The sequence below is a fragment of the Stenella coeruleoalba genome (assembly GCF_951394435.1).
Source record: "Stenella coeruleoalba genome assembly, chromosome: 13".
Classification (NCBI taxonomy): Eukaryota; Metazoa; Chordata; class Mammalia; order Artiodactyla; family Delphinidae; genus Stenella; species Stenella coeruleoalba.
This window is the reverse complement of record NC_137159.1, coordinates 14,006,965-14,131,421: the sequence shown is the minus strand read 5'-3', so window position 1 is coordinate 14,131,421 and position 124,457 is coordinate 14,006,965. Positions and strand designations below refer to the sequence as shown.

General features: G+C 42.5%; 1 protein-coding gene across 3 annotated transcripts; it reads left to right on the top strand.

Annotated features, from left to right (window-relative positions):
• Window positions 1-53,413: 53,413 nt before the first annotated feature.
• On the top strand, window positions 53,414-119,167 carry KDM3A (lysine demethylase 3A). Of its 3 annotated transcripts, none has more exons than XM_079940960.1 (26): window positions 53,415-53,686; window positions 54,225-54,439; window positions 61,988-62,143; window positions 63,373-63,483; window positions 66,403-66,505; window positions 67,199-67,323; window positions 67,955-68,027; window positions 68,132-68,220; window positions 74,486-74,649; window positions 76,236-76,750; window positions 87,624-87,828; window positions 96,523-96,737; window positions 99,606-99,758; window positions 99,897-99,992; window positions 100,373-100,500; window positions 102,221-102,416; window positions 103,694-103,866; window positions 104,472-104,708; window positions 105,970-106,141; window positions 108,582-108,669; window positions 109,879-110,009; window positions 113,213-113,332; window positions 113,413-113,552; window positions 114,811-114,987; window positions 115,069-115,203; window positions 115,778-119,167. In XM_079940960.1, exons 2-26 carry the CDS (start codon window positions 54,254-54,256, stop codon window positions 115,856-115,858), a joined length of 3,969 nt encoding a protein of 1,322 aa, XP_079797086.1. In that variant the 5' UTR covers window positions 53,415-53,686; window positions 54,225-54,253; the 3' UTR covers window positions 115,859-119,167. The 3 variants fall into 3 exon arrangements, with proteins under 3 accessions (XP_079797088.1, XP_079797086.1, XP_079797087.1); XM_079940961.1 differs by lacking the exon at window positions 53,415-53,686 and adding an exon at window positions 54,867-54,919 and having other exon boundaries at window positions 53,937-54,439; XM_079940962.1 differs by lacking the exons at window positions 113,413-113,552; window positions 114,811-114,987; window positions 115,069-115,203; window positions 115,778-119,167 and having other exon boundaries at window positions 53,414-53,686; window positions 111,983-113,328.
• The last annotated feature ends 5,290 nt before the right edge of the window (window positions 119,168-124,457 follow it).

Sequence of the window (124,457 nt, the reverse complement as noted above, 5' to 3'; positions counted from 1 at the left end):
GCTGATCTAGTGTCCTATTCCCTCTGGATCCCGCACTCTGCTCTCCATGGTGATGTCTGACTAAATTGATCAATTACTTTGGATTCTGTTAATGAGTGCTAATGTTTCACATAGCAGGTTTGTATAGACCGAACCCTGTTCCCCCCAAATTAATATGTTAAAGTCCTATCCCCCAATGTGATATATTCGGATATGGGACCTTTAGGAGGTAATTAGATCTAGATGAGGTCATGAGGGTGGGGTGTTCATATGGGATGAGTGCTCTTATAAAAAGAGATACCAGAGAGTTTGTTCTCTCTCTCTCTATCTCCCATGTGAGGACACAGCAAGAGGTTGACCAGCTGCAAGCCAGGAAGAGAGCTCTCACCAGGGACTGAATTGGCTGGCACATGAATCTTGGACTTCCCAACCTCTGGAACTGTGAGAAATAAATTCCTGTTGTTTAAGGCACCTAGTCTAAGGCATTTCTGTTATAGCAGCTCAGGCTTTGATGTCTTCGAGGTAAGAGTCCAGCATTTTAAAAAGGGCTACCTGGAGACAAAAACTTCAACTCAGGCATGGAGGGAAGCTCTTTGGGGGTAACAGTTCAGGGTCCATGGGACCTCTGAGGCCCCTGAACTCATCCCACACAAGTTTAGATACTCACACATGCCTGGTAAGATACATGCTAGACAAGCAATGTGGATTAAACAATGTGGACTGTACTAAGAGTCAGAATTTTCAGAGTTCTGCCTGCACAACTAGTGACATTGACCTTGGAACAAATTACAACCTGTCTGAACTTCAGGTTTTTGTTTTCCACCAGGAACGTAGGGGAAATCATCTTTGCCCTGTTTACCTGATAAGATTGTTATGAGGCTCAAATGAAACTGCCCCATAAAGTTTTTAATATGATTCCAATTATTCCCATGAGATGTTGATTCATTCCTAGAATGGGAAGGAAAACAAGATCACAGATGGACATAAAGGTGTGCAAAGGGCCAACTATTCCCATCCAAGACTTTCTGACTGCTGAGGACTCCCAGATGCTGAGGGATATTCACCAACAGCCAACTACAGGCGTACCAAGCCCCAAGTACTGATTCTCTGAGATGAGAACCGTGATGCCCACACCCACAGCCCAGACTCCCCACAGCTCAGCTGTGGAAGAGTGTGGGGTTTGGCTCCACAGCACATTCCCTCTTGTAGGTGGATTTTAATATTGCTTCCTCCACTGCTGGCTTTCTCTCTATGGCAGCATAGAGAGAAAGCAGCTTCCACCTAGTACTTATCCTGGGCTGTGTTCAATGTCAGAAGACCCTTTTCTCATCACCCCGGACTCTTATACATCTTATAAGATCCTGTCTGGAGCAAACCTGATCACTCCCTTCTTTGTTTCTCCTGAAGTTTTGTTCACACCTAGCAGGGAGTAGTGAAATGTCTTGTATTTCATTACACATCTTTCAATCCCAGCAGACTGGGAGATTCAAGAGAACATAGGCCTGGCTTCTCCATCCACGGTTTCTGGCTCCTTGGCTCATGACCCAATGGTAGGCATGTGGCAGGTGTTACATGTAAGCTTGTTGAATGAATGAATGAATCAAAAACACTAGACAAACTCCCAGGCTATGCTTACTTTACCAGAGCTGTATTTCTCTTACTGTGCCTCTCTGATATTTGTGTCTGCATGTAGGTGGTAGCCACACAGAGGGCTGAAGACAGATGGCCCAGCAGCCCCAGACTTCTATCCTCCCATGTTGGCAGTCCCAGAAGACAAAGAATCTCTATTCCCTCGTATCCAACCCAGAGAAGAGGCTGATTGCTCTTCTCACCACATCCCCAGCTTCTACCCAACCTCTTTAGCTTCCTGACGTCTTTCAAGAGTGTTAACAGTCTCACTGGTGACCAACTAAAGAGTTCATTTACTACTTCACAAAGCTGATGTTATAGATTGAATGTTTGTGTGTCGTGTCACCACCTGCCCCCCATCACCCACCGCAAATTCATATGTTGGAAGCTAATCCCCAATGTGTTGGTATTTGGAGGTGGGGCCTTTGGGATGTGATTAGGTCATGAGGGTGGAGCCTTCATGAATGGGATTAGTGCCCTCAAAAAAGAGCTCCCTCACCTCACCCTTTCTACCAAGTGAGGGCACAGCAAAGTGACTGCTGACTATGAACTAGGAAGTGGGTTCTCATGAGACATGGAATCTGCTGGCATCTTGCTTGATCTTGGACTTTCCAGCCTCCAGAACTATGAGAGATAAATGTTTGTCAGTTAAGCCACCCAGTCTATGGTATTTTTTCTCTCCCTAAATTTATTTAGTTATTCTTGGCTGCGTTGGGTCTTCGTTGCTGTGCGTGGGCTTTCTTTAGTTGCGGAGAGTGGAGGCTACACTTCTTGCAGTGTACTGGCTTCTCATTGCGTTGGCTTCTCTTGTTGCAGAGCACGGGCTCTAGGCGTGCAGGTTTCAGTACTTGTGGTTTGCAGGCTCCGGAGCGCAGGCTCAGTGGTTGTGGCACATGGGCTTAGTTGCTTCGTGGTATGTGGGATCTTCCCAGACCAGGGCTCGAACTTTTGTCCCCTGCATTGGCAGCCAGATTCCCAACCACTGCACCACCAGGGAAGTCCCATAGTCTATGGTATTTTGTTGTAGTAACCTGAATGGACTAAGACAGCTGGGCTGGACAAGTGCTGAGCAGAGCTTACTGCTTACCCCTCTTTTCCCAAAGGTCCAGGATCCTCTGGGTAAGGACCTAGAGAGAGTTGATTAGATTTCAGGGTAATGTCCCACTGAGAAATGTGAAGGAAGTTCACACTTCCCTGCAATGCCATTGTTCTAGAAGACCTGGCTGACATGTCCGGAAAAACAAGTAGCTCTCGCTCCACACGTGAGAACTGAGAATTATACAAGCAGAGAATTTCCAGACCAGAAGAAATCTGGTTCACCCATCTGACTTCAGGAAACATAAAATTTAGGCTATCCAGGAAAGAAGAGTCTATCTCAGTAGAAAAAACAACAACAACAATAATGATGATAATGATAAACTATTGCTTTCGGAACATCAGTTTCTTATCCACAAAATGGTGATCTCCCACAGGGTTATTTACAAGATAATTAAATTAAGTCACACATATGAAGCAAGTACCAGGTAGACACAAAGGAAGCACTCCCTAAATTTCTCCTGCCTCCCTGTCACAACCAGCTTTTATCTCACCGAATTACAGAATGAAAGTTCATAAATGATCAAAATTTTTTTTTTTGCCACACCGCTCGACTTGCGGGATCTTAGTTCCCTGACCAGGGATTGAACCCAGGCCCTCAGCAGAGAAAGCACGGAGTCCTAACCACTGGACCACCAGGGAATTCCCCATAAATGATAACGTAAATGGATACACACACACCCTCACACCCCCATTTTTTCTGGATATTTACATTCGATGACCAGGTACTATTATTTTAACCAAATAATCTTTTGCTTTTATATTTTAATAGATTTAGTTGAAAACAGTGACTTCAAGTACAAGACCAACATTAATAATCTGAGCTAGCTGAGTGTGCGAAACTTGAAATTCTGGCCTATGTGGTTAGCTTCATTTTCAGTTTGCCTTCTCTGATTGGTAGACTGGAGAGATTTCTTTCTAGTTATTTTAATTCAGAATTAATTAAAGTCTTTTATTTTGCTCTCCAGGCAGAAGCAGGTTCTGTAGAAGCTGGGTGAATTGTTACCATAAACTCTAATTAATCCACCCAGAGCCACGCTATTGTGATGCGCGCTGGCTAGCCATGGCACGGGAGAGCGATGCTTGTGGGACACTTGGATTTGGAGGTGGGAAGCATTTCAACTCAGAGCCGGGACTACAAGAAAAGGCTGCTTTGTCTGTTCTTGCTGTTGAGCTCATTAACGTGGATTACCGTCAGGACAACCGAGCCCCAAATGACAAACTCAGTCGTGCTGCAAGAGCCCCTCAAAAGTCTGCTGTAGAAGCAGGCCTGCATTTCCCCGTGGAAACGGATGCTCCGTCCAGAACAGCACTGCCTCCTCTGAGTAGCCCACGATGCTGCTGAGCGTTCTGGCCTGAGCTCTGGAACCCAGGAGCAGGGAGCCTCTGTGTAGGAGGTAGGGAGACACGGCTGGCGCAACGCTTCTCTTTTCCAGGGTACAGGTTGCTGCTGGTGACCCCAGAAACTCTGTGTAAATGTTGTTTGGTGTTATTTTATTTATTTATTTATTTTGCTTTTTTGGCCGAGGTTCGCAGCTTGTGGGATCTTAGTTGCCTGACCAGGGATGGAACACGATGTGTCCCTGCAGTGGAAGTGTGCAGTCTTAACCGCTGGACCGCCAGGGAAGTCCCTAAATGCTGTTTTATGTGTGTGCATGCGTGCATCACTTTGGGCGGTGGATCCAAAGCTTTCCCGTGACTCTCAGAGCTGTCACTGACACCTCACCCTTCCCCCTGCCCCGACGAAGGTCAGAAGCCCTTGTCTTACTCCAGACCTTAGAAGGTCTGGCTCCGCCTCACCTTCTGTTCTGCTTCTCCTGAGGACTCTCCTCAGGGCAGCACACGGCGCCACACACAGACCCCCTCCCCATACTCCCCACTTGAGCTGGGGGTGTCCTGAGGTCTAAGACTCCCTCAGCCGCCTAGAAGTCTTCCCTAGAGCTGCTTCCTGGGACCTGTTCTTGCTTCCTTACATTTAGGAACATGTCCAAAAAACCCCGACGGCTTTCTTCGTCTAAGTGCGGTCAGCATCATGTTCAAGCGCGAATTCCCAGCCCCTCCCAGTCAAAATGTCCAGGGGAGGGCAGGGCTGCCCTATCCCCCAGGCACAGTGCCTGCGGCCCATGAAAATGTTTTAATTTCTTTTAAAATGAGAAGAAACATAGTCTAGCCTGGATTAGGTTCTTTGTACCCACATCGCGGTAAAGTATAACTTCTAGCATTTTTTTTACGGAGGAAGGTAGATCTGCCCGGGGCCCGTGAGAATCAAATGATAACCCTGAGGGGCGGGGCCTGAAACCTGCATTCTAACCCACTGGCCGAGTGATGCTGACACACCAACCATGCACCACGGTTTTGCCACCTGCATTTAGGTGGCAACGGTTGGGTGTGGGGGGCGGAATGGGGGACTGAGGGAGGTTTCGGAGGGGGCCTCTGAGCAGACAGACACCACCAGACTGTGGCTCATTTTCGAGGGTGGCACAGCTAACTGTACAACCTTCCAGGACAGGGGTAAGGAGAGAAGCCTGACCTTCAGAGAGCAGCAGGGGTGCCGGAGAGGGGCAGGGGAGGGAGGCACATAGGAAGGGGAAAGGACGGGTAGAGCCCCTCCCTCTGCAGAGCCCGGATGCCAGCCACTCCCTCCTCTCCGCCCCCAGCCCTCCCCCTTGGCCCAGCCCCTTAGCTGAGTTCTCAGTTTCCCTGAACCCGGGAGCTGCAACTACTGAGCCCAAGTGCTCTGGAGCCCACGTGCCGCAACTAGAGAAGCCTCAGCGCCGCAGTGAAGAGCCCGGTTGCCGCAACTAAGACCCAATGAAGCCAAATAAATAAATAAATATTAAAAAAAAAAAAAGGAAGGAACCAGTCCTAACCACACCTTGATTTCAGGCTTCTAGCCTTCAGAACCACTGGAGAATAAACCTCAGTTGTCTTAGGCTACCTAGTTTGTGGTAATTTTTTACGGCTGTCCTAGGAAACTGATACAGGCGGCTGCCTTCAGAATCTCTGGGGAGATGCCTTTGTTTTCTTCCTGTTCTCTGGAGGCTGGGCTCTTCCCGCATCCCTGGCAGGGCTCGGGGTGGGAATCACAGTCATGTGAGCAAAGCATACAGGGCCATGGGTTTGTAACAGCCAGCCACAGGGACGCCCTGTGAAAATAGCCCTGTGCAAAGTCCAGGCTAGGGCCCAGGGCTAGGAGGCAGTCCGCCGCGCAGTTGCCCCCTCTCTATAGTAGAGATGATAAAATGAGCCACTGTGGAGGTAATATTAGTGAACGAGCAGAATGTTACTAAAAATAGGCAAGGCTGGGTGCTGGGGAGACAACAAGGAGGCAAAAACACGTGGAGGTTATGATCCGGTTCTTAATATAATGATGAAAACTACCATTTACTGAGCACTTAGCGTGTCAGGCAGCACGCCACGCACTTTACAAACAATGTCTCGTTTTAGCCTCACATCAGGCCGTTGGACGTAAATAATGTGCCCAAGGTCAAAAAGCTCGTAGGTAACAGAGAAGGGCAGATAAGACATGTGCCCGTAAAAAGAAAGGAAGAAACAACAGAGCTGATGGACATGATTTAGCAGGAGAAGCAACACCCAGTGTAGAAAAACCTGTAAAACAGTGACAAAATGAATTCCAACCTCATGGGCTGTTCTGAAGCCTGAGGGGCTAGTGTTTCAAAGGATTTTTTCTTAAGCATCCAGCATAGTGTAAGCTCTCAGTAAACATTAGGTATTCTAATTATTATTAAAATGGGTAGGGCAGAGAGCCAGAACCTTCCAGATGGAAAGATTATCTAAGGAAAAGTAGAGATGCAGGAGTGGGTATATTTTATCCTGGAGCCAGGTGTCTACACTGAACATGGAGATGAAGAAAACAGACATATGTGTGGCTAAATAAAATAAAAGGCATTGGGAAAGTGTTCTGTGGTCTCCTGAACTGGAGGGTCCTTACAGTTGCTGGGGGACAGGTGGGTAGAAGGCAGATGTCACAGGTGCCAGGCCCTTCCCTACCTCCAACCCTGGGCCAAACTGTTGACGTATTTTGCCCCCAGGACTTCGTCATGGGATTCTGTCTGAAAAAGGGACTCTGATTCCGAGCTTTGCCCCTCTCAGTCCTGTGATGTGCAAACATCACGTCACCTCTCTGAGCCTCCGTGTCCCCACTGTGAACTGGGGATAATACTAGCAGCTATCTTCCGGGGTGGTCATTCAACGCACGTCAAGAGCATGGGACAGCGCTGACACCTAGCACTAGCAAAACCAAAAGGATTCTTCTGCCACCTTATAGAGGAGGAAACTGCTGACCAGACACAGGAAGTGACTCCTTGAGGTTGCCAGGCTGGCCAGTAGCAAAGCCAAGCTAAACCAACTTTTGACATGTGGGATACACTCCCGTAACCCAGACCTACACTTCCTCTACGCACTGGGCTAAGGGCCTCACACATATAACTCACTTAAGCTCATGACAATCCCAGAGGGGAAGTGTAAAATTCTCCCATCTTACAGATAAGGAAACTGAGGCCCAAAACTCTTTTTTTAAAATTTAATTCTACTAAATCAATGATTATCCTCAACATCATTTCGAAAGGAAATGTAGTAGTTGCTTATACACAGACATTTCTAACTGGAGGCCCCAAACTCTTGTCTGAGGGCTCAGAGCTGGTTAGTGGCAGAGTAAGGATGCAAACCCAGGCGGCATGACACCAGGCTATTAACTTTGCCTCAATCAAGGGACATATCCGTTTGTAATCAGAAGGGTTGGGATATAATTTCAGGGGCAGAGGGAGGTGGCTTGCTGGGCTGTGAGTGGGACAGGCAGACTTGGGGGTGACTTTGTGAAGCAGCCTACTGGGGACAGTGTCTTTCATGACCAAAGCCCCCTTGCCCTTCCTTACCCAGGTGCCCCTTACCCTGAGCTTCCTTCGTGCCCTGGCTTCCACTGGATGCAAGTAAGAACAGCACAGCTATTCAATTCCTGGGTTCAAACCCCAGCTCTACTCCCACGTGCTGACCATGGGCAGGTTATGTAACCTCTCTACAGCTCATCTGTAAAATAAGGATGGTTTTCTTGTATTTCCTTTGCTTCCTTCTAAGGATTATATCAAGCAGTGTCTATAAATCAGGTGGCACACAGCATTCCCTGAATTCTTGTTTCTTCCTCTGCACCTCAGCCTGCTAAGCGCCCTCTTCATCTACATCACCACCCCCTGCCCCAACCTTCCCCCTAATTGCAGAACCCTGCGTCCCTGGTTCTTTCCTGCAAACATCCCTCCATCAGATGAGAAAATACGACTCAAATGGAAGTCAGTAGATTCAAACTTAACCGCAACGAACATTTAGAACACCGTTATCTACCAGGCTGGCGGCAAGCGCTTTAAATGTATTTTTCTCACTCGAATCCTGCAATTTCCCGAAGTTTCAGAGACGGTGAGTAACTTGCCCATGGTCACGCAGGAATACAATGTTAGACAGGACCCAGCAATCTTACTCCCAAGCCCAAACCGACCCGACTTGTCCCAAGACCGTCTCTCCAAGAGGAAGCCCGCCCGCACTGTGCGGCCCCGAGAAGGGACGCCTCCGAGACTGGCCTGGGGCTCATGCGCCCCCTGGGGGAGCCTGCGGGGAGGGTGCGAGAAAAGCCACCGACGGGGCTCCAGGACCCTCTGCCTTCAGCCGGCGCTTGGCTCTTCCCGAGGGACGGCAATTCAGTTAAGTCCCCAAGTTAAACCCAAGTTCAAACCCGTACTGTCCCAACACTTATGCCCTGGGAGGATCTAGAATCGGGAACAGGTGGGTGAGAATTTCAAAACAAGGGAGGTTCCCGGAGGAGCCCGCTTCACAGGGGACAGTCCCTGGCGCTGGTCAGCTGACATCATCACTCCCCGGCGGGTCAGAGGCAGCCAGGTGAGGTGAAAGCTGTTGAGGTCCAACTCAGAAAGTGTCAGAACTTGAGGGAATAGGACAATCGACTGTTACAGAAGACGAAAGTTGAAGTACGGAGGACCACTTGACAGTCAAAAGGATTCCCGCTTTGGATACAAAATTGCAATTAATAGAAAACTCTGAAGTTTCTCTAGTTGAAGTTTCTGTGTCAAGAATCTGTGATTCCACCACAGGTGCTGCTTTAGGGAAAAGTGCATTTGGGGGGGGGGGGTCCTCTCGCACCTGGAGTTAATCTGAGGATGACAGAAGCACATTTGGAGGAGATACTGAGAAAGACGGGGGTGGGCTAGCCTAGCTGAAACCGCACCTCAGATGGGACTCGAACCCACAGTCTTACAACTGAAACTGCACAACTTGTCCCAGGACTTAATGAAGCTCAGGTTCCTTACGTCTCATTGCAGAAGGAATTCAATGAGAGGCAAAGTGATAGGTAAGAAGTAGATTTTTTAATATCTACTTATTAAAGGGGTTGCAGGAAAATGGAGCACAAGAGGATAGTCATGTCCCAGGTCTCAGACGAGTTTCTGGGACGGGGCACCAGGTGAGGGTCCTTGGTTTCGAGCAGGAAAGAATTCAAGAGCAGACACAGTAAAGTGAAAGCAGAGGTACACAAATGTAAAATGGATGGCTAGTGAGAAGCAGCTGCATAGCACAGGAAGATCAGCTCGATGCTTTGTGACCACCTAATGAGGTGGGATAGGGAGAGTGGGAGGGAGACGCAATAGGGAGGGGATATGGGGATATATGTATACACATAGCTGATTCACTTTGGTGTACAACAGAAACTAACACAAAATTGTAAAGCAATTATACTCCAATAAAGATAGGAAAAAAAAAAAAAAAGTAGAGGTACACATTCCAGAGACTGAATGTGGTCTGTCTCAAAAAGCTAGAGGGCCCTGAGGTGTGGAGGGTGGTTAGTTTTTTTGTTTGTTTGTTTTTTGCGGTACGTGGGCCTCTCACTTCTGTGGCCTCTCCCGTTGCGGAGCACAGGCTCCGGACACGCAGGCTAAGCGGCCATGGCTCACGGGCCCAGCCGCTCCGCGGCATGTGGGATCCTCCCGGACCGGGGCACGAACCCGTGTCCCCTGCATCGGCAGGCGGACTCTCAACCACTGCGCAACCAGGGAAGCCTGAGTGGTTAGTTTTTATGCGCTGGGTAATTTCATAGGCTAACGACTGGGAGGATTATTCCAGCTGTTTCGGCGAAGGGGCAGGGATTTCCAGGAATTGGGCCACCACCCAGTTTCAGCCTTTTATGCTCGGCCTCGGAACTGTCATGGCGCCGGTGGGTGTGTCATTTAGCAAACGCTAATATATTACAATGAGCGTATAATGAGGCTTAAAGTCCACTGGAAGTCTAGTCTTCCGCCATCTTGGACCTACTTGGTTCTAACCAGTTTTTGTCGTATCCAGTTCTTCTCAATGGTTGTATCATTCTTTTACTGGTTGTGCCCTGCCCCCTTCCCCCCTGTCTCATAGTGGTTCTCAAAATGTGGTTCCCGACTAGCAGATTCAGCATCACCTGGGAATTTGTTAAAAATGCAGATTTGGGGACCCCACCCCAGACCTACTGAATTAGATACTCTATGGGCGGGGCCCAGGAATCTGTGTTTTAACAAACCTTCCTTCTCCACCCCACCCCCACTCCAGCATTCTGATACAAGCTACAGTTCGAGAACCACTTATCTAGAGTTCGTCTTATTCTGGTTGCTCTTGTCCTCTGAATGTTGATTACATAGGATCGATTTTATTGCTGTTAATATAACAATATAGCATTCATTAATTAGGCACTTATGAGTCAACACAAAAGTGAACAAGAATTCTTCGTTTAGGAGTTTACAATCTGATGGGAAACTTGATTTCAACCCAGACAAACTGTGATCTGCTCTACAGCCAAGGGGTAAACACATTAAGGGCACAGAAGAAAGAAGGGATTTATTCCCACTGATAAGCTGAGGGAAAACATTACTGAAATTGTTAGGTACGTAGGGTAGGAGGTCCTAGAGAAAGGGTACCAGGCATGGCTTTCTTGACATAAGAGAAGCCATTTTTGGCCCAAGCCATTTGGTGATCTAAGCCTGGCCACAATGCTTGCCCTTGAACAGGTCAAAGTAATTAATGACCTTAAGGGAACAAAAGAATGCAGGAACAAATGACTGTTTTCAGGCAAAAGAAGTAACAACAGCAAAGGTAATAAATCAGTTGTAAAGACTCCCAGTTCTGTTTCAATGGCAAAGATTAGCCTGAAGCACTTTCTTGAGCAGTTTCCCCGAATTCAAACCCCACTCAGCGCTCAACCCCCAGGTCAGCTGGAATCTAAGGAATGATGACGTTGGCTTTTTCTGACTCTCATGACTTCCATCAACTAAAGCTTGGACTCTGTCAACCTTTTCCCAAATTCTATGCTGAGCTCTCCTCTGCTCAAGCCTCTTCATGCATATGCATAAGACTTCCCCAATTTTGCTGTCTGGGGAGACAACTGCTTTGGGAAAGATCCCTGGTGTTCTTACTTGCTGCAAATAATAAATCCTTCTCTCTCTTGCTCTTTGGCTGGGTTGTGACTTTTAGCTCAACGCCCACCAAGAGGCAAACCCAGTTTTCAGGTGACAAAACAGTGACACGTGATTTGGACCTTGAAGGCTGTGTGCAATTTCCAGCAGGCAGAGAAGAAGGACTTTATTATTACTTAATAACTATTCAAATATCCTTAAACTCAACGTTTTCTTTTATGCTCAACAGAGCAGAATAGCTGTTATCCTTGCTATCTCGTATTTACCCTGTAAGTCAGGCAGCCTCATTTGCCGGTGGCTCTGGATGATAACAGAAAAGGGAAAATATATGATCTTCATTAGTTCACGAGGTCACTAATCACCCAAGGTCATGGCTGGGGACTGTTGACTCAGATGCCGCTGGTTTTGAGTAGAGCAATAGGTGGAAAGGAGAATTACCTGGTGACGGCAAGAACGCATTGCTGTGTGTAGAGGGTTAAATGCTTGAAATGGGGAAAGAGGAACGGAGAGACATCAACAGAGAGGAAAGAAGAGATGGAGGAGAAATTGACTGAACTTGGTGGCCGCTGAGTAGAGGCCATCAGAAAAGAGGAAGAAGCAATAGTTCAGTAGTGCCTATACTTTGCCTCCTAAATTAAATATCAATAAGGCTTTCAACCTGAAAGCTTAAAAGGAAGTTTAAATCAGTGTTTCAGCAGTTTAGTTAATACTGCAACATAGAATATTTGGGTCTGGGTCAGAGCTGAGATCCAGGCTGGCTTGAGGAGTCGGGCTGCATCACCCGTGATAGAGATCAGGGCAGTCTAGCTCCAGGATCATTCAGGGTCTGATCAGAAAAGAGAAACCACAGACCAGTTTGAACAGGAAAAGTTTAATGCAAAGAATTATTAACTATACTAGTGGATTGGAATAACAAAGGATTGGCCAGTAAGAAGCAAAGAGGACTCTGAAGAATATACCCGTAGCAAATACAAGGAGCAGCTGCTACCCCTAGGGCTGGCATGGTGGACAGGATGGCATGGTTACCGAGAGGCTGCAGCAGCAGAACTTGCTGAGAATCGGCCCTCTAGCGGGCTAGGGAAAGCTGCTCACGCTGCGGTGTCACTGGAGACACTCGGCCGCAAAACCACCAGAGGTGGGAGTGCCAGGGAAGACTGCTAGCCTCCGGGTGCTGCAGGAGCCTGGGGCTGTACAAGCTGCGCCTGCTGCACGAACCTGCTGACCAAGCACACTGGAAGGAGGAAGCAAAGCTTTCCTTCTGCAGTGTCTCTCCAGCGCCCTCTACTGACACAGCTTTAAGGACAGTTGGGAAAGGAAAAATGTTTAAAGGTCCCAGCCCCATTTTCACAGAGCAGTCAAAAAGGGTGAAGTTGGAGCTGGAAAGCAATAAACTGATAACCGGCACACTCTATAACTATCTTAGAATGTTCAGAACACTGAAAAACAGTATCCTTTGATTTGCATGGGGCTCACATTGCCTTAGGAAACAGCTTAAATTTGTCTAAATTGGAATTTAGGCAGATGGAGACCTGCCTGCTAAGTACCTGGCTATGAGTGCATCAAAAAATGTATAAAAATTCATTCTCTTTGATCAAGAATTTCTACTTCTAGAGACCCACAATAAGCCAATACAAAAAAAAAGTTCATTGCCTTGCTTTTTTTTTTTTTTTTTTGCGGTACGCGGGCCTCTCACTGTTGTGGCCTCTCCCGTTGCGGAGCACAGGCTCCGGACGCACAGGCTCAGCGGCCATGGCTCATGGGCCCAGCTGCTCCACGGCATGTGGGATCTTCCCAGACCGGGGCAAGAACCCGTGTCCCCTGCATCGGCAGGCAGACTCTCAACCACTGCGCCACCAGGGAAGCCTTTTCTTTTTCTTTTTTTTTTTTTGCCATGCTTTTTATAAGAGAAAAAAAGTGCTTAAAAGTCTGACAACAGGAGAATGATTAAATAAATTATGGTGTGTTTACAAGATGGAATATTACGTGGTCATTAAAAATGACATTTTAAAACAATTTTTAATGAAATGGGAAAATACTCATGTTGTAAAAAGAGAAAAAGGAGTCAAATAATGTTTCTGTAGTATATTCCCAATTGTGTTAAAATAAAAAAGGTGTGTTTGTGTATAATGAAACAGAAGGAAATTATAATAGTGTTTATCTCTGGATAGTGATTAATTTTTCATTTCTTCCTCATATTTATATTTTCTATATTTCTTAGACTGAGCATGTGTTACTTTTATAATTAAAAGAAAATATATGGGGCTTCCCTGGTGGCGCAGTGGTTGAGAGTCCGCCTGCCGATGCAGGGGACACGGGTTCATGTCCTGGTCCGGGAAGATCCCACATGCCGCAGAGCAGCTGGGCCCGTGAGCCATGGCCGCTGAGCCTGCGCATCCGGAGCCTGTGCTCCGCAACGGGAGAGGCCACAACAGTGAGAGGTCCACGTACCGCAAAAAAAAAAAAAAAAAAAAAAAAAAAAAGAAAGAAAATGTATGATACATTTTAAACAATATGCACATCTCCAGCATTCAGTAGTAGGAGGAAAGCTTGACTTCACAGTGCCTTATGGACACTTACATTCAACGTCTGATTCCCTTGGGCTTCCCTAGTGGCGCAGTGGTTGAGAGTCTGCCTGCCGATGCAGGGAACACGGGTTCGTGACCCGGTCCGGGAAGATCCCACATGCCGCGGAGTGGCTGGGCCCGTGAGCCATGGCAGCTGAGCCTGCGCGTCCAGAGCCTGTGCCCCGCAACGGGAGAGACCACAACAGTGAGAGGACTGCTTACCGCAAAAAAAAAAAAAAAAGATCTGATTCCCCTCCAGGAGAACAGACATTTAACAGTTTATTTACAGCACCCCTGGGGCGGGAGTGGGGGTCTATTTCTGCCCTTCTCATTTCCTTTCCACATCTCTCTTGAATCTTTCCTCTCTTTGTGAAAGAGGAGAGAGACAGAACAAAATTATGCAGCAGTATGGTATTCATAAAACTCTGCACCTGACAGCCAATAGCAGGGCATTTTGGTTTATTTACTAACTGCAGAAGCCCCCTCCCTCCTCAAAACCTCCCTCCTCAAAACCTCCCTCCTGCTTTGCTAGACATTTACCAATTCATTCACATTCGATGTTCCCTCTGAAACAATCCCTGGGATAAGATGAAATTCCTTTTGTTCTCAGCTTTTCAGTTGCCGGATCAGCGTTCCAGAATCTTGATTTTTAACAGACCTCGGTTATGGTAAAAGAATTGCATGCAACATAATAATAACAAAAAAATCTAATGTTCGCGTTGACTAATAAAGAGTATTAATCAATATCCATTTTAACAGCTTCCTATATAATAAAAGGAATTGCACTGTCATAGGACACTTTTAATAAATCACTGAGTGACACACTCCTTCCTCTTCTCATGAGTCCGAGGAAAGGTCAGCAATTTAATGACAGGTATCTCTGAGGAAATAATGGGAGAGGAAGAAGAATGGGAAAGCTGAGAGGAGGGATGTTGTAATTAACCAGTATGCGCCCCCCTCCCAACACACACACACACACACACACACACACACACACACACACACACATGCTCTCGACAGGAGATGAAAGGAGATAAAAATTCCCTCTGGCCTGTGGAATAGAAGACAGCCAGAGAGGAAGCAAGAGAACTAATGGTTTCTCACCTAGATCCAAATGAAATGGAAATCAATAGTTTAGAGGTGTCTAGTGGGACTTTCAGCAATGATGGGAACAGTCTGTAGCTGTACCAGCCAATGCAGTAGCCACTAGACACATGTGCCTAGTGTGACTGAGGCAGTGAGTTTTACATTTCACTTAATTTAAAATATTTATTTATTTACTTATTTTAATTCTTAATCTTTATTTTATATTGGAGTATAGTTGATTTACAATGTTGTGTTAGTTTCAGGTGTACAGCAAAGTGACTCATTTATACATATACGCATATCTATTCTTTTTCAGATTCTTTTCCCATATAGGTTATCACAGAGTATTGAGTTCTCTGTGCTATACAGTAGGTCCTTGTTGATTATCTATTTTATACATAGTAGTGTGTATATGTTAATCCCAACCCCCTAATTTGTCCCTCCCCCAGATTTTACTTAATTGAAATTAATTTAACATTAAATACCCACACGTGGCTAGTGGTTACCATCTGGGCGGCACAGAAGGAGATGCAGTAAGTCTGGAGATCTGAGAGCAGAAGAGCTCTGTTCCCTCTGTCTCTCCAGAACTCTGGTACCTTGCAGCAGTTTCTCAAGCCTTCATGCAGTAGCAGCCGTAGAGTAAAAATGGCTGAGTGGGATGCCAGGGACACAGAGGTCCTGGGACAGCCTCACCTAACTTCCCACGGCTCTGAAGTGGCATGGGGGAACAGCCAGCCACACGTTCCTGAGCCCCCGTCCCCCAGAAGGTACAGAAGTTAGAAAAAAAGAAAGGAATGCTAACTTTCAGGGTCACTCGGTCTTAAGGAGGGGATGCTGCCTTACAAAGTGGTGTGAGCTCTGCGACCGTGGCCATGTGAGGACACCCCCGGGGCTGGAAGACTTACTTTATGGATAATGTGGTGCTTCCCCACTGTTCCCTCTCTCGGGGACAGTGGCAATTGTGGTGAACTGGAGACTAGAGACCCTTCTCTGATTCTCAGGGCTCTCTATCAGCATTTTGGAGTGCCATGACACCCCCGCAGGGGCAGGGCTCCTGAGCATGGAAGCCTTTTTTGTCCCCTGTTTCTTTCTTTCTTTCTTTCTTTCTTTCTTTCTTTCTTTTTTGCGGTACACAGGCCTCTCACTGTTGTGGCCTCTCCCGCTGCGGAGCACAGGCTCCGGATATGCAGGCCCAGTGGCCATGGCATGTGGGATCCTCCCGGACTGGGGCACGAACCCGTGTCCCCTGCATTGGCAGGCGGACTCTCAACCACTGCGCCACCAGGGAAGCCTTTTTTTTTTTTTTTAGCCCCTGTTTCTTGTAGGCGAGACACCAGCCTCCATGACCTTCCCTGAGTTCCAAAGGGCAGATTTGAACAATCTGCCCTAATCAAGGGAGGAGCAGCAAAGAAACCACCTGAGGCGAGATTACAGGGACCAGAGAAGCTCATCAAGATTAGGAGACCCACCACCTGACACCCTGTATACACCCTCATCTTGTCAGCAACCCCACCCTTGAACTAGTGCTATAAAACTCCTCATTAAGGACTTCCCTGGCAGTTCCGTGGTTAAGCCTCTGTGCTTCCAATACAGGGGGCATGGGTTTGATCCCTGGTTGGGGACCTATGATCCCACATGCCGAGTGGCCAAAAAAAAAACCAAGAACAAGATTCCTTATCAAATCCTCCTGGATGAGGACACATAGTTTTCAAGGGCAGGAGCCCACTGTGTCCCCCTTTGCCTGGCAAAGCAATAAAGCTAACCTTTTCTACTTCACCCAAAACTGCATCTGCGAGATTCGATTTGGCACCAGTGCACAGAGAAGCTGAGCTTTCAGCATCAGGGGGAGGGGCCCAACAGTGCCCAAGATGGATTTTTGTAGGAAGGATGAAGTCGTAGAGTCAGAATTAACTTGATTTAAGGAAAATAAATTTAGCAAACTAAGATTCATACCCAATATATTTGTTTGATTGTGTAGCTCCCTCTTTCTTACCTCTCCTCTCTTAAAAGTGGATTACTGGGGCTTCCCTGGTGGCTCAGTGGTTAAGAGGCACTTCCAATGCAGGGGGCACGGGTTCGAGCCCTGGTCTGGGAAGATCCCACATGCTGCCGAGCAACTAAGCCTGTGTGCCACAACTACGGAGCCCGCATGCCACAATTACTGAAGCCCACGCACCTAGAACCTGTGCTCCACAACAAGAGAAGCCACCGCAATGAGAAGCCTACGCACTGCAACGAAGAGTAGCCCCCGCTCACGGCAACTAGAGAAAGGCCACGTGCAGCAACGAAGACCAACGCAGCCAAAAAATAAATGAAATTTTAAAAAATAAAAATAAAATAAAATAGCCAGGGCATGGAAGCAACCTAAATGTCCATCAACAGAGGAATGAATAAAGACGATGTGGTACATATATACAATGGCATCTTACTCAGCCATTAAAAGGAACGAAATAGGGCTTCCCTGGTGGCGCAGTGGTTGAGAGTCCGCCTGCCGATGCAGGGGACACGGGCTCGTGCCCTGGTCTGGGAGGATCCCACATGCCGCGGGAGCGGCTGGGCCCGTGAGCCATGGCCGCTGAGCCTGCGCGTCCGGAGCCTGTGCTCCGCAACGGGAGAGGCCACAACAGTGAGAGGCCCGCGTACCGCCAAAAAAAAAAAAAAAAAAAAAAAAAGGAACGAAATAATGCCATTTGTAGCAACATGGATGGAGCTAGATATTGTCATACAGGGTGAAGTAAGTCAGAAAGAGAAAGACAAATATATAATATTGTTTATATGTGGAGTCTAGAAAAATGGTTCAGATGAACTTATTTGCAAAGCAGAAACAGAGTCACAGATGTAGAAAACAAACTTATGGTTATCAAGGGGGGAAGGAGAGGTGGCATGAATTGGGAGATTGGGATTGACATATATACACTACTATATATAAAATAGATAACTAATGAGAACCTACTGTATAGCACAGGGAACTCTACTCAGTGCTCTGTGGTGACCTAATGGGAAGGAAATCCAAAAAAGAGGGGATATATGTATATGTATAACTGATTCATTTTGCTGTACAGTAGAAAACTAACACAACATTGTAAAGCAACTATACTTATACTCCAATTTAAAAAAAAGAAAAAACCGATTCCTTTTTTGACCATGTGTTATTTAGAAGAATGTTGTTTAATCTCCAAATATTTGGGGATTTTCCCAGATATCTTGTTATTGGTTTCTAGTTTAATTCCATTGTGGTCTGAGCAGATACTGTATGGTTTCCATCCTATTAACCTTGTTAAGGTGTGTTTTGTGGCCCAGAATGTGGTCTATCTTGGTGAATATAATACATTTTTTACTTTTTATTATGTGGAAAGAATAGTATAATGAGTTATATTTTCATCACTCAGCTTCAACAGTTATCCACACATGGCCAATCTTATTGCATCACTGATTTCTCCTGGCCATTGTAAAGCAAATTTTAGATGATATCATTTTATCCATAAGTACTTCAATATATATCACAACGTAGTCATCTCCTTTGACAAAGTGGTCCTTTGGAGTTCAACAAAATCAGCCTGTGGCCGTTCATAGCCATGGATATCCTGCCTTGACAACCCCCACCCCCAACATGCCCTCTCCCTTGGCCAGAGCTAGATCAATCTAATTTGACTGTTTGCGGTGAGAAGACTCCAGAAGCCAACGATGTGAACGTGCCTTTAGGCAGCTACTTCGGATGGGCAAACGGACACTGTTGCAGTTGGCAGTCTGAATCCAGCTGTCACCGCTTTTGAGCCATGTGAACTTGAGCAAGGCTTTTAACATCCAGGGCCATGTCTTGGTTTTCCTCTCTGATTAAATGGAGATCATAAAACCTACTTCACCAAATTGTTACGAAGGTTAACTAAGGTAGTAGAAGTGAAAACCATGTTAGTCATTATCACCCTGGTTTATGCAGCAACAAAACCATGTTAAGGATGGAGATTTTCAATTAGCCTTTGGTACAAGGTCCTCTTTTGCACACAGGAAGCCCTGTGCCCTTTAGAGAAGATAGTCCGGAAATCCCATGAAACCACAAGTCCCCAGGCACCAGTTATCAGAACAAGGCCCTGATAGAGATTGAATCTTGAACATGGGACACCAGGAAACCCAAACTGTCCCTCATGAACTAGATGTTATTTTATCCACTGAGTCATAGAGTTGGAACAGCGCTCAGTGTATAATGGAAATGGTAAGAGAAGATAAGGCTTCAGCAGATCTAAAGGCTCAAGAATATTGCATGAGTAGCTCAGCCGTACTCCCATGGTTCTTGCTCCTGTTTTACAATCTCCCTCTCAGCCCACCTCCACAGCCTCATGGGGAATTATGACTAGCTGACAGAGGAAGACAGGCTTAGTCTGCAGATGGGTCTGTATGATACAGCCTCAAGTGAACAGATGCAGTTTTACCCCTTCCCTCGGGAGCAAGTCTGAAAGACAAGGGCGAAGGGAAATCCTCCCAATAGACAGCGTTTTAAGTAGTATTTACATCTGTCGTCCACTTAGTGAAGAAGGAGAGATGGCCCGGGGTATGTAAGTATTGATTTACAGTCAGTGGTTCATGGGTTGAAAGATGGTCATTGGTTTGCAAAGAACAAAACTAGAAGATGGGGGACAAGGAGGTCTGGGTCTCTGCCCCTCCCCCTTTGCTTTCGTCTACTTCCCCTTTCTAACCCTGGTCCTCCCGCTGCCCCCAACACTGTCTTCTTTTTCTTGTTCCTCACAGTGTAGGTTCCACAGACTCACAGAGCAAACCAGCCGCAAGGCCACCGACACCACCCTGTACCTGTAAACCCTGTAAACAGAGTGCCCACCGCTCTCCATGTGGATGAGTCCCCAGAATTCGGGTTTGCCTGAGACCTTAGCTATGCACCTCTCTTGATTCTGGAAAATATGAGGTGTGTTCCCAGAAATGAACTGTTGGGCTCTGCTCCACCTCAGAGCAGTCTGTAATCCGCAAGGTGTGGTCCAAGAGCATGAGCCGGGCTTGGTCCTGAATTCCCATTTAGATATTAGATTGTGGCCCTGAGCTTCAATTCTCTGAGCCTTCAGCTCACTCATCTGTGAAATGGGGATAATAATATCTACCTGACAGGGTACTGGGGGAAGCAAATGACAGGGACTAGAAAACAACACAAAGCCCAGTCCTGAGAAAGTAAGACCTCAAAAATACCAGTTTTTCTTTCATGTCTTGAATATAATGCTGGATATAGTCCCTAAAAGACTTGACTTTGGCAGTTTGGCTTTTGACTATTGCTGTGTTTCCAGGAAATAGCATTTGTGTGTGTGTGCACGTTTGTGTGTGTGTATGTGTGTGTACACGTGCATACGCTCCAGTTCTGCTAAATGGAGAAGAGGCCAGAGTAAGTCTGTTGTGTATGTGAGTATGTGTGCGTTTGCATGCTTATCTTGGGGATTCCAAGCAAATGAATCAGTTAAACTTGACTCAGATAATTGTGTGTTAGGTTTTTTTTTCCGCAGTACGCGGACCTCTCACTGTTGTGGCCTCTCCCGTTGCGGAGCACAGGCTCCGGACGTGCAGGCTCAGCGGCCATGGCTCACAGGCCCAGCTGCCCCGCGGTATGTGGGATCTTCTGGGACCGGGGCACGAACTTGTGTCCCCTGCATCGGCAGGCGGAATCCCAACCACTGAGCCACCAGGGAAGCCCTGTGTGTTAGTTTTTAAAGCAGGTCTTCATTAAGACCTCACGCTATGCTTGCTCCAGATTCCATGAAGCAAAAATCAATACAAGACACGGTTTCTGCCTACAAGGATTTACTAGTCAAGACTCTTGGAGCTAGCTTAAAGGTGCAGGCGAGAGACTTCCCTGGTGGTCCAGTGGTAAAGAAACTGCCTTCCAGTGTAGGAGATGCGGGTTCGATCCCTGGTCAGGGAACTAAGATCCCACATGCCGTGGAGCAACTAAGCCCACACGCCACAACTACCGAGCTTGTGCGCCTCAATGAGAGAGCCCTCATGCCACAAACTACAGAGTCCACGTGCCCTGGATTTCACATGCCACGACTAGAGAGAGAAAACCTGCAGGCCACAACTGGAGGGAGAAAACCTGCCTGCCACAACTGGAGAGAAGCCCGCGCCACAACTAGAGAGAAGCCCGCACACCACAACTAGAAAGAAGCCTGAGCGTCACAATGAAGAGCCCACGCCACAACGAAAGATCCCACATGCCTCAATGAAGACCCCACATGCCGCAACTAAGACCTAACGCAGCCAAAAAACTAAATAAATAAAATAAATAAATATTTTTAAAAAATAGATGCAGGGGAAACATATTGGCTCAAGGAGAAAGACTGCAGAAAAAGTAGAAGTAGATCTGCCTTCAGATTCAGCTGGATCCAGGGCTTAAACTCTTCCAGGACTCTTTTCTTGTGCTTGAGTCTCTTTTCCTCTCTCCGTTCTAGCCTGTTCTCTTAGACTGGCTCCTCTATGGGGTAGGAGATGTGACCATAGAGCACACAACCAGAGAGGAAATAGGGCTCTTTTCTCCAAGTTCTAATGAGAAAAATCCTACAGAAGAACCCTGATTGTCCAGGCTTAGGTCATGTATTCATTGCCGGCCCGATCATTATGCCTTAGGAGTTAATGTTTGGCTTGCACTACCCACTGTGCTATTGTGATTTATAAGAAATATATAGTTGGTCATTCAGATCACCAAAATACATTTCTCATATATATTTGATCTTCATCCACAGTTCCTGGCTCACAGGTCCCCAAACTCTTGGAAATTCCTAAGTGTGGAGAGTAATAAAGTTGTCTTTTGTTGGGACTTCCCTGGTATTCCAGTGGTTAAGACTCTGTGCTTCCAATGCAGGGGGCATGGGTTTGATCCCTTGGGGGGAGGTGGAGGGAAAGTTGTCTTTGGTTATGTGAATGAGGTGATTTTTAGTAGAGTCTATGGATGGAGGCTGATTGCCAGGGAAACCAACCATGTGATTAGAGGGTTAGAATTTTCAGTCCTTTCCTATTCTCTGACCTCAGGGGAAGGGAGAAGGGCTTGAAGTTGAATCAATCATCATTTGTCAAGGATTTAGTCAATCATGACTATGTAATGAAGCCTCCACAAAACCCCAAAAGAATAGCTTTACGGCCCTTTTCAGAAAGCTTCTCCATGAGGGAACCAGAACACTTCCAAGTACCACCGTGCCAGGCCCCAAGCTCCATGAGGACAAAATCTCCTTTGTTTGGGATGTCGCCCTATGTATTTCTTTATCTGGCAGCTGCTTCGTAACCTTTAATATTCTTTTATAATTAATTGGTAATCTAGTGAGTAACCAGGTTTTCCCGAATCCTATGAGCCATTCTAGCAAATTAATTGAACCCCAAGAGGAGGTCATGGGAACATCTGATTTATAGCCAGTCAGTCAGAAGTACAGGTAGCAACCTGGGCTTGTGACTCGTGTCTGAAGTGGAGAGCGGTCTTATGGGACTGAGCCCTTTACCTGTGGAATCTGATTCTGTCTCTGGGTAGATAGTGTCAGAACTGAGTTGAATTTTCGGACATCTTGCTGGCGTCCAAGAATTCCTCGTTGGTGTGGGGAAGTCCATGTGCGCGTGCGCAAACACACACACACACACACACACACACACACACACACACACACGCTGGAGCTGGGTCCGGGAATCCTTTAGATCTATCCTCACTGGTGACTGGAAGTGTAGGGTATCAAGAATGGCAGATTTGTGTGGCTGGAGGGTAGGGACAACTTCCCAGAAGAAGGATGTTGCAGTCATGGGCGGATGATATAAATAATAATATACCACACAGATGCATGTTAACTTTTGCTATGGAGGAAATACATGTCAGTGACATAATTAGTGAGCAAGTCAATATTTTTAAATTCTATTTTGATGGTGTCAGTAATAGATTGTCTTTTACACAATTAGAATAAGGTGTTTATCTTTTGATAATATAAACAAACAACTACTTAAAGTTTCAACAAAAAGGTATTTTAATCCAGATATTTTCAGCAAATTACCATAGCTTCACAACTCAATGCATGTCCATGAGATGAAAATGTGTCTCCTTTACTTTATAGTAATCTTTTATAAAGGGCTTTATTATGCCATGGTTTGGGGTAAACTGAGCTTAACTTACCTTTTCTCTCTACTCCATAGTACCTAAGATTTCTTTCTTTCTGTGACCACAAAATGCCTATAATTCCTGATATTAACATCTTCTGGCATCAATACTGTAATGAGGATCTACTAGATATAAACTGATATAAGTCATTGAATTCATTGGTGATGCTTTCAGAGAGAAATTTGGGATCCCAGGGTCTGTTCTAACTTCTGTGATATCTTGGGGTAGAACCAGAAATGACCTGAGACCATGCAGAATGGGAGGGGCTTAGACCTGGATATGGACTTGATTCACTGAGGTGGTGGAGGACAGAGAAAGGAGGGCTAGTGAGTCAAGAATTGTGGAGGCAAGACCAACAGTCCTTGGCCGGTGCTTGGAAAAGGGGAAAAAAGTAGAGTGAGGATCCCACGATGACAGCGAAGTAGAGTAGAGGTGTTGGTCCCAGAACTAGGAGACAAGGAGGCAAAGTCAGTTGGAGGAGAGTCCCATTTTATTTTATTTTAAATTTTTAATTTTTTGGTTGCGCTGCATGGCTCGTGGGATCTGAGTTCCCTGACCAGGGATTGAACCCGGGTCACTGCAGTGAAAGTGCCGGGTTCTAACCACCGGATCACCAGGGAATTCGTGAGAGTCCCATTTTAGACAGTAAGGGTGAGCTGCCAGGATCTGGTGGTACTGTGAGACTGAAACTCAGGAGAGAAGATGGATTTTGGCAGCCACCCAATATGGAGATAAGAGCTGAACTATGACAATACATGAGTTTGTCAAGTGAGAAAATGTAGAGAGAAAAGAAAAAAAAAACTTCTGGGGCACACTCCCTTCATGGGTGGAGTGAGCACTCTTAGCCAGAGAGAGAAACAGAGGAGGAGGTGTTAGAGAGGAAGCAGAAAGCAGAAGTCGTGACAGAGGTTTAAAGAAGAGCTGTGCCCAGGAGAGTGGCTGGGATGTCAAACATTGAGAGGAGCCTGAGGAGGAGTCTCTGAGGGCAAAGTGGAAAATTCCTGCTAGGTTGGTGTGCCCCCACTTTGGAGAGATTCCCCAGAAGCAGACCTGTAGAGGAGAACTCCTGTGCAAGAGACTTATCAAGGAAAATCAACACAGAGTGGGGTCAGCAGGACAGGGAAAGGAAAAAGGGGAAACAAAAGTATGGTTTCCTTCAAGTCCCAGGGAGGGGCGCTCCAGCCTGATTCTGCAGTGGGCATGCTGGGGTGTCTGTTGTGTTCAGGTCAGGGATGGGCTGAGGACTGCAGGAGGTGGGAGATATATGCCCAGGAACCTCTGGTCCTCCTATTGTGCCAGGGCCAGCCTACCTCCTACCCCTACACACACATACCCAGGGAGGGTTGGCTGCCATTTGTGAAGATTCCAAGCTAGTTGTTTGCAGGACGTCCCTCAATGCATTTGTCTGGCTGTTTCCTCATGATCACATTCAGTTCAATATTTTTAGGAGGAATGTTTCACAGATGATGTTGTGTTGCTCTCTGAGCAGCACATGAGGAGTCACGTTGGCCTAGCTTGGGCTGCCATGACAAAATCCGACAGACTAGGTTGTTTATAGCAGCAGAAGTTTATTTCTCACAGTTCTGGAGGCTGGGAAGTCAAAGGTCAAGGTAAGGGCAGATTTGGTGTCTGGTGAGAGCTCTTTTCTTGGCTCATCAACGTCTGTCTTCTTCCTACAACCTCCTATGGCAGAAATGGGGAGGGAGCTTTCTGGAGCCTCTTCTTATAAGGGCACTAATCCTATTCATGAGGATTCCACCCTCATGATCTAATTACCTCCCAAAGGCTCCACCTCCCAGTACCATCACATTGGGATTAGGCTTCAATTTTGGGGGGACACAAACATTCAATTTATAGCACACATTATGGCAATGGGCCCCATTATTAGTGACGTTAAGTTGAATGATCTGGGTGAGTGTGAAAACACACTGCGCAACTTGCCTTGAGACCAGACATGAGGAAGAGGCCCCCTGAACTCTAGGCCTTGGAGAGACTTTGCCAACAACCAGATGGCCGACAGGCCTTTCCTGAGATCCCCTAACTTAGAACAGCATTTCCCTTCTGAGGGTTTAAAGGTTGGGTTGATTCGAGACTCCTTTTTCAGAGTCCTGCAGCCACTGTAACTGTAGCCCAGAGCCCAGGGTGGTGGGAATAGGAGGCAATGACAGTCAGCTGTAGGGGTTTTTTTTAATTTATTTATTTATTTATTTATTTTGTCTGTGCCAGGTCTTAGTTGCAACATGCAGGATCTTTGTTGCGGTATGTGGGCTTCTTGTGGCATGCGGACTTTTAGTTGCAGCATGCATGCAGGAATCTAGTTCCACAATCAGGGATCGAACCCGGGGCCCCTGCATTGCGAGCATGGAGTCTTACCCACTGGACCACCAGGGAAGACCCAGTCAGCTGTAGTTTGCTGCTAAAAAATGACGTTAGGCTAAACAGGGGCAACCAACATGGGTGGGAGGGACTGAGAAAGCCTGGCTCTTCTTTCCCCATTCCTAAGGGTCCAATTCTCCTGGAGCAGAATTTTCTGGTCACTGGGACAACTGAGGTTTGGAATCACTTCCCAAGAGAACTCTGCTGTGAGCTGGGGCCAGGCTCACAATGGGGTCTGGAAGTAAATGCTGTGTGTCAAGTGCCAAGGCCACACCCCAGGCCCTCTGGCCAAGTGAGAACACGTTGCTCCCCCTCAATGTCCCCCCCATCCCCAGAATCCAGGTGTGTGTTTGGAAGGCAGTAAACAAAACAGAGAAGAGAACATACCTTGGAGAAGCATCTATCCATCCTGACTGAGCAAACAGTGCCATCTTGACTTGCCAGTAACCTGAGACAGGGATAGCAGCTGAGATATTTTGCCCTCTTCCTGCTTCCCATCCAAGGGCATCCCACAACCAAAGACTTACTGACTTACATATACAAAAAAATATCCTCAACGATAAGTCACCGCAGTGAGAAGCTCCCGCACCACAATGAAGAGTAGCCCCCGCTCGCTGCAACTAGAGAAAGGCTGTGCACAGCAATGAAGATCCAATGCAGCCATAAATAAATAAATAAATTTTATAAATAAATAAATAAATAAATAAATAAAATAAAGCGTATCTACCTAAAAACCCACTGATGACATCATACGTAATAGTGAAAGACTGGATGCTTTCCCCTTATGATAAGGAGTGAGATAAGGACGCCTGCTTTCACCATTTCTAGTCAACATTGTATTGGAGGTTCTAGTCAGGACAATTAGGCAAGAAAAAGAAATAAAAGGCATCCAGATTGTAAAGGAGGAATCAAAATTATCTCTATTTACAAATGACATGATCTTGTAGGTACAAAATTCTAAGGAATCCACTTAAAAAATATTAGAACTAATAAATTCAGCACAGTTGCAGGATGTAAAGTCAATATAAAAATTAATTATATTTCTATATTCTTTCAATAAACAATCCAAAAAAGGAAATTAAGAAAACAATTCCACTTAAATGATAGCATCAAAAAGAATAAAACACTTGGGGTAAATTTAACAAAAGAAGTGCAAATTTTATACTCTGAAAATTGCAAAAAATTGTTGAAGGAAATTAAAGATCTAAATAAATGGAAAAACATCTATGTTCATGGATTGGAAAACTTAAGATTGTTAAGATGGTTAAACTTCTCAAATTTATCTATAGGTTCAATGCAATTTCTGTCAGAATCCCAGTGGACTTCTTTGTAGAAACTGACAAGCTGATTCTAAAACTTATATAAAATTGCAAGAGACTCAGAATAGCCAAAATAATCTTGAAAAAGAAGAAACAAGTAGGGAGACTCAAATTTCCCAATTTCAAAACTTACAAAGCAGCAATAATACAGACAGTGTGGAAATGGCATATAGATAGACATAAAGTTATTATTGCTGCCACAACTACTGAGCCTGAGTGTCACAACTGCTGAGCACACATGCCACAACTACTGAAGCCCACATGCCTAGAGCCCGTGCTCTGCAACAAGAGAAGCCACCGCAATGAGAAGCCCATGCATCACAATGAAGAGTAGCCGCCGCTCGCTCTAATTAGAGAATAAGCCTGCGTGCAGCAACGAAGATCCAACACAGCCAAAAATAAATTAAAAAACAAAAACAAAGGACACCATTATAAAGTGAAAAGAAAACCCACAGAATGGGGGGATATTGCAAATCATGTATCTGGAAAGGGACTTATACTAGAATCTATAAAGAATTCATACAACTCAACAGTAAGAAGGCAAATAATCCAGTTATAAAATGGGCAAAGGATCTGATTCCAAAAGATATACAAATGGTCGATGAGCACTTGGAAACACTAACATCATTAGTCACTGGGAAAATACAAATCAAAATCACAGTAAAATACCACTTCATACCCAGCAGGATAGCTAGAATCAAAAAGTCAAAGAATACCAAGTGTTGTCAAGGATCCTGGAAAATTAGAACCCTCATACGCTACTAGCGGGAACGTAAAATGGTACAGCTAGTTTAGAAGAGAGTCTGGCAGTTCCTCAAAAAATTGTGCAGAGATTTATTGTAGTACCCAGCAATTTCATGTCTAGGCATATATCCAAGAGAAATGAAACATAGACAAAAACTTGCATATAAATGGTCATAGGAGCATTATTCGTAATAGACAAAAGGTATAAACAACCCAAATTTCTATCAACTGACGAATAGATAAATAAAATATGGTATATCCATACAGTAGAGTGTTATTCACTTATAAAAAGAGAATGAAGTACTGATACATGCTACAACATGGATGAATCATGAAAACATTACGCTAAGTGAAAGAAGTCAGTCACAAAAGACCAAAAGACATTGTCTGATTCCACTAATGGAAAAGACATTGTCTGATTCCACTAATGTGAAATGTTCACAATAAGGAAATGTAGAGAGAAAGTAGATTAGTGGTTGCTTAAGGCATGTGATGTGGGGACGGAGCATAGGGAGGTGATAACTAAAGGGCGATGGATATAACCATTGAGTTGTACCCTTTAAATGGGTGAATTGTATGGTATGTGAAATTATATCTCAATAAAGCTGTTTTTTATAAAAGACCAGCTCCCTGCCTCAAGGTAGGACCAGGCTGAGGTACAATTCATGCTTTTGGGTCCCCTGTGTGATCACACTGCTCAGGCTGAGACTACATCCTTGCTTAGCTCTTTCCCCTGTATCATCTAGCTTCCCTCACTCTCTCTCTTCTGAGAGCATACCCTCAATAAATTAGATGCACATGCTTCCCTGTCTCAGGCTAAACTTCCAGGGAAATTGACATCAGATGGTTAGTATCAAAATTGGTTCTAGGAAGCAGATTCTAAGGATGGTAACAGCTGATACATTCACTTGGGGTGAACTAGGTTGGGATATGCAGATGGAATGCACTGGCTCATACAATCTCTCTAGCATTTGAGAGTACAGCTGTGTAACAAATCACCCCAAACTTAATGACTTAAAACAATAATTCGTTATTTCTGACAATTCTTCATAAATTGTTGTGATGATTGTCATGGTATGCATTGGCTGGGTGGTTTTTCTGTTCCATACAATATTGGCTGAGATAGGTGATGGGCTGGTGGGTCAGCTGGGGGCTGGGCTCAGTGGGGGTAGTCAGCTGGCGTATCTTGGATATTCTCCATGTGATCTTTTCAGGTGGATAGCTTGGGCTTCCTCAGAGCACAGTGGACTCAAGGCAGCATTCCACTGAAAACAAAAGTGACAGTGCCCCTAAAACCTGACCTTGGAAGCCACACTGTATCACTTCCACAGCATTCAAAACATTCAAAGTCAAACAAGTCACAGGGCCAGAGAAGTGTTTTCCTTTCTGGGTACATATTCCAATGGCTGAAGCTCTTCTTGGGCTCTGGAAGTGTCCGGTCATCCTGACATCAGAATAATTTGCAAGTTGAGACACTGAGACCCAATCTCTCTCCTATTCTTGATTCTTAGGAGGCATTGAGAAATATGGGAAAGTTGTTTTTTCATTTTTGTTTCTGTTTTGCACTGAAATGTGAATTTTATGTCATTTTCATGTGTCATAGAAAGTTATTCTTCCTTTGATTTTAAAAAATATTTATTGATTGATTGATTTTCGGCTGCATTGGGTCTTAGTTGTGGTGCGAGGGGCTTAGTTGCCCCACAGCATGTGGGATCTTAGTTCCCCCACCAGGGATTGAACTCTCATCCCCTGAATTGGAAGGTGGATTCTTTACCACTGGACCATCAGGGAAGTCCCTCTTCCTTTGATTTTTTTCAGCCACTTAAAACTGTATAAGCCACTCTTGGCCCATGGACCTTGTGTTTACTATGTATGTACCAGGCACTGTCTTAACACTTCGTGCCTTGTACTTACAACAAACAAACCTATCTTTTAGGTAGATACCATTATTATTCCCATTTTACAAGTGAGAAAACATCGGCATAGAGATATTAAGTAACTTGCTTTCCCATCTTGCTCTGGAGTAGAACCAGAAGTATCCCACATGTCTGCCATGAATTCTACCAGGAAGGGAAATTCATGGGCATAAACAAGGGCTTTGAAGAAATTTCATATGAGAGAAGGGTCATCCCCAAACCCAAAAAGACGGTGGGGGAGAAGAGTGATGAGACGGAATAGTAAGGGCCAGGGGGGGAAGAGGACCTGTGGGTTTTGGAGGAATGGGTATCCTGTCTTTTTGTCAGCCTCAAAAAGATGCCCCTTCTTTAGCAGGTGTGGAGCAGGACAGCGGCAGAGCCCCAGCTCAGATCACTGATGACCAGACAGACTCAGGCACGCCCATTTCTTGGACCAGAGTAAGGCCCTCAAACCATGACACAACCTTGTGAATGGGGACCCCAGCCAGGACTCAAGATCTTCTGCTAGGCTGGACATGGAATTTAAGGTGAGTTATAAAAAGTAAAGAAGCTTCCATTTCTTACATACCTGTATCTATGGACTGAGATTCACACCTACTCGCTTGCTGAAGACATTTTTTTCAGGAGCGTAAGGACCAAGAACATGAACATCAGTTCAAAATAATCCCTGGTGCATGCCTGCCGCTTGAATACGTGTGTAGTTCTGGTACTGCCCTGGTGGCTGCATGGGAGTACGCTGCTCCCCAAGCTCAAGGAAGGTGTCTGTTAAATCCATGCCCCTCAGCTGATGCACAGCAACCTCTCCACGGCCAGAAACGTGTTCATTTCAGGAGGGGTGATTTGTTTCTCTTATTGTTATTTTTAAAATCTTTTGAGTAGTGCAGGAGCATGTGAAATCTATTAAGAGAAGCCAGAGGGACCTCTGTAGCCAGAGCTGAAAAGAAATCTCAGCAGTTTATGGTGAGAGTTTTTGCAGAAGCTTTCAGCCTCCCAGCAACTTCTTGATGACCATTATGAAAACAAACAGTAAAAAGTAGAAGTTAAGAAAAGAAGAAATAGATACAACTATTAAGATGAAGTTTTCTTTTTTAAGGGGATGAAGAAATGAAATGAAAAGGAGGGGGAAAGAATCATGATTCAAATTCATGAAAAAAATTCAAAACAAGGCAGAAGCTTAATAATTCATCTGCTGAAATCAATGGCACAGTTTAGATATAAAATTATTTTTAAAGGAATTTAAAATAATATAAAATATGAAAATAAATATCAAAAAACCCAAATAATCTTTAAATAAATCCCAAAGCTAATATAATGTGTTCAGATAAAAAGGAGACAATGAGCTCGAGAATAGAAATTATAAAATAAATCAAAACAAGGAAGCCAATTAATTTAAAATGTAAAGAATTGGGGAAAAAAACGTATATTGAAACAAGTAAAACCAGAAGATCAAAAATGTTGAAGATAAAATAGTGACTGCTAAAGGATAGCAGGGCAAAAAACGAAAAAGATTAAAGGGAGAAAAACAGCAACAAAAAGATTAAAAATCAAACACAACGTTAGGAAAGCTATATATTTTAAAAATTGCATACAAAATAAAAGTTTAAAAAGGAAACATTTTAAAGAAAAACAAATATGAAAAGATTAAAAAGATAAAATTAGAAAACTGATAAAGACTTGAGAGGTGAAAAAATAAGAGAATACCATTTAAAATAAGTCAGAAGGGCTTTCCTGGTGGTGCAGTGGTTAGGAATCCACCTGCCAATGCAGGGGACATGGGTTCGAGCCCTGGTCCGGGAAGATCCCATATGCCGCGAACCAACTAAGCCCGTGCGCCACAACTACTGTGCCTGCGCTCTAGAGCCTGCGAGCCACAAGTACTGAGCCCGCGGGCCGAGAGCCCGTGCTCCGCAACAAGAGAAGCCACCGCAGGGAGAAGCCCGTGCACCACAATGAAGAGTAGCCCCTGCTTGCCGCAACTAGAGAAACCCGCGCACAGCAATGAAGACCCAATGCAACCCAAAATAAAATAAGTAAAATAAATTTATAAAAATAAAATAAAATAAATCAGAGCAACATAAATCAGAATTAAAAAACAAAATAAGACAATACAAAAGTACAGTGGTAAAACTATTTCAGACTAAACCCTTAAAAAGGAAAGATATACTCATGAAAAACAGTCAAGGGTGAGTGTTTAAGAAGGAATTTAGGGCTGAAGCAGCCCCATAGGGAGGAACCTGGGGGGCGGCATAGAGCAAGAGAGCAGGACCCCTGTCCTCTGGCCCCAGTCCCCTGTGGGAGCCCCTTGCAGGCTGCTCTTTGGGAGAAACCACACTGCAATAGTAGGCAGCTGTCAGCTAAATCTGTCAAACCAACTGGGTTGCCAGGAGGCCCCTCTCAGCCCCTTGCACACATGCGGTCACAGCTGCAGCAGTCAATAATTGTCTACGGCAGAGGTCAGACACATCTTAACACCCCGGGTCAAGAATAGTAGAAGACTGGGGTAAAGACACACTAGCTTTGAAGACAGACCAACTCACCCTTCTTAGCTACACGCTCCTAGGCAAGCTTTCTAACCTTTCAAAGACTCAAGTTTCTCCTGAGAAAAGTAAGAATAATACACCTACCTTATAAGGCTATCTTGACGATTCTATAAGATAAAGCTTACAAATTATGTGATAAGCTATCAACAAAGGATAACCTTCATCATTCACTCATTAGGAGAAAAGAGTTCGTTTTCATGACAGCTGTATAGGAAAGAAAAGCATTTTTAAGGTTTTGGGATTTTCTTGAGGGAGAAAAAGGAAAGGTTCAACCATGCCACTTTTTTGTTGTCTGTTTCTCTAAAACGTAAATTTATTGTCTTACAGTTCTGAGGCTCAGAAGTCCTAAAATCAAGGTGTCAGCTGAGCTAAATTCTTTCTAGAGGCTATAGGGAAGTATCCATTTCCTTGCCTTTTCCAGCTTCTAGAAATCTCCTGCATTCCTTGGCTTATGGTCCCCTCCTTCTCCATCTTCAAAGTGATCAGAATAGCATCTTCAAACCTCTCTCTTTCTGTCTTTCTCATTTCTGCCATCACATCTCCTTCTCTGATCCTCCTGTCCCCTCTTATATAAGGACAATTGTGGATTACATCAAACCCACTTGGATAATCCAGGATAATCTTCTCATCTCAAGATCCTTAATTTAGTCATACCTACAAAGTCCCTTTGCCATGTGAGGTGACATATTTACAGGTTCTGAGGATTAGGCCCTGGACATATTTAGGTGGTCATTATTCTATTTACCATACCCCCCGTAAGGATTAACCTAGTGTCCATGCTAAGGTGTCCTAGCTCTTTAAGACCTAACTCTTACTAGGAACAGATTATTCAGATCTGCCTTGGAGGACCATCTAACACATCAAAACCCTGCTGTTGAGAATGTTGCCCCTGACTTCTGACGCATCATCACTCAGTCCAATAGCAAACAGAGACCCTTCCCTAAAAAGGGGTTGGAGGAGTGGAGTCTAGTTGTTTGTGATGAAAGCCAAGGAGACACTGTGCTCTGGACACATTATTGCCCCAGCTCTCCAGGAAGCCATAGGAGAGGTAAAACAGGGAGAAAAGCCCATTGGAGCGAGGAAGAAAACTCAACCAGTTTTATACTTTTCAACCAGTCTATACTTTCTCAGTTCCAGTTACAGAGTGGTGTGTGTGTGTGTGTGTGTGTGTGTGTGTGTGTGTGTGTGTGTGTGTATGTGAGAGAGAGAGAGAGAGAGAGAATGATAAAATTCACATAACATAAAACTCACCATCTCAACCATCTTAAAGTGTACAATTCAGTGGCATTAGCACATTGACAATGCTGTTCAACATCACGACGATCTAGTTCCACAACCTTCTCCCAGGACATTTTCATCACTGCAAGAGGATACCCACTTAGCAGTGACACTCCATTTCCCCCTCGTCCAAACCCTGGCAACCACTAATCTACTTTGTCTCTATACAATATTATATTCTAGATGTTTCATATGAATGGAAAACAATATGTCATCTTTTATGCCTGGCTTCTTTCACTTAGCCTGTTTTCAAGGTCCATTCGTGTTGTAGCATGTATTTCATTACTTTTTGTTGCCAGATAAGATTCCATTGTACTTGTTCATCCATTTCATCAGTTGATGGGTATTTAGATTGTTTCCAACTTTTGGCTATTGTGAATAATGCTGCTATGTCCATCTACCAACTTTTGTTGGAATACCTGTTTTTAATTATGTTGGGTATATACCTAGGAGTGGAATTGCAGGGTCATATGGTAATAATACATTTAATGGGCCATCTTTTAAAAATACAACATAAATAAGACAAGTAAATTAAAAAAAAAACCATTATAATACTCTAGTAGGAAGTAAGAGCTCTCAAGGAGAAGATGATGAAAGAGAGGAAAGAAGGAGGAGAAAATGAAAGAGAAAAAATATAGAAGGAAAACACATGCATTAGTCAAGAGACAGGTTTAGTTACTGTAAAAGAAGCCAAAATAACAATAGCCTGAAAGGAGTTTGTTTTTCGATTATGTAAGAGTCATGGAACCAGGAATCCAAGCTCCTCTGTCTTTAACAGCTTTCAAAATGGCTGCTCCAGTCTCTACCATCACATCCACATTTAGGGTGACCAACATGTCCCAGTTTACCTGAGACTCTCCCAGTTTTCGCTCAGAAAGTCCTGCATCTCAGGAATCTGTACAAACAGGGGCCCCTGGTCACCCTATAATACTCCATCCAGCAGGAAGAGGAGAGGAAACATGGAGGTCACACCTTCCCTTTAAAGGCATGACCTGAAGGTGCACCTCATTTATTGTTTCTGCTCATATCCCATTAGCCAGCACTTAGTCACATGGCCACATCTAGTTATAGAACAGGCTCAGTAATGTAATCTTGAGCTGCATGACTATGAGCCCAGCTAAAACTTGGGGATTCATTACTAAAAGGGAGGATAATGGATATGCAGAGACAACTCGCTGTCTCTGCCAACATACTCCACAAAGGGTGGTGTGTTACATTACAGGGACACAACGTAAGCAGAGCTGTGCAGAGAAAAGGGGGAATGTGTCATGGGGTTTGCTGAGATTCGTAAGTTTGATTGTTAAGAGATTTTCTCATCTTTGGATATATTATGATCCTACCAATTGGTACTAGTACCAGATTGACAGTTTCCTCCCTCCCTCCCTCCCTCCCTCCCTTCCTTCCTTCCTTATTTTTAATAAGGAACATCACTTTACCAGTGAGGATCCTGGCAGCAAATAGTACACTCAAGTAAGAAAACCAAGAAGTGCTAAATGAAGCCACTGTATTTACAGGACCAGGGCAGGGTTAAGGTTAACCACAGGATGGTGCAATACTCCAAGGCTAGCAACGAGGTGGAGCCGTCACCACCCATTACCTCAAGGGGCAAGAAGAGGAAGGGGTCACTGGGGCCCGGAAGGAGAGGCTATGGTTGTAGGAGAGAGCCACCCAGCAGGAGATGTGACCTTCACTAAAGGAATGCAGTTAACCCAGGGTCCAGCAGGGAAAGAAGAGCCTGGGGAATACACATGCCAACTTCTCCCTCTCCCACCATCCAAACTCTTACCCAACAGGAGGGCCAGCCTCCTGGGAAACAGAGACAAGAGATGGGCAAATCTGGAGGGGCAGATACAAAGTAGGCAGCAAATCAACTTTTCATTAAAACAGCTCAAGTATACAGAGTTAATAAGAATTATTTAAGCAGATTAATAAACATTAAATAGAAGTAGTTACTTTACCTTTCAAATTCACCTTAATATTATTAATTGTAGCTTCATCTAACCCTAGTCTCATAGGGAGACCTCTATTCACAATTCCCTTTGGAACTCACCTTGAATCTTATTTTGAACCCTGATCTAGGACTTTGTCTTACCTACCTGACTCACTTATAGGTTCCTGTCTCTTTTCAGTAGGATTTTTTTTACCATATTGTGAAAAGCATTTTGTTTACCCCTGTAATCTTCCCCTTGACATGGCTTATTAACTAGACATGCACTCCCCACTCCAATAAAGACAAACAGGGACTTCCCTCGTGGTCCAGTGGTTAAGAATCCGCCTTCTAATGCAGGGGATGTGGGTTCGATCCCTGGTCGGGGAACTAAGATCCCGCATGCTGCAGGGCAACTACGCCCCGTGCCGCAACTGCTGAGCACACGGGCCACAACTACAGGGCTCACGTGCTCTGGAGCCCGCGGACCACAACTAGAGAGAAGCCCACACGCCACAGGGAAGATCCTGTGTGCCGCAACTAAGACCCAATGCAGTCAAAAATAAAATACATAAATAAATATTTTTAAAAGTTTAAAGACAAACAAACAAAACAAACCATGTGAGCATGTCTTTATTCTGGGCTTCCAGTGGGATATTTTAAAATAGATTTCAAGCTCCCAGTAAGTTACTGATCTTCAAAATTCTGCCTTTCGTTATAAAGAAGACATAGATCAGTAAGACGAGAACTAACTCCCTAACTCATCAATGGACAAATGATGTGAATAAACAATGTTTAGAAAGAGGATAAGAAATATTCAGACTTACTAGTAATCAAAGAAAAGCAGATTTGAAATAACCAGATTCAAATTTGGTTACTAGAAAATTAGCAAAAACAAAACTTGTAAATCTTCTCTAATATTATCAAGAGTGCAGGGAAAGACGTAAGTTGTCCAATTTTTTTGGAAAGCATTTTGACAATATGTATCGAGACTGTTTATAACGTTAATAATATTTCCACAATTGAGCCTTTCCACACACTAAGCCCTTTTCCTACAGGGTTTTTAGTCAGGTTTTCTGCAGTTAACAAGACATACAACGATTCTTCTCTTTCTGGTGTGTGAAAGAGGGTGAAGATGGATAATAAACAGGTAAATAAATAAATGAACAGGATAGTTTCAGGTATGATAAGTTTCAAAAATAAAATAAGTGTGTTAGTAGTGGGCAGGGCTGGGTAGGGAAAGCGGAGGCAGTGCAGCGAGGGGCTTGCCAGGGAAGGCCCTTTAAAAGAAATAAATGCTGAGTTGAAAACCTGCATGAGTAGGAGAAGCCAGTCTTAGGAATATCTGGGCAAAAAAAACTCCAGACTTGACTGCCAGTGGCATGGTCCTAGGTGGGGACCAGTCTAGTGAGGCTAGGAAGTGGCTGAAGCCTTGTGTGGATGGGCCAGGAGGTTGGAGAGGAGACCAAAGGGGTGGCAGGGCCACAGCAGGAAGATGTCCATGTCATGGTAAGGGTTTGGGGTTTATTCTGAATGCAAAGGAGGTCATTGGAAAAGTCTAAACAGGGGAGTGGTGCAAATTAGGAAGATCATCCTGTAAATCTGTATCTACTAATTTAAATTATGTCCATGGTATAGTGTAGACCCAACCCTGCACTGAAGTTTCTAGTCCCTCATGGAGTAGAGGCTTGAAGCAGAAGTGAGGCTGAATTCTTGCAATAGTTACTACCTATTGCTTACCTGAGCTGCTGTGGGCTGCAACTTTTGTGTTTGTACAAAGAGACAGCGTTACATATTGTGACCAATCAATAACTGTGGCCAGACTGTCTAGGTTTGAGCCCCAGGAGCCCAGCAACTCTGCTTATCGTGACATGTCCTGAGGTGAGTTTGTCAGTCAGGATAGGTTAGATGATGCTGTGGGAACAAACGACCCCCAAATCTCAACTGTTTACAGCAACAAAGGTTTTTGTGTTTGTTTTTGTTTTCTGGGTTTTTGTGTTCTCCCTTGGACTACATGTTTACTGAGGGGTAAGCTGTGTCTCTATTCCATGTTGTTTTCACTTCTGGACCCGTGCTGTTGGGGTATTCTCTGTATGGAATATTGTCAGTCGTTGTGGCCAAGGGAGAGGAAGTGTGGAGAATCATGGGCTAGCTCTTAAAGCTTTGATTTCAAAGTGATCCACTTCACTTTTGCCAACAAATGTTACTCCTGAGTTCAACAGGGTGGGAGGGGGGCTTTCAGAGAGGAGGGAGAAAGGGGAAAATTCAGGGAGAATCAAAGAATTAAGTATTTCAAAACATTATTCAGCATGTAAGAACAGAAAACATGTGCTTCTTGAGGGTCATGCTAAGAGGATACAGAGCATGGATCAATTGTTCTGTGGTGATGTTAGAGACACCATAATGGGCACTATGAAACTCAACTTTTCATGGAAATAGACCTTGTGGTGAACCACAGAAGTCAGCGCAGTCACTTAGGGAATGCCTTTCATGAAGTGCATCAGTGAGCGAGGCCACCGTGTGAAAACGAGGCAGTGTATCAGGATGGTTGCACCCCTGACTCTCCCCTTCCTCACACCCCGCACATTCAATCATTTAGCAGAGCCTTCAGAATACATCTATAACCTGACTGCCTCTCACCACCTCCACTGCTACCTCCCTCTCCCACCTGGACCACAGCAATAGCCTCCTAACTGGACCCCCAACTTCCATTCTTGCCCCAAGGAGGATCCTGGATAAACATATATTGGGTCATCTCTCTCTTAGTCTGAAAAACTTCCAGTATCTTCCCATTTCACTCAGCTTAAAACCCAAGGTGTTTACAGTGCCTGTCAGGACTGCCACTGGCCTTCTGCTACCTGTTTAGATTTATTCTTCTTTGCTCCCTCTGCTGAAGCCACTCTGGCCTCCATGGGACATGCTGGGTACATGCCTGCCTCAGGACACTGCCTGGTCCCTCTGCCAGGAATACTCTTTCCCCGGTGACCCACATAGCTTGTTCCCCTAAAGCCTCAGGTCTCTGTCCAGAGGTAACCTTCTCACTTAGGACACTATTTTAGCTTTTTTTTTTTTTTCTTCCTAGCACTTATCATCTTCTGATAACCTGTACAATATACTAATTTTCCTCCCATCTCCCCACTAGAATGTAAGCTCCAGAGAGGCAAGAATTTTATTCTGTTTTATTTATTACTATATCCCCAGTGCCTAGAACAGGGTCTGGCACATAGTAGTTGCTCAGTAAATCTTTGTCAAATGTTGAATGACTCCTCTGTAACTGAGATCTAAAATTTTAAGCTCTAAAATGTTAGACCAACTCACATTTGCACAGTTTTCTTACCTGTCTCCTCTCTCATGGATAGTGTCACCATCCAACCCAGAAAACTGGGACCACCAGCCTCTCTCTAAGTATCCCCAAGTCCTGTTGATTATTCCATATTACTTTCCAAACCCTTCCATTTCCCTCCAACTCCTCTTTGGCTAACCCACATCAAGCTACCATCATCTTCCATCTTTATTAAGAAAACAATCTCCTTACTCACCTCCCTGCTGTTGTTCTCACCTCCTCTGTTTTATAATTCATGATACAGTTGATCAAAGTGATCTTTTGGAATGCAGATCTGCTTAAACTTGCTTAAATCCTTCAATGGCTGCCCTTTACTCAACATAAAGTCCAAACTCTTTGACATGCCTCAAAAACTCCTTTCCACCTGGGCCCGGTATAACTCTTCAGCTTCCTTTTTCTGGGCCTTTGCACAAGCTCTTCCCTTGGTGTAAATTTATTTCTCCATCCCCTCTTGCTGGCTATCAGCTGCAGTGTCACTTGCATGAGACGGGGGTGCCACCAGAACCCTGTACTTTCCCACCGTAGCATTCACTACTCTCTCTGTTCACTATCCCCCCGCCTCACTCACCCACCCTAATCCATGAGCCCTGAAAGAAGGAGACAGAAGGCTTTGTGCTCAGCCCAGCCTAGGACTGTCAGAGGTGGCACTGGATCTGTGTCTCAAAGGTGAGCCGGAATTAGCCAGGCTTTGGAGAAGTAATGGGTATTCTAGATTCTTGGAATAGTATATGCAAAACCATGAAATCAAGAAACATCAGCGTGAAGGTGTGGAACTACAGGTATGTTTATGTTAATCAAGATTAATATGTGCAGGAATTCCCTGGCTGTCCAGTGGTTAGAACTCTGTGCTTCCAGTGCAGAGGGTGGGGGTTCGATCCCTGGTGGAGTAACTAAGATCCCCCATGCCACGCAGTGTGGCCAAGAAGAAAAGAAAACTTAATATATACAGGGCAGCAGCAAGTTGGGGGAAGTATGGAAGACCTCAAAAGCCATGGTAAGGGTCTTTGACTTATTCTTTCCAGCCACTGAAATATTTTTGCTACAGCCATTTCAGGAGGACCATTCTCGTGGGATTGTGTGAAAAGTTTTTTTGGTTTTCTTTTTTTGAGACTTCATTTTTTTTAGATCAGTTTTAGGTTCACAGCAAAATTGAGAGGAAGGTACAGAGGTTTCCCATGTACCTCCTGCTCCCACACATACATAGCTTCCCCATTATCAACATCTCCCACCAGAGTGGTATGTTTGTTATAACTGGTGAACATACATTGATACAACATAATCACCCAAAGTCCACAGTTTACATTAAAGTTCACTCTTGGAGTTGTACATTTTATGTACAATGTATATATACTGTATAATGACATGTAACCATCATTGTAGTATCATACAGAGTATTTTCACTGTCCTAAAAATCCTCTGTGTCCCACCTGTTCATCCCTCTCCCTGCCTGTCTCAGCCCCAGTAACCTCTAATCTTTTTCCTCTCTCCACAATTTTGCCTTTCCCAGAATGTCATACAAATGGAATCATACAATAAGTAGTATTTTCAGATTGGTTTCTTTTACTTAGTAATATGCATTTACGATTCCTCCATGTCTTTTCATGGCTTGATAGCTCATTCCTTTATAAGCACTGAATATTATTCCACTGTCTGGATATACCTGTTTACTTATCCATTCATCTTCTGAAAGACATCTTGGTTGCTTTCAAGTTTTGGCAGTTATGAATAAAGCTGTTATAAACATCTGAATGCAGGTTTTCAGGTGGACATAGTTTTCAGCTCCTTTGGGAAATACCAGAGAGCATAACTGCTGGATCCCATGGTGAGAGCGTGTTGAGTTTTGTAAGAAATTGTCAAACTGTCTTCCAAAGTGCCTGTACCATTTCGCATTCCCACCAGCAATGAATGAGTTCCTGTTGTTCCACATCTTTGTCAGCATTTGGTATTGTCAGTAATTTGGATTTTGGTCATTCTGGTAGGTGAGCAGTAGTATGAAAGATGGTTTTGAAGATGCCACGTGGCAGGTAAGTGGACCAGTGAGGGGATTTCACTTTTCTAGAACCTTATCATGGCAACAATATCCTCAAATCTGCCTTATTATTGGTTGTAACAGTCAAGGTCACTAAGTCAAATAATTAAGCCCATAATATGCTGGAGTTTGAGAGGTGAGATGTTCATAATAATTTCTCTGTTAGAAAATATATTGAAGGTGGTCTATTAAATAGTTCATTTTTAACGATACATCCTCAAGATTCCAACATTAGGTATTATGTCCCTACAGCTCTTGTTAAACGAGGAACTGCAAGGATGAAACTCATGTTTCTCCAAATATAGAATGGATAAAACCAGTTTTAATTTAGCAGAGCTCTGTGACAAGAAATGAGGGGGATGCTTCTCCTACTGTAGGCAAATGAGATGGAGTTCTGAAAGTCTATCAGAGTCCAAAATTAGTGACAGTGAAAACCCCTCACTCCATCTCAATTTTTTTAACACCTGAGCTCACCAATTCAACTGCAAGCCCCTGGATAGTTAAAATGTATGACTTAAGAATGTGTTTCATATTCCACAATGCAAACCATGTCTTCCTTGGTATATTAGAAGGATAATTTTCCTCATTCTTCAAAGGAAAGTGCTATTTTAAATTAATTTTATAAATATTGTGATGGAATATGTATGCATAAAATAAGCATAACTAAACATCTCTTCTTTCGTAAAAATAAGATTGCATATATGTTATTTTTATTTTGTCCTCATGAACAACCCAGTGTGGTAGGTGTTACTGGGGCAATTTTATCTGTGAGGAAACTGAGCCCCATAGAGATTAGATGATGTGTTCAATCAACCAGTAAGTGATGGGAGCCGGGGCGCAAACCAGGGCTCATGAGTCAAAGCCCTTGTTCTTTCCACTGCACAACTGCCTCTCCTGTGTCTGTTGTTCCACAGCGCAGTTAAGAACCTCCAGCAGCACTGTTAATAACACCACAAGAAATGGCCCTCACCTCCAGCTCTTAAAGGCTAAAAGGACTCTGTTGGATGCGTACCTGTTGACAAAAATAGAGACCCTAGAGGATAAGACTCAGAAGCACAGCTGATGGGTTGTGGATATTTAGTCATAGAGATTAGAAAACTCTGTAGACTCTTTGAGACACCTCCCAGATCCTACTAGTACAGCCTATGCCTAAGGCAGAGCCATGAAGTTGGATTTTATGTTTATTTCACAGGTCATCAGCATTTCATTGGTACATTTTAATGTTGTTTATATTATTTTATTTTTGCTTTTATAAATTGAAGTATAGTTGACTTAGAATGTTGTGTTAATTACTGTTATACAGCAAAGTGATGCAGTTATACATATATATGCATTTAAAACTATTATTTTCCATTATGGTTTATCATAAGATATTAAATATATTTCTCTGTGCTATGCAGTAGGACCTTGTTGTTTATGCATTCTATGTATAAAAGCTTACATCTGCTAGGCCCAACCTCTCACTCCACCCCTCCCCCAGCCCCCTCCCCCTTGGCAACCACCAGTCTATTCTCCACGTCCGTGATTCTGTTCCTGTTTCATAGCTATGTTCATTTGTGCCATATTTTAGGTTTTACATAGAAGTGATATCATATGGTATTATTCTTTCTCTTTCTGACTTAGTATAATCTCTAGTTGCATCCATGTTGCTGCAAATGGCATTATTTCATTCTTTTTTATGGCTGAGTAGTATTCCATTGCATATATGTACTACATCGTCTTCATCCATTCATCTGTCGATGGACATTTAAGTTGTTTCCATGTCTTGGTTATTGTGAATAGTGCTGCTGTGAACATAGGGGTGCATGTATCTCTTTGAATTATAGTTTTGTCTGGATATATGCCCAGGAGTGGGACTGCTGGATCATATGGTAATTCTATTTTTAGTTTTCTGAGGAATCTCCATACTGTTTTCCATAGTGACTGCACCAACTTACATTCCCACCAACAGTGTAGGAGTGTTCCCTTTTCTCCACTCCTTCTCCAGCATTTGTCATTTGTAGACTTTTTAATAATGGCCATTCTGACCAGTGTAAGGTGGTACCTCATTGTAGTTTTGATTTGCATTTCTCTATTATTAGTGATGTTGAGCATCTTTTCATGTGCCTATTGGCCATCTGTATATCTTCTTCAGAGAAATGTCTATTTAGGTCTTCTCCCCATTTTTCAATTGGGTTTTATGTTGTTTATTTTAGATTCGTAAGTTCTTAGATACTTGATTAGGAGATACAGATGCAAAAAATAAATAAAATAGGTTATTTTTCAGTTGTTCTTAGTTTTCTGTTAGTACCTTTACTGTTTTACTTTTTCCTGCTTAACTCTTTCACCTGCTGGTGTGAGGTGTGAGACAGGGAATTCAACTTTACCTTTTTTTCAGATGATTATTCAGTTTTTGCTGTGGGATCATGTGTTCTATTTGTGGCCACCTAGTGTCATTTGAATCCCATTTCTATATCTGGGGATATTCTCATGTTATGTGCCCTGCCTCCTCATGTGGCTAGGAAAGAGGATTCCCCAGGTTCTCTTGTGGCTACGAGGAATATGACCTAGGTTTCATTAACCAGGCATGCACAAGTGAGGTCTTGAGTTGGAAAAGAGTAGAATGAGGAGACAGTTTCCACCTGAACATAGTTTCTGAAGAGGGTGATGAAGTGCAGCAGAAAGTCATGAAGAAGTCAGCAGCAACAACAGCACATCTATGGTGGAAAGTTTGGTGCCAGCACCAGAAATGGTGCAACCATTCCTTTGGGTAGCTGAACAAGCTAACTCAGTTTCCAAATGCTTCACTTCAAAGTCTAACTCTCCAACTCTTCTGGAAATTTTTTATTCTACTTCCTATTGCTTCATACATTTATTTTCTATTAAAACTATCAACAATGGACTCTATAGCTGTAAATTAGGACCCCCAATTAATACATGGGCTGGTACCATTTATTGAACAATTCATCTTCTCCTCCCTGATCTGAATTGCACCTTTGATGGAATTCTGCTTCTGGAAAGGTGGAGCATTGAAGACCATATTCACCCCTCCTGCCTGAAACAAATTAAAAAACAAGGCCAACTATATGAAACAATGGGTCACAGACATAACATTGGATGGTGCAGAACTGAGAGAAGGGAAACAAATGAAGTGTGCCCTACAATTGCCCCAGCTTACTTTTTTTTTTTTTGCGGTACGCGGGCCTCTCACTGTTGTGGCCTCTGCTGTTGCGGAGCACAGGCTCCAGATACACAGGCTCAGCAGCCATGGCTCACGGGCCTAGCTGCTCCGCAGCATATGGGATCTTCCCGGACCGGGGCACGAACCCATGTCCCCTGCATCGGCAGGTGGACTCTCAACCACTGTGCCACCAGGGAAGCCCCCAACTTACTTTTTTTGAGAGAGGCTTCAGGTTACAGTGCAAGGAGTGGGAACCCAGGCAGAGCCTGGAAGTCTCCTTTAGTTGAACAGATAGAGTTGGGAGACTGGGGAGGCCAAGGAGGCTAAAGTTCACAGGGCAGGGTACCAGAAGGGAAATAGCTGCACAAAGAAAAAGTTCTGGATAACTGTTAAAGGTCCACCTTGAGTAGTTAGCTAAATGTTGATCAGAGCGTTTGAGTAAGTAATCTACCCATAGCTAGGGTAATAACTGTGTGAAAGGAACACAATCACCAGAGAGCTGGGAATAATCCATGGTTGTACCAGGCAGAGTAGAATGCATCATAATTCACTGGGCATTGGATAGGGTCCTCGGAAGGGCAAAATAAGCCTTAGACTAATTGCCTCAATAATGTGGTCAAATAAGTCCTGTGTAAGGATATTTTAAAAACAAGAAAATTATATCCGTTGTCAAGAGATAAAACAGTCAATAGAACAGACACAGAGCTGTCTCATATGTTGGCATAATCAAAATCCATACTTAAAATAACCATGATATATATGTAAAAGATTTAGTGGTAAAAGTGGACAACATATGCTAACAGATGGGGAATTTCCCCAGAAAGAGGAAAACTATAATAAAGGGCCAAGTGGAAAGGCTAGGTATAAAAAAAAATGATATAAGAAATAAAGGATTTTTTTAAAGGGCAGGTTACACACAGGCATAGGATAACTTCAAGACAAGTCATTAGAAATTACCCAAACCAAAATACAAAGAGGAAAAGAATGAAAACAAAACAAAACAAAATATCTGAGTGTGTAGAACAATACTGAACAGTTTAATATATGTGTGAATGAATTCCCACAAGAACAGAGATGGAATGAAAATATTTAAAGACATAATGGCTAAGAATTTTTCTAAAATTAATTAAAGATATTAGCCCACAGATCTAAGAAGCTCAGTAAATCTACAGTAGTTTAAATATGAAGGAAACCACACCTAGGCACATCAGAGTCAAAATGCTAAAAACCAAAGGTAAAGAGAATATTTTGACAGCAGAGACTAAAAGGTACATTACATACAGAGGAACAATGATAAGAATAATGTCTGACTTCTCATCAGGAATAATAGAGACCAAAAGATAATGTATTGGCATCTTTAAAGGTAAAAGGAAAAAAAAAATCCCTGTCAATCTAGATTTCTATATCTAGCAAAAATATCGTTCAAAATTGAAGGTAAAATTATGACTTTTTTTTTCTTTTTGCCAAGCTTCATGGCTTGTGGGATCTTAGTACACTGACCAGGGATCAAACCTGGCCCCAGCAGTGAGAGCGCTGAGGCCTAACCACTGGACTGCCAGGGAATTCCCTAAAAGTATGACTTTTTAAATGGACAGAAGTTGAAAGAATTTATCTGCAGCACATCTACACACTGTAAGATCTACTAAAATTAGTTCATTCGTGTAAAAGTGCTAGGCTCTACCTGAAAGCTGCAAAAATGAATGGTTTAGGTATATTTATAATGAACTGAATTAAACTTTTTCTATATAGAAAAATTAAGACCACTTATTTGAAAACAAAGATGAAGTCTTACCTTCCAATTTGCTTTCTCATGAATTCTTTCCAAAGTAAAATTCTAAATATCGTTTCCCCCTTATGTTTTCTGTATTGTACTAATACTCCCCAAATCATTGAGCTGCTCTTAAGAAGACCAAACCCTGTTGGTCTTTGTTGTTGACCAAATCACACACATGGAAACTTGTAATACAACTGAGTGGAATATATATCAAATTCTTGGTTTAGCATTATCAGTAGTCAGAATTACACACTGAGCAATTATCAGATTATCAGATTATTTGTTCTTATGCCATCTAAATTACTGAATAAATTGTTAATCCCTTTTTAAAAGTTCATTAGGCTGAAGGGAAAGACTATGAAATAGAAATCTGATTTTGCAGGAAGGAATGAACAGTAGCAGAAAGAGTTAAAATGTTGGAAAGTATAAAGGCAGAACAGATAAGAAATCAAACACTAAGAAAACAGACTTAAACCCAAACATATTCATAATTACTTTTTTTTTTTTTGGCTGCACTTCATGGCATGTGGGATCTTAGTTCCCCAACTGGCGATTGAACCCAAGACCCTGCAGTGGAAACACGGAGTCTTAATCACTGGACTGCCAGGGAAGTCCCCCATAATTACATTATTCATAATCACCAAGAACTGAAAACAATTCAGATATTTAACAGAGCACGGACGTACAAAATATGGCATATTTAGACAATGGAATACTACCTAGCAATGAATGGAAACAAACATCTTATAGATATAATTACATGGATAAATCTCAAAAACATGCTGAGTAAAGGAAGCTAGACACAAAAGAATACATACTGTATTATGTCATTTAAATAAAATTCAAAAACAGGCAAAGTCAATTTATAGTAATAGATATGGGAACAAAGTTTACTCTGGGCAGGGGTATTGACTAGGAAATAATACTTAGGAACATTCAGGGGTCATGGAATGTTCTCTGTCAGGGTTTGGCAGATTTTTTTTCTGTAAGGGGGTGAAGAGTAAATATTTTAGGTTTTGGGGGTCATACAATCTCTGTTGTAGCATGAAATTAGCCATACATAAAACAACGATTGGGTGTGGCTGTGTTCTAAAAAATTTTTTTAGGCACCCCAAATCATTTAACCATGGAAAGCCAGAACTTATCATCATCAAGATTTAAAATCAGTTAATCACTTTTTGTTGGGGGAGAGGGGTAGATATTAAGAATCCAAACATGTATAATCTTTTTTTTTTTTTTTTTTTTTTTGTGGTATGTGGGTCTCTCACTGTTGTGGTCTCTCCCGTTGCGGCGCACAGGCTCCGGATGCGCAGGCTCAGCGGCCATGGCTCACGGGGCCCAGACGCTCCGCGGCATGTGGGATCTTCCCGGACCCGGGCACGAACCCGTGTCCCCTGCATCGGCAGGCGGACTCTCAACCTCTGTGCCACCAGGGAAGCCCTATAATCTTTTATTTGGAAAACTTCTTAGGGATGATTACTACCCTGTGATTTCTTAGGAGGGAGACAGAAAGATTTGCATAAAAGAATTGTTTGTTCAACTTTGATGAACTAAATCCCTTTAGTTCTCACCTTGTTTTAGAGACCAGGGAAAGATCCAAACTTCTTAATTATAGATTATTTATCATCTCTTTCCTTCAGGGAATATTTGAGATCCAAGAATGTCTGTTTTTCAAGATTAAACTCAAAATGATTGGAGAAAGTTGAAAATTGACAGGATGTTAAATTATATTAGATAACAATGCTACAGTTTTGTACGAAAAGACTATTTTTAGAAGATGCACACTGGTGTATTTAGTGGTGAAGTTCAATGATATTTGCAAATTTTCGTGGTTCAGAAAAAAATTATATATATACATGTAAATAAAATTATATAAATAAAGCAACCACAGCAAAATGTTAATTGTTGAACTTAGATGGTAGGCATATGGGTAATATTTAAAATTTTTCATAATAAAGCATTGGGGGGAAAAACAAACAGGAGGTTGCATTTAGGAACTGTCTCATGTGAAATGTTCCCTCCTTCCCTTTTCCACTCATTGCACAGATTGTTGAGGTCGGAGTTGTAGAACAGAAAACAGCTGGAGAAATAACAATATACTCAGCCATAAGTCAACTAACTAAAAGACAAGTTCTACAAAACTTTTGAAACAATATTTGGTCACTTACAGAGTCATTCAGCCAGATGGTAAGAAGTCAGTAACTGAAATATATGATTTTAAGAAAGAGATTCTTCTGTGTGTGGGGGTCGGGGAGGCGTATTAGCCTTTCCAGTGGACTTAATCCAGAGAATTTATCTAGAGATATTTAGGGACCAAATTTTGAAGACATTAAGGAAACTACAGAAGAAAATAAATTATGAGGTCCCTCTGTTTACAGGTTGTGTTCTAATTTTATGTATAGACACTGAAATTTGAATTCTGCACAGTTTTCATGGTCAAAAAAATATTACTACTGTTTGTTTTTTTTCAAACATTAAAAAATGTAAAAATATGGAATTCCCCAGTGGTCCAGTGGTTAGGACTTGGTGTGCTTCACTGCTGGGGCCCTGGGTTCGATCTCTGGTCTGGCAACTAAAATTCCACAAGCCGCATGGCTGCGCCAAAAAAAAAAAAGTAAAAATCATTCTTCATAGGCTGTAGAAAATTAGGTGATGTGTCAGATTTGGCCTGTAGCCTGTAGTTGGCTGACCCCTGTTCTACATCTTGATAGGGGTGTGGGTTATACGGATGTATGCATTTGTACAATTGAAGAAACTGGTCACTTAAGATCTGTGCATTTCTCTGGAAATGATTCCTCAACAGAAAAATTCTTTAAAAAAAAAAAGAAGGCAAGGAGCTTAGTACTGAGGGTCTGCTTCATTAATTGTCACAGGTGCAATGCATTAACAGAAATAACATAAAACATTTACATTTTCACACAAAACACTATTCTTGTGCTATTTAAGAGAAGCAGATTTAGACAGAAAATTGTATTCTAATTGTTCTGCAATTGAGAAATCAAGGTCCAAACAGACTCCAAATTTCTAGTTGCTAACTTTCTTAAGCGCTTTTGGAAACTTCTGATGTCCCTTGGGGTAAAAGTCAACTCATTTAATTAGCGGCAGGATTTTGAGTGTCATATTTATGCTGGAGCTTGGATGATAGTTTTTACAAACTAATAGAAGCGATTTATGGCAATACCTCCAGGCTAAAATATATTTGTTGGAAGTGTCAATATCCTGCTTCTCAGTCCTCCATCTGCCTTGACATCTGCTTATCCTTTGACCTCTGTGAATGGTTCTCCATATTGAAATTCTCTCCTGCCTTGTTTCCAGGATGCACCTGCCTCCTGTTCTCCTCCTACTTCTAAGGTCTCTCTTAGTCTTCTCAGTGTCCTTTGCTGGTGCCTGAGTGAATGCTCTCCTTACCTTCCCCAGGCTCTAACTTCCAGTCCCATGCTTTCCCCCAACGAGAGCAGTCTATTCACCTTGTTTGGACTCTAACATACCACACCAGGTGACCCTCATTCATGGATGCCCACCTCACCTTACTTGGGCTCTAGGTACCCCATGCCAGGTTGACCTTCTGTATATCTACCCTTTTCATCCCACTTGGGCTCTGGGATGCCAGGCCATAACTCTTAATTAGCTCAAACATTCCATGCCATTCCTCTTCTTATGAAAACCTACCTTACTCTGCACTCCTAATGGCTTTAGGACTGAAATGTTCAGGAAGAGGAAGAGAAAGAGAAGGAGGAAGGAAAAGGGGAAGGAATCTTAAAATATTTTATTAGACTTTTTATATCAAGCTCTTTGATTCACCTGGAACTGATTTTTGTGAACGTTGATGTGGGGATCTGACTTTGTTATTTTTTCCTAATGGATAACAAATAGACCCCAAAGCATATATTGAATAGTTTATTGTTTACATTCATTTGAAATGCTGTGTTAATCATAAATTAATTGTTCATATATACATGGATCTGTTTATGTATTCTCTTAATTATTTACACACAGTAAGTCCCCTACAAACAAACCTTCAAGTTGCGAAGTTTCAAAGATGCCAACGTGCGTTCACATGACGAATCATTTAAGTTAGTTCACGCGTCTGGCGTACATTGTCATGTGTGTGTATCCTCTACAAGTGGTTGTGCTTTTGTGTATTTTACTGTACGGTACTGTATAGAGTACAGTAGTAGAGTATCTTTATTTCAAGCTAGATCTACAAGAGGATGACTTCATTGAACTCCTTGCTGTGCAACACGAGGAGCTTCACTGAAGACCTGATGGAATTGGAGGCCCAGAGAAAGAAGGAAGAGAGACAAAAGGAAGAAGTAACTGAACAACCAAAGAGATTCACGATGCAGGAAATGGCAAGGGGACTTTCTTTTGTTGGGAGGCACTGTTAGTTTTTGAGGCAGAGGACCCGAACCTAGAATGGTACACGAAGGTTGCAGCAGCCGTTCAGAATGCAATCCAGTGCTACTATGTCATCTATGATGAAAAAAAAAAGAGCTAGTACCCAGACATCACTGGATCATTTTTTCAAGAGGGTAGACAGAATTGAATCCAGCAAGGAACCAGAACCTGTGCCATCAGCGTCAGGCGTGACGGAAATGGCAGCTTCCCCTCCGTCTCCTATTGCTGACGATCCTTCAGCTCTGCCATCTCCCACCTCCCCTCCCTCCTCCAGTCAGTAACTCTTCTTGCCTGTTCACTTGATGCCAGCCCCTGTATGCCAGCTGTTGTACTGTACTACTGTACTCTTCAAGGTACTGTACTGTTAAGATTAAAAATGTTTTATTTTTTTGTTTGTTTTTTATGTATTATTTGCATGAAAAGTATTATAAACCTATTACAGTGCAGTATTATATAGCCAATTGTGTTAGTTGGGTACCTAGGCTAACTTTGTTGGACTTACAAACAAATTGGACTTACGAATGCACTCTTGGAATGGAACTTGTTTGTATGTAGGGGACTTACTGTATTTCTATTTTGCTTCTTTCATTCACTGAAAGAAATGTAATTTGAAAGTAGTTTAAGCTGAGGAGAAATGACATCTTTATCAAGTAATATAAGGAAATGGAATTTTTCAAATCTTCTTTTATGCATATATTTTATGGATATCTTTCCATTGGTAAAGTTCTATGGCTTTCTTCATACAGGTTTGTTCATTTCATGTTATGTTTTTTTCCAAGGTATTCTGTAGTTTCATAGTCATAAATGGTTTCTTTTTTTCTGTTTTCTGTTGTAATTGATGCTTGTTGAGGAATAGGAATTCTTTGATCTTTTTTTGTTGATTTTTTATTGCATCACCTTCTCGATGCTTGTATAAGTTCTAATAATTTGTCATGAATACTCTTGAGTGTTAATGTAGTAAACTGCATTCATAGGATTTAAAATATAGCTTTAAATTTCAAAAGTAACATGAATACTTTTGCCTTATAAAAATGAATTACAATGTTAAATCACCTTTGACCAACACCCCCAATACTAGTGTGCACCCTCCAATACTAGTAACCATCATTATGAGTCTCAATATATATATTTCATAGAACATATATAGTGTAATTTGTGTGTGTGTATTTTCAAATATTGCCAAATGCAACTTTCTTTTTCATTCAAAATGTGTTTTGCTAATCTATCGTTATTTGTACATCTAAATATACTTCATTCCCTTTCAAATGCTCTACAGCTTTTCGCTATATGTATCACATTTCATTTATTTATTTAATTGAAGCACATTTCGATTATTTCTAATTTTTCACAGCCACAGACAATGCTGAAATGAACAACCTTGTCGATGTCTCCTAGTTCATATTTGAAGGTGTTTTTCTAAGGTGGGTGTCTTATATTCCTAGGTTTGTAGGAAGTTTAAAATTATTTTTTAATCATGAATAAGCATTAAATATGTGTGTGCTCTTAATATTCCTAGTTTTCTTGGTAGTTCAGTGTTCATTGTGAGTGTGTGTTCTTTTCAGCCTCTATTAAAAGGAACACAATTTTTCTCTTTTAACCTGTTGTGGTGAGTTATAGTAATTTTCTAATCTTGAAATATCCTCATATTCATATAATCTAATTAATCACAGTGATTATTTTAAAAATATGTTGCTGGGTTTAACTTGCTGATGTTTTATGTAAGAATTTTCTATCTCTGTTCATAAATGTGATTGAACTATCGTTTTCCTTTCTTGTACTCTACTGGTTCAGATTGGATAATAGGGGTTTGCAAGTTTTATAAGATGCATTGGATACCTTTCCATCTTTCTTAAGTTCTGGAACCATGAATGTAACCTAGGAATTATATGTTATTTGAAGTTTGATAGAACTTGTTCCCAGCTATTGTTTTTCACATTAATATTTAATTATGTAATCTAGATCCTCCATACCCTCACTTATTTTAAAAATCTGAGATGCCTATTTCTGGGGTAGATGTATTTATAAATATCTTCACTGTACTCTTATTACAAATTGTCAAAAATTTCTCATAAGTTTAGTCTTAGCATAGGCTAGAATATGTTCCCAGAGTCACAATAGTTCAAGGGTGTGTGTTACCTTTGTGGACTTTATCCTTTATTAGTATAAAATCCTTTTCTCTTTGATGCCTTTGCTTTCAATTATATTAACATTGCTATATCGCTTTCCTTCAATTACCATTAGATTACAAACTCTTTTAACCCACTATTTTCAAGCTTTCTGTGTTGTTGTTGGAGTTTGCTGGTGGTCAGTTTATAGACGGATTTTATTTTTAATCCAGTGTGTCTTTTTAAGGTCTGAGTAAATTAACCCACTTATATTTATTGTAAATACTGATATTTAGACTTACTCCTCTAATTTTATTTTATTTTATTTTTGTATTTACCGTATTTCTGCTTAGGTTTTTTTTTTTTTTTCTTTTTTTATTCCTCCCTTCTTCCCATTCTGACTTATGTTGTACTGGACAAGTTTTCTCTGTTCCATTTTCCCCCTTTTCAATGGTCTGTAAATTACAAATCAAATTAATCCTTCAGTGTTTATTCTTAATTAAAATTTTTATTTAATGTCATGTATTCAGAACATATATGTTGAAAGTCAACACCTGGATTTAACTTCTATCTATAATTCCTTGAATACATTTCTGAACTTTTTCGGATTCTCGGTTTTCACACTTGTAAAATTGGGAGCTTGAGTTCTTCACTTAATCTTCATTTAAAGATTAAATGTGATGCCAGGTCAAGCACCAGCCTTTATAAAATAAGAGATCTTCAATTACTTCATTCCGTTTTTTCTTCATTCAACCAAAAAACTTCAGGTCCAAAAGACACAATCACCCCTCAACTCCTTTGTCCTTCAAAGTCACCTCCTCTTCATATCTCTTACATCATTATGACCTTGATCTAGTCTTTCCATTTCATTGTAAGACTCAGAATATCTTTTCATCCTCCCTTTACATTGAAAAACAAAAAGAAAAATACCCATTCTGCATTGTACTGAACTGCATCTTTTGCTTTGGATTTAATTAACGTGTCATTTCCCAGGGACTCCATGCCTTTCTTCATTTTTCCTTCAAAATGGCGGACTTTAGACGTTCCATGATCAGCACCACGTGCGCCTGCGCCTCCCGCGGCCATTTCGCCCAGCAGCCCAAGCTCCAGCCTCTCCTCCGCGAAGCGCCTGCGCACGAGTCTCTAGAGCACCGTCGCTCCTCCCTCTAACTGAGTACGCTTCAAACCGCACGTTCATGTCCCTTCCCTCCCCCGCTGACTCTGCACCGCCCTCACCCCTTTCCTGTGAGATTCTTCCGCCAAGTGAAAAGCCTATCTTCGGTCGACAGCCTACGCACTTGAAAAGCAATCCAATAAGCACTTACAGCCCTGGGGTTCGCCATTCAGTCTTATCTGTGCACCACTGCAATTTTCCTCTGGGTCCTAAAGTTGATGACCGATTTCTCTGGACTTTTTTGCATCCCGTGAGGCAACAAATGGAAAGAATGGCTGTGGCGGAGGGATCCCTCGCTTACGCTCGGTGTACTTTAACCTAATGGGGGTCGTCCGAGAGTCGGAAGGGGGAGGGGAAAGGGAGGAGGCAGCCGAGGAATTGTTTTTTTCTCTCGCCCCGCCCTCGCCGGGGCGGCCAATGGCGATGGGCTCCTTCCCCACGAGTCTCGCCCAGCTCCTTGGACCCAGCCAATGAGCGATGGAAGCGGCTCCGAGGGGGCGGGCCCGGGAGGCTGTGCGTGTCTTGTGAGAGCTCTTGAACCAAGTCAGAGAGCTAGAGTCGGCTGGGCGGCTGGAAACGGTGGCCGCCGCCGGTGACTCAGGGAGGCGGGAGGCGGGAGGCGGGAGGCGGGGTAAGAGCGCCACGGCCTCGGCTGAAGGGATCGGAGGAAGAAAGGTGAAGGCGCCAAGCCCGCGGCCCCGCCGCCCCCGCGCCGCGGCGCAGGCTGGGGGTCTGCGGCCGAGTAGAAGGGTGTCGGGGCGGGGCGGCGGGGCAAGTGCGGAACGGCGGGCTCGCCCCTCCCGCGGGGCTGCCCGGGGCGGGGACCCGGCCGCCTGGGACGGGGCCTCTGCTTCGGGGCCTTTTCTTTTCCGGGGTGAGGGGCGAACACTTTCAAATCCACTTAAGCCACAAATAATTCTCCCCTCACTCTGTCTGCATTTAGGTTTCAGGTTTTGGAAAAGCGAAACTTGGGAGAGCCAGGGTCACGCGACGCTTGGGCCAGTGTTTGCGGTGGGGGAGGGATCGGGGGGCGGGAAGGGCGCGGGTGGAGAGATCGGGTGCGGGTCCTCCGTCTCACCCGCCGCCGCCTGGGGTCCCCTCCTCCGATCGGGATTAGGACCCTTTCCTCCGCCCTGGCCTCCCCCAACGACCTCTCTTCCCGGCCCCCTCCCGCCGGCCGCCCCCGTTGCATTTTGTTTTTGTGTTTTTGCAGGGAGGAGCCCTTCCTGCAGCGTTGGAACCATGGTGCTCACGCTCGGAGAAAGTTGGCCAGTATTGGTAGGGAAGCGATTCCTCAGTCTGTCCGCAGCCGACGGCAGCGACGGCGGCCACGACAGCTGGGACTTGGAGCGCGTCGCCGAGTGGCCCTGGCTCTCCGGGACCATTCGAGCCGTCTCCCACACCGACGTTACTAAGAAGGATCTGAAGGTAAAACCGGCTCCCGGGCCTCGGCAGTCGGACGTTTCCTAGTTACCTTGGTAACGAGACAGCCAGCAACCCTCCCTCCCTTTTTCTGAAAAGGCGACCAGAAAGTTGGCATCTGATCTGAAGGTGCAGAAAAGTAGACCTTGAAAGTCTTTGAAATGGTGTGTAGAGCGAGGTGTGTTTGGCTTAGAGTTGCCCGTGTTTAATAATGGGCTTAGGGTTGCTCAGACATGATTAGTTATTGCACGCGCTGTGCCTTATCAGGGCTGTACGATGATTTCTCCGAAGGGGGAGTGTTGTTAATATTAAGTTGGGCAAGTGGGTGACGTTAGGAATCATTGAGAATTGAGCACTAGTGCTTAGAAGTGCTTTCAGTCGGGTTTTTTGTTTGTTCCTTCTAATTTCTTCACCCAACTTCTTAAACTTTCAGACTTAGAAGTGTGAGTGTAGAGGAAGGAGCTTAATTCTCTTCAGTATATTAAGGTGGGTATTTGTCCGTATATGGTGGGTCAGGGCAGGAGTGGGTTCCTGGTTGTCTCTGATGAGTCTGTGAGTGGGTGTGGGATATGACCATATATGGAGGGCTGGGGTGGAGCTGCCCCTTATATGGTGTGTTGGAGGGATGGCTTTGAAATATTCCATTTGGGTGTTTGAGGGAAGGGAGAGAAATGGGAACGAGTGCGGCCAGTGATTTTTAATCAGAATGGCACGCAGAACCTTTTTCAGTTAGATCTTTTCAAAAAGAGATGAATTCTGATCGTACTCCCTAATAGAAGTATTGGTGTGAAAGGATTGTGTGGAAACTACCAGTGAGGAAGCCATTGTACCAACAAAGACTCCTTTGTGCAAAAATAACTGAAAAAAGGTCCCCAACAAAGACTCCGAAGTGGTGATAACTTGAAGGAAGCTTGTCAGAACAGAAGAGCTTTCCATCCTGGGTAACGGATATGTTTTAGTATCTCCACTTGGTCATTATCTTTGCTTTTTCTTGAAAACTGCTCAAATAAGGGAAGCAAGTTTTCGCATTGGCAGTTGAATATGTGTTGATTGCTGAAACACTGTTCAAGGAATTGGCATAACCTGTGTTCTGACCCAGAAAGTTTTGACCCTTGAGCCCACCTTCTTAATCATCGTGCTCCCTGATCAAAGGCTCTGCCACCAGAGGACTCCTGTCGTACACTGTGAAATTTGGTTTCACTCCTAGCAAGGCGCGTTTTGATGTTTACAGAAAGAAGGTAATGTGGTACAGCCTATTTGCTTAGGCTAATCATCTTTCTCAATAAAATGGGCTTTGTGTAGTAGATTTCAGTCATAGTTGCGGCGGTTCATTTCACCTGCCAAGTAAAATTTTCTGTAGTGCATTTGTTTTTACCCGATTTGAGTGGAAACAAGATTAATCCTTACAGTCTTTAGTTCTTTGGCAGATGATGAGAGACTAGGTGTTTCCTTACTCAGCAGTGATTGCAGACCCGTTGGGTTAGGAAGGGAACCTCGGAGGTCCTTTATGTGTGTTCTTTTAAATCTCCACATCTCCCTCACCCCCAGCCTTTGAAGTGGTGGTGGTATCTTCATTTTCAGAATAAAGAAATAGATTTAGGAAAGGAAATCTTGTCCAGACTTGCATAGTTAGCTACTAAGTGACAGAGGGAGCATTGGAATCCACGTTTGGCTATGTGTGTCTTCACTGCACTAAGGTGCCTAACCTGGAGACGACAGGGATTTTAATTCAAAAGCAATTTTGACTATAGTGGATTTTTTGCTTTACCTACAGACTTCACAACTCAGCCCTCATGTAAGAAATCTACTCAGTTTCTCTTTTTGAATCATGATTTATTGCTGCATTCCTTAATTGAGTAGCAGATAAAGTAATTGGTGTAAGTTTAAGGATATGTTGTGTTAGCAAAAACACAGTTTTTGAAACATTGAAACCTATTGTGTTTGGCCAGATGCAGGCAGGAACTGAGTAACTAAGACAATGCCTAAGACCTGGGCTTAGGGATATTGAGTTTTTGGGAGTGGGTTGGGGGGGCTGCAATGAATATGAATGAATGAAATTCAAGTAGTGTGCAACTGTTTTAGTACTAATAGAAGTACAAGTCTGTCTAGACTGACTTGCTTCCTTAGTTGAGGTTGAAATGAATGAGACCAAGGCTTGTTAACTTTGTTTCATCTAGAGAAAGACTTTGTAACAAAGTCACTTACTCAGATACAATGTTTAGTAGTTGATTACAGAGAAGTTAGGTGAAGACATAATAGATTTGTTTCATCTAGAGAAAGACTTTGTAACAAAGTCACTTATTCAGATACAATGTTTAGTAGTTGATTACAAAGAAGTTAGGTGAAGACATAATAGATACTTATCATGCAGTAAATACTTTGATTTAATCCTCACAAAAATCCTAGATAGTAAACCACATTTTTTAGTGTTAGAAATTGAGGCTTAAACAAGTTAAATAACTTGCCGAAGTTTGTCCCCAGACCTTAAACACTAGGCTTTAATATTCAGATAGAGTGAGGTTAGAGCAACTCTATTTTGCTGGGTTCAGTATCCCCAGCACTGAGAACATTGCTTGGCATGTAGTTTTTGCTAAAATATTTGAACAGATGAAGGAATCATAAAATTATTACTCGTATATAGAAAAGCAGTTCAGAAATTATCTTCCAATGGAGCATTGGCATTCTCTTTAACTTGGATAACAACAGATCTTAATTAGGTGTGATTATAAGGACTTCTTCAACCTTATTTTTGTGCTACTCTGTCTACTTGAGTGTGAGGCAGATTGCTTCTTAACTGACTTTGTTCTACGCATGCTGGGAATGCCCTCCTTCCCCAACTTGTTTGTCTAAGTCTTTTCCTTGCTTTGAACCTACTTTTTCCTTGAGTCTTCTGCCCCTTCTTAGTTCTTTGGGATGTCCTTAGCAGATGAGTAGTACTTGCCAACTATATGTACCATTTGCTGCTGTTAAAGCCCTTTTTGGCAGTTGGATACCTTGACCAATCAATGCCTAGTTTTTTCATCCTTGCATACAGTTGAAACTTGAATGTTGGTGGATTCTGTTGACAGTCAACCCATGTAAAATGAGAAACTTAGCACAGTGTAATAATAAAAAGTGTTTACCCCTATAACTGAATGCTAGACTCTGGGATTTTAGATAAGAGTCTAGGTGTAAGAAGACATAAATAGAAGCATAATGAATTAATTCCTAATTTGTGAAGCAGTGAAATAAGTGATATTCTGTACCGTAGTACTGGGCATAGAGTAGAATGTCATTAAAAACTTCGTGATTAAAAACCATGCCATTGTGTAAGTGCCTACTTTTAAACTTGGAAACATTTTACTTGGCTATTCTGATAGTTTTCAAAATCATATACTTAGGTAAGATTAGTATATACTAAAAGTGGAGGTTTTGAGATTAGCTTGATTAGATAATATTAATTCATATATCTTAAAGGAAAGAGATTTATCTTTCTGGGAAGAACAGCTTGAAATAATTAACTTGAAATATCCAACATCTGGTCAAGAAATTTTATAAGCTAATAGGCACGTATTTACAAAATGCCCTATTTTTTAAATAGGAAATTTGGGAATTATAGGTAGTAAGTTGTAATTAATAGGCCTTTTTCTGGCCTTTGGAGTCAGACAGCACAGATAACATCTCCTTTGTGGACCAAGGGATTGTGGAGGAAAGAACACCATTTAGAATGACAACTAGTCGTATCTGTCACTTTGCAGGAGCTTGGTCAAATCACATTAGTTCCCCCTGAATTTGAATTCTTACCGTTGTTTTTCTTAAATAGAAATTTCTGTAAAAGAGGCTTTTGGTGCGGGGGGTGTGTGTCCTTATATATAGAACTTCAGACCTCAAGGCACAAATGAAAGATATGTAGTTATGATAAACAGGAAACTTTTTAAAGAACGTTGAAGAAAGCTCACAACTTGTTGGTTTTATTATATTTTTTCAAAAGTCATCTTTTTTTTTTTTTTTTTTGCGGTACGCGGGCCTCCCACAGCTGCAGCCTCTCCCGCTGCAGAGCACAGGCTCCGGACGCGCAGGCTCAGCGGCCATGGCTCACGGGCCCAGCCGCTCCGCGGCATGTGGGATCCTCCCGGACCGGGGCATGAACCCGTGTCCCCTGCATCGGCAGGCGGACTCTCAACCACTGCGCCACCAGGGAAGCCCCTTAAAAGTCATCTTTTTAAATGTGAAGTTTTGACCAACACAGCCTAATACTTCAAAGTATTATTTATTTTTAAAAAACTAAATTTATTTATTTTTAAAGAACTAAACTTAATTTTCAGATTACTCAAAAATTGAGACATAGGGACTTCCCTGGTGGCGCAGTTAAGAATCCGCCTACCAATGCAGGGGACACGGGTTCGAGCCCTGGTCAGGGAAGATCCCACATGCCGCAGAGCAACGTAGCCTGTGCGCCACAACTACTGAGCCTGCACTCTAGAGCCTGTGAGCCACAAGTACTGAGCCCGTGTGCCACAACTCCTGAAGCCCGCATGCCTAGAGCCCGTGCTCCGCAACAAGAGAAGCCACCACAGTGAGAAGACCATGCACCGCGACAAAGAGTAGCACCTGCTCGCTGCAACTAGAGAAAGCCTATGTGCAGCAATGAAGACCCAATGCAGCCAAAAATAAATAATTAATAAATAAATAAATTTATGTTAAAATAATTGAGATATAAAGAGGCAGCTTGTCTAAAATTTGATTTAGGGTTGATCATAAGCTTTATAGATAGCTTATAGATATGATAAGAACTGTGATATTGCATACGTTTTGGGAAGCCACTTAAGATCTTAGATTACTTTTTTTCTGAGTAGATGTTAGATAATCATATTGAAGTCTTCCTCCTCCCATTCCTAACTGAAGAAGTGATACTCTGATAAATTAAGATTTGAATTACCACGGAGGTCTTAAAACTACCTAGTCTTGGGCTTCCCTGGTGGCGCAGTGGTTGAGAGTCCGCCTGCCGATGCAGGGGACACGGGTTCGTGCCCCGGTCCGGGAAGATCCCACATGCCGCGGAGCAGCTGGGCCCGTGAGGCATGGCCGCTGAAGCCTGCCCGTCCAGAGCCTGTGCTCCACAATGGGAGAGGCCACAACAGTGAGAGGCCTGCGTACCGCAAAAAAAAAAACCTACCTAGTCTCCTTGCCAGATACTTAACATAAATTGCCTTTAAAATCTACCTAACAATTCAGTGAAGGGTGGGTCTTAGTACTTTCATTTTGAAGCTACCAGAACACAAGATTCAGAGAGCTTAGCTTTTTGACCTGGGTACAGTTAATTGGTTTCCTTTGTAATTCTACATATTTTATTTTATGCATGTAAAATCATTCTAAGAAAGCTTCAACATAGCTGGTATTCAAACCCAGATCTCTCTGATTCTGATGTGTGTAGATGTGCATTCCTCTTACACTATGTTGATGGGAAAACTGTCATCCAAAGCTAAGTTGGGTTTGAGGTTGATGTGCTGTGGGGCAAAAAGACTAGGGGAGATGTCAGAGGACCTGGATTCTGTGACTAGGCAAACAGAAAGGAAGATGGGCAGTCTCTGAAGCCCGATGTGAAGGACCACTGGTTGGTTATGGTGATGGAATACATAGAACCAAGGTGGAGTACGCAGGGCCTTGTCACATAGTAGGTGCTTAACACATTTACACTTATTCTGTAATAACTGCAAGGTTAAAAGCCTGCCATACCAAGAAGATATGCAGCTTCTCAGGGGAAGTTGCCTGGGAAATTAGGGGTGCATATTTTGTGGTTGGGGGAGAAGGATAGGATGGGTCTCAAATTTCATTGGTTTTAAAGATTGATAGTCTATAGCCATAAAACTGGAAAAGTTTGGGATTGAGGCTAGTGGTATATCAGTTGGGAACTTCCTGCCTTCCAAATGGGTGAGAGAAACAAGGTAAGAGCCCAATTCAGAGAGAAATTTATTCATTCAACAAGTATTCGAGTACTGACTGATGAAATACATGGTAAGTTAAAGAAGACAGACTTTGACCGATTAGAGTTTTTAAAATGTCAATCAGTTGACCACAAATAAATAATTCAAAATGTGGAATAGTGCTACAAAAGAAGAGTACAGAGTTTTGAGTACAATTAGCAAGGGACTTCTCTTGGGAGAGAGAGGGGCTCTTTGGTAAGGGAAGGCTTGAGGAAAGGATTTTTGAATTGGGTTCTGATGAATAAATGGAAATTAAATAAACTTTTTTAAATTAAAGGTTGAAAAGGGAGATATGATTGCCTATGAAATTATGAAGTGTTGATAGATTTATTAACTAATTCTTTGAAACCAAAAATGAGACATCACTCTATTAAGAGGAGAGCTTTTAAATCAAGTTAAAATAGTGATTTTTTTTTTTTTTTGCGGTACGCGGGCCTCTCACTGCTGTGGCCTCTCCGGTTGCGGAGCACAGGCTCCGGACGCGCAGACTCAGCGGCCATGGCTCACGGGCCCAGCCGCTCCGCGGCATGTGGGATCTTCCCGGACCGGGGCACGAACCCGTGTCCCCTGCATCAGCAGGCGGACTCTCAACCACTGCGCCACCGGGGAAGCCCAAAATAGTGATTTTTACACTGAATATTGAGGGAGTTTATTGTATCTCAGTTAAAACATAAGAAACATTTTAAAAGACTTAGAGTAAATGAAACGGTAGCATATTCATAATGGGTTAAGGAAGCTAAGGTGTTTGGTACGTTTATATGACTTTTAAGGTTTTGTGACTGATTCCTACTTATGGGTTACTGTCAGAGACCCACTTTTGGACTGAATTCTTTTTTTATGTTTTAAAATATCTACAAATTATAAGGGTTTTAACTTTAGGGCTAAAAGGTATTTTGCAGATCAGAAGCAGAAAACTTCATAGTTACTTGGAAAATAGTATTTCAAAGGTAGTTTAATTTTCATGTAAGAAGTTAGAGGTAGTTTTGGAAAATTCTGGGGTCCTTTATCAATTACTCGTTTCTATATGTAGCAAAGTTGTCTTGTCTTGGATTTCAAACTCTGAGGTAATTTCCCAGTTTATTCAACTCAAGGTGTTGAAAGCGCCTGGTGCCGAGTCCTACTGCTACCAGAGGGCTTCAGAAGCCAGTGGTGGATTGTGTGATGGGCGGTCATCTTAAACTCACTGACAGTGTCAACATAGAATTACAATGCCCTGCGAGAAGTACTTTGGGTTTCAGATTTCTGTCTTTGAATTCTCAAAGCTCTGATGTCTAATTAACATATGTAAAAACCTTCTACACGGGGGTTCTTTTTTGTGAAGGCTTCCCAGAGGTTACTTTGAGGGCAGAGACTGGTCTCCACATCTCTTGACTCTGCTTCCCAGAGTGGTTTGGGAGCCAAAGCTCATTGGTTCTAACAGATCTGGTTAGTTTATTGTGGGTTTAGAAGGGAAGTAAGAGAGCAGGAGTTGGGGGCAGCGTATTCAGATACCAGACTCGAGTAGAATGGTGAGGGTATAATTCAACTTAGGCATTTTTCATGTTTATTTTTGTTAATCAAGTCTGCTTTCCTTCAATTTTGTTTGTCTTAGGTGTGTGTGGAGTTTGATGGGGAATCTTGGAGGAAGAGAAGATGGATAGACGTCTACAGCCTTCTAAGGAGAGCCTTTTTAGTGGAACATAACTTGGTTTTGGCTGAACGGAAGTCTCCTGAAGTTTCTGAGCGAATTGTTCAGTGGCCTGCGATAGTGAGTAAAACTCGGGCTTATTTGAACTCCTGAGAAGAGGGTATTTCACCCGTTACGAATGAAACAGGGAAAATCTATACGTAATGCCTATATTTGGTCCTCTGGAAAATAATAGTACAGAGATATGACAGTGTAGAAGATTCAGAAGAACCCCCAGAACCTCCTGTCAGCCCTGCTAGGAGCCCTGCAACTCTGACCCTTGACTTTTCTTGGGCCTCAGTTTCTTCACTTGAAAAGTCGGGGGTGGAGGTCATGTGGGGAACGTCTAGTCTAGGTCAGTGGTTAGAAACCAGCAGATATATACAGACATACAGATCTTTTTGGTTTGACCCTCACAGTGTTTTAAGAAAATCTAAATTAGTTGTCTACATTTAAAAAATGTAGAGAATGTCCTTAAAAATCTAGAGTTCCAGTTTTTCTTGGAGAAGTGGCAAGATACGGCAGCACTGGGGCCGCATAGCAGTTCCTTGTTGCAACAGTGGGCGGAAGCTGAAAAGTAGCTGTTGCCTGGACCCTGTGAGGGTTTCCACTTGGGGTCTCATGATGTTTAAGGTTCCCCCGGCTCATATTTCTTTGGCTTTAAAGATGCTAGCAGTCAGTATATGACTGTGCCATTTCCACACCATAAGTCTGGTGCAGTTAAAGGAAAATAGTGATCAGGAGAGCACAGTTCAGGCTATTTGAGACATGAGCTGGGGCTTGAAGGAGGAAGGGGCAGATTGGATAGTTGAAAGGCTAAGAGGATGATTGAAAGGCTGACCAGCTTGTGAAGAGCCTGCATGCCCGTATGAGCAAAGTTAAGATTTTGCCCATGGGTGAGAAGAGCTGCTGGAGGTTTTTGAGTGGTGTCGGGTTTTGTTTAAAGTTGTATTTTGCTCTTTGTATTTTTTCCCCCATCTATTAAGAATTTGCTAAAAACATGGCCCTGTCTCCCCACAAAAATGTACATAAAGCAATATTTTGCATAAATTTGGGGGAAGCCATACATCTGTGGCCCCAGACCTATATGTTAATGACTCTCAAATGTGTATCGCATTTAAGTTATTGATTCTGGGTAGAAATTACGTGCGCCTGTTGTGGTTGCATGAATAGTTATTATTGAGATACTGATAGTAAATAAACGACTGAATGGCTTTCTCTCTCTCCACGTGTATGGAATATTGCCAGTCCCCGTTTTCAGAATTACGCCAGCAGCAGTTATGATGCCAAAGCATTTTCTTCTGTTTCAGATGTACAGACCTCTGCTGGACAAAGCTGGTTTGGGATCCATAACGTCTATTCGCTTTTTAGGAGATCAACAAAGAGTATTTCTTTCTAAAGACCTTTTAAAGCCTATACAGGTAAAACACGGAAATGATATTAAACCCTAAAAATAGAAAGACAGACTCCTTGAATATGAGAACTAACATATTGATGTTGATTGCTCTCATTCAGATATCTAACAGAGAAAAGGACCCATCTTATGAGCAGTTAAGTTGTCAGACATCATTGCTTAGTGTTAGCCGTTGGGTTGGTACTATTTATTTGGGGTTGGAAGGACAAACGTACTACAGTTGATGATGGGTGTGTATAGAAACACCTAGGTGATATGAAGCTCATTTCTAAGACTATCATTCATATATATACATATATCTGTGTATGTATATATATATGTCAGTCCTGATTATTTAAGGATTCTGTATTTGGGAACTTGCTTACTTGCTAAAATATATTTGTAACCCCCCAGTCAGTACTTTGGTGCTTTCATGGTCATTCACAGACATGTGCACAGTGGTGAAGATTTTCAGTTGTCTGACACATGTTCCCAGCTGAGCTTGAATAAGGTGACATTCTGCCTTCTTACTTCCTCTCTTCTACTGTAAACAAGTGTCCTTTTCAAGGTCTATTTAGTACTGCATTTTTGTGCTTTTTCGTTGGTGATTTCACTCTTTCAAATGGCCCCAAGGGTAGTGCTGAAGTGCTCTCTAGTGTTCTAAGTGCAACGAGGCTGTGATGTGTCTTAGGGAGAAAATACATGTGTTAGATAAGCTTCATTCAGCCGTGAGGTATAGTGGCCATGGGTTCGAGGTTAGCATTGCAGCAATATATACTAAATAATGTGTTTTTCAACAGAAACACATAAAACAAGGTTATGTATTGATTGGTTGACGACAGTATTGTGACCAGAGGCTTGAAGGAACCTAACCCCATCTTTCCCCTAGGAATGGTTCAGTATTCACTAATTCAGTGTTTGTGGTGACTTAACATAACTACCACAAACAGTGTAAATCGTGTGTGTGTGTGTGTGTGTGTGTGTGTGTGTGTGTGTGTGTGTTCATTCATATTCTTTCCAATTAGCTTGCAGAACTCCCTCCTTTTTCTTCACAACATTTAGGCTCTTGGTTCTTGCTCGTGTGTGATTTTTTCCTTTATTGTAAAAATGTTGGGGGGGAGGGGAAGAACACACAGATTACTGCCACAGATCACTACCTTGGGAATAATGTTGGTCTTATGATAACATTGGTTTTTTTATGTTTTTTGTTTTTTGCGGTACGCGGGCCTCTCACTGTTGTGGCCTCTCCCGCTGCGGAGCACAGGCTCCGGACGCGCAGGCTCAGAGGCCATGGCTCACGGGCCCAGCCGCTCCACAGCATGTGGGATCTTTCCGGACCGGGGCACGAACCCGTGTCCCCTGCATTGGCAGGCGGACTCCCAACGACCGCGCCACCAGGGAAGCCCTAACGCTGGTTTTTTTATATGTCATTTGTGAAACTTAGTCATCCCCTTTAACCACTTCTGTTTTGTGACCTGACTTGTTTCTATGGCCTGTAGGACAATTAAACCAGTTTATTTGCTGAAAGACAGTTTAGGACCAAGGGTCATTGACTTGGCATTGACTTTTCTCTGCGCAAGTCTTACTTTTACTTCCATGTCCTCGAAGTGAGTGAAAACAAGATTCACACTCTGAACCCTATTCTATAATGTTTAGTAAATGGAACAGAGGAAGATGCTTTTACTTAATTGCAGACACAAGTTATCTTCATATGTCAAATAGGCATCTTGGTATTTTTCTTACATTAAAAGGCAGAATGACTGCTCTTAAGGACCAAGGAACATACAGCAGGGGCTGTGGATGTCTGCTTCACTGAGCAGTATTTACTTCTTAGCATTGTTTTCAGGACAGTTCTGTTTTATATCTTTCATGTGTTTAACCTTTTCAGTTTTGTTTCTTGAGGTTGAAAAAGGTCAGTAAGTTTTATTTATTTAAGAGCCCTTTGTGGCCCGCCTCACTGACGTGGTATTTTACCTTGTAGTAGGAATTGGAGAACACATTTAAATTTTTTGAAATTGCAGTAGCATGAAAAAAAACAAAACAAAACACATGGCCCGTTCTGGTTATTAATGTTGAGCTCTTATGAAACCCCTAGTTCAAGTCTACTGTTATTTGGCTGCTTAAGAAATTTTTCCAGCATGGCCTCTCTAAAAGACTGTTCTTTCCAATGGGAGAAATGGATGAACTGTTTTTGGCCACTGTGTACCCATTTCACATGCAGAAAAGCATGAAGGCCTGATATTGGAAGGGCTTCTGTGCTATGCAGTTTGGGTTTGGCAGGTTCCTCCTATTGACAGTCTGTATACATTTATCATAACTGAGTGTACACACAAAGCCAGAGCACTGTGGAATAGTGCCAAAACTAGAGCTGCCAAGAATTGAATGTTTCAAAGCTGGCTAGCTGAAGGCTTAACGCTATTCATTCAGATTTTGTCCTTCCTCCCCCCGCACGCCCCTCTTCGTAAACAAGAATGCATTTGGAATTCTAGTTAGGGGAAATGAATCTGTGTGAAATGATGTTTGTTAAAAACAGCAATTTCAATGAACTGACACTATGGATCTAAGTGATTTCTGTGTATGTGTCTTTTGCCCCTTGCATTTGGAGCTGTGATTTCCCTAATTTCCCTAGAGTTTGGGATACAGAGTATTTTTGACACGAACTGACTAGCTAGTTTGTTTGCTTATTATATTTAAAATTTGAGCCACTCTTAGTATTGTCTTGCTCTTAGCTTGGGGTGACTTCACTTCTGTCTGCCTTATATTTGTGATGGTTTGATGGTTTCCTACTACTTGACCAGTCTAATTCATTGGAGTTGCAATGGTTTGCTGCCATCAAATGGCTAATTGACACTACTTTAATCCCTGTGATTAAACTGATTGAAATATCCACTGGAATTTAAACAACTCTTCTTGTTACCTTAAAATGTAATGATTTTCCATTTTTCAGGATGTAAACAATCTTCGACTTTCGCTTATCGATAATCAGAATGTCAGTAAAGAATTTCAAGCTTTGATTGTGAAACATTTGGATGAAAGCCATCTTTTACAAGGTAAGAAGCTATGTTTTAGCCCTTCTCACTCATTTGCTCATTAAAAATTCTAATGTGTTAGAAATTCTTTTGCTGCTTTTCCCATGCAACTAGGTGAGTGGAGGACTTTATTCTGTAATGTATTCTGAAGCCTCTGAAATTTGGAGAGCTCAGGGATCATGTGAAGACTATAAAAGTGAAGTAGGTATTAAACAAGCTCAGCTATATTTTGACATGGAATTTGATATGTTTGGAATTTCAGTCTTATAAAATTAATAAAGCATTAATTTGGTAAGCTTGATCTTGCCATTTACTGTTATTGATTTTCTTGGTCAATTTCACAATTGTAAGTATTTTATCAGACTTAGCAGTTTTGCTGAGGTTCCTGAATTTGGATCCTCTAAAACTGCAGAGGAGAATGAGTTACATCTCAATGTGTTATCTGATACTACATGGTCTGATACAAATACTAGAAGAAATATATTGCAAGTCTGAGATAAATCAGTAGAAAAGTGAAGCTTAAAAATACAGTTTAAATCTTCTCCTAGCTTTGCTGAAATGTCTGTCTTCTTGCATTTATAGCAGTACCTTTTAATGTTTACTTTTTGTCTACTGCATTTTTAAAGACTTGGGAAAAGATTACCCTGGATAATGGTGCTGTTGGGAGATAATGCATATTGCTCTAAGGATTTTTTTTAATTTTTATTTTTTAAGGTGACAAAAACTTAGTTGGTTCAGAAGTAAAAATTTATAGCTTGGACCCATCTACTCAGTGGTTTTCTGCAACCATTGTAAATGGAAACCCAACATCAAAAACTCTTCAAGTCAACTGTGAGGAGGTAAGGATGATGATAATTGTGTGTAAGATAACTTGACAGGGAAAGATAATTATAAAAAGGAATTATAGTATTTTATAGGAGCTAAACACCTTTATTATTTTATATTAAAATATCAGAGTAGAAAAAAACAATTATTTTAAAAAGCAATTATATGTAAGAAGCCCCTATTATTTGTTTTTTTAAATAAATTTTAATTAATTAATTAATTTATGGCTGCATTGGATCTTCACTGCTGTGCACGGGCTTTCTCTAGTTGCGGCCAGCAGGGTCTACTCTTCGTTGTGGTGCCTGGGCTTCTCACTGCGGTGGCTTCTCTTGTTGTGGAGCATGGGCTCTAGGCACGTGGGCTTCAGTAGCTGTGGCATGCGGGCTCAGTAGTTGTGGCTCGTGGGCTCTAGAGCGCAGGCTCAGTAGTTGTGGCGCACGGGCTTAGTTGCTCCGTGTCATGTGGGACCTTCCCGGACCAGGGCTCGAACCCGTGTCCCCTGCATTGGCAGGCGGATTCTTAACCACTGCGCCACCAGGGAAGTCCCAGAAGCCCCTACTGTTATGTTGATAGAGCTAATTTCTGGTGTGTTCCTGAGCATTTTAAAATTTCCTAGTATCTTTGTTTTATTTATTTGTTTTTAAGATTCCAGCACTGAAAATTGTCGATCCATCACTGATTCATGTTGAAGTTGTACATGATAACTTTGTGACATGTGGTAAGACACACTGTTTGATTAAAATCTTTGTTCTCCTTTCCCCTTTATCCTTCTCACATTAAGAGAGACAGGGACGCCAACTTACCTGTTTTTAAATATTTTAGGTAATTCTACAAGAATTGGGGCTATAAAACGCAAATCTTCTGAGAATAATGGAAGCCTGGTTTCCAAACAAGCAAAATCTTGCTCTGAGGTAACTTGATTTATTTTTGTCACTTGTGTAAACCTTTCTCTAATTCTCACAGTGCATGGCCAGTTTGTCTAGTGGTAATAAAGCTGTCTGCTCTGCTCTTCTGTGCTGTTGTGTCTGCTCTTTGCTAGTCCCAGATCTTGGCCGTAATTTCTATACTCAAGCAGATGGAGATAATATAAGTTTCTGGTTCGCTATTTTTGTCAAGAAAAAGTTTTTAGTTTTGATGTTTCCTGAAAATTGTCAATAGATTTGACAGTTTCACCATATGGAGGTATTTTTGAAGATCAATTGAGTTGTGTGTGTCAAATCAGAAGAATGCCTTGCATGAGAGGAGGGGAGGAAGCTTAGAATTCTGAGTAGATTTGGTGTTGAAATAGGACTCCCACCTCAATAATTGAGAGGTTTGATCGGTCATTTATGATTGGGTGAACAAACATACTCACTTTTTGAAGGAAGTGGTTGGTTTGCCATTGCTAATTTCTGCCTAGAAAACTACAGGCTTCTGTGAATGGCACTGTTGAGTTCAAGTACTGGATTTAATTCTATCCTGGAATAGGATTTGGATCAAGAAACTTAAGGCTCTCAGCTTTTCCCTCTCCTCCCTGTTGTAGAGAAGCTGGCCCTCTTTAGCTCTTCAAGTCCTCATGCTTTCTCCAGCCTTAGGACTCACTGTTCTCCTTTCTCTTCTAATCCTAGCTTCACTCTAATTAACTTCCATTTATCTTTCTGATGTGATGTTGCTTCCTCCAGGAAGCCATACCTAACATCTCTACAGTCATTGTAACCTATATCCCAAACTAGGTCAAATTCCCTAATTTATTATGCTTTGTAATTACTCGTACATGTCTTCAGGACATCACAGTGTACACAATGGGGCAATTTTATTCAGAATTCCCCAAAGATTAGGCTAGACAGACTAGCCTAATGAGGGGATGGGGGACTGGGGTAGACTTCTCAAGGGAGGGTATAAATGACAGGGTCAAATTTTGAAATCTGGGGGGGAAAAAAGAAACTTAAGGCTTTTTCTTTTTTAATTGAGTTGAATCCTTAGGTCCTATTACAGTACAGATTACTTTTCTCACAACTTAGGTATCCAAATGCACTTGTGTTACATGGAAAGTTTACTGTGTTATAATTGTCAAAAACGCCTTTATGATGCTCTGCTCTAGGCTGGAGTTTAGAATTTTATTTTATTTTATTTATTTATTTTTAAAAATATTTATTTCTTTGGCTGCACTAGGTCTTAGTTACAGAATGTGGGATCTTTAGTTGTGGCTTGTGGGACCTAGTTCCCCGACCAGGGATCAAACCCGGGACCCCTGCATTGGGAGCGCGGAGTCTTAACCACTGGGCCACGAGGGAAGTCCCTGGAGTTTAGAATTTTAAAATTGATCAAGTGGATATTGTTAAGATTGTTGGCAGCATTGTAGAGGGAACTTTGGAGCCTGGGTGGGGGCAGGGCAAGGAGAGATGGCATGAGAATGGGTCAGGGTCAGGGAATGCATCTAAGGCTCTGGATCAGGGCAGGCTGGACTACAACATCAACTAGAACCAAAGCAAGCACGTGCTACACAAATACTAAAGAATCTGGGTGGCTAAGATGATTGGCTTTCCTGAGTCTTAAGCCTGTGTACAGGCCACAGGAACTTTGATACTTGATGAGAAACTTTGCAAACCAGGATGTCTGATACCTGTCTTCCTTCCAAATGTGCAGGCTTGACCTCAGGTGGTTCAGGAAGGAATGAAGAGGTAATTATGGATATTAGCATTACTACCTTTTCATTTTGCCTTAAAGTTTACAAAGGGGAAGTAATGTAGTAAGGACTGTAAATTGAGGATGTCAGGCAAGTGATTATTGACTCTTAGAGGCAGACTCACAGGGGATACTGTCAAGTAATCCATGGTATTAGAAGCTGAAAGAGAAACAGAGCAGAATGGTAACCTGTCAGGTTTTGTTCTGGATAAATTGTTAACAGTCTTGCGTAGAGGTAATAAAGGGCAGTTTGGAGAATTTGATTGCATGTTGCCTGCCATGGAGAAGGCATCACTGTAGACATTCAGTAAGATGAAAAGGAGAGCCACATGATGTTATGTTGAGGTGGGGACCAGACCCGAGGAAATGGCATCCTGATGGATCATGGAGAAATCAACCTGGGGTACAAGCAGGACTGGGGTCAGTGGGGACCTCCTGTTGGGGAAGGTGCCAGTTCTTCAAAGTGTCAAGTTTATCCGTGATGTGATAGGCAATTGAGCAAGTAAATTTATAACCTTGAAGGAGGTGCTTGTAAAATATGGTAACATTGACGTATGTAAGTGATTCTGTCTTCCTGACTCACGCTCTTGAAGGGCAGGGAGCTTGTGTCTTTGCTCTCTGTCAGCACACTGTCCAGCTCAGTAGGTTTGTGTGCTACTGATTACTGGACACAGTAGAAGCTGTTTTTCCAAAAAGCCTGAACTTTGGTTGGGAGATAAGTTCCTCAACCTATTTGAGCCTTAACTTCAGCATCTAAAATGTGGAAATAAATTTGATGTTTAAAAAAATGTCTGTCTCAGCTCTTAAGAACTATCCTAGTCATCTTCACATTCTAAAGCAATTTGGAGATGGTAAATTTTTACCTGAGTATTGACGTTTTAGAAATTATTATTAATTTTTTAATTATAAAAGTTATTCTCCTTTTATATTGCACTTGTTTTCAAAATAAAGATTCTTACATTTTAAAAAAAGTTATTCTCATTTAAAGATATTTAGGAAACCCAGAAAAGCATAGTAAAGAAAAGAAACATCACTCATAATCATACTTTTCAGAGACTCACTCTTCACATTTTGGAATACCTGTCTTCCTCCTGTTTTTTTTCTTTTTCTTTTTCCTGTATATTCGTGGAGGCTTTTTTTTTTTTTTTTTTTTTTTGTAAACTAAAAGCCATACTCTTGTGTAGCTTCCTTTACAGTATATTGTGAATATTTTCCCATATCCTGGGTGATCCTTGCAATCAGGCAAGTTTTTGGAAACACTGGCCTAGCCTAGATTTCAGGGGAGATGGAGAGGTAAAGGAAGAAGTGGGGAAAGAAAGAGAGTTCATGTACATGTGTGAGTGAAAGGTGAGTACAGTAACACCCTTGGTGCACGTCTCACTGTGTCTGCACTTTCCAGATGTGTTGGACTGGCAAAGAGTTTGGTGCTCTTTGGACGACAGGAGTTGAGGTTGAGGTTGAGAACACTCTTGATTGCTGGGGTGAATACTTTTGGATAAGGTAAACCTGTTTGCCAGTAACATCTGGCTCCTTGAAGGTCTTCTCTGCCTAGCAGACTATTCCTCAGAGTTAGGACGTTGCCTGGTTAATTGAGAGAGTCTGCTAAGGAGTGTGAGCCAGCAGTGTCCTTTTTGGAATATCATTATACGCTCAATTATATTATCTCCGTCTGCTGGCAGGGAGGAACTATTGCCATGACTGGTATAGAAGACCTTCAGGGAAAACTCTTCAGGTAAGAAGAAACTTTGACCCTTGTCAAGTCAGAGGCCAATGCAGTGGTGTGCACGTGGAGATGGGTTTTGGAATCGGAGCCCTATCCCTGTTGAGCTAAACCTCAGTAAAGTTGTAGAGTGATATACTTCATCTTCTTAAAGGAAAAGCATCCGGGTTATGGTAATTCTAACACATGGTGACTGCACCGAGAAACTTTTCAGGATAGTTTTCTGCTCTGAGACAGCTAATCTGTGTGCCAGGCACTGTGGTACAGCACAGCCCTGTACGGTATGCTTCATTACTCTCCTTTTTTCTCATTACTGTCATTCATTACTCCTCGTTATGATGGAGGAAACTGAAGCTTAGAGAGGTTAAATAATGTGCTAGGAAGTGTCAGAGACTGGATTCCAACCAGGGTCTAACACCAAAACCCAGTGCTCTTAGCCACCGTGCTGTCGTTGCCACTCCTCTACAAAACCTTTCCTCGGTATGGTGAGGCACCATTGTAAAAACAGCAGAGTCCTCCTCCCTTCCCTCTATTCCTCCATCCTGCTTTCCAGCAAATATTTATTGAACACTTAATATGTGCTAGACATTGGTGAGCATTACTGCCTGGTTCTTGAGGTATCTCACAAGACTTAGTTGTAGCTCTTTGAAATACTAAGTGCTAAGAGCATTTATTCATTCATGCATTCCACCAGTCTTTTTTATTGAGCATCTGCTATGTGCCTGGCTTTAAAAGGTATAACAGTGGATACAAGAGCAGGGTCTGTGTCCATAGGGGTTTACTTTTCATTGTGAGGAGACTGACAGTAAAGAGAAGTAACTTAAGGTATTTTCACAGTGTGGTAGTACAGTGAAAGACAGAAACATGGCAATCTAATAAAGCGTAAGGCAGTGGCTTGTGGGACACTGCTTTGGAAAGAGCGATCAGAGATACTGAGGTGACAGTTGAGCAGATTTGGGGGTGAAGGATGGAACCAGCCAACCACATGAAAACTGCCCAGACAGGGGGGGTAGAAGTACAAAGGGGCAGGCAAGAAAGAGCTTAGAACATTGAAGACCAGAAAGGAAGCTGGTATGGTTGGAGCACTGTAAACAAATGGAGTGAGATGAGGGGCAGGGTTGGCAGAGACCAGACCATGTAGAATTCTTGGAGGCAGTGGAGTGCCACCATCTGATTGATTTATGTTTCATAAAGATTGCTCTGTGGTAGGATAAATTTCAGATAGGAGGCAAAAGTTTTAGGCAGAAATGGAAGGGAATCAGGCCAGTTAGTATACACATAATAGTCTAGGGGAAAGATGGTGGTCATGGTGGCCCGGAAAGAAATTTATAGATTCCAGAAACATTTTGGAAATAGAGGCAAGATTTCCTGGTTCATTGATCGGATATGGGAAATGACTTGGAGGGTTTTTTGGCTCGAGCAGTTCAATGGATAAAATGAATAAAAACATCTGATTTCCTCATTTTAAGGATTAGGAAGCTGAGGCCCAGAGAGGTAAAGTTGGCTAGCCCAAGGATGTCCTTGTAATAGCCAAAGCCTCCCCCAAAAAATCCTTCTGGGGAACACTAGGCTGCTAATATTTAACCAAAACTGAGCTAACCTAGTGTAATATATGATCAGATGATTTAGCATTGATACCTTGAAATAGTTGGAAGCTATGCCGAAACTGTAATAGTGATTAAGAAAATTCTTATTTTTCAGATATTCGTATTTAGCATATACTAGACAGTATTTTCAAGGCTGTCAGAGTAAATGTCTGCGAAAAAGATCCATGAGTAGACTACATAGTCTGTATACGGAATTGTGAGGTTTTAAAAATTTACTCAGGGAGGTTCTGCATCAAATTTTAGAAGTTAGTAACTAGAAGATGAAACTTTGAAGATTTTGCAAGTTCACATTTGGTAGGGTGAATGTAAAGGTCATTGTGGTGTGAAAGAGACGCAGTTGAAAAGGACAACGTGACTTTAAATCTAAGCACATAATGAAGAGGCTGGTGAAGATGGTCAGTGGGTTTCACCTGGTTAAGCCATAGACTGTTTAGTTGTCTGGAGTTGAGTTTAATCTCTTCCTTCTCTTTCCATGGTGGGAAAGTATAAACTGGGTAGTATAAACTGGGAAGAATTTGGTCCGTTATTAATATTTTTGTAAAGTTAAAAGTACACGAAAGTGGAAGGGGACAAGTGTCCTAACTTTGTCCCACAGGCCTGTCATGACTTGATATTTTTTGCAGCTTGGGATGACCTTTGTGACTTGATGAGCCACAAACCAGCAAGAACCATGTCCTCAACCTTTATTGCACTGTAAAGGCTTAAGTTGGTACCCAGTAGGCACCACTGCCTGCAAGAGTCCTATGTGGTCTGGTCTCCTGCCAGTCTACGCAGTAAGTGCGTGGTGGGCACTTAGTAATGTCGAACTGAATGCATCTGAAGCTGCCACCACTTGAAGACTGTTGATTAAAAGCTCACTTCTGCGCATTGCGTTAGTAAAGTAATTGCCACGTGGCTGCATTTTCCCGGCATAATGATTCAGAGGTCTGAAAGATCAGCCTGTGATCTTTTATAGGAAGACGCAAGTTTCGTGAAAAGCTGGAGTGACTTATTTAATAGCTCTCAGGTATAAGTCCTTAATTTGTGATTTATTACTTGTTCTACCGTCCTGTTCTTTTTATTTGGTGATTTTGGTGTGCTTGTTTACTACTAAACCGAGCGAATAAACTTGAATCTTGCTAGCATTTCGTGATGCCTCAACTAGGGGCTTTCCTTTTAATATCTGTTTGGTTTGGTATCTTTTAGGCCTCTCCCAGTGTGTGTCCTGTACAGTCTGTTCCCACAACAGTTTTTAAGGAGATACTGCTCGGCTGCACTGCAGCCACTCCGCCAAGTAAGGACCCGAGACACCAGAGTACTCCCCAGGCTGCCAACTCGCCACCTAACCTTGGAGCAAAAATTCCTCAAGGGTGAGTAGTTATGATTGAAAAATGTTTAATCATAATACAGAGCACGGTTATTTTAGCCATGGTTCTTCCTGTCTGAGCTGACATTGCTCAGGCGGCAAGACTGACCCTACATTCAGTGTTTATAGAGAGACTCTTAGTGCAGCTAGAATTTGATGTAATTACCTGCCATTCAGTGTATCTCAGGTTGTCCAGGGAGGTTAGAGTTTCCAGGTTGGTCAGGTGCCTTCAGAGGTGGTAAGTGTAGTAGGCATACAGGACAACATTTAAAGGGTTACAGGAAAGAAAGGGGTGTGAGGAAAGAGGCGCTTTCTTGACGTGATATAGGGAGAATGGTCAATTGAAATACTACAGGCAGCTGTAGAATAATGTCCACTTTCAAGGAAAAGGGAGCAGGTTGGTTGTATATGGAAGACTGAGGTCAGTGGGAGTGTGGAGAAGAGGGAGACAGGGTCCCAGTGAGTGGTTCTCATCAGCCCAGACCTCAAGTATAGGTGAGAAATGTGGCAGTAGAGAAAATACTAAGTCATGAGGCATAGTTACTAAGTTATAGGTGAATGTAAGTTATAAGTTATAAGAATTCTAAGTTATAAGAAATGTAAAATTTAATCAGAGATTTAAAGTGGCTACAAGGTTAATGGAGAGAAGAGTTTGAAGGGAAGGATGTCTTAGGAGGAGTGGTGGCCTGTGCAGGCAGTGGATAAAAACCTAAGATAGGGGTCAGAGACTGGTATAGAAAGGTAGGCTTGGAAGACCACTGCAGTAAGGTGGGAGGGTGGGTGAGCACGTTGGTTCCCTGGGAGGACAGCGGGCTGCTTGGGAGAGAGCTTGGAGGAGGGACACATAGCAGTCAGAGAGAGGGCGGAGTGGTCCTCAGAGCAGAAAGAGGGAGCGGTAAGAAGTTCGGTGGTACCCAAGCAAAGATGTCTAGTATGGGTACTTAAGTGCGAACAGCTTCTCCAGGATGAGATCCTTTTTTAGAGGCAGGAAAACAAGTGTAACAGGAAAAAAGGACTTTGCATCTTGCTGGGGAAAGAACTTTAGGATGAATTTCAGAGAAACAAAGTTTCTTTAAGGATAACCCCTACTGGGGGTGGAGGGAGTACCAGATGGTTCTGTGAACAAGTACGTAATCGGTCAGCTGGCTCTTCTCTTTGCTTTGGGTCTTGATCGCTGACCGAACAAGAGTGAAATAGTCCAGTGCTAAGGCTGGTAACACGTTCATAGTCAGATAGGGTTTTGTGCTGCTGTTGATTTGGGTTCCATGTGATACTCAGTTTGTTTTGAGGGAAAGCTAAGGTTCATTTTGCTATGAGAAGTAGAACTAACTTGAAGTAGTTACAGATTTATGAGAACTTGCAAATAGGATTTAGGGTTATCTTTTTCTTCGTGTTTAATATATTTTTGCAGAGCCATTGACTGATTACTTTTAACTCGAACCCACAGAAACCTATCATAAATTCTCTAATATAAGCAGTTTTCTTTTCTCTTTCATGCTTGTTACTTTAGGGAACCAAGCAATTATTTTTGGAAGGTAGGGAAGAGATAAAAGGATCCTAGATGCTAGTTTTCATATTACTCTTTTTCAGAAGTCATAAACAGATTTTACCAGAACTTTCTTCCTGTCTAAATACAAAGCCTGAAATACTGAGAACACCAGATGTTGTCTGCAAAGTAGGGTTGCTCTCTTCAAAGTCCTCTCAGATTGGAACTGGAGACTTGAAAACCCTGAGTGAACCAAAGGGAAGCTATACCCAGCTGAAGACAAACACTGACCAGGAAAGCAGCTTGGAATCTTTTCCTCCATCATCGACTGACCTTCCTAGGGAGTGCTTACCTACAAAGCCTTCTTCTACGGCAGAACTGGAAATTGCCAGTACTCCTGAACTGCAGAAGCATCTCGAACATGGACCTTCCACATCTGATGTCCTTTCAAATAAGCCAGAAGAGAAAGCAGATGTCAATAGTAATAGTCCTAATTGTTGTGTAGAAAAAAAGGTAGAACCTTCAACTTTAGGTTGCCAGTCACAGAATTTAAAGGAGTCTTCAGCAAAAGTAGATACTGAAAGCTGTTGTACAAGAAGCAACAATAAAATCCAGAATGGTGAGTGTTTCTGCATATCTTTATTGGTAGAAGGTAAGAAATGGTTGTCAGTACGTACATATCTTCTTCTTACCTTATGAGAAAATGACTGTAGAAAAAGTTCATACAATCAAAAAAGTTCAAAGAAGAAAGTAAAATCCCTAAATCTTCTCAGAAATGATTACTTTTAACATTTTGGTGGACTTAGTTCCATGTATATAGAAACACAGATAAACTATTACACAAATGGGTTCATACCAACAGTTTTACCCAGTGCATTAGTGAGGTGCCTCTCAACATTTTAAAGTCTGCAAGGATTCCATTATATGCATTTACCGTATGACTTAGGTGGTTCCCAGTTTTTGGTTTAAGAAAATAATTTTGAAATAAAATCTAAAGTGATCTGATGATTGCTTTATCTTCAGCCTATTACTTATCTTTCTGTGACATCCAGGTTGGAGTGAAGGAAGTGATTGAAATTTTATGCTCACACAGGTAGTCCAGATTTGAAATTTTTTTAAAAAGGGAATTGTGGGCTTCCCTGGTGGCACAGTGGTTGAGAGTCCGCCTGCTGATGCAGGGGACACGGGTTCGTGCCCTGGTCGGGGAAGATCCCACATGCCGTGGAGCGGCTGGGCCCGTGAGCCATGGCCGCTGAGCCTGCGTGTCCGGAGCCTGTGCTCCGCAATGGGAGAGGCCACGACAGTGAGAGGCCCGCGTACCACAAAAAAAAAAAAAAAAAAAAAGGGAATTGCATCACCACCTCTAGAAAAGGGATTTTTAGTTAAAGAATTTAAGGACAGTGCTGAAACACCAGGCAGAGTCTCTTTGCTTAAGCGGAGGTCCGGCTGCACCCACAATTTAGAACTAAGTACTCTTCTTATAGAGAAGATGGCACATGTATTTCACACGACTTATGTTAAGTTTGAGGATGAATATCAGTGATGGTAGTTATCAGATGCTCTCTTACTAGAATTAATAGAACTAAATGGCTTCAGTGTGTCAGAAGGTTCAGGCCTATTACAGTTTAAAAATAGACTTGATAATTGTCAGCTGTGTGGGAAAATTAACTTGAAAAAAACTTAATAAAAACGCTATTCATTTGGGTAAGTAACAAATGAATAATCCACACTCTAGCTTTTCCTACAGGCCTCTGAAACTAGAGGTGGATTTGACTGGGGGTCTTTTTGAAGTAGAGTTGGAGGAATTGGAAAACAACTTTCCTTGCTGAGTAATACTTCTAACCCAGCTTGTTCATTCTTGAGGCTTAAGTTGATATAGCTGGTAATTTGCACAAAATTAATTGCATAAGGTTCTACTGTTCCTCAGGAGTTATGTAACTCCCCAAAGAAAGCGAATATTCATAACCATGTCCCTGTTCTATTTCTTTATTCTTTTTGAGTCATCAGCCCTCACATTCAGCTAGTTTTTAAGGCAAATTATTTTAATACGTGAAGAAACAAAGTTCTGGGCCGGTAAGCACATTATAGGTATAGAAGTGAGTTTCAGAGCCCAGCTTTGTCTTTTTTAATATGTTGTGCAGCTGTGCTCCAACTAAAATGATTTTAAGAGAAATGAAAAGCCACTCCACAGCCTGGTGCATGCTGTCTACTGGGACTTCTGGCTGAGGAGTAAGACAGTGTGATCAGAAGCCTGCCAGGATCTCTGTGCCGTTTCCACCAGTATTGCTTGTGGGTATGGAGAGACTCGACTGGAAACTGTTCCTCTGCCGTGTGTGTCCTTGCTTGCTTAGGGGTTAGAAAACAAAAACAAGCTGGAGTTGAACAGCTGCCCTCTTTCTGTTTAGTAGACGTGTGGCTCCTCAGAAGTTGCTGTTGCTTTTTTCCCTTGGCTCTGCTCTGAATTGAGTCCTTGATTGGGGATCAGCTGTTCCTCTCCTCACTGAAGAGCTAGATTTAGATAGTTCAACTTGCTTATTTCTAGGTATTGCCTCTTTTAAGCCCAGGCAGAACAGATAAGATAATCTCTGGACTCGGTCTGGGAAAACCTGGTCCACTCAAAGGATGATGTGTTTCCAATATCTGAGTAATTAAAATTCCATCCTGAACTACTGATTTCTTTATTTTCCCTCCTTTCTTGCTTTACCTTCTCTTTCACTAACTGAATGAGAATGTTTAAGGGCTCAAGGCCTGATGGCATCCATTTAGCATTTTACACTGTGCTCTAGTCATGCTTTAACAGAGAGGTAAGATTAGAACACCTCTAAGGTAATTATTAAAGGTGCTTATATTATTTAAAGCCTTCTTTGGTTTGAGATCTTTCTTCTAGTTTCTTTCAAGACTCCTTACCACCGTCTCCTACCCATCTCTTGACTGGGTCCCCAGAAGTTGTGTTTTTGTTTTTTGTTTGCCTAAGAATCAACTTTCCTCTTCTCAGCTCCCTTGGACCCCGAGAAAAGGTCTTTTCTGTCGGGTTTTTTTTTTTTTTAAACATCTTTATTGGGGTATAATTGCTTTACAATGGTGTGTTAGTTTCTGCTTTACAACAAAGTGAATCAGTTATACATATACATATGTTCCCATATCTCTTCCCTCTTGCGTCTCCCTCCCTCCCACCCTCCCTATCCCACCCATCCAGGCAGTCACAAAGCACCGAGCCGATATCCCTGTGCCATGCGGCTGCTTCCAACTAGCTATCTACCTTACGTTTGTTAGTGTATATATGTCCATGCCTGTCTCTCGCCCTGTCACAGCTCACCCTTCCCCTTCCCCATATCCTCAAGTCCGTTCTCCGGTAGGTCTGTGTCTTTATTCCTGTCTTACCCCTAGGTTCTTCATGACATTTTTTTTCTTAAATTCCATATATATGTGTTAGCATACGGTATTTGTCTTTCTCTTTCTGACTTCACTCTGTATGACAGACTCTAGGTCTATCCACCTCATTACAAATAGCTCAATTTCGTGTCTTTTTATGGCTAATATTCCATTGTATATATGTGCCACATTTTCTTTATCCATTCATCCGATGATGGGCAATTAGGTTGTTTCCATCTCCGGGCTTTTGTAAATAGAGCCGCAATGAACATTTTGGTACATGACTCTTTTTGAATTTTGGTTTTCTCAGGGTATATGCCAAGTAGTGGGATTGCTGGGTCATATGGTAGTTCTATTTGTAGTTTTCTAAGGAACCTCCATACTGTTCTCCATAGTGGCTGAACCAATTCACATTCCCACCAGCAGTGCAAGAGTGTTCCCTTTTCTCCACACCCTCTCCAGCATTTATTGTTTCTAGATTTTTTGATGATGGCCATTCTGACTGGTGTGAGATGATATCTCATTGTAGTTTTGATTTGCATTTCTCTAATGATTAATGATGTTGAGCATTCTTTCATGTGTTTATTGGCAGTCTGTATATCTTCTTTGGAGAAATGTCTGTTTAGGTCTTCTGCCCATTTTTGGATTGGGTTGTTTGTTTTTTTGTTATTGAGCTGCATGAGCTGCTTGAAATTTTGGAGATTAATCCTTTGTCAGTTGCTTCATTTGCAAATATTTTCTCCCATTCTGAGGGTTGTCTTTTGGTCTTGTTTATGGTTTCCTTTGCTGTGCAAAAGCTTTGAAGTTTCATTAGGTCCCATTTGTTTATTTTTGTTTTTATTTCCATTTCTCTAGGAGGTGGGTCAAAAAGGATCTTGCTGTGATTTATGTCATAGAGTGTTCTGCCTATGTTTTCCTCTAAGAATTTGATAGTTTCTGGCCTTACATTTAGGTCTTTAATCCATTTTGAGCTTATTTTTGTGTATGGTGTTATGGAGTGATCTAATCTCATACTTTTACATGTACCTGTCCAGTTTTCCCAGCACCACTTATTGAAGAGGCTGTCCCTTCTCCACTGTACATTCCTGCCTCCTTTATCAAAGATAAGGTGACCATATGTGTGTGGGTTTATCTCTGGGCTTTCTATCCTGTTCCATCGATCTATCTTTCTGTTTTTGTGCCAGTACCATACTGTCTTGATTACTGTATCTTTGTAGTATAGTCCGAAGTCAGGGAGCCTGATTCCTCCATCTCCGTTTTTCATTCTCAAGATTGCTTTGGCTATTCGGGGTCTTTTGTGTTTCCATACAAATTGTGAAATGTTTTTTTCTAGTTCTGTGAAAAATGCCAGTGGTAGTTTGATAGGGATTGCATTGAATCTATAGATTGCTTTGGATAGTAGAGTCATTTTCACAATGTTGATTCTTCCAACCCAAGAACATGGTATATCTCTCCATCTATTTGTATCATCTTTAATTTCTTTCATCAGTGTCTTATAATTTTCTGCATACAGGTCTTTTGTCTCCTTAGGTAGGTTTATTCGTAGATATTTTATTCTTTTTGTTGCAATGGTAAATGGGAGTGTTTTCTTGATTTCACTTTCAGATTTTTCATCCTTAGTGTATAGGAATGCCAGAGATTTCTGTGCATTAATTTTGTATCCTGCTACTTTACCACATTCATTGATTAGCTCTAGTAGTTTTCTGGTGGCATCTTTAGGATTCTCTATGTATAGTATCATGTCATCTGCAAACAGTGACAACTTTACTTCTTCTTTTCCGATTTGGAATCCTTTTATTTCCTCTTCTTCTCTGATTGCTGTGGCTAAAACTTCCAAAACTATGTTGAATAAGAGTGGTGAGAGTGGGCAACCTTGTCTTGTTCCTGATCTTAGTGGAAATGCTTTCAGTTTTTCACCATTGAGGATGATGTTGGCTGTGGGTTTGTCATATATGGCCTATATTATGTTGAGGGAAGTTCCCTCTATGCCTACTTTCTGCAGGGTTTTTATCATAAATGGGTGTTGAATTTTGTCGAAAGCTTTCTCTGCATCTATTGAGATGATCATATGGTTTTTCTCCTTCAATTTGTTAATATGGTTTATCACATTGATAGATTTGTGTATATTGAAGAATCCTTGCATTCCTGGAATAAACCCCACTTGATCATGGTGTATGATCCTTTTAATGTGCCGTTGGATTCTGTTTGCTAGTATTTTGTTGAGGATTTTTGCATCTATGTTCATCAGTGATATTGGCCTGTAGTTTTCTTTCTTTGTGACATCCTTGTCTGGTTTTGGTATCAAGGTGATGGTGGCCTCATAGAATGAATTTGGGAGTGTTCCTCCCTCTGCTATATTTTGGAAGAGTTTGAGAAGGATAAGTGTTAGCTCTTCTCTAAATGTTTGATAGAATTTGCCTGTGAAGCCATCTGGTCCTGGGCTTTTGTTTGTTGGAAGATTCTTAATCACAGTTTCAATTTCAGTGCTTGTGATTGGTCTGTTGATATTTTCTATTTCTTCCTGATTCAGTCTTGGCATGTTGTGCATTTCTAAGAATTTGTCCATTTCTTCCAGGTTGTCCATTTTATTGGCATAGAGTTGATTGTAGTAATCTCTCATGATCTTTTTTATTTCTGCAGTGTCAGTTGTTACTTCTCCTTTTTCATTTCTAATTCTATTGATTTGAGTCTTCTCCCTTTTTTTCTTGATGAGTCTGGCTAATGGTTTATCTATTTTGTTTATCTTCTCAAAGAACCAGATTTTAGTTTTATTGATCTTTGCTATTGTTTCCTTCATTTCTTTTTCATTTATTTCTGATCTGATTTTTATGATTTCTTTCCTTCTGCTAACTTTGGGGGTTTTTTGTTCTTCTTTCTCTAATTGCTTTAGGTGTGAGGTTAGGTTGTTTATTCGAGATGTTTCCTGCTTCTTAAGGTGGGCTTGTATTGCTATACACTTCCCTCTTAGAACTGCTTTTGCTGCATCCCATAGGTTTTGGGTTGTCCTGTTTTATTGTCATTTGTTTCTAGCTATTTTTTGATTTCCTCAGTGATCTCTCAGTTATTTAGTAGCGTATTGTTTAGCCTCCATGTGTTTGTATTTTTTACGGGTTTTTTCCTGTAATTGATATCTAGACTCATAGTGTTGTGGTCGGAAAAGATACTTGATACGATTTCAATTTTCTTAAATTTACCAAGGCTTGATTTGTGACCCAAGATATGATCTGTCCTGGAGAATGTTCCATGAGCACTTGAGAAGAAAGTGTATTCTGTTGTTTTTGGACGGAGTGTCCTATAAATATCAATTAAGTCCATCTTGTTTAATGTATCATTTAAAGCTTGTGTTTCCTTATTTATTTTCATTTTGGATGATCTATCCATTGGTGAAAGTGGGGTGTTAAAGTCCCCTAATATGAATGTGTTACTGTTGATTTCCCCTTTTATGGCTGTTAGTATTTGCCTTACGTATTGAGGTGTTCCTATGTTGGGTGAATAAATATTTACAATTGTTATATCTTCTTCTTGGATCGATCCCTTGATCATTATGTAGTGTCCTTCTTTGTCTCATGTAATAGTCTATTCCAAAGTCTATTTTGTCTGATATGAGAATTGCTACTCCAGCTTTCTTTTGGTTTCCATTTGCATGGAATATCTTTTTCCATCCCCTTACTTTCAGTCTGTATGTGTCTCTAGGTCTGAAGTGGGTCTCTTGTAGACAGCATATATAAGGGTCTTGTTTTTGTATCCATTCAGCCAATCTGTGTCTTTTGGTGGGAGCATTTAGTCCATTTACATTTAAGGTAATTATTGGTATGTTCCTATTCCCATTTTCTAAATTGTTTTGGGTTCATTATTATAGGTCTTTTCCTTCTCTTGTGTTTCTTGCCTAGAGAAGTTCCTTTAGCATTTGTTGTAAAGCTGGTTTGGTGGTGCTGAACTCTCTCAGCTTTTGCTTGTCTGTAAAGGTTTTAATTTCTCCATCAAATCTGAATGAGATCCTTGCTGTGTAGAGTAATCTTGGTTGCAGGTTTTTCTCCGTCATCACTTTCAGTATGTCCTGCCACTCCCTTCTGGCTTTCAGAGTTTCTGCTGAGAGATCAACTGTTAACCTTATGGGAATTCCTTTGTGTGTTGTTTTTCGCTTGCTGCTTTTAATATGCTTTCTTTGTATATAATTATTGACAGTTTGATTAATATGTGTCTTGGTGTATTTCTCCTTGGATTTATCCTGTATGGGACTCTCTGTGCTTCCTGGTCTTGATTAACTATTTCCTTTCCCATATTAGGGAAGTTTTCAACTATAATCTCTTCAAGTATTTTCTCAGTCCCTTTCTTTTTCTCTTCTTCTTCTGGAACCCCTATAATTCAAATGTTGGTGCGTTTAATGTTATCCCAGAGGTCTCTGAGACTGTCCTCAGTTCTTTTCATTCTTTTTTCTCTATTCTGCTCTGCAGTAGTTATTTCCCCTATTTTATCTTCCAGGTCACTTATCTGTTCTTCCGCCTCAGTTATTCTGCTATTGATCTTATCTAGAGTCTTTTTCATTTCATTTATTGTGTTGTTCTTCATTGTTTGTTTCATCTTTAGTTCTTCTAGGTCCTTGTTAAATGTTTCTTGCATTTTGTCCATTCTATTTCCAAGATTTTGGATCATCTTTAGTATCATTATTCTGAATTCTTTTTCAGGTAGACTGCCTATTTCCTCTTCATTTGTTAGGTCTGGTGCATTTTTATCTTGCTCCTTCATCTGCTGTGTGTTTTTCTGTCTTCTCATTTTGCTTATCTTACTGTGTTTGGGGTCTCCTTTTTGCAGGCTGCAGGTTTGTAGTTCCCGTTGTTTTTGATGTCTGTCTCCGGTGGCTAAGGTTGGTTCAGTGGGTTGTGTAGGCTTCCTGGTGGAGGGGACTAGTGCCTGTGTTCTGGTGGATGAGGCTGGATCTTGTCTCTCTAGTGGGCAGGTCCACGTCTGGTGGTGTGTTTTGGGGTGTCTGTGGACTTATTATGGTTTTAGGCAGCCTCTCTGCTAATGGGTGGGGTTGTGTTCCTGTTTTGCTAGCTGTTTGGCATAGGTTGTCCAGCACTGTAGCTTGCTGGTCATTGAGTGAAGCTGGGTGCTGGTGTTGAGATGGAGATCTCTGGGAGATTTTCGCCGCTTGATATTATGTGGAGCTGGGAGGTCTCTTGTTGACCAGTGTCCTGAAGTTGGCTCTCCCACCTCAGAGGCACAGCACTGACTCCTGGCTGCAGCACTAAGAGCCTTTCATCCACACGGCTCAGAATAAAAGGGAGAAAAAGTAGAGAGAAAGAATTAGTAGAAGTAGGAAGAAAAAAAGAAGGGAAGGAAGGAAGGAAGAAAAAAAGAAGGGAAGGAAGGAAGGAAGAAAGAAAGAAAGAAGGAAAGAAAGGAGGGAGGGATGGAGGAAGGAAGGAAGGAAGGAGAGAAGGAAGGAAGGAAAAAAGAAAAGATACAGTAAAATAAAGTATAATAAAGTTATTAAATTAAAAAATAATTATTTAGGAAAAAAAGGGGGACGGATAGAACCTTAGGACAAATGGTGGAAGCAAAGGTATACAGACAAAATCTTACACAGAAGCATACACATACACCCTCACAAAAAGAGGTAAAGGGGAAAAAAATCATAAATCTTGCTCTCAAAGTCCACCTCCTCAATTTGGGATGATTCGTTGTCTAAAGGAGGGAAGGAGGGAAGGAAGGAAAGGAAAGGAAAGAAAGAAAGAAGGTAAAGTATAATAAAGTTATTAAAATTAATTATTAAGAAAAAAATTAAAAAAAAACAAAAAACAGACGGATAGAACCCTAGGACAAATAGTGGAAGCAAAGCTATACAGACAAAATCTCACACAGAAGCATACACACTCACAAGAAGAAGAAAAGGAGAAAAAATAGATCTTGCTCTCGAAGTCCACCTCCTCAATTTGGGATGACTCGTTGTCTATTCATGCATTCCACAGATGCAGGGTACATCAAGTTGATTGTGGAGCTTTAATCCGCTGCTTCTGAGGCTGCTGGGAGGGATTTCCCTTTCTCTTCTTCGTTCTCACAGCTCACAGGGGCTCAGCTTTGGATTTGGCCCCGCCTCTGCGTGTAGGTCGCTGGAGGGCGTCTGTTTTTTGCTCAGACAGGACGGGGTTAAAGGAGCCGCTGATTGGGGGGCTAGGCTCACTCAGGCCGGGGGAGAGGGAAGGGCACGGCGTGCGCGGCGAGCCTGCGGCGGCAGAGGCCTGCATGACGTTGCACCAGCCTGAGGCGCGCCGTGCGTTCTCCCGGGAAAGTTGTCCCTGGATCCCGGGAACCTGGCAGTGGAGGGCTGCACAGGCTCCCCGGAAGAGGGGTGTGGATAGGGACCTGTGCTCGCACACAGGCTTCTTGGTGGCAGCAGAAGCAGCCTTAGCGTCTCCCGCCCGTCTCTGGGGTCCGCGCTTTTAGCCGTGGCTCGCGCCCATCTCTGGGGTTCGCGCTTTTAGCCACGGCTCGCCCCCGTCTCTGGAGTTCCTTTAAGCAGCGCCCTTAAACCCCTCTCCTCGCGCACCAGGAAGCAAAGAGGGAAGAAAAAGTCTCTTGCCTCTTCGGCAGGTGCAGACTTTTCCCCGGACTCCCTCCCGGCTAGCCGTGGTGCACTAACCCCTTCAGGCTATGTTCAAGCCGCCAACCCCAGTCCTCTCCCTGCGCTCGGACCAAAGCCCAAGCCTCAGCTCGCAGCCCCGTCCGCCCTGGCGGGTGAGCAGACAAGCCTCTCGGGCTGGTGAGTGTCGGTCGGCACCGATCCTCTGTGCGGGAATCTCCCCGCTTTGCCCTCCGCACCCCTGTTGCTGTGCACTCCTCCGCGGCTCCGAAGCTCCCCCCTCCGCCTCCCGCAGTCTCTGCCCGCGAAGGGGCTTCCTAGTGTGTAGAAACCTTTCCTCCTTCACAGCTCCCTCCCACTGGTGCAGGTGCCGTCCCTATTCTTTTGCCTCTGTTTTTTCTTTTTTCTTTTGCCCTACCCAGTTACATGGGGAGTTTGTTGCCTTTTGGGAGGTCTGAGGTCTTATGCCAGCATTCAGTAGGTGTTCTGTAGGTTCTGTAGGAGTTGCTCCACGTGTAGATGTATTTCTGGTGTATTTGTGGGGAGGAAGGTGATCTCCACCTCTTACTCTTCCGCCATCTTCCCCTCCGCCACCTTCTGTCGGTTTTATATGAAATACAGTCCCTCAGTATCTGAGAGGGATCAGTTCCAGTACCCCCTGTGGATACCCAAAATGCACCAGTCCCCTACAGTTAGCCTTCCCATTCCCATCTGCAGGTTCTGCATCTGCGGATTCAGCCGACCACAGGTCGTGTAGTATTTTCAATCCATGGTTGGTTGAACCCACGGATGTAGAGGGCCCACTGTATACCTTAAGGCTCTTGACATAGAAATGGATTCCTTTCTATGTTATTTGGTCTGACACAGTGGTTGCTCTTTAATGTTGCATCTCTATTTTTGTCTCCCTTTTTCTTAAAAACCATCTTAACTTTTCCTTTCAAGTTCACCTGCCCATTACAAGTTAAAACTTAAAACATGCATTTACTTAGAATCAAAATCCTCTCTTTAGCCAATGCTCTTAATCTTGAATGGAACATATGTGTGAAGGAAATAGAAGATATGTCAAGGGTCAAGTGGCATCTCCTAGAAGCATTTAGGGGATCACTCTTATAGGCCAGGGGGCCTGTGACGTTTGGAATGGTTAGCTTTTGCAGAATGCTTTGGAAAACACATCTCAAACCAGTTTTTTTGAGTGTGAAAACTGACACAGTTGACTCCCGCACGGTCCTCTGCTGAAGCGTTCTTCTTATCTAGGGTTGTGAATAGAGGTATGCACTAACTTGGAATTGTGGGTCTGGGGTTTTAAGTTGTCAAATGGACTCACCAAATGAGATGTATTTTATAAAGAGAATAAAACTTCCAATTGTTCTGATAGTTGTCTTCTATTAAGCCATTTTTAGAAATTACTACAGTTGAATCAGTAATTGAGAAGAGGAGTTCTCCCTTTGGGAAAACTGACCTTTTGAATAGAATTCAGTCAAATATTGATGTGACTTTTTAAATTTGAGGTCCCATTTTCCTTCATCTTTTTTTCTAGCCCCATCCCGGAAGTCGGTTTTGACAGACCCAGCCAAACTCAAGAAGCTGCAGCAGAGCGGTGAGGCCTTTGTGCAGGACGACTCTTGCGTGAACATCGTTGCGCAGCTGCCCAAGTGCCGGGAGTGTCGCTTGGACAGCCTCCGAAAGGATAAGGAGCAGCAGAAAGACTCGCCCGTGTTTTGCCGCTTCTTTCACTTCAGGAGGTGAGCCATTTGGGGAAAAGCTGAGATACCCTGGGCCCTAGAGTGTACTTTTCTCCCTCTTCTCCTAGCAACAGTAAGTCTAAAACTGAAAAGAGTACAGATTACACTTTTTAATCTGTGGATTTAGGAATCTAGATCTTATTACACACTCTTTCCTTCTCATTCTCCTTTTCAGGTTTTTTTTTTTTAAATCAAAGAAGCTTAAAAATATAAACTTCCATTTTTTTTTTAACATCTTTTTTGGAGTATAATTGCTTTACAGTGTTGTGTTAGTTTCTGCTGTATAACAGAGTGAATCAGCTATATGCATACGTATATCCCCATATCGCCTCCTGCTTGCGTCTCCCTCTTACCCTTCTTATCCCACCCATCTAGATGGTCGCAAAGTACCGAGCTGATCTCCCTGTGCTATGCGGCTGCTTCCCACTAGCTATCTATTTTACTTCTGGTAGTGTATATTTGTCAATGCTACTCTCTCACTTCATCTCAGCTTACCCTTCCCCCTCCCCGTGTCCTCAAGTCCATTCTCTACATCTGTCTCTTTATTCCTGTCCTGACCTTAGGTTCATCAGAACCATATTTTTTTTTGAGATTCCATATATATGTGTTAGCATACGGTATTTGTTTTTCTCTTTCTGACTGCACTCTGTATGACAGACTGTACGTCCATCCACCTCATTACAAATAACTCAATTTCTTTTCTTTTTATGGCTGAGTAATATTCTATTGTGTATACGTGCCACATCTTCTTTATCCATTCATCTGTCAGTGGACACTTAGGTTGCTTCCATGTCCTGGCTATTGTAAATAGTGCTGCAATGAATATTGTGGTACATGACTCTTTTTGAATTATGGTTTTCTCAGGGTATATGCCCAGTAGTGGGATTGCTGGGTCGTATGGTAGTTCTATTTTTAGTTTTTTAAGGAACCTCCATACTGTTCTCCATAGTGGCTGTATCAATTTACATTCCCACCAACAGTGCAAGAGGGCTCCCTTTTCTCCACACCCTCTCCAGCATTTATCGTTTGTAGATTTTTTGATAATGGCCATTCTGACCAGTGTGAGGTGATATCTCATGGTAGTTTTGATTTGAGTTTCTCTAATGATTAATGATGTTGAGCATTCTTTCATGTGTTTGTTGGCAATCTGTATATCTTCTTTGGAGAAAGGTCTGTTTAGGTCTTCTGCCCATTTTTGGATTGGGTTGTTTGTTTTTTTGATATTGAGCTGCATGAGCTGCTTGTATACTTTGGAGATTAATCCTGTGCCAGTTGCTTTGTTGGCAAATATTTTCTCCCATTCTGAAGGTTGTCTTTTCGTCTTGTTTATGGTTTCCTATGCTGTGCAAAAGCTTTTAAGTTTCATTAGGTCCCATTTCTTTATTTTTGTTTTTATTTCCATTTTATTTCCATTTCCTCTAGGAGGTGGGTCAAAAGGGATCTTGCTGTGATTTATGTCATAGAGTGTTCTGCCTGTGTTTTCTTCTAAGAGTTTTATAGTGGCCTTACATTTAGGTCTTTAATCCATTTTGAGTTTATCTTTGTGTATGGTGTTAGGGAGTGTTCTAATTTCATTCTTTTACATGTAGCTGTCCAGTTTTCCCAGCACCACTTACTGAAGAGGCTGTCTTTTCTCCATTGTATGTTCTTGCCTCCTTTATCAAAGATAAGCTGACCATATGTGCATGGGTTTACTCTGGGCTTTCTATCCTTTTCCATTGATCTATATTTCTGTTTTTGTGCCAGTACCATACTGTCTTGATTACTGTAGCTCTGTAGTATAGTCTGAAGTCTGGCAGCCTGATTCCTCCAGCTCTGTTTTTCTTTCTCAAGATTGCTTTGGATCTTCAGGGTCTTTTGTGTTTCCATACAAGTTGTGCAATTTTTAAAATTATTATTATTATTTTTTGCGGTACGCAGGCCTCTCACTGCTGTGGCCTCTCCCATTGCGGAGCACAGGCTCCGGACGTACATGCTCAGCGGCCGTGGCTCATGGGCCCAGCCGCTCCGCGGCATGTGGGATCTTCCCGACCGGGGCACCAAACCTGCAACCTCTGCATCGGCAGGCGGACTCTCAACCACTGCACCACCAGGGAATCCCCAAGTTGTGCAATTTTTGGTTCTAGTACTGCGAAAAATACCATTGGTAATTTGATAGGGATTGCATTGAATCTGTAGATTGCTTTGGGTAGTAGAGTCATTTTCACAGTGTTGATTCTTCCAATCCAAGAACATAGTATATGTCTCCATCTGTTTGTATCATCTTGAATTTCTTTCATCAGTGTCTTACAGTTTTCTGCATACAGGTCTTTTGTCTTCTCAGGTAGGTTTATTCCTAAGTATTTTATTCTTTTCATTGTAATGGTAAATGGGAGTGTTTCCCTAATTTCTCTTTCAGATTTTTCATCATTAGTGTATAGGAATGCAAGAGATTGCTGTGTGTTAATTTTGTATCCTGCTACTTTACCACATTCATTGATTAGCTCTAGTAGTTTTCTGGTAGCATCTTTAGGATTCTCTATGCATAGTATCATGTCATCTGCAAAAAGTGACAGTTTTACTTCCTTTCTGATTTGGATTCCTTTTATTTCTTTTTCTTCTCTGATTACTGTGGCCAAAACGTCCAAAACTATGTTGAATAATAGTGGTGAGAATGGGCAACCTTGTCTTGTTGCCCTGAGAAATGGTTTCAGTTTTTCATCATTTAGAACGACGTTGGCTGTGGGTTTGTCTTACATGGGCTTTATTATGTTGAGATAGGTTCCCTCTATGCCCACTTTCTGGAGAGTTTTTATCATAAATGTGTGTTGAATTTTGTCAAAAGCTTTTTCTGCATCTCTTGAGATGACCATATGGTTTTTCTCCTTCAATTTGTTAATATGGTGTATCACATTGATTGATTTGCGTATATTGAAGAATCCTTGCATTCCTGGAATAAACCCTACTTGATCATGGTGTATAATCCTTTTAATGTGCTGTTGGATTCTGTTTGCTAGTATTTTGTTGAGGATTTTTGCATCTGTGTTCATCAGAGATATTGGCCTGAAGTTTTCTTTTTTTGTGACGTCTTTGTCTGGTTTTGGTATCAGGGTGATGGTGGCCTCGTAGAATGAGTTGGGGAGTGTTCCTCCCTCTGCTATATTTTGGAAGAGTTTGAGAAGGATAGGTGTTAGCTCTTCTCTAAATGTTTGATAGAATTCACCTGTGAAGCCATCTGATCCTGGGCTTTTGTTTGTTGGAAGATTTTTAATCACAGTTTCAATTTCAGTGCTTGTGATTGGTCTGTTGATATTTTCTGTTTCTTTCTGGTTCAGTCTTGAAAGGTTGTGCTTTTCTAAGAAATTGTCTATTTCTTCCAGGTGGTCCATTTTATTGGCTTGTAGTCATCTCTCATGATCCTTTGTATTTCTGCAGTGTCAGTTGTTACTCCTCCTTTTTCATTTCTAATTCTGTTGATGTGAGTCTTCTCCCTTTTTTTCTTGATGCGTCTGGCTAATGGTTTATCAATTTTGTGTATCTTCTCAAGGAGCCAGCTTTTAGTTTTATTGAGCTTTGCTGTCCTTTCCTTCATTTCTCTTTCATTTATTTCTGATCTGATCTTTATGATATTTTTCCTTCTGCTAACTTTGGGGGTTTTTTGTTCTTCTTCCTCTAATTGCTTTAGGTGTAAGGTTAGGTTGTTTGAGATTTTTGTTGAGGTAGGATTGTATTGCTATAAACTTCCCTCTTTGAACTACTTTTGCTGCATCCCATAGGTTTTGGGTTGTCCTGTTTTCATTGTCATTTGTTTCTAGCTATTTTTTGATTTCCTCAGTGATCTCTCAGTTATTTAGTAGCGTATTGTTTAGCCTCCATGTGTTTGTATTTTTTACGGGTTTTTTCCTGTAATTGATATCTAGACTCATAGTGTTGTGGTCGGAAAAGCTACTTGGTACGATTTTAATTTTCTTAAATTTACCAAGGCTTGATTTGTGACCCAAGATATGATCTATCCTGGAGAATGTTCCATGAACACTTGAGAAGAAAGTGTATTCTGTTGTTTTTGGATAGAATATCCTATAAATATCAATTAAGTCCATCTTGTTTAATGTGTCATTTAAATTTTGTGTTTCCTTATTTATTTTCATTTTGGGTCATCTGTCCATTGGTGAAAGTAGGATGTTCAAGTCCCCTAATATGAATGTGTTACTGTCGATTTCCCCATTTATGGCTGTTAGCATTTGCCTTATGTATTAAGGTACTCCTGTGTTGGGTGCATATTTATAATTGTTATGTCTTCTTCTTGGATTGATCCCTTGATTATTATGTAGTGTCCTTCTTTGTCTCTTGTAATAGTCTTTATTTTAAAGTCTATTTTGTCTGATATGAGAATTGGTACTCCAGCTTTCTTTTGATTTCCCTTTGCATGGAATATCTCTTTCCATCCCCTCACTTTCAGTCTGTATGTGTCCCTAGATCTGAAGTGAGACTTTGTAGACAGCATATGTACGGGTCTTGTTTTTGTATCCATTCATCTGGTCTGTCTTTTGGTTGGAGTATTTAATTCATTTACATTTAAGGCAATTATTGATATGTATGTTTCTGTTACCATTTTCTTAATTGTTTTGGGTTTGTTTTTGTAAGTCTTTTCCTTCTCTTGTGTTTCCTGCCTAGAGAAGTTCTTTAGCATTTGTTGTAAAGCTGGTTTGGTAACGCTGAATTCTCTTAACTTTTGCTTATCTGTAAGGGTTTTAATTTCTCCATCGAATCTGAATGAGATCCTTGCTGGGTAGAGTAATCTTGGTTGTAAGTTTTTCCCTTTCATCACTTTAAATATGTCCTGCCACTCCCTTCTGGCTTGCAGAGTTTCTGCTGAAAAATCAGCTGTTAACCTTATGGGGATTCCCTTGTATGTTATTTGTTGCTTTTCCCTTGCTGCTTTTAATATTTTTCTTTGTATTTAATTTTATTTATTTTTCTTTGTATTTAATTTTTGATGTGTCTCAGCGTGTTTCTCTTTGGATTTATCCTGTGTCACACTCGGTGCTTCCCGAACTTGATTGACTATTTCCTTTCCCATGTTAGGGAAGTTTTTGACTGTCATGTCTTCAGATATTTTCTCAGACCCTTTCTTTTTCTCTTCCTCTGGGACCCCTGTAATTCGAATGTTGGTGCATTTAATGGTGTCCCCGAGGTCTCTGAGACTGTCCTCAATTCTCTTCATTCTTTTTTCTTGTTTCTGCTCCCTGGCAGTTATTCCCACCATTTTACCTTCCAGCTCACTTATCCGTTCTTCTGCCTCAGTTATTCTGCTATTGATTCCTTCTAGAGTATTTCTAATTTCAGTAATTGTGTTGTTCATCACTGTTTGTTTGCTTTTTAGTTCTTCTAGATCCTTGTTAAATGTTTCTTGTGTTTTCTCCATTCTGTTTCCGAGATTTTGGATCATGTTTACTATCATTACTCTGAATCCTTTTTCAGGTAGGTTGCCTATTTCGTCTTCATTTATTTGGTCTTGTAGATTTTTACCCTGCTCCTTCGTCCGTAACGTATTTTTTTGTCGTTTCATTTTTTTTGATGGGTGGTGCTGTATTCTTGTCTTACTGGTTGTTTGGCCTGGGACGTCCAGCACTGGAGTTTGCAGGCAGTTGGATAGAGCTGGGTCTTGGTGCTGAGATGAGGACCTCTGGGAGGCCTCACTCCAGTCGATATTCCCTGGGGTCTGAGGTTCTCTGTTAGTTCGGTGGTTTGGACTCGGAGCTCCCACCACAGGGCCCGACCTCCGGCCTGGGAATCAAGATCCTGCAAGCATGTGGCAGGTGAAGTAGTGGTCCCTCAAAGACACGGACATCCAAATCCCTGGAACCGCCTGGCTGGTGTGCGGCGATGGGGACCAGAGCCGCTGGAGGGGCAGGGCGGTGGCCTGAGGAGCACAGGGTGGCCTGGTGTCTAAAGTTCTATTTTTAAAAGTAACAAACATAGAAAAATTCTGAAGGTTCTAAAACACCACCACAAATAACTACTGTTACCTTTTCAGTGCATTTTAGTGTTTACGTGGTCATAAAATATATTCAAGCATACCTACTTGGTGTGTTGTGTATACTTTTTAATAAATTTATTTATCTATTTATTTTTGGCTTCGTTGGGTCTTTGTTGCTGTGCGTGGGCTTTCTCTAGTTGCAGCAAGTGGGGGCTACTCTTTGTTGCGGCACGTGGGCTTCTCATTGCGGTGGCTTCTCTTGTTGCAGTGCATGGGCTCTAGGCGCATGGGCTTCAGTAGTTGTGGCCTGTGGTCTCTAGAGCGCGGGCTCAGTAGTTGTGGTGCACGGGCTTAGTTGCTCTGCGGCATGTGAGATCTTCCTGGACCAGGGCTCAAACCTGTGTCCTCTGCATTGGCAGGCAGATTCAAAAGCACTGCGCCACCAGGGAAGTCCCTATATACTGTTTTGAATTTTACTTTCTCCAGTGCATACTTTCCCAGTTCGTAATAGGAACCACTTGATCATGTTAACTTTTTTTGCAAATACTTTTGAATAACTATGCAAGAACCCATAATAACAGTGTTGGAAAATTCATTTAACCAATTCCCTTGTTGGTGTTAAGATTATTATGTATTTTTTGCCACTAAAAATAATACAGAAATGATCATCAGCTTGTCCTCATCTCTGATTATTTATTTTGGAAAGGTTATTGGAAGTGGCATTACTGGGTCAGAAGGTGTGTGTTTTAAGGCTTTGATACATAAGTTCTGCCAAATGGCCCTGGAGGAAGGTTGCACCTGCATCCACGCCCACTGGCAGGTTTGAGCATTCCCGTCTCCGTGTACCTTTGCCAGCCGGTGTATCTTTAAAAAATCTTTCCTGCTTTTATAGGCAAAAACTTTCATTTTTACATTGCGTTTTTTTTTTCTTTAAGTCAAATTTTCTTTAAATTCTTCCATCCTGCGTGAAGAGAAAGGTAGCCTTCTGGTCTTTCTGATGTATAATGAGCAGTGTTGCTCTGGGTGTAGATGAGCTTTTACATATCATACATTTTTCCAGAAATCCAGGTAGTTTCAGTCTCAACTAGTTCTAATCATAAACAGCAGTGATGACTTTAATTTCTTCCTATTCTCCTCTCCTTTAGTTTTATCAGGATTAAAGATTGCTGATGAACTGAATTAAATGCACGGGCATTTTAATGATCAATAATTATATCTGTGCTGATAACTTTCAGATTCAGGGTTATTTAATGAAGAGTTTATTTAAGAGTTTTTTAGATGGTAGTTTGTCCCATTCATTCCTGAGTAAATTGCAGAAGCACCATGATAATATGTGTGTATAGCATTTAGAGCTGTGATAACTGTTAACAGAAGTCAGTGTATTAGAAACTCAAACAAACTCACTTCTCTGGCGAAAAGAATATCATGGTTGTAAAAGCAAAGCCTTTTTTTCCTGATGTTTAGAGTGAAGATCGACACTGTCATTAGTCTTATCAAATTTGTTTCTCATTAAATTCTGCAGATTAAATGGGAGGGGGTAGGGTCTCAGTGGTTGCCAAATCCTGTTTCCATCTCCTCCCCATTTGAAATCGCTTCCAAATTTATTTTTTAGAACTATGCCTAGCTCTAATTTGGGCTATCAATTAAAATCTTGCATCTGTCCTTTGGACTCCTAGAAATTTGCAAAAACATTTTGCAAACAAATGTTTGCAGAAACATTTGCATCTGTTATGCAACTCCCAGTGTCCTTCCAGTTCATTCTACACAGTTCTGGACAAATGCTTTTCCTAAAGCACAACTTTATGTGTGTCTCGTGGACTCAAAAAAGTTTCGGCAGCTGCCCAATGACTAGCAAAGAAATCAAGGTCCCTGCGTTTTTCTTGCAAGGCCAAGCTTAGTTATTGTCTCTAACATGAAGTCTTCTTCATACAAGACCCACAGAACTCGTAGTCAGCACTTCTTCCTCTGACTCCTGTATGACTCAATGACTGTTACGATACCGGTCATACCCTATTTCCCCGGGTGTTTTATGTCTACTTCTGTGTCTCCAGCTAGATTGACATACAATGTTGTGTTTAAATAAGTCCAAAACTATTGCATACCTTAGGAAAAACATGGCAGATGTCAAAGATGCTGAAAGAGAATGCTGAGAAAATATTCTGCTTTTTGCTCCACCTTCATAGGTACCGAGGCTCATCCTAACACTGCCTCTTATTCCAGAAGCTTGCATGGTGATTTGTAGCTAGGATTCCTAAGGGTGTTGAATACCTCATGGATCTGTGTGGTCATGGCTTCAGTGTTGTAGGGTTGGCCTTCCCCTCCCGAGCATTACTCTTGAAGCCGTAGTTGTGTTCAAATTTGGTCAGATTATTTGTCACCTTCTGTTTGTTACCAGTTTACTTCTGTGGTGACTTGTGATTATTCTTGCTATTAAGTTCCAAGTCAGGCAGGTTCAGTAGCTGTCCTTGGAAATGACCTGAGTAGATCTTGGTTCGAGTGGAAAGCACAACTCCCTCTCCCTGCCAACCCCCCGTGTCTTTTGGGGGAAAGCTTGGAAGTTTTAAAAATCTTTCTATTGATGTTGCCAAGTAGCAAGGGGCTGCAATTAGCCATGGAGATTATGGAAAACTGGGAAGGAAACGCTTGACTTAAATAACATTTCAAAAGTAACAACAAGACGTAAGTCACTATTTCATGTATGTAACATGTTTTCTTTATTTTTTCACTCCCTCTAGGTTACAGTTCAACAAACATGGTGTATTGCGGGTAGAAGGCTTCTTAACACCAAACAAGTATGACAGTGAAGCAATTGGCTTGTGGTTGCCTTTAACCAAAAATGTTGTTGGGACTGATTTGGACACAGCAAAGTATATCCTGGCCAACATTGGAGACCACTTCTGTCAAATGGTGATTTCTGAAAAGGAAGCTATGTCAACTATTGAGCCACACAGTAAGAGCATCTCTTAGGGGGTAGGATTTTTGAGTCCAACTTGATTTTTGTTCCTAAATGACACCTAAGTCCTAATTGTATGGATTTCATTTTCACCCAGAAGTGTAGATGACTTTGGTATAATGAAGTTGCATTTTTCCTTTTGTAACAGATTCTGCCTGTTGATTTCATCAAAGTCAGTGATCTATCTGTGGGGTTTGTTTCAGGGCAATTACTAAACTTTTTGTTAAGAAAGGTAAAGGTGAGGTGGCGGTGGAATTTGCATAGCCTTACCAACAAGTGTGGACTCACCAAAAGGGGGTTATTTTAAGACAAAGGTTCTTAAGAAAACATTTCAAAGAAGATAATGGACAGGCTGTACCCTAGACCTACTGAATCAGGGTCTGAGGAGGCTGGGACCCAGGCATGAAAATGGGAACAAGCGCAGATGAAAATGATTCTGTTAGAGTCAAGGTTTTCAGGGAAAACTTGGAGGTTCCAGCCAGGTGTGCAGTAAACCACAGAGATCAGTGTGGGTGACACATTAGAGCCAGACCTCCCTCATGACATCTCAAGGTACGGTGTCGAAGAGGACAGCATACCTCTTGTCTGTATGCCCTTAGAAGTGAGATATCCAGCCAGAAACACCAAGGGGCATCTGTCTTTTTAAGTCTCACACTTTGTTCCATCATTTTATCTTTTCCAAATGGTGGCAAGTTAAAAGTGAAGCCTTTCCATCCCTCTGGTAGATGTCTTTTCAGACTTTGCATAGCCAAATATGTTTCAGTATAAGCACCCACACATCCTGAGCTTAGGAACTTTGGTCGTAGGCCCAGGAACGAACTGAAGCTAGCTTAAGCACAACAATAACTTACTGGATAAGTTTGAACACTGTTACATCTCAGAGTCCAAGGAATGGGAACTGACATTCCCAGGAGCGGGAATTCAGATCTAGGTGGGGTATGGGACTGTGAGCTCCACGGGCAGCCAGAGTCCTGCTAAAGTGGAGAGCAGCTTTGTAATCACTGTCCTGTTGGAGTAGTAGAGACTCTGATAAGTCAAGAATCGTATTAAAGTTGTTTTTCCTATAATCTATTTAGGACAAGTGATACTGGTTTTCCATTTTCAGTAGAGATACAAAAGTTTTCTTCTTGTATACTTTTAAGTAAGAGAAGATTTAAAGGAAAGTTCTTAAGTAACTGGTCTAGAGGTAGTATATGAATGACTGGGTTGCAAAAACAATCTTTTGGAATGTATTAGTAGCTTCCTGAATCGGAGGGGCTGTTTTAAGCTACTGATGTTTTTTCTTTGCTCAAGGTGAGTGGTCTGAAAAATGTGTCCTTAAAGATGTAATTGTGATTAATGTTTCCTCCTTGCCTATTTGATTATCCTGTTCCTCTTTATTTCCTCTGTGACAAGCTGGTCAGCTGGAGAGAGGAACTCACTGTGAGTGATACTGAAAGATGCCACCACAAGGTGTCGCTAGAGAGGGGGTGGAGGGTACCCTCTGATCCTGAGATTAGGAAGCAGGTCTCAGCTTTTATACATTTATTCTGTCTTTTCAATGACAAATAATCATTAAATAGGTGGCTAAGAGATCTAAGACTGCTCTCTAATAAAAGTCTAATCCAAGCGACCAAGGTGAAGTTCATAAAATCTCATGTGTAAAATGCCTCAAGTTCTACGTATTGTGCACTGAGCTTTCACATTGTAATGAAACGGCAGAGGTTCACTCAGCAGTTGGATTAACTTAAAGCAAACTGAAGTTAGTCATTTCTTTTGTGGGCAGTCTGAAGAAAGAAGTAACCACTGACTGGATTAGGAAAAGATGTTCTCCGTAGAACACGAATGTGACAGTACTGATCCTGTCTTGTTCGAGAGAGAGACAGACAGAAAACAGTCTTCTGATCAGCAGACGTTGGGCTTTTCTGTGACGCAGGAAAATGTCCTCCCTTTGCTCTTACTCCTTGAAGCTTTCTAATGCCGTATGTGGCACTCCTCCACGGTCGGGGGGTGGGGTACGATTTCCTGCCCAGTCCTGGAAGGCCCCTCTCTCCAGTTTCCGGGGTTTGGCCACTGGAACAGAAGATGCTGCTTCATAGAATTCGTGATTGTGCCTCAGTCTGTTGGCGCTACTTGGTTAGTATGAGTCGGTCCTGGGTGCCTGCATCACTCCTGGCTCTAAAAATTGAGTTTCCGACACTGGCCTATGACGGAACCGACTTTGGACCATTGTGCCCCCCACTAGTTAATGCGCTGCTCCCACCAGGTTTCCCTCAGCGCCCTGGGGTTTTTCATGGGCAGTCTGAGTGGTTTCGGGGCATCTGTGAATAACCTGACACTCGACACTGAAGGTTGGGTTTGTGTATTTGAGTCAATTATTTTTCCTTTGGAGAAAGCATGGTCCGTGTTGCCTTTAGGGTCTCAGACGGTCTCATGACCCAAAATGTGAACAACCACTGCTCCTTTATATTTGTGTCCGAACTCCAGCTTGTGTAACTAATGCTGCTTTTTTCACTGACTTACTCAGCAGGACTTACTATGCAGAGCTCCTTGGAGGGTGGGGTGGGGTGTGGGGATAGGGTACAGCCTGAGCAGGGATTCTGCTTGCACGGAGTTTAGTCTCCTACAGGGAAGTAAAACTGCACCTGACTGCGTACAGTGTGAAGAGGCCTGAGTCTGAAGTACAAATACAAGTTGATGGGAGTGCTGAAGGAATCCAGGAGGGCTTCATGGCGGTGGTGGGGGATTTGAGATGGGCTCTGGAGGCTGAACAGTTAATGGGAACTCCAGTGAGAGGGAGGAATGGCATCAGCTCCCCTCCCACTTCATGTTTTATTTCAGGAGCCCTCTCGTCCCCAAGACTAAGTGATTTATTGATTTTTGTAGGACAGGTTGCTTGGAAGCGAGCTGTCAAAGGTGTTCGAGAAATGTGTGATGTGTGTGACACCACCATCTTCAACCTGCACTGGGTGTGTCCTCGGTGTGGGTTTGGAGTGTGTGTGGATTGCTATCGGATGAAGAGGAAAAATTGCCAACAGGGTGAGAACTGACTTGACTCTTCTCCAAGCCCCTTATACTCTTAAATTAAGCCTTTCATTGATTTGTGGTTGATGGATTTCTGAAACTTTTGGGACCAGCGTCCATAAAGAGCAATTACTACAAAGCAGTTATTTGCAGGCGCTGCCTACAAGACTTTCTCATGGCTGAGATGTGTGAAGAGCCAGATACATGAACCAGAGAACCTCATGCCTACGCAGATCATTCCTGGAAAAGGTATTTTGTGTGGTGCAATGCTTTTCCTTTCCCTGTGTTTTGGGTATCATAGGGGCTGGTAGTTCGGTTTTACTTTGTGTAGTACGATCACTTGCTGACTTTATTTTAGTATGTACCATAAATTGTCGAGAAATGTATTAAATAATGTCCCCAAACTTTCTGGTAAAGGCCTTGTAAATAGTTTTGTAAAAGGAAAGAAAATGGCACATTTGGGGCAAGGCATACTTAGGACGTAAAGGGGGGAGTTGTAAGCACCCTAAAAAAAAAATGCTGCTAAAAAAAAGTTATCCTGTTAGAAATATAAGCTTTTGTTTTGTAACGTTGAGGTTGAAAGTACCTAATATCCTTGTTCAGATGTTTGCCTGTGCCCTTTTTTTTAGCCCTCTATGATGTTGGAGACATTGTTCATTCTGTAAGAGCAAAATGGGGAATAAAGGCAAATTGTCCCTGTTCAAACAGGCAGTTCAAACTCTTTTCAAAGCCAGCCTCAAAGGAAGACATAAAACAGGTATTACTGTTTATGCTAGATTCACCATCCTGTGCTTGTTGTCTGTCTGTTTTCAAATAACCCAAGGATTCCTGTAGTGTATTTGAAAGGAACATGGGGAGAGCTGTCAGTGGAAAGAGATAGTTCGTGGTTCACGTGATACTTTATAGACCCATTCTCAAGTTTCACATTATTTTTGTGGGCCTCGTTTGTAGCCTCTTTGAGTAGGCTTTTAATTTTGTTCCTTGAAAAAGCAAAAACCTTTTCTATTATAGTCTACCTAATAAGTTGCTGTCAAATTTGTATAGGTTTTTTAACTTCTCATGTTTTACATAGTAAAAATTACTCAGATAAGCTTTACAAATTTTTTAATTACTATGTTTTACCCATAATATAGATGAAGAATTGAAGGAAATAATCCTGAAACAAACCTTTACGTAGCTCTCACTCCACATAAAAAATGTACACGTCCTTGGTGCTCACATGCCTCTTCCTGGTGACATTCCCTTAACCTTCACCATCCCATCTACCCCCCAACTGTCTCCCTTTTTCTTCCTCACCCCAGTAATCATTATCCCACATTGCTTTTAGTAATCAGAAATTATTTTACATTTTCATAAAGCTGTGGTGTTGCAGGCGGCATAGGTAGAAGAGTTTTGATCTTTGTAGTCAGGACTGAATTTGAATTCCTTTTCTGCCACTTTCCAGTTGTATAACTTTGGCTCAAATGAACTGATGTATATATGCTTCAGCTTCCTCATCAGTAACAGAGGAATAGCAAACAGTGCTGGTAATTGGGCATCACAGAATTATATCACATGTAGAGTGAGGGCCTGGACCACAGCAGGAATTTGACTCCCTTTTCCTTCTTATGTATGTATAGACGCACCTGAGTTGTCAAGGCAGTTTTTTAAGTAATAGAAAAATAAGTGGTGTGATCTGTCTGTCCAGTTTTTGTTGTTCAGTTTATGTTTTGAATTCTTTTTAGGGCTGTTCATCAATTTTTTTTTTTTGCGGTACGCGGGCCTCTCACTGTTGTGGCCTCTCCCGCTGCGGAGCACAGGCTCCGGACGCGCAGGCTCAGCGGCCATGGCTCACGGGCCCAGCCGCTCCGCGGCATGTGGGATCTTCCCGGACCGGGGCATGAACCCGCGTCCCCTGCATTGGCAGGCGGACTCTCAACCACTGCGCCAGCAGGGAAGCCCACGTTCATCAATTTTGAAAGCCTACTACACTATGCTAAATCAAAAGAGCATTTTCTCTTTTCTGCGTCCCGTTTCCTTCTGAATTCACAGCTGTATTTCCTACCTTGCCTCATTTATTCGTTCACTCACTCAGCCACTGGGTTTTGGGTGCCTATTCATGATACAGGGGTGAGTTCACAGGGGAGATGGGCACAAACGGGGCGTTCCAAAGCAAGATGGTGAACGGAGTGGTGGGGACATGAACAAGCATGAGGTGGGGATACGAGGGTGGGGGTGGATATCTTGCTGTATTTACATTCTTCACTTGCATCTTATACTTTTACTAGTAATACTTAAAAGCTAAAAGATTAAAATCTCTCCTACATAGTTCTGCTCTGTTGTTGAGAGATTACTGCAGTGGTGGTGATGTCCAGGGCTATTAGGTGGTTTGGTTTTGGATATTTCTCTCTTACTGGTGAGCAGTTAGGGGAGAAGGTAAGAAAAGGGAAACGTAATTTTTCAGCTTGTGCAAGATTCTCCTTCTGCACTCACCACAGACTTCCTTGGTTGGAGAAAAATCGACTCTTGGTGCCGGGCTCCAGCAGAGCCCCTCGGTGTTGGAGCCCGTGGCTGTAGGTGGGGAGGCTGCGTCCAAGCCGGCCAGCAGCGTGAAGCCTGCCTGTCCAGCCAGCACATCTCCTTTGAACTGGCTGGCAGACCTGACCAGCGGCAATGTCAACAAGGAAAACAAGGGTGAGTGTTTCCTGCCTCCCTGAGAACTTTCGTCTGTTCCCAGAGGGTCCTGGCAGCCTTAGTTACGGTGAGAACAGAGCGGTTAGAAGTAGTGTGGAGTGGAAAGTGGTTCCCTGTAGTCGCCCTGAGACCTGACACACATGCAGCGCCAGAGAGAGAACTTCTGCTTACGATAGAACTCTAGGTAAGGTTGAGATTGTGTCTGGCAAGAATGGAGTGGGCTGAGACATGTGTGTTTTAATAGTGGTTTTTGCCTTTCTGCCTTTAACCCTGTGTGTATTTCCTATTTTGTCTAAGTTGCAACATCCTGGCTTCAGCTTTATATTTTTCATCTGTGCTGTTGTCTCAGGATGCTTGATGACAGTATAAAGAACATGGGTTTGGAATCAGGTAGTTAGATTAGGATTTTGGTGATTCTGCTTTCTGGCTGTGTTAAAGAAAGGAAAATTGCAGATCAGTTTCTTTCATGCAAAGATCCTAAACAACATCTCAGTGAATAGAATTTAGCACTATAAATAAAAGAATCATACAGCGTGACCAAGCAGAGCTTCAGAAATGCAGCTGTAGTTTTAACATTAAAAAAGCGGGGAAAAGTCATGTGAAGAGATGCAGAAAAAGAGTAAAATTCAAAGCCTATTTATAATTTTTTTTAAAAAAACCTTAGGAATAGAAGGGAACGTCCTTAATCTAATGAGTTTCTACAATAAAACTAACAACAAACATCCTAAATTATGATTGAAGTTTTTCATTCGTTGAGTAATTTTTAAGTTTCCCTCTGTGTTCAGGCATGACACAAGGATTCCTGCTTTCACTCCTTTATTAAACATTGTATTGGAAGTTTTAGCCATTTAAGTCAGTAAGGTAAACAAACAAAGAGATGTTAGGATTGGAAAGAAAGGGATAGAACTGTTGGTACTTTTAAGCAATCTAATTATACATGGGAAAAGTCTTAAGAGAATCTGTATTTGTAAACATATCTATCAGGGTTGACAGTTACAATGTTAATTTACAAAAATCAATTGTATTTTGTATACCAGGAACAAACAAACAAAAAATGCAGTTTACCATAGGATCACCTTGGATATTATTGGATATTTATTTTTTTAAAAGCAGTTGGAAATCCACGTCTATATCAGTAATGTCATTTATCCTCTTAAGTTTTCTGGGTTCTAGTAAATGAAAACCAAGTTCCAGAGTAATTCTGTCTGTAGAAGGCTCGTAAGGGATTTGCCTTTTCAGAATGCTTTTCCATCTGGATGTTTTTGATTTGTTCTTAGAAAAACAACCAACGATGCCAATTTTAAAGAATGAAATCAAATGCCTTCCACCCCTACCCCCCTTGAGCAAATCCAACACAGTCCTCCACACCTTTAACAGCACAATTCTGACACCTGTAAGCAACAACAATTCTGGTTTCCTCCGAAATCTCTTGAATTCCTCTGCAGGAAAGGTACGCATTTATTTTATTGTTTATTACTCCACCTCGTAAAGATGAATTGGAGTTAGAGCAGGGAGAAAGTGAAATAGAAAGCAGGACGAGTCCCATGCTCTCCTTTTTGGGTACAGAGGCTGTGTCACTGGCACATGGGCTTCACATGGTTAGAATTCTGGGCGGGTCATTTTCACCTGTCAACACTTTTTCCTGTACCCACTTCCGAGAGCTGTGATGTTAGGCAGAGGAAGAGGACTTACCTTTTTGAGGGTAAGATTCTCTCGTGGCTTAGCTTCTTTCCTGGATATGTAATGTATGCTCATCCTACCGTAATAGGAATGGGTTTTTTTTTTTTTTTTTTTTTGCGGTACCGGGCCTCTCACTGTTGTGGCCTCTCCCGTTGCGGAGCACAGGCTCCGGACGCACAGGTCCAGCGGCCATGGCTCACGGGCCCAGCCGCTCCGCGGCATGTGGGATCTTCCCAGACTGGGGCACGAACCCACGTCCCCTGCATTGGCAGGCAGACTCTCAACCACTGCGCCACCAGGGAAGCCCAGGAATGGGTTTTTTGATGGTAGGAAATGACATATTTAAGACTCGTGTTTTTTTTTTTTCAAATTCAGACAGAAAATGGACTCAAGAATACACCAAAAATCCTTGATGACATCTTCGCCTCTTTGGTGCAAAATAAGACCTGCTCCGATTTATCTAAGCGGCCGCAAGGACTGACCATCAAGCCCAGCATCCTGGGCTTCGACACTCCTCACTACTGGCTGTGCGACAGTCGCCTGCTGTGCCTGCAGGATCCCAACAACAAGAGCAACTGGAACGTGTTCAGGGAGTGCTGGAAGCAGGGGCAGGTAAGCGGGGCCTCTGCTTTCCAACCCACTTCACATCCCCGTCTCGGTGCCTTTGGTAGACTCCTGACAACCCCCCCCCGCCGCCCCCTTCCTGGATTATGAATGGCATATACTTTATCTCTTCTTATTGTTTACTGTGGCTACAGTTAGAGCAGAGGGTGGCTGTGAGTCACAGACATGTCTTCTGTGTTCTCTGATGAGGTTCTGATTGCTTCCAGTCAGTCATCCCTGGATTTTTGATGAGAGCATTCTGGGCTCTTGGTGATTCTTGTGTGATCAACTTCAATAGGAGAAGTGGGAATATGACTACGGCTGGTGGGGTTTGGGGGATTACACAAAATAGGATAAAAATCAGGCATCCCTCTTCCATGAATTAGAACCTTGTGCTGAAGACAACCTTAGGTGGCCCTGAGCCATGTGGTGTCAACCTGGAACTGGTGTGTAGTTTCCCAGGGGAAGGAGCCTGCTTTTTAAAGGGCAGTGATGTTCAGTCTTAAGGTCTGGTTGATAGTTCAGGAGACGTGTGGCTTCGCAGACCTGCTCCTCTGCCTTCTTGTTTTCGATTATGTTTTCTGGATCTTTGTCTTCTCTTCTGGGCCAAATGGAGTCCTCACTAAAGGAACACTTTGCCCTTGGACAAGGCCAGGACTTGGGGAATTGCCAAATAGAAAAATGTATGTATTTAACCAAAAAAAAATTATTGTTTTCAGTCCTGTGTTCTAACGAGATTTGCTCACGATGACAATGACAGACCGAATACAGTCCACCAGCATGTTCTGTTTAGATTAGATAATGTTTTTTAAAAGTTGAACTTGTTGCCAGTATTTCAGTCAGGCTCTTTCACATAAAGATCAGGATTTGTGGCTTGTCTTGGATAACCAAAGACGTGGCAATCCAGGGCCATATCCCTGCCTGCTAGCAATAAGCTGCAGGCCAGAGGCAGCATCCTCTTTGGACCGGGCGCTCTCGCTGCCTTTGTCTCTGCTTCACACCCCCTGCCCAGCCCTGGGCCTTGGCATTGGTATTCTGTGAGTAGTGGGATCTGAGTTGGAAGGTGTGATCCTTGCTCTTAGAAGCTCACTAGTGTAGTTTGAGGGATGTGTGTAGCAGGTGACTCAGGGGACTAAGCTGTCACTTTGGGATCTGAGACTGGGGACCAGCCACAGAGAAACACGTCAGCAGCTGTTTGAGAAAGGGCTGCCTCGGGTGAAGGGACGGAGCTGGGGGAGTTCAAACTAAAGTCTTCGTTCTCTCCTCTTAGCCAGTGATGGTGTCAGGAGTGCATCATAAACTGAACACTGAACTTTGGAAACCAGAATCCTTCAGGAAAGAGTTTGGAAATCAGGAAGTTGACCTCGTTAATTGCAGAACCAATGAAATCATCACAGGAGCCACAGTAGGAGACTTCTGGGATGGATTTGAAGATGTTCCGAGTATGTATTAAAGACCTTTTAAGGGGGTTGAGGATGTGAAAGGAGGGGGCACGGGAGTAGCAGCAGTCTGTGGCCCTCCAGCGGCAGCGACAGCATTTTCTGTGACTCTGGAGTCTAAAATCAGTGTCTTATCTCCTCTTCCCCTTTCTTTTTACAAAGTTTATGCTTTTGAACTGAGGCAGATTGCTTTGTAGTTCCTTAGAGAGTGAGGTTTTAGTCACCTCTTCTTCAGGTGGCTCCAGGTCTGTCCTGTGACAGAAATGTGCCCAAGGGGAGGGGAGCACAGGGCCAGGGCTTGTGACTCAAAGCTCGTGGTTTTATATAGCCTCTTCATTATGTTTAACAAGATAGGTAGAGCTGAAAGTACCAGAGAACGTGAATCCGTTGAACGCACGTTATCCTGGTCACTGCCTGCTTCACCTGGGCGAGGGGTCACTGCCTGCTTCACCTGGGCGAGGGGCATGGTGGTGGTAAGGAGGCTTGAGTGTCTGGTGCCGAGCTTGGGCCCTTTCCGTGCATTGGCCAGTCAGTAAACTGTTTGCAAGAACCCCTTCGTCAGCACAGGCACCTGGCCTCATGCTCCCACCCGCACTGGAGGGCTTGGCCAGTTCATTCTTATTAGACTCAGTAATTCAACTTTGCTCATTTATCATTCTCATTCTTTCACGACATATTTTTACCTTGTAATCTCCTGCTTCCTTATTTCCCATAACCCACGTTTGCAGGTTATGGCCCGCACTTTCAACGAACTTTAGAACAAAGGTTTAGCTAACTCTAAGTAGGGCATGATGGGGGTTTCCACACGTAGAGGTTAAGGTTGGGTTTCAGACGTAAGGTGTTTCCCTGGGGATCAACGTCTGAGATGGGGGAGGAAGCAGGACCGGGCTGGCAGAGGGGCGGGCTGCGGCAGAGGCCAGCGGAGCCTCAGCCAGCCTGGCAGGGAGCTCTGTAGCAGGCATCGCCTCTCATTGTCTCAGACTGGGCTGAAGTGGGGAAAGTCAGGGCCTTCATCCCCTCATCTCCCTCGGCCTCCAGGTGGTGGTGCCCCACGGAGGGCATGACCTGGCAGGACAGCTCTCTGCAGCTGACGCAGACCCCAAAGCCGTGTCTGGGCAGCAGGTCCTTTGAAAGGGGATCGAGGGCCACACGTACTACAGTGTGCTCTCCAGTTAGGCCTGGGTTCAAATCCTGACTCTTGATATGTACTTGCTGTGTATGTGAGCTTGGTAATTGCATCTTTCTGGGGCTCACACTTCCTCATGCCTGCAAATGGTTACGGCAGCCCAGAGTCCACCGCAGCCTGCCTTTTCCATACTGATGATTCTGCTGCCCAGATCCCCTGGTACACCACCCATGCTGAGACGCCACTGGTGTCCTGAACATACACTGTACCCGTATTTTCCTCTGTTTCTTGTCTCCTGGAGTGTGCACCTGTTCAAACTAGGTTATGGGACTCGGATGACTACAGGACGCTATACAAATGTTAGTCCTCATGAATATAAGGTTTGAAACTGGGTTCCAGTTTCAGTTCTGCTGTTTAATTTCAATAGCTGGATGGCCTCAGGCATATGTCAATTTCCTCATCCAAAAGCAGAAGTATTAAATAGTGCCAGATCTCACTGGGATGTTGGATTTAGTTATAAGGACTAAATGGTTAAAACACTTGAGCAGAGACTGGAACACAGCAAGAAGTGAAATGATAGTTATCATTGCTGTTACTCATAATTGTCAACGTATTTTTTTCAATTAGAGCTCCTTGGTTCTTGGTTCCTTCACATCACCTGCAGTGGGTAACTGTGCTATTACAAAAAAACAGTTCTGACTAAACCCTGTACGTGTCACCTAGAAGATGGGGAGGTGGGGGAGAGTGGGCCCTATTAGCCCTAGCTGTCCCTGGACAGAACATCAGGTAGCTTCAGTCTCTCTGAGCAAAGTAAGTCATTTCTATTTCATGCTGGCCTCAGAAAACTGGGTTTTCTAAAATCTGTGGCCCTTTGATTGTTAAATTGCTGTTTGTTAGTTGGGGGGCTGCTCACTTCTTCTAGAACACTGTATAGGAGGAGATTGGATCTGTCAAAACACCGCCTATGTGGAATAGACAAAAGGGAGTGGCTGAAATCTCAAGGAGTAGCAGTTGAATAAGCATTTAGAAAAGACAGGGCTGCAACACAAACTCGTTGGTGATCTTCAGTTTGCTACCCCTCGCTGCTTCCTGGGTATGAATGGATTTCTCGGCACCGTAGAAATAAAATAATTGGCCATTTGCAGGAGGGGAATGTTGAAAAATAATATTTGTATATCAGATGTATCAGGTTATGAAGATCTTGCAGAGATAAGTTTTATTTGCATTGTTAAGGCTTAAAGTGCTCATTTGCCATCCATTTTGGTCTGTTTCCAAGTTATGAACAGTAGCAATTCAGTAATTCCGGTTACCTTGCAGACCGCTTGAAAAATGAAAAAGAGCCAATGGTGTTGAAACTTAAGGACTGGCCACCAGGAGAAGATTTTAGAGATATGATGCCCTCCAGGTACGATTATGGGGAGGGGAGAGATGATCCTGTCCTTGACTTGGTAGGATAAACTTCTTTTGAGGTGGTAAGATGAAGTTACTGACTTTTAAATCTGGTTCACTAGTGAAAACTCCACGCATTTCCACTGTAGTGCTCTGCCAGAGAAGAGGCCGACTCAGACGTGCACACACTGATGTGGAGGCAGGAGTGAGATCAGACATGCTAGGGTTGGGTATAATACAGTGATACCGTTGCTTTAGACGAGACAGCAGAATTGCTAGATCCATTTTCCTGAATTGAGCTTGAACCTTGCAGAGAATCCTCAGAACTAATGAATAATATATCCCTTAGTGTCACTACTTATCATCAGGAATTTGTTGCTCAGATTTTTGTCTGCAGTATTCGAGATCATTTTTTTTTTTTTTTTTTTGCGGTACGTGGGCCTCTCACTGTTGTGGCCTCTCCTGTTGGCGGAGCACAGGCTCCGGACGCGCAGGCTCAGCGGCCATGGCTCACAGGCCCAGCCGCTCCGCGGCATGTGGGATCCTCCCGGACCGGGGCACGAACCCGCGTCCCCTGCATCGGCAGGCGGACTCTCAACCACTGCGCCACCAGGGAAGCCCTCGAGATCATTTTGATATATATGTGGGATGTAGGAGAGAAAGAAGATGTCTTTGTTCATAAGCACTGTAATTCTAATCTTAAATATTGGTTTTTTTAAATTTATTTTTTATTGAAGTATAGTTGAATTACAGTGTTGTGTTAATTACTGCCGTACAGCAAAGTGAATCAGTTATACATATCTATACACTCTTTTTTTATATTCTTTTCCATTATGGTTTATCACAGGATACTGAATATAGTTCCCTGTGCTCTACAGTAGGACCTTGTTGTTTATCCATCCTATATATACCAGTTTGCATTTGCTAATCCCAAACTCCCACTCCTACACTTTCCCAACCCCCTCCCCCTTGGCAACCACCAATCTATTCTCTGTGTCCCTGATTCTGTTTCTGTTTCATAGATAGGTTCATTTGTATCATAGTTTAGAATCCACATATAAGTGATATCATATGCTAATCTTAAATGTTGTTAATGATAGCTATCTCCATCTTCACGAGCACAGATATTTTCGTTGTTCCTTTTGGTGTAGAAGGAACAAATCAAATCCCACGATATATTAGAAACACAAGCTTATTTTGCAAATTCATGGTTCTCTCGTCCTAGGTTTGATGATCTGATGGCCAACATTCCACTGCCTGAGTACACAAGGAGAGATGGCAAACTGAACTTGGCCTCGAGGCTGCCAAACTACTTTGTTAGGCCAGATCTGGGTCCCAAGATGTATAATGCTTATGGTAAGGAGGAAATGGCTCACTTGAAAAAATTATTACAGAAGTAAGGCAAGTCAGAATGTTTGGAACATTGATTTTTGGGGAGGGAGAGATGGAAAACGTCTATAACCCTAACCCTTAACACAGCAGTAGTCTTCATGTTTGCATATTTCCTTTCATTCCTTGGCCACGTGCATGTATATTTCCGTTTCATAGTTGCAGTTGTAGGGCACATGCCATTTAAAAAGCTTCTCCTACACCTAATATTATACAGTAAAACCTTTACATGTTGCTTAATGGTTTTTAGTGTGATCGTTTTTAACGGTTGCATGGTACACAATTGAATGAATGTAATTTTATTAATTGTTTTAATGTTGCCGGACGTTTAGGTCAGTCTGCTAGCATTCCAGCTGTTTCAGCATCTGCTACTCTTAAATTCAATGTTCTGTGTTGGTGGGTAGTAGTTAGCTACTTAAGCTAGTACTGAAAACACCCTTGGAATTGTATTTCTCCGATTTATTTCCTTCCTCCCATAATGATCCCAACTCCAGTCTCTCAGACTTGAGGGTGGCAGGCCAGAGTCTTCTGGCAGCTTTGCCACGTTCTCCAGATGCTGTTGGGAGAGGGAGGGCTTGGACCTCAGCCCCCCACTTCTTCTGTTCCGGTGGGGTCGCCCGGGGAAGCGCCTGGAGTGAGCTCAGGGGACGTTCCAAGAGGGGAGTTTACCTTGGGAAGTTGCCACAGCCTAGATGCCCAGATGTTCCCTTCCCCCGAGCCCTTCAGAGAAGCTGGATGGCTGGGACTTCAGGGCATATTCTGTTCACAGGGAAGATTTGCAATGAATTTACGTAAATGGAAGCATTTTTCCGCTAAAGCAAATGGTGTAGTGTTGCAGAGTGATTATCCATGCCTCACAGAAATGATGCAGCTTTACAGGGTAGAAGTGGTTATTTGAGAAGTTCTCAAAATAAATAGTCGGCTTGGTTTAAATGGCTTGACAGCAACTCTTTTCCTCCTAGATACCAACAGATAGAGGGCAGTGTTACTCTATAATAGCTTTTCCTATCAAAATTGTTCCCGTTCAGAGTAAGCAGTTAGGGATTGAAAATAAAGAAAACGTGTTCATTTTCAAACACCTCGCACCTTATCATAAACATCATTAGAGAGCGGTCATTTTTCAGAAGTTGGGTGACTGAGCTGTGACTCCTCTACAGACGACGTAGAGTGAAAGGCTCTTTGGAAAGACCACACAGTCACCCTCTCTCCAGCTCCAGCACCAGCACTACACATGGGGACCAGGACTTCAGGACAATAGAGGGGACGGTGACCTGATCAGGATATCCAAGGGGCATCTAGTGGCAGGTCTGGGAGGAGGACTTATGTCTCCTATCTAGGCTTGACCCAGCCTCCAACCCCAGTGCTCTGTCACCCAGCAGCCCCTACGGTGTCAGCTTGTGTTCTTTTCATAAAAGTCCATGGTGTGTTTTGTTTCAGGATTTTCTATTTTCTGGGAATCCTTTCCCTGGGACCGTTGTTTTTGGTTCCATCTGAGTTCAGGCTCTCTCAGTTTAGAGCCTGGTTTTATCAGTGTGCCGTCACCCGTAGCTGGGATTGGCTGGACTTGGGGCTGACGGCTGGGTAGGTGTCATTTCCTTCCTCTTCTGCGGAACACTTTTTACTCAGTTTGGCAACAGCCAAACCAGCAAGCGGCTTCTGACGAGGCTCTGAGACTTGCTCACCGTTCGTCCCTCCTCCCAGCTCCGTCTCCTTCCTCCTGCCCCGTGTTAGCCAACACCCTGACGTTTGTGTTTATCATTTCCTTACATTTATAGCTTTACCGTATGTTCGTGTTCCTGCAGAACATTCTTTAGTGTTTAACCTGCCTTTGCGCTTTATATAAATGCAATCAGACTGGGTGTTCCTCCGTGCCGTCGTGAATAACTGTTCATTTCATTCGTTTGCCTTCTCTCGTGTTAATTGTTTTTTTCTCTTCTCAGATTTTACTTGTTTATTTTGTACTATAGAAAATTTTCCAAATGCACTGAAAACGTGAGAGTCCAGGACAGTGACTTCCCATATACTCATCCCCCAGTTACAACAGCTCTCAGGTTCTTTTTCCATAATTGCTTCCTTATTTCCTCTCTTTATATTTTTCCTTTACTATTTTAAAGGAAATCTCATATATCCTATGATTTTTGTCCAATATCTGTTGCTTTACCTCCTCCTTGGGCTGATATTTCAGCAAACTGGAAAGAAAGGAAAGTGCAGCAGAGCCCTAGGGCCATGGTCCGCGGTTGAAATGATAAGGTCCCCTCTCCTGTGTATAGCTGCTCCTAAACCACAGACCCCTGCAAGCCAGAGAGAAGTTCCTTGGCCTCCGAATGAGACAGGGCTGCTTCAGGGCCTGGCAGGTTAGAAAACAGCCTCGGCTTGCCCACCCGAGCTATGCTTGGCTCTGCTGCCCATTCAAGAAGCAGTGACTGCATGTCAGGACGTGCGTCCCAGGTAACCGCAGGGCTTGGCGAGCCTCAGGGTGAATGCTGAACAAATGAGCCTTCTCCTGGGGTGAGAGGTTAGCGTCTCGGATTATGAGTACCAGCGCGGACCTCGTGCTCAGGCTCACCTCTTCCGCAGTTGAGGGATCCAAGGAACACGTGGGCAGCGTTCCTTCTTGCACTGAGTACATAGTCATTTGAGGTCCCAGCTTTACCTGTTTCTGAGGGGGGTTTCTGTTAGACTCCCCATCTTACGTCTTACCCCAGAGTCCTTCTAGTCTGTGTCAACCAAAGCTTGAGCTCCCCTGCTTGAGCAAACATCCTTCTGGCAAATCCAGCCTCAGCAGAGTCCACTGTACGTTCCCGAGCCCTGCTTTCTAGGTTTGGCTTTCTTTTCTTGCCAGCATATTGACTCATTAAAAAAATATGTTTCAAAATAACTTCATCAAGGATTTTTAGTTGTTCTCAGCAGGAGGAAACCTATTTTGCCTATCACCAGAAACAAGTGCTAGTGTTAGGAGTTGGTTTTTTATTCTTACAAATAAACATTTAATAAGAACTTTTTTCCCCAAAGTTGAAAGGATAAAATAACTTAATGTTAAATATTGTTCCATTACTTTTATATGATCAGAAAGGTAGCTTTTAAGTTTTGTGACCACGTATTCCAGGGAGTGGGAAAGACTCAGGCAGTCTTTGCTGTCTCGGTAAATTTAAGGCATTTTCTGTTTGCAGGATTAATTACTCCAGAAGATCGGAAATATGGGACGACAAATCTTCACTTAGATGTATCTGATGCGGCTAATGTCATGGTCTATGTGGGAATTCCCAAAGGACAGTGTGACCAAGAAGAAGGTAGGGTGCTGAGCATAAAAGTGGGGCTTATTCTCTGAGCTGGGACGTTGTGGTCTGATGTTTGCTCTCTCTTGCTCCAGAAGTCCTTAAGACCATCCAAGACGGAGATTCTGATGAACTCACGATAAAGCGATTTATTGAAGGAAAAGAGAAGCCAGGAGCCCTCTGGCACATATATGCTGCTAAGGACACAGAGAAGATACGAGAATTTCTTAAAAAGGTGTGCTCCTTACCCTATGGCATGTGAAGAGAGAGAGGCAGAATAGCAGTGTTATACTACATGTCGAGACCTGACTGGGTTACTGGAGAATAATCGCAGCTTCGAAAGTTAGATCTGTGCATCTCAGATTGGATAGGCTGAAGCTGGTTGCTAAGGAACAACGATTTCTAGATGATTAGGCTCACACCTCTGAAAAGAGGGAAACTTATCTTTTTTCTTATGTCTGTGTGTTATGTCATAGTGCATTTGGAAGTTTTTGTGCTCTCCCTTCAGGGTAGTTCCTCTGATGATCACGTAGTGTCTATTTGTTTTTATTGCCTTAAAAATCTAAGCACTTAAGAAGTCCATGTATCATTTCTCTGCTCTTGATAGCTGTGCTTCAAGTGAGTTACTGAGGTCCCTGTTGGTTTTATCCACCCTCATTTAGTAGTAGGTCAGGAAGACCTCACACCCTACTGTGGCCATTAGCTTATGCGGGAAAGGGATACAGGGACTTTGAAGATTCCAGGTTTCCAGTAGTTAGCAGGTTGTTCAGCAAGGGTTCTGTGTGGAAGTTCTAGGCAGCTGGAAAGATGGGCATATTCAGTTTTTAACCTGTTCGCCACTGAGGCTGCCAGTTGCGGCCCAGATATCTGTGGCTGGTATTCTTCAGTTGTTCACGAGGAGTGGATAGGAACGCTCCTAGCCTGCTGCCTGGTGCCAGGTTAGACCCTTAACCAGCATTTGCTTCAATCAACATGTTTCTCGCTAAGGATAATTTGACTCTTCCAGAAAACCTGCCGGTCGCCATACTGTCCCTTTGATAGTGTCACCCTGAGTCTGTGCTGCCAGATACTGGGTCTAGAGTCAACGAGTTTAACCTACAGCCAACTGTGGGACTCTTTCATAACTCACATTGTTAAGTGAATACAGATGTTTAAGAACTGCAGTCTAGCAAGTCTATTTCTAAGGAGCTTAAGTCTACTGACATCCAAAAGCCTAGGCCAAGATACTGTCCTAACAGTGTTTACAAAAATATGCAGACTGCCACTCACGGTTCACAGGAAGTGACAGAAGGGAACCCGCATTTTCCTTCAGTTTCCCCTTGGGTCATTCAGTTAATGTCTTTGAGTGCTATTTTCTCTTTCTGCCAACAGGGACACGTGTTAAAGAAGGCCTGACATTTACTGACTGACTGCCCACACTGTCCAGGGGGCAAAATGCCCTCATGGAGACCCAGCGTGTCACTCAGTTTCATAATACTCGGAATGTGTTCTAGGTATCAGAAGAGCAAGGTCAAGAAAACCCCGCAGACCACGATCCCATTCATGATCAGAGCTGGTATTTAGACCGATCACTAAGGAAGCGTCTTCATCAGGAGTATGGAGTCCAGGGCTGGGCCATCGTGCAGTTTCTTGGAGATGTGGTATTTATCCCAGCAGGAGCTCCGCATCAGGCAAGAGCCATTACTTTAGTCTTCATTCTCCTTACGCTGTAAACTTCGGCACGTGTGACCGTGTGGCCTGTTGTCTTCCAGGTTCATAACTTATATAGCTGTATCAAAGTGGCTGAAGATTTCGTTTCTCCAGAGCATGTTAAACACTGCTTCTGGCTTACTCAGGAATTCCGCTATCTGTCACAGACTCATACGAATCATGAAGATAAATTACAGGTAAAAATGGCCGTGATTCCTGGCATTCTCTGACTCTGGCTCCGTAGCTCATTACCGACCCTATAAAAATAATCAGCAAACTTGGCCATACCACCACACTTGGTACAGTGAGTTGATGAACTGGCTTTATGTCTAGTCCTGCTGCCTACTTAGGCAAAGGAGGAATAAACATGGAGGAAATCTCATTTTGGTTTAGAGGCTTTCAGTAGTGAGTCATCTAACATGATTCCATGTTTGGAAAACTAGGGAAATAGATAAACTCTGAAAAATAGAGCTGTACCTTGGGGCTTGCTTGTGTCTGCGCTCACTGGGGGCAGGGCCACGTAGGATCAAAGCCTCTGGAAGGGGGAAAATGAGCTTTTAAGTTCTTCAAAGGGGGCATGGGTTTAAAATGTGTATAAAATAACAGCCTAAAGGAGCCCAGGGGCCTTTCAAGTATTATTAACATTTCATATTGAATTTTGAGTTTTAAATTTCAAGAGCATGGTATAAAATTGGTAGGGGGAAGGTTTATTCTTACGGACAGATTTTAGATCTCATGGTAAACTGACCATATTTTCTCTCGTTTTTTCAGGTGAAGAATGTTATCTACCATGCAGTGAAAGATGCGGTTGCTATGCTGAAAGCCAGTGAATCCGGTTTTGGCAAACCCTGAGGGTCCCAGAGGCGCCTTACCCCTGCACATTGGAAGTGAATTACTGGCAGCTGTTCAAACTCTTCAGGCAGGAATCCTGTGGACTTTGAGACTCATGTTACCTCATCTTCTTTTTTAAACTGTACCCACCTGGTAAGGGTACTCTGTCTAATGTATATTTCTAGTGTTTACAGACACTAAATGTGTATATGTAGTAACTATTTACAGAACATGCATCCTTAAACTGTGACTTCTCACCTAGTGCAGAGCTTCTACCCAGCTGTAAAAACAGAAGCCCGTATCAGCTCTGGAACAAGACCTGCAGTTACTCCCCAGCTGTGTGGTTGGACAGCTTAGTCAAATGGGTTATAACTCTTAGGAATCACCGCGCAGTTTATTTGGGTTGTGTTTTGTTGTGTCTGAGTACCCCCTCCCCGACCCCTTAGGGTTCAGAAGGGCAGTGGAGGAAGCGACCACCGACGTTTGGATGTTGTATTGCCTTAGGGCTGGCATTATATAGCAGAGGTCAACTACTGCACCATTCTTGGGGTTAACCATCTTTAGTTAAACGGAGTTTTAATTTAAATGAAGCTTTGCTAATTTTAAGTGTTAAGCATTTTGCATTAAAGTATTCATATAATGTTTTGACTCCGTTTATTGGCATTATTCTCTGGTTGCAGAGTCAACACACACTTCATCAGTGTTACAGGTGTAAGAGTTTGCGCCAGGAACTCATCTTAAAAGCACAGAAATTTGATGCTCTAGTGATTTCTGAGTGGTTATTACAATGCTAACACGGGAACAAGCTTCTCCCCAGCCAAGCTGAAACTCCTGTCACACTTCCGTAAAGGAACACCACTGATTAACTACCTTTAGAAGTGACAGTTAACCAAAAACCAGATAGTGACGGGTTAAATGGTTCTAAAAAGGTAAGAGATCAAAATTCTTTGTCTCTCTTCTGACCCATTATAGTGTAAGAGTTTACAAAGGAAAATGAAATTATTACAAGTTTTAGAACGGTAGTATCTAAAATAATCATCTCTATGAAGAAAGAAAATAAAGAAGATTGATTTGATTGATTCTCCTAGACAGCTGTAGCTGTACTAAAAGGAATTAAATTGAAATCAAGTCGTGCAGACAAAGACCTAGAGCCTGGATTTTTACCTGTGAGCTCAGAGTAGGAGATCGAAGATCCCCGCCTAATGTCAGCCCACTTCAAACCAAAATCTTTCATGGATGAACTTTCAAAAACAAAGTTTTCTGAAAAGAATAAGTAGAAATATCTACCTACCTTAGTGGGAAACGTCTTGCCTGGGAATTTCTTACCAGAAGCTTCTTTATACAGTTTTGGATCTAGAATTGGCACTGTTGATTAGAAATCTCCAATAGGCGAAAGAAGAGGAAAACTTGAATTCTCTATAGAGAAAATCACCTTCAAGCCAGGCCTCAAAGGAGTCCCACAGATAGTTCCAAGGACTGTTATTCACAATCAAATGCACTGTATCCACAAATATGGAAACTGAAAGCTACCACAAGCAAGAGTCAATGCAAACCTGAAGCTGCCATATTAAACGTGCAGAGTTTGTAGGTTCCGGAATGATCCAGCACTTATTTTATATTCTGAAGTGTTTAGTATGTTTGAAGAAATGAGAGTATAGGAATATGATGAAAGAATGAGATTGCCAGAAATGACCAGATTTGGAAAGAAGCTGAATAGAACTTAACAGAAATGAGACATGATGGTTAAAATTAGAAATTCAGCACATGAGTTAAGTGGCAGAAAAAAGTTCTTTTACAAACTGAAAGATTGGTAAAAATAACACAAGACAGCATTGAGTAACAGGAAACTGTAAAGAAGTGTTAACTTGTAAGGCGGACACGGAAAAGTATAGGTTTGACCATCAGTGACAGAGAATTAAGAGACTGGTGAGGGACGGTGACATTCTGAGACTGAAATTTTTCCAGTACTGACATGTCAGATTGAAGAAGCCTAACTAAATCAAGATAAATAAAATAGCCACACCTGTGCTCAAAACAAATAGGTTCTTAAAAGTACCCAGAGGGCTTCCCTGGTGGCACAGTGGTTGAGAGTCCACCTGCTGATGCAGGGGACGCGGGTTCGTGCCCTGGTCCGGGAAGATCCCACATGCCGCGGAGCGGCTGGGCCCGTGGGCCATGGCCGCTGAGCCTGTGCGTCCAGAGCCTGTGCTCCGCAATGGGAGAGGCCACAACAGTGAGAGGCCCGTGTACCACACCCACACAAAAAAGTACCCAGAATGGGGAAAAACATTGTAAACCTTCAAAGAGGTGACAGACTTAACAGCTGACTTCTTAACAACAACGGGGGGTGTCAAGAAAGTAGATGCCACTCTTACTGTGCCAGAGAACATGCCTGAAAATAAGTCTAGACACAGCAAAATGATTTTCCCTGTTCCTACTGACATTTTCAGATAAAAGCCAGTTTCTCTTCAGGCCCTTGCTGAAGAAACTTTTCAGAATATCCTTAGGATTAAAAAAAATAATAAGAAAAAGAAAAAAAGAATATCCTTAGGAAAAAAAAGCAACCCACATCATGATGCAAGAAAAAACGGTGTACAATGGAAACTGTAAATTCATGGATAATCTTAAGGAACAGTGGAACAATATTGTTAGAAGTCTGGATAAAGTTCCTCTAAAAGTTAAACATAGAATTAACGCATGATCCAGCAATTCCACTGCTATGTTTATACTCAAAAGAACTGAAAGCAAGGATTCAAGCAGGTACTTGTAGACTCATGTTCATAGCAGCATTATTCACAAGAGCCAAGAAGTGGAAACAACCCAATAGATGAACAGATCAACAATGTGGCATATCTATACAGTGGAATATTTCTCAGTCTCTTAAAAAGGAAAGAAATTCTGACACAGGCTACAACATGGATGAGTCCTGAAAATACACTAAGTGAAATATGGCAGACACACAGAAGGACAGATATTGTATGATTCCACTTATATGCGGGACAGTCATGTTCCTAGAGTAGAGACAGGAAGTAGAATGATGGTTACTGGGGCTGAGAGCAAGGGGAACCGGCAGTTACTGTTTAACGGTTACAGACTTTCTGTTTGGGATGATGTTGTACAACATTGTAAATGTCCTTACTGCCACTGAATTGTACACTTAAAAATGATTAAAATGGTCAATTTTGTGTTATGTGTATTTTAACCGAAATAAAAATTAACTCCAAGTAGGAAAAGCTTTTGGAGTTGAATGAGAAAATGACATCCTTATTTTTTTAATTGATTAAAAAGGCAGGAAAGAAGGAAGAAGTGGGACTTTTCTAAATGCAAGTTTCCCCCACTATTCAGAAGTATTGAAAGTAGAGGTTTCCTCTGAAACTTTTCGCGAGCGTAGAAGCAGGTACCTTAGGACACATCCAGCTGATGGATGCACAAATAAATAGACATAAGGCACAGATGCTCACAGACACAGTTCCAAGCTATGGCGCCTTGATGCTGAGATGCTGAGTGTAGTTTCCCGGGAAGGAGCTTGGCAGTGCCGCTCTCACTGCTCAGGATGCATGCTGCCTCTGTAACACCTCTCTGCAAAACAAACGCTGAATGCTGTTTTCACATTTTGCCTTTTTTTTGCTAAAAGCAAAAATCCTCTTCAGATTTCTTTCAGTTAGCAAAAACAGGTACTAACGTAGGTATTTCGTAAAACTGAAGTAGTGTAAAGCGAACTTTCAACAAGTGGACGATACTTGTGCTCCAGTTGCAAGATAAAGATGGTCTGACTGGATTAAGTAAAAGACTTGACTACATACTACTTACAAAAGATACAGTTTGTAGGTTAGAAGTAAAAGCATGGAAGAAGTTATATCATGCAAACGCTAACTGTATGAAAGCAAATATGGCTCTATTAATGCCAAAGTGATTTTAAGATAGGGTTTTACCAGAGAGAAGTTGCTTTCACAATCATGAAAGGATTCATTCAGCAGGAAGATACAATAATCCTAAGTATGAACCTAATAACAGAACTTCAAAGTAAGATGAAGCAAAATTGGACAAAATTAAAGGAGAAAACAAGTTCACAATTACAGCTGAAGATTCTCACCCACCTCTTTCTGTAATTGATACAATAAACATATAAAACCAATACAAATATAAAATATTTGAACCTATCAAACAAATGGACACTTGTTAGAACACTAAAGCCAGTGGCTGCAAAATACACGTCCATGTCAAGCGCACATTGCGTATTCAAGAACCACCACACACTGCCCCAGACAAAGGCAACTGAAATTCTCAAATGTCGAGAAATTAAGCAGCATGCTTCTAAGTAACCCACTGATCAAGAAAAAGTCAGAATGGAAATGAGATACTTGGGACGGAATAATAAAAATACAACCATTCAAAAGTGGTGGAATTCAGTTTACAACAGCGCCTAGATGGGAATGTATAGCTTTAAATGTATGTGTACGGGACTTCCCTGGTGGTCCAGTGGCTAAGACTCCATGCTCCCAATGCAGGGGGCCTGGGTTCCATCCCTGGTCAGGGAACTAGATCCCCCATGCCGCAACTGAGAGTTCACATGCTGCAACTAAAGATCCTGCACACCGCAACAAAGATCCTGCCGGGTCACAACTAAGACCTGGCACAGCCAAATAAGTAAATAAATAAGTTTTTAAAATGTATGTGAAGTAATGTTTCTTTCTAAAATGTTTAGTAGAAGCACTTCATCAATGAAAACGTGCAGTAGGATTTTTAACAGAGGATTCAGTTTTTTCAACAGATCTAAGACTATTCAGATTTTCCTTTTTTATTTTTTACTGTATGTTTTATGTTAGCTATGGCTTTGTCATATATGACACCATATATATTCAGGTGTGTTCCCTCTGTATTCACTTTATTGAGAGTTTTTATTAGAAATGGATGTTGATAGCTCCCCGTCAGCCATATATGATCCTGAGGGTAAACAGCCAATACTCTTCAGTGTACTGTGTTGCTTGCATTTTTTACAGACTGTGGTTTGTGTTTTCACATCCTGTAATGTCTGCAAAACGCCCATCTGCATCTGCTGCTTCCAGTAGGAAGAAGAGGAAGGCAATTACTCTTGAGATAAAACTCAAGGTAATTGCCCAGCACGAAGGTGGCAAGCCAGTAATGATCATCGCACGAGTCAGGAATTTTCCATCGATGATAACGATCTTAAAGGATAAGAAGTGAATCAATGACGCAGTGAAACAGCATCAATTAAATACACCATCATCACGAAGAAAAGAGCTGGGCTAATGGATGATATTGAAAAATTACTTGTCACGTGGAAGACCAGATACAGAAACGTGCACCACTTAGCTGACTGATGACCCAGGCTAAGGCAAGAAGTCTTTTCGATTCACTCTTTATACACAAGTGTTTACAGCAAGTCATGGGAGGTTTCAATGCTTCAAAAGCATCATAATTTTCGTAATGTGAAATTCAACAGTGAGGCAGCAAGTGCCGATGCTAAAGGTGTTGAAGCTCTTAAGGAAGAGCTATATAGGATGATCGTGGGTGAGAAATATTTGCCGGAACAAAAAGTTAATATTGATGAAAAAAGCTGGTTCTAGAACTGTATGCCAGAACACGCATACATTCATGAAGAGTCCAAGACAATGTCAGGCGTTCAGAGACCATTTAACACTGCTTTTGGGTAGAAATGTTGCAGGGTTCAAATTAAAGCCTTTCCTAATGTACCCATTAGAGAATCCTAGAGCATTCAAGAATGTGAGCAACTTCCCATTTGTTATTCCCATAATAAGAAAGCCTGGAAACAGTAGCATTGTTTGGAGACTTTGTTTTAACTGTTTGTCACAGGCAAGAGAATATTGTAGGCAAAACAACATCCCCTTCCAGCTGATCCTGGCCAGAGCTCCAGGGCATCCACAGCGTGTCTGTGACACGCATCCTGATGTAAAGGTGGTGTATTCGCTCCCAAACAACCACGCTCTAAATGTGAACCATCACTGCAGCATGCGAGGAAGTCACACAGCAATGCGTGAATGGCATTTGGAAGGAAGTTCTGAAGACCTACATGGACGCATTGAAAGGCTTTTAACAGAGATTCTACTGTTGCCGAAATAGTAAAGTAACCAGATGCTAGTGCTTGGGAAGCAGCTAGAATGGGACGTTGATAAAGAGGATATTCATGAGCTTCTCGGCATCGAGGCTAAAGAGCCTTCCAATCAAGAGCTGATTGAACTGGAGGAAGAAAGAAGTTGAGGCAGAGGAAGAAGTTATACCCGAGGCACCAAGAAAGTTCACAGCAAAGAAACTGGCAGAGGCGTTTGCTGCTATCACCAGTGGTGTACGGAAGTTAGAAGAAATGGATGTTAATTACAAGAGATTGGCAAGACCTGGCAGGCAGATACAGGAAGCTCTTGCTTACCATAGAGGAGAAAAACTATGCAGTCAAAACTGGTTATCTTCCTGAAGAACAAACAGTATGCCTGCTAAACCAAGTGTCAATGCCCCAGGTCTTTCTACCGGCTATCCTCAAGCCTCATCAGAAGAGAGACTGATGACCCTGTGGCTGTAGCATCCCCACCATCCAGCAGTTAACTGTAGTTCAATCCTTCAAAATTCTTCAGATCCAGTGTGCTTTCAGCTGGGTACATTACTGGTGAGTACCCATACAGCCATTCTGTTTTTCACTTTCAAGTACAGTATTCAATAAATTACATGAGATATTCGACACTTTATTATAGAATAGGCTTGTGTTAGATGATTTTGCCCAACTATGGGCTAATGTCAGTGTTCTGAGCACATTTAAGGTAGGCTAGGCTAACCTAGTAGGTTAAGCGTATTAAATAAAAAAATTTTTTAACATCTTTGTTGGAGTATAATTGCTTTACAATGGTGTGTTGGTTTCTGTTTTATAACAGAGTCAGCTATACATATACATATGTCCCCATATCTCCTCCCTCTTGCATCTCCCTCCCTCCCTATCCCACCCCTCTAGGTGGACACAAAGCACCAAGCTGATCTCCCTGTGCTATGCAGCTGCTTCCCACTAGCTATCTGTTTTACATTTGGTAGTGTATATATGTCCATGCCACTCTCTCACTTCGTCCCAGCTTACCCTTCCCCCTCCCTGTGTCCTCAAATCCATTCTCTACATCTGCATCTTTATTCCTGTCCTGCCCCTAGGTTCTTCAGAACCATTTTTTTTCTTTAGATTCCACATATATGTGTTACCATATGGTATTTGTTTTTCTCTGACTTACTTCACTCTGTATGACAGAGTCTAGGTCCATCCACCTCACTACAAATAACTCAATTTCGTTTCTTTTTATGGCTGAGTAATATTCCATTGTATATATGTGCCACATCTTCTTTATCCATTCATCTGTCAGTGGACACTTAGTTTGCTTCCATGTCCGGGCTATTGTAAATAGAGCTGCAATGAACACTGTGGTACATGACTCTTTTTGAATGACGGTTTTCTCAGGATATATGCCCAGTAGTGGGATTGCTGGGTTGTATGGTAGTTCTAGTTTTAGTTTTCAAAGAAATGTCTATACTGTTCTCCATAGTGGCTGTATCAGTTTACATTCCCACCAACAGTGCAAGAGGGTTCCCTTTTCTCCACATCCTCTCCAGCATTTATTGTTTGTAGATTTTTTGATGATGGCCATTCTGACTGGTGTGAGGTGATACCTCACTGTAGTTCTGATTTGCATTTCTCTAAGGATTAGTGATGTTGAGCATCCTTTCATGTGTTTGTCCCGTTGTGGAGCACAGGCTCCGACGCGCAGGCTCAGCTGCCATGGCTCACAGGCCCAGCCACTCTGCGGCATGTGGGATCTTCCCAGACCAGGGCACAAACCCGTGTCCCCTGCATCGGCAGGCAGACTCAACCACTGCGCCACCAGGGAAGCCCTGTCCATTTTTTGATTGGGTTTTTTTTTTTTTGGATTTTGAGCTGCATGAGCTGTTTGTAAATTTTGGAGATTAATCCTTTGTCAGTTGCTTCATTTGCAAATATTTTCTCCCATTCTGAGGGTTGTCTTTTCGTCTTGTTTATGGTTTCCTTTGCTGTGTAAAAGCTTTTAAGTTTAATTAGGTCCCATTTGTTTATTTTTGTTTTTTTTTCATTACTCTAGGAAGTGAGTCAGAAAAGATCTTGCTGCGATTTATGTCAGAGTGTTCTGCCTACGTTTTCTCTAGTTGCGGCGAGCAGGGGCTACTCTTCATTGTGGTGCTCGTGCTTCTCATTGTGGTGGCTTCTCTTGTTGTAGAGCACAGGCTCTAGGCGCGTGGGCTTCAGTAGTTGCGGTTCACGGACTCTAGAGCGCAGGCTCAGTAGTTGTGGCGCACGGGCTTAGTTGCTCCGTGGTATGTGGGATCCTCCCGGACCAGGGATCGAACCCGTGTCCCCTGCATTGGCAGGCGGATTCTTAACCACTGCACCACCAGGGAAGTCCCTCTCCTTCATTCTTGAAGGATAGTTTTGCTGGATGTAGAATTCTTCATTGAAAGTTTTTTCTTTCAGCACCTTAAATACGTCACCCCACTGCCTCTGGCTTCCATGGTTTCCGATGAGAAGTTAGATGTTAATCTTATTGAGGATCCCTTGAACATGAGGAGTTGCTTCTCTTTT

Excerpts from the sequence above, each read along its gene's own strand:
- KDM3A (XM_079940960.1), top strand. The coding sequence starts at position 54,254 with ATGGTGCTCACGCTCGGAGAAAGTTGGCCAGTATTGGTAGGGAAGCGA. Across the intron at positions 54,440-61,987 it reads TTACTAAGAAGGATCTGAAG|GTGTGTGTGGAGTTTGATGG; the intron begins GTAAAACCGGCT and ends TGTTTGTCTTAG. Across the intron at positions 76,751-87,623 it reads CAACAATAAAATCCAGAATG|CCCCATCCCGGAAGTCGGTT; the intron begins GTGAGTGTTTCT and ends CTTTTTTTCTAG.